Genomic DNA, 138332 nt, shown 5'->3' with positions numbered 1-138332 from the left:
CTAATGGACCAAATAAATGTGACTCCAGAGGGTGTTGACAAGCTCCTTCTTGGCCTATCCCCACATAAAGCGTCCGGGCCAGACGAAATATCCCCCCGTGTTCTCAAGGAACTTCATCAAGAAATCGCCCCCGTCCTTTGCCACATCTTCAATTTATTCCTAAATACAGGCATTGTCCCTCAAGACTGGAAAAAGGCAACAGTTGCACCAGTCTTTAAAAAAGGTCTCAAATCAAAACCCAGCAACTATCGACCAATCTCTCTGACCTGTATTGCGTCCAAACTCCTTGAGCACATCGTGGTTTCAAATCTTATGTCCTTCTTTGACAAACACAATATTATCAGCCAGTTCCAGCATGGTTTCAGGTCGGGTCATAGTTGCGAAACTCAGCTTATTAATTTTACCCAGGAACTTTATAGTAATTTAGAACAAGGCCAACAAACTGACGTCATCGTAATGGATTTTTCTAAGGCATTTGACAAAGTTGACCATTTGAGGCTAATTAACAAGTTACAATCCCTAGGTGTTAGTCCCCAAATAACTAATTGGGTCAAATCTTTCCTCTCTAATCGTACCCAGAAGGTCGCAGTTGAAGGTCACCTGTCCAGCGAACTTCCAGTCCTGTCTGGAGTTCCACAGGGGTCTGTCCTTGGGCCTTGCCTTTTCCTTGTATACATTAACGACCTGCCTGACTCAGTCAAATGTAAAACCCGTATGTTTGCAGATGACACCATCGTTTACCTCACTGTCAAATCAAATAATGATAGCATAGCCCTTCAAGAAGATCTCCATAAATTAGAAACATGGGAAAGAGTCTGGCAAATGGAATTTAACCCCGACAAATGTGAAGTCCTTAGAGTAAGTAGGAAGAGAAATCCCTTTATATATCCCTACAGGTTACATAATACAGAGTTAAAGTCCACCTCATCAGCTAAATACCTAGGAGTAACTATCTCCAATGACTTGAACTGGTCACTACACATAGAAAACATAACTTCTAAGGCAACCTCTTCCCTTCGATTTATTCAGAGAAATGTCAAGACAGATAACATAAAGGTCAAAGAAGCTGCATACACCACCTATGTCCGCCCACAGCTAGAATACTGTTCAACTGTGTGGCATCCCTGGCAGAAAACCCTCACCCATAAACTTGAACGAGTCCAAAGGTCAGCAGCTAGGTATGTTATGAATGATTACAACTATACAAGCAGTGTAACTGAAATGTTGAAATCCTTAGAATGGAAAACTCTGCAGTACCGTAGGTTAAACTGTTCATTACTTTTGTTTTACAAAGTAAGGACCCAGACCGTTGCTATTGACCAAGGTTACTTGTCCCCCATTAGAAACCTGAACTACTTGATCCCTTATTCCAGCACTCAATACTTTGCTAACTCTTATTTCCCTAGAACCATCCGTCTCTGGAACTCCCTCCCCACATCAGTCAAAGCTAGCCCCAGCCTCAGTATCTTTACAGAGAGGCTGGCGGCGGTCACTATGTAATTCTTCCATTCTGTCCTATTTTAACTGTAGCATACTGTCCTTTTATCTTTTACTTTTAATACTGTAATATACTAAATTTCTTTAAAAACTGTTTCTCTGACAGCGCCGACCAGTCATAATCGGAAATCGATTGTTGGTTGTAACGATGTAGATGTAGATGTAGAAGAAGCCTGAAGGTGGTTGTTTTGGCAGTAATTTCATTAAAGGGATATCGCTTTGTGTCAACCCTTTGGTCCGAATACCAAGTATCAGCCTTTCTGCACACTGTTAAACCTATGTTAAACCTAACCATAACCTTTAGTCATTTTTTTTGTATGTTTTATATCTGCTGAAGAGGTTAGACAAGTTCGACTACTGAAGAGGTTAGTACTATTTTGTCTGAGAAAGTTGACATAATCATGAAAATGATTCATCAATATCAGAGGGGTGTAGTGATAGTAGGTTTATAGGCCACTTCCAACAGACTTGCTGTTGGGTTAACCCTTTAGCGACATGGTTAGAGTGTCCGCCTACGGGACACGAGGTCCGGGGGTTCAAGCCCCAGTAGGGACCTTGCTATTTTCTCCACCAGGCTTTACTTTAATGGTGTCAGAAGTGTTTGATGGACACATGCAGTGGGCATGGAGTGTCATTCTAGAGAGCTGGTGAGCTCTGAAAAGTAAAGGGGGAGAAGTATAGTGATAGTAGGTTTATAGGCTACTTGCTGTTGGGTCAACCCTTTAGCGAAGTGGTTAGAGTGTCCGCCTACGAATCACGAGGTCCCTACTGGTGCTCATGGGGTTCGAGTAGGGACCTTGGTATTTTCTCCACCAGGCTTTACTTTAGGGGGAATCAATGGAGACAACACTTGAAAAAGACTTTGTTCAGTTTTGTGACAAAATGTAGAAGCTATAGGGCTTAAAATAAAATTAAGTTTGTTTGACCTTTACCTACCGACCCGATAAAATTGCCCCGACTCAAATAACTTTATTGCATTCCAGAGAAAACAATTATTTTTATTTTCTTATTAGAGGGAAAAAACTTATTTTGGTGCTTGAAACTGGCGATTATTTTACTCAACAAATGCATATAAATAATTATATGGCAAGTAAGAAAGTAACCCGCAGTCGGCTAGTAGAAAATCGATAAAGCGGACTGTTTATTATCTCGTGTATTCCGAACACGTGTCAACTATGCCGATAACGCTGCCTAAGGCCATAGGATGCAGACGACAGTCAAACCGCCTATAACCGGAAGGCAATCTGACAAAAGGACATAATTTTACAAATCTAGTATCTAACTTACCCGCGAATCGTAAAGATACCAAAATGCCATGCCGGTAATTTTCCATTCCACGAGCACTTGTGACCTATCGTAATATCTAATTTACATCGCTCGACGTTACTTTTGTTTACACATACACAAAAAACGTGCGTAGTGCATTCATTTTTTTATTATTATCGCTGCAATATTTTTTAGCACCGCTTAAGAAGTAATATAGTTTGAATTCTATAACGATTTTAATGAGATATCGACAAGAGTGTAGGCAAAATTCTATAAAAACGGTCAAATTTAAATTTAGTTCTTTGTAAAATTTCAAACAGTGTGATCTTAATTACTTTTCTTTCTAAGAGTAAATAAATGATACATTCTATGGGCATAAAGTTCATACTTTTGACCTGAAAGTACAAAAACAGAATAAAAAAATCTTAAATAATGAAAAAGTGTCAGCAATTTAAATACATGGCGATTTTTGGCAAACAGATTTATGTTAGTGCGGCAAAATAGGTTACCAGTTTTATGTGTGGTTTTAAAATAAAGTGATATGATGCCGTTACAGTTTTTGATAAGTTTTAAATGAATCTTTGTATATTTTGTGACAGGACACATTTCAAACAATGAGGACAAATAGCTCACAGAGGTAGGAATTCCGCAATTATCGATTGACACATTTACCTGTCAGTTAATACAGGATATTGAATTTGCTTTAACAGATTAAAGAAGAAACTTTTTTATTGATTAATTTAAAGAACCGAGGCGGTACGATCAAACAGTGATGTGTCACATGGCGCGAAAACATGACGTAATTCCATGACAATCTCAGGCAACTATACCGTTTTGATCTCCACCTCAGATGCCATGATACCGACACACTTCTTTTAGCTCTTTGAGGGGGGTGTTAATTGATGATGAAAACAAAGACAATGACTAAATAATTACCGATAATCATTTACGCTTTTTATTGCGCTTTCAACACTGGGTGGATTATGATTATTGTGTCCATATTTTTGGGACACTTTACAAAATAATTATTTTTCGGGAAATAAGTCTTGAGAAAGTGATAATAACTGGTCCTAACACTTTTGGAAAATACGGTTGGGGCTAGACTGTGATTATTAATACTATCGATGCAGTTATTATGGAGGGCAACTAGGTGGTGGAGATTACAAAAATACAGTGAAAGAAAATGTCTGCTGTGAAAAGGAAATTTAAGAAGAACAAATATGATTGATTACATTTAGGAAGCGTAGTGTACATGAGAATATTATTTGTCTACTATGTGTTATATTTGAAATTTGCTTGTACATAATACTGCTTTCATAACAGTGACAGTATTACAGCAATTGGCAGGCGAGTGGTATGAAATTGTTTTTTACACCCCTGATTTGTACGGCGGGCTTCCTGACAAAAACATAGATTGCAGTCTATAATTAACGCTAATTTAATTATCTGTGAAAATATATTATAAACTGACTTAATTGTTTTTCAAAATGTCTTAAATCAGAGATCGTTTTGTAATGCATTTGTTCGAAGTGAGAAAATCTCAGTTTTCGAATTTCAAGAACTTAACAAGAACGGAAATGTGTTGAAATATTACAGGCTAGATAGTTTTAATATTTTGATTTTGTAATGCCAGGACAAAAAGCTATAAAAATCTTGTACTTCTTTTGCCAGGACAATGGCATAATAAATGTCTGATGTCGGGAAACCCAATCTTGTTTTTGTTTTTAGTAACATAACCAATACGTGCAAGTAGCTTGAAGCTAAAAAATCATCACTTTTGCTTGCCATAACCATTGTAAAAACCTCCTAAAACTCAGGAGGTTTTTACAATGGTTATGGAAAGCAAAAGTGATGATTAAAGTATATTAGATAAAAAGTTATTATCTATTGAATTAAGCATCAAACACTTGTTGAAAATAAACTGTAATTCAATACAGTGCTTAAGGGTATAGCGAATTTTAGGGTATAGAGGATAGCTTGGTAAATTTTATATTTAAACTTGAATTATTATATAAATTTTCATATCATTCTTTTACTGGCATGCAAACAGTCTCTCTGACATACATTTTAAATGTTTGCTTTTTGTGTTATTTTTCATATGTCATCAAATGAAAATTGAAGCTATCCTCTACTGACTAAATCAGTGTGTATGTAAAAAACATTAGTGATTGAAAAGTATTTGAAAGAAATTTAAAAAGCTGAATGTTTTTGAAAAGGTAATACATTATTATTCTGATTTATAGTGAAAAAAATATTAGGAACTTTGTTTAGATGTGGATTTTAAAGTAATAATGGAAAAAATGACCAAAGCTATCCTGTACACCCTAAATCGGCGCATATGTAAACAATGGCATGGAGAGAAAAAACGCACAAATTTCTATTAAAAGCTGAATGTTTTGAAAAGTATAGCTGTTTTCTGTCCGATATACAGAAAAAAACCTACTAAATTTCATTTCTATGAATTGGAGAACTGGAAAAATTAGTTAGCTATCCGCTATACCCTAAAGCACTGTAGTGTGTTTAGATGCCAAATATCGCGTATTTTCGCGACTATATTGTTTTGTGCTTTTAAGAGCAGATGTAGAGAAAACAATCATGAAAACACTTTTGATATATATATATATATATATAAAGAAAAAGTATAGACATGAAAGATACTCAAAGACTTGGTGAACTTTGCCTCATGTGCAAATTAAGTCTGTGCCCATATTGTGTGTGCATGAATAGGGCTAGGGGTTTACATATTACAAGCATACATTTAACAGAGCATCTTCAGAGATTATCTACAAGCAATAGGCATTAACAAATAGACTTTATTACTGAGACAACAAACATTTAAAAAAACTAAAATATAATAAAATTATTTACCTACCTACCTACCCACTGTAAAAATACTGGGTCGGTAAAGGTCAAACAAACTTAATTTTAATTTAGGCCTAGATCTTTAAAAGTTGACTGTTATCCACTTTTGACATAGTAATTAAAGAGTTCAATTAAACTATTTTAGTATGGTGCAATGATGTGGTTGCAAATTATATATGTTTATGTAATTATGTATTTCTATTTATGTTATGTTGTGACATTGAACAACAGTGTCTGTGTCAACTTTATTGAATAAACTTCAGTTCTGTTCTGTTTTTAGTGACACACACACTAATAACTAATGGAGTTGTTTATTTATTGATAAAGTGAGTTAGTTTAGTCGTAGTATTATCGACATTAAATAAAAGGAAAATTACAGTAATTTATCCACTTCTAAAATTCTGGTTCATTTTTAGCTCCACTATTCGGAGAATAGGGGGGCAATACTACTCGCCCCGGTGTCAGCGTGACCCTTCTTGGTTAAAGTTTTTCGGCAACCTTTGTTTTTCTGTCATATCTTTGTTACTATTGCTTATATCTTACTGTAACTTCACATAAACATTGTCCAGTATACAAACAAAATATGTACAGGGACTGGGCCCATTTTATCCAAGGTCAAGGTCACCAAGGTCTTATACTTAGGTTGTTTTTAAGGTTAAAGTTTTTCGGCAACCTTTGTTTTTCTGTCATAACTTTGTTACTTTTGCTTATATCTTACTGTAAGTTCTCATAAACATTGTCCAGCATACAAACATAGTATATGCAGGGGCTGGGCCCATTATACCCAAGGTCAAGGTCACAAAGGAGTTATACTTGGAATTATTTTCATGTTAAATTTTTTCGAAAGCTTTATTTATCGACATATCTTTGGTACTTTAAAAGATAATGACTTGAACTTAAAAACATTTGTTTATAATCATCATCTGCATGTGTGGTTACATACCCCATAACTCTAATAATTGTAGTTAAGACAGAATTATGCCCCTTTTGTACTTAAACTTTTTTTGCAATCTTCGCTTTCTTGATATTACTTTAATGAAATAAAAGATAAAGACTTGAAACTTAAAATATATCTTTATCACTATCATCTGCATGTGTGGTAACAATCCCCATAACTCTGATTTGTATTTTTGACCAAATTATGCCCCTTTTATACTTAAATTTTTTTAACAAACTTCGTTTTCTGGACATAACTTTGGTACATGTACTATATAAGGTAATGACTTGAAAATCAAAATATATCTTTACCATCATCATCTGCATTTGTTGTAACAATCCTAATAACTCTAATTTGTGTATTTGATGGAATTATGCCCCTTGGTGTATCTTCCTTTTATAGCAGAGATCTCTTATTCAGACAAATATTCATTTTACTGTCAAATCCCGAATAGTGGAGTGCGCTGTCTTACGGACAGCTCTTGTTATGTATCAAATATCTTTTAAAATATACAAAAAATGTACATGTCACGAAAACTAAATTCATCAAAATCTTATTATCATTTACGTTAATCATGTCATAATTATAAATCTGATATTTTTGTCTCACAACTTGGCAAAATGGACACAAAATACTCCATTCTTTGCTGAAGTATATGCCCGCAATGCAAAGTATATGGGAACTGGTGCATTGACAGAAGTTGATATGCTATACTTGATAAAGGAAGCAAACAAAAGTTTTACCTTCATTACTTGTATTTTGAACTAGTATGCATTCCTTTAATCGGGAACCATAAACCCTTACTGTTCCATTATGTAAGATATGAAAAAATATGTAATATAGTCAAACTTTGTTCACGTAAACTTGAACAATTTGTACACCACCCTTTGGTCGAACTTGTTATCAGATCCCGGCATTATCCCTGTATAACTTGCATTTTGTTCAGTGGCACGCTCTACTGATAACTCAAACCAATTTTGCTGGTCCCGTTTAGTTTGAATGAACAAAGTTTCAACTGTAATATATAAACTGCTTTTATATCTATTACTTCTGTTATTAAACTTTTGTATTACTTTTCAGATGTAGAATAGTGTTCAGCACACACATGTAAAGAAGCAAGGACTGGTACAGCATTACTTAAGGCTAAAAAATAAAGTAAAAAGACAATGGCGAATTCTGTAGTCAATGCAAGAGAGGCAGCCAAACAATACCTGGCATTACATCATATACCACAGATGTTTGAAAGCCTGCTTAGTTGCCTCATGGTAGAGAGACCGGAAGATCCAGTGGAATATATAGAAAAGAAAATGACAGAAATACGTTCTGTAGGCGTAGAAAATGTAAACTGGGAAACATTTGTACTTTCACTTCACCCTTATCGCGACTCTGTGAGATTACAGAATATAAGAGATGGAAGTAAATTTGACAAAGAACGAGAGGTCGTGGAGGAAATGCAAAATGAAAAGACAGATGACGGAAAATCAGACTATCAGCCAGATGTGTTCAAACTAACAGAGGCTCAGTAGAATAATTTATATGATTGTTTTACCATAAATTGATTAAATTAGATTTATCATTTTTGTATAAAAATGCTACAAATTAAAAGAGTCAGATTTTATGATGCATTTTACTGGCATATTTTTATGAATGTTTAACAGTATAATACTTACTGGTATTTAGGATAAACCCATGACTTTTTTTTTGTAATCAGTATTTAATTTATAAATTTTATAATACAGAAATTATAACTTGTTATAGTCTATGACATCATGATTTGGTCATTATCGACCGTGTGTGTGTGTAACTAAGAAATTTTGCCGAAGCTCACCATCGAAAATATATCTGTGCAAACATCCCTTGGAAGCATCATTTAGAAAATAGTTATACCTAAACTGAAAGGGCTAAAAAATTAAAAATATAATTGTGAATGATCTTTTTCTAGAGGAGCTTAATTTAACAGTCTTTGCTTCTCCGTAGATATATCACTGTATCAAATATTTTAAAACATTGCAATGTCTATAAATTATTGTTAGTCAGTATTATAAAAGGGTGATATTTTATTAGTTATTTTACATCAAATGATTACTTTGTAGGTAATACTATAGACTGGTTTTCTACATATTTTACCATCAAAAAGTTGAAAGGTTTTATGAGTTAACTTTGTCTGGAGCTCAAGAAATCACTTTCTCTATAAATAATGTTACTAACCCACTGCATGAACCTCTTTCTAGATTTTGAAAACTTTGTCATGAATTTTTAGGTGAGTTTTTTTTTAACCATTAGTCTGCCTTTGCCACCAATGCAGACCAATATCAACCTGCATGTCTTTGCAGGCTGATCATGGTCTGCACTGTTTGCTATTCAGTCAATAAATTTTCAGTGAACACCCCTTTGAATAATAAATGGTACTGTCTGGATTGAATGATGGACCAGTCTATTATAGAAATTTAGCAGGCTAAAGGTTAAAGATATAAACCCTCATTCCTCATATCAGTGCTACATTACGAAGAACTTTGCAGAAAAATATGAAAGTTTTAGTGTACATGTTATAATAGTTTGAATTTAAAGTGTTTTACAGTATTTAATAGTGTGGTGCTTTTAGTCATGGCTTTTTTTTTTGCATTTGTAAATCTACCTGAAATTTTATTCAGTATTGTTTTTCTTGTAACAGAGTTAAGTGTCACTCAGTAGATGATTGACAAATTTGTTAACATTATAATTAAGTGATATAATACCTTAGTATGTTTCATGTATCGTGATTAGTTTAGAATAAACATCAGTTATCATGTATTGAATTGTTATTCAGTAAAAGAAATGCACTGTAAGGTACACATACATGTACATATAGTGCAAACAGCAAAAGATCAGATTTGAAAATCACTTTTATGAGCAAAGTGTTTTATTATTTTATGTATTAGAGAAAAAATTCAATGATGTGTTTTTACCTATAAAGTTGATCACCATTGTTTGAATATAGATTATATTTACATCATGTCACTATGGTTTATTTAAACACAGTATTAATCAAGAACAATAACTAGGAAAAATGTAATATATTTCAAATGCAATATAATTCACTTTGTGCCTATCTCTTGTCTGATTTGATTGCACAGTCATGTTTTTGTTTATTGTTTTTTCCACAATATATTTTTAAAATTGCATGCCGAGTGCTGTTATGTCTGCAAATGAACACTTTCATGTCTGGCCCTCATCTTCATGTTATATAATGAACCTCAGATAATGAGATGATCGTTTTTATCAATTCTGTCCAGTTTTCCATGAAAAGGTAATTTAAACGCAATTAAATGTCACTTAATCAAGTTAACAACAGCATTATAAATTCTTTGTTTTGTTGAAATAATGTCTCTTGTCCAAGTTGATAGAGGGTTAGGTTAAGGTGGTTCTGCATGTTATTGTTCATATCAAAAAAAAATTCTATCATGTAACAGTGTAAAAAATTGATATAACACTGCAGATTTTTCAAAATATAATGTTATGCTGGTTTTGCTAGACTGGTTTAAAAACAACTGTCCATTGTTCTCATAATGGGACTAATTTAGTCTATGGAAATAATCAGAATTTTTATGTTATTTTACCATAATGGAAAATGTCCTATTATGCAGATTTTATTGGAACTTATCAGTTGTAAATTTACCTATTTTCTATCATAATATGGTAAAATATGATGTTTATGTCCCTGTGTTAATGAGACATTTACCTTTGATTAAAAAATTTGAAGCTGATCATATTATTTGAAAAGTGCTGATACACATTACTACAGTTAATCTTTAGAAATGTAGTAAGTTGCTAGTTTTGTTAATTAAGTCAATAGTTGTCATTTATTTGTTCCATATGACATATATAATATTTATTAATCAAGTGTTATTATAAATAACTTTTGGGTGTAATAAATGTGCAGAATTACCTTAACCTTTCATGTTGGGTGTAACTTATGTGCAGAACTACCTTAATATGAGACTTTGGATATAGCATATGTGCAGAACTACATGAATCTTTGATTTTGGGAGTAAACATGTGCAGAACTACCTTAATCTGTGATTTTGGGAGTAAACATGTGCAGACCTACCTTAATCTTTGATTTTGGGTGTAACAAATGTGCAGAATTACCTTAAGGTGTGGATCACACAACCTTCTACAGACATGTTATCTAAGCTTCAGCCTTATAGTAGTAATACAGATCTGTGTATTCTGGCATGTCTGATTATTTACCATGTGCCTTCATATTTTTCAACAAGATTTCTAGTTATGTTTGGCATTGTTCATTTTATGTATTTATTGTTTGATTGGCCCATTGATTTATGTTCTGAACTTTTGATTGACCCATGTTTTCTCTTTCCACTCTTATAATTCTCAACTTTATGATTCTAGGACAACTTGTGAAAGGAACTGGAACCACTATCTAACCCTTGCACGACCATAAGAGGCCACTGTTAGGGTCTGAACATTGATTTTGCTATATTTCTTTCATTCCAGCAGGTATTATTTTTATTTTGATGTAAATGAGATGTAAAAGCAAAAAAAAAAATAGAAATTTTTTCATACTTTGGTCTAAGTAAGTAAATGGAGAACAACTGGACATAATATACAGTGTTTTTTAGTATGATGTATGTTAAACAAGTGAAAAACAAAACCACATGTGAACTAACAATGTACTTTTCTCAAACGTTGACTTTTATCACATGTTTGACATTGTGGTAGTGAAATAAAACCATTAAAATAAATTTGGTATTGGTGTAATAGCTTTGACATTGACGTCATTTTGAATATAGGAGACATTTGTTGAACTTACTTGGTCTATAATAGGTGAAGAAAAAAAGAAATTTTGATGTTTCACCAGGAAAAGCTACCATGTGATAAAAAGATATTACATTAATTTTTGTGTCTTTCCACATTGAATTTATTAAACTTGTTGAATAAAATTGATAAAATGCTCAGCAGAGCCTCACACTTCTATGATTTTATTCAACTTGTTTAATAAATTCAATATGAAAGGACAATTATGTTATATCCTCTATTTAATTTTTCACAGCTCTTGCCACTGCAGATTTGTCCGTTTTTTTGTTGTTTTGGTTTGTTTTGTTGATAATGGTATAAGTTTAATAAATTTTCTTTAAAAAACATTTTTGTGATTTAATGTAAGATATGATAGCTAATTGTGTGGACACATAAATGCTGTTTTGAAATGTCACAACCGTTAAACATAAAATAGGTATCAGTTATAGCGAGTATACATTGTTGTTATGTTTATGATAATTGATTATAAACAGTAAAGTTACGTTATTTAAAGGTTTTTTAACCTTCTTAATGCAAAGAGAGATTGGCACTGCTTCTGTGGTTGTAAAATAATAATCTGGAAAAAGAGTAAAGTCAAAACCTTATTCTCTTGTTTCTGTTATCCTTAGTTTGAAGTTTCTAACAATGTACACTAGGCTAGTTACTTACTTTATATAATGCAATATTTAGTTGTAGAATTCAGAATAAGAAAATCTTCGCAATACACGTGTTAGAAATCGTTAGACCTTTAATTGATGCATATTTTAAGAGGCATAATTGTTTTGCTGAATTTGGCAATGAAGTTTTTTCTCCTTTTTTCTTTGGTTATGCAATATATTTTTGTACTGTATCTTTAAAAATGTTTCAATTTTTGTTTTTGTTTTTTTTATCTCAGATGTTTTGCGCTTTGAAGCTTTTACACTTTTCATTTGTAATCACAGCCAAGGAAGGGATTGGGGGTTGCATTTTCCCCACCCCCAACACCGCCTTATCAAAACAGTAAGACATACTCTTAGAATCCTGAATAATTTTCAGGTTAAATGAGCCATGCCATGGGAAAACCAACATAGTGGCTTTGTGACCAGCATGGATCCAGACCAGCCTGCGCATCCGCGCAGTCTGGTCAGGGTCCATGCTGTTCGCTAACAGTTTCTCCAATCCCACTAGGCTTTAAAAGCGAACAGCATTGAGCCTGACCAGACTGCGCGGATGCGCAGGCTGGTCTGGATCCAGCTGGTCGCATACCCACTATGTTGGTTTTCTCATGGCACGGCTCAAATTGTAGCTGTTTCCCTGTAGTTACTTACCTTGTTCTGTGTTAGTGCATAATCATTAATGTGATACTTTGGTACTGCTGTTACAAATTGAATATCTTCCATGTATTTGTATACATTTGTGATACTGTTATTGTCCAGACAGTTGATTGGTCATTATTATAAACAGACACGCTTTTTTTAAGGGATGGTTTGTCTTCCTTTGCAATTTACCATTTGCGTAAATTTATTGGACTGAACCACCAGATACCCCTAAATTGTTGAGAGAAACCAGTTGTTTATTACAATGCCATCTTGAAACAATTTCTACCTGTCATTCTTGTCTACTGTACTTGTAATAACATTATGTTCATTGAAATGTAATACATTATATTCATTATGATGGTGTTTGTTATAATATTATAGCAAGGACAAGCCATTTTCTATTGATCATTGCAGAGCAGAAAACTGGCGCGAGACAGTCACACTAAATTTGATTTGAGTGGGTGACCTAGTTTTTTAGCCCCCATGACCCAGCGTCTAACTTGGCCTAGGGATCATCAAGATAAACATTCTGACCATGTTTCAAGAAGATAGGGTCATAAATGTGGCCCTAGAGTGTTAACTAGCATTTCCTCTGATTTGAGCAGGTGACCTAGTTTTTGACCCCACACGACTCAGATTCGAACTTGACATAGGGATCTTCAAGATAAACATTCTGACCAAGTTTCAAGAAGATAAGGTCATAAATGTGGCCTCTACAGTGTTATCAAGCTTTTCTTTGATTCGAGCGAGTGACCTACTTTTTGAACCCACATCAACCAGATTCAAACTTGGCCTTGGAATCATCAAGATAAACATTCTGACCAAGTTTTATGAAGATAGGGTCATAAATGTGGCCTCTACAGTGTTTTCCTTCAATTTGAGTGGTGACCTAGGTTTTGACCCCACATCATACAGTTTCGAACTTGGCCTAGGAATCATCAAGATAAACATTCTTCCTAAGTTTCATGAAAATAAGGTCATAAATATGGCTTCTAGTGTTACCAAGCTTTCACTTTGATTTGAGCGGGTGACCTAGTTTTAAAAACCCTGGCATAGGAATCATCAAGATGAACATTCTGACCAAGTTTCATGAAGATAGGATCATAAATTTGGCCTCTATGGTGTTAACAAGCTTTTCCTTTGATTTGACCTGGTGACCTAGTTTTTGACCACACATGACCCAGTTTCGAACTTGGCCTAGAGATCATCAAGATAAACATTCTGTGCAAGTTTATATCAAACAAAAGCATAAATGTAACCTCTCTATGGCTGAAAGGGCCAAAATAGAAAAAATTGCCCCTACTCTAGAACCCATGAAGGAAGTAGCTGGTTTTCGAAAGGAACAGAGATCTTATTGTGACATAAGTGTAAATGTGGTTAAAATTTAATGTAAAATATCACTTCTACCCTGTTCATAAGGTAAAATTAACACATTTTTGGCTCTTTCAGGGGTCAAATCAGGGCTGTAACTCTGGAACCTATGATTGGATCCGACAGATTCATCATGGAATCCAAGATCTATTGTTGTTAAAGATATTTTGCAAGTTTGTATCAAATCAAACCATAAATAAAGTATCTGTATGGCTGCAAAAGCCAAAATAGCAGATTTTGGCCCTTTAAGGGGCCATATCTCTCGAACCCATGATAGGATCTGGCCAGTTTTCGAAAGGAACTGAGATATTATGCCAATACAAGTTGTGTGCAAGTTTGATTAAAATTGATTGCAAAATGTGGTTTCTATAGTGTTCACAAGAAATTGTGGACAGATGACCGGCGATCACAAAAGTTCACCTTGTCACTATGTGACAGGTGAGCTAATAAAACATGATGGCATCTACATAGAGAATTGCTTGCAGCTCTCCTCTGTGGGTTCAAGACCTTGTTTTTTGATGTAAACACTTTAATGTGTTGAATCTATGTTACAATGTCCAGATTGCAAAAGGCAGACAGTTCTACCAAAGTAAATGTTACAATGTCCAGACTGCAGAAGGAAAGGTCAAGGACACACAATTTCATGAGAGTGGCTCAGAGTTTATGTGGCTCCTACAAACAAGAGGACCATGATGGTCCTGAATCGCTCACCTATCCCCACATGACCCAGTGTTCAACTGAGTATGACGTCGTTATTTCTATTATTTGACATAGTGACCTAGTTTTTGAGCACATGTGACCTAGATATCATCAAGATAAAAAATTCTGACCAATTTTCATAAAGATCCATTGAAAAATATGGCCTCTAGAGAGGTCACAAGGTTTTTCTATTATTTGACCTAATGACCTAGTTTTTGAAGGCACGTGACCCACTTTTAAACTTGACCTAGATATCATCAAGGTGATCATTCTCACCAATTTTCATGTAGATCTCGTGAAAAATATGGCCTCTAGAGAGGTCACAAGGTTTTTCTATTTTTCGACCTACTGACCTAGTTTTTGACCGCACATGACCCAGTTACGAACCTGACCTAGATATCATCAAGCTGAACATTCTCACCAATTTTCATGAAGATCCATTGAGAAATATGGCCTCTAGAGAGGTCACAAGGTTTTTCTTTTTTTAGACCTAATGACCTAGTTTTTGACCCCACGTGACCCAGTTTCGAATTTGACTTAGATATCATCAAGGTGAACATTCTGACCAATATTCATGAAGATCTCGTGAAAAATATGGCCTCTAGAGAGGTCACAAGGTTTTTCTAATTTTAGATCTACTGACCTAGTTTTTAACCCCACGTGACCCAGTTTCGAACTTGACCTAGATATCATCAAGGTAAACATTCTGACCAATTTTCATGAAGATCCATTGAAAAATATCGCCTCTAGACAGGTCACAAGGTTTTCCTATTTTTAGACCTACTGACCTAGTTTTTGACCGCATGTGACCCAGTTTCGAACTTGACCTAGATATCATCAAGGTGAACATTCTGACCAAATTTCATGAAGATCCATTGAGAAATATGGCCTCTAGAGAGGTCACAAGGTTTTTATATTTTTAGATCTAATGACCTAGATTTTGACCCCACATGACCCAGTTCCGAACTTGACCTAGATATCATCAAGGTGAACATTCTGACCAATATTCATGAAGATCTCATGAAAAATATGGCCTCTAGAGAGGTCACAAGGTTTTTCTATTTTTAGATCTACTGACCTAGTTTTTAACCCCACGTGATCCAGTTTCGAACCTGACCTAGATATCATCAAGATGAACATTCTGACCAATTTTCATGAAGATCCATTGAGAAATATGGCCTCTAGAGAGGTCACAAGGTTTTTCTATTTTTAGACCTAATGACCTAGTTTTTGACCCTAAGTGACCCAGTTTCGAACTTGACCTAGATATCAATAAGGTAAACATTCTGAACCAATTTTCATGAAGATCTTGTGAAATATATGGCCTCTAGAGAGGTCACAAGGTTTTTCTATTTTTAGACCTACTGACCTAGATTTTGAAGGCACGTGACCCAGTTTCTAACTTGACCTAGATATCATCAAGATGAACATTCTGACCAACTTTCATAAAGATCCCATGAAAAATGTGACCTCTAGAGTGGTCACAAGCAAAAGTTTACGGACGCACAGACGCACGACGGACACCGCACGATCACAAAAGCTCACCTTGTCACTTTGTGACAGGTGAGCTAAAAAGAAAAAAAATCTGTAATCAAATTTATTTCTCACTTGTACAAGAAATGCCTAAAAAAAGTATTGAGCCACTGTGACCTCTGCCTTTAACCTTCACAGCGCAATCCTGACACTTGAAATAACCAGTTTCATCATGCTCAACATTTTAATAAAGATTAACTGGAATCCCTCGATTTGTTAATAAGTTGTAGCAAAGCCACAAAACTATTTTGGACAGACTGACAAACCAACTGACAACTCCTTGGGCAGACAGACTATCAAACAGACAGTTTAATTACTTCATGCCATAAAACACAAGGAATATAATTCAGGTGTTTTAACTATTTAATTCAAACATATAAATATACTGTCTTATAATTTTCTTCCATAAATTCAAACCATACACAGTAAAAACATTTCAAGAACAAGCAACTTTCTGTTACCATCACTAAAAACAATCATGTGACAGCAAAACAAAAAGTTCTTTGTTTCCAATTCAGATAATAACTTCATTTAATGAAATCCATGTAAGTCTGCAATGCATGGAAAAACTCGGTACTTCTTTCATAACAATTAACATTTGACTTCCTTAATATGTGGCCACATGATTTCATGTTTATATTTTCAATGAATCATGTTAAAAAGGAAACTATTAAGAATTTTACAATAGACTTTGATTCAAACATATTAACGCAAAACATTAACGCAAACAAGAGGGCCAAGATGGCCCTAGGTCGCTCACCTGAGAAACACACTATAACAGTGTAAACATGTTTAACCTAGTGACTTCATGGAAACAAATATTTTGGCCATTTTCATTACCATTGGACTAAAAATGTGGTCTCTTGAGTATAAACAAGTATTTTCTTAGATATGACCTAGTGACCCAATTTTTGACCCCAGATGACCCATATTCGAACTTGACCTAGATTTTAGGCAATCATTGACAAAATTTCATGAAGATCGATTGAAAAATACTGCCTCTATCGCATACACAAGGTTTTTCTTTGATTTGACCTAGTGAACTACTTTTTGACCTCAGATGACCCATATTCAAACTCAACCTAGATTTCATCAAGGCAATCATTCTGACCAAATTTCATGAAGATCGATTGAAAAATACAGCCTCTATCGCATACAGAAGTTTTTTCTTTGATTTGACCTAGTGACCTAGTTTTTGATCTCAGATGACTCATTTTCAAACTTGACCTAGATTTAATCAAGGCAATCATTCCGACCAAATTTCATGAAGATCAATTAAAAAATACAGCCTTTATCGCATACACAATGTTTTTCTTTGATTTGACCTAGTGACCTAGTTTTTGACGCCAGATGACCCCTTTTTCGAACTTGGCCTAGATTTTATCAAGGTAATCATTCTGACCAAAATTCATGAAGATCGATTGAAAAATACAGCCTCTATCGCATACACAAGTTTTTTCTTTGATTTGACCTACTGACCCAGATGACCCATTTTCAAACTTTGCCTAGATTTTATCAAGGTAATCATTCTGACCAAAATTCATGAAGATCAATCAAAAAATACAGCCTCTATCGCATACACAAGGTTTTTCTTTGATTTGACCTAGTGACCTAGTTTTTGACCCCAGAAGACCAATTTTCGAACTCGGCCTAGATTTTATCAAGGTTATCATTCTGACCAAATTTCATGAAGATCAGTTGAAAAATACAGCCTCTATCGCATACACAAGCTAAATGTTGACAGACGCCAGACATCGAGCAATCACAAAAACACACCTGAGCATTGCTCAGGTGAGCTAAAAATAACAAAATTGCCGATATTGTGAAATTACCATTTTAAGCACATATATACATCTATAACCAAAGTATTAAGCATAACTGTGCTTTTTCTTCTCTTGACATTACAGAAATATTTTTAGAATAATTAAATAAATAATTACATCATTTCTGTATCACAGAAAATTCATAAAAACAGAATACATTATATAGTAGACACATTTCATACTTACTAAGTAAATCTCTAGATACATGGTTAAAACTGAAAAGAATATGTCCTCTTTATGATATACAAATCGTACCCATCTTCCAGGCATCTAAAATTATGCTTATATGTTTTTTGTTATGGTAAGAACATGTGGGAACTTATCTTGTGTGCAGAAATTAGGGGAAACAAACAATTAAAAACCAAGAGATTCTTGAAGCTTGAAAAATCACATAGACAAAACATGATAACCCAACAAATTCTTAAAATTACAATGTGAACTAGCACAAAGATGAATAAACAAAAGTTTGCCTTATTATTAACAATCACAATTTACATACTGAATCTGGCACAAAATGAAAATTAGTATACATCTCAGTAACCTCCCTTTGCATCCGTTCCTATCTCAGTATATTCCCTTTGCATCAGGTACCTCTAAGCCTGCAAGATGATCTTTATCATGAATTGTTACACAAGTCAATGATGGTTTGAAAGTATCTTCATCCAAAGTGATTGTAAACTTAGATATGCTACAATTTGGACAAACTTTAAGTGCATGTCCCTTCACGCCAGGTACACTGCAACCCAAAGTATCAACGAAATATTTCATCGTCTCTTTGATAAAACCACCATGACTAACTACTAGTATATCTGCTAATGTTGTTGGCAGTGCATCAATGTCGTCGAAACTGCTATTTCTTCCTGAGCTAATGCTAGATATACTTGAGAGACGGTGTGTAGAGGGCGACAGCGAAATGTTCGGACAGAGACAAGAGTCTGTACTACTTATCAAGTCCTTTGCAACACGTTTCTTTGGACTTGGTGATTGAAATGTACGCCGGTGATAAAGCGGTTCAGTCTGGATTTCACAATCGATACTTTGCACAGTATGTGTAATATTTTCAGGTAATGTACTGTCAGATTCTGTACCAGTTTGATTGAACGAAGATGACGATGATAATGACGAGTCATCTGTCTCTGAATTACTTAAACCATCTGATTTGGAACTGCCATTTGATTTGAGATCACTGCCACTTAAATTAGAGTCTTCCGAACTACTTGGGAAACATTCACGATATTGATAATCTTCAATAACTTTTGCTGTAAACTCTGAGCTTTCACTAGCTTGCATAGATGCGAAATCACTGTGTTTGCAAAAATTCTCGTTGAAATTATTCTCATTTTCATCATCATCATCAAAGTCAGATGTCCAATTTATCTCATTTATGAAATTTTGAACATTTCCAGAGCCACAAAATGACTGACTTCGGCCATTTATTTGTAGACGTTTGCTATGCCGACTGTTTCTCCCTAGACTGCCTCCATGACGACGCTTTATTTTTGCCGGTGTATACATCAAGTCATTGCATTCCGACAAACTCATGCAAATCTTACATAGATCTTTGAAAAACAACTGTGCTCTCTCTTGCACCTGTAGGTAAGTAAAATATATCATATCAAAAATTAAACCCTAGCAACATGGTCATGGCCCAATTTACTGGTACTTATTTCAACACGGTTACAATATTCAATACACTCCTACTTTACTGTCACTATCAAATAAAACAAGAGCTGTCTCCATAGGATGACATATGCCCCCGATGGCACTTTGAATGAGTAGTTATGGCCGATGTTAGAGTTTAGGACCTTTGACCTACGGAGCTGGGTCTTGCGCACGACACGTCGTCTTATTGTGCCACACATTCATGCGTAGTTATTTTAAAATCCATGCATGAATGACAAAGATATGGACCGGACACGCCCATCAATGCACTATCATGAAAAATGACCTTTAACGTCTAAGTGTGACCTTGACCTTTGAGCTACGGACCTGGGTCTTGCGCGCGACACGTCATCTTACTGTGGTACACATTCATGCCAAGTTATTTGAAAATCCATCCATGGTTGACAAAGATATGGACCGGACACGCCCATCAATGCACTATCCTTTAATGTCTAAGTGTGACCTTGACCTTTGAGCTACGGACCTGGGTCTTGCGCGCGACACGTTGTCTTACTGTGGTACACATTCATGCCAAGTTATTTGAAAATCCATCCATCCATGACAAAGATATGGACCGGACACGCCCATCAATGCACTATCCTTTAATGTCTAAGTGTGACCTTGACCTTTGAGCTACAGACCTGGGTCTTGCGTGCGACACGTCGTCTTACTGTGGTACACATTCATGCCAAGTTATTTGAAAATCCATCCATCGATGACAAAGATATGGACCGGACACGAAAATTGCGGACAGACTGACAGACTGACAGACGGTTCAAAAACTATAAGCCTCCCTTCAGGGGCATAAAAATGCCCAATCAAACCAAGTTATCAGAGAACACCTTAAATCATCTAACTTACTAATGTAAAAGTTCCAAAAAAAAATTAAAACATGTTGTCCTTCACAAATGTTAACACAGCATCCAAATTACTTTTCAAGCACTTTTAATACGAAAAAAGAAACAACAAAAGAGTTATATTTTATAGTCGCAAAACTGCCAGAAGTGAAAAAATCATCAATTCTAAATTAAGTAATTTTGGACGTTCCCATCATCATCTAGTAGCTCAATGAGTAAAGTAGTTTTTACTTCAGTGGCTTGCTTAGTTCTTGCAAAAGGTCTGCAAACACATTTTAGAGATCAACTTTAACTCTGTAGAGCACTTGCCGAAGGGCAACTTCAACTATATTTTTATCTGCCTGAACCCAATTTTTGTTTGCCCAAATGCAATGGTTATGTGATGAGATATTGCAATGCAGTATAGCAACAAAAACAGTAGTAAAGTGTTTCTTTCATATTATTATATACATATAGAACGGCAACTGAAGAATTTTTGCCTGCCTGCCACTCCACATTTACCTGCCCCGAACAACAGGACAGGCCTTGCTTTCATTGTAATTATGCTATGTCAGTCTCACTCCAACTGCCTTAGATTTTTTTTCTTCTCTTTTTCAGCTGTGAGTAATTTTGATATGGAGTAAGCAAAGGCAAGTGTGATTTTCTAAGGCACGCCAAGTGTGTTACAACAATTCAGCTGTAAATCTACATGTTCATAGCCATTTACATATATATGAAACTGCTGTGCAAATCAGTTAAGGATACTGACATAATATCCCAATTTTTAACCAAACAGAAGTTAACTGCAATCATTGATGTTCAACAGGCATATTGTTTGAAGACGTTTTGCAACTAATAATCCATAATTATGCTTCTTTTTAAAAAACTTAGTTACACTTACTGGACCTTACTGAATGTAAACTTTAAAATTCATGTTCTTACTTGTATGAATACATCAAACTGCACATTAAAACACTGCCTACCTGTGCAACAGATTCTGCTCCAGGAGGAGTGTAGTCAGTGTAACGTCTCTTTGCTTTCTTAGCAGACAAAAGTAACTCCTTAGAGGTCTTGCCCTCAGCTGATCCAAACCTCTGAAAAAAAAATTATATAATAAATGTTTCAGTTTTGAGAATGTTGATCTTTATCTTCTGGTTACACCTTGGTCAAAGCTTAATAAGTATAAATGCCTAGGAACCACTGGGCAATAAGCTAGCAATAAAAAGTATATATTAGAAAAACCCCTTTGTACGTAGTATATTAAAAGCTTTTGAATTATAAACATGAAACTAGATGGCTATGGGCAATATGTTGAGCCCGCCAGCTGTCAAAAGAACTAACATATATGATACTATTTGACCGTGACAGAATGCAAACATTTGTGCCAAAGTATTTAAGAATCTCTCAATCCATGGCTGAGTTACAGCCCGGACAAGCAAAACACCACCGAGTTTTGACCCTTGTCCTCAAAGTATGACCTTGACCTTTAAGCTACCAATCTGGTTCTTGCATGCAACACATTGTGTCATTGAGGCAAACATATGTGCCAAGTTATTTAAAAATCCCTTGATCTATGGATAAGTTACAGCCCAGACAAACTCGTATGCATGCACGCACGCACATACCGAACCGCCACTGTGACAACTATGTCAAGCTCACCACCAGCAGGCCCAACAAAAAAGTATCTCCATATGTAATTTTGTTTTTAAGTCCCACAGGCACATTTTAGATCATATGGCAACTAAACAATTTTTATGGTGAGCAAAGATACCCAAGTCACAAGTGCCCCAATTGGCATTAATTCTGGCACAGATGGACACCTGGGAAGAACCACAGACCTACCAAATGCCAACTGGATGTCTTACACATATTAAAGAATTCTACATAAAGCAAGTGGTGAGGGGTAAATGATTTAAAATCAGAAACCTTCACCACCCTGCCACAGAGACCCCATTTCAGGTACTTGGATATGAAAACATCATAAAGAGTTATACCCTTTCACGAAGCCTTCTATCTAGCGTTATGTCACATCTACAAACTCTGTTACAATCAGAGATTGCTTTGGCTGTCTCATGTGCTCTGGAGAGATCACTCGAGAATATGTGTGTAAATCTTTCATTCTGAAGCCGCTCTGCAACCAGCTGTGCCTGTTTCTCTCCCAGAGAAGACAATGGTATGTCACTTTGTCCTACAAAAAGACATCATGTTTGAAACGAAAACAGAACATTTTTCAATTTCAAATAAACTAAAATATGCAGACTTGCTCATATTGCTAGCACTTATATATGTTAAGGACCTATGAAATGTTAGGATGAGAAACAAGAAATTCAAGAAATAGCTAACTAAACAACCAATGGAACAACAGTGTTCTTTGAAACTAAGATTGTGTTTTGAGACACTGCAATACTTTTCTGTGCTGCAGTAAATTTATTGTTTATTAAAATGGAAACTATTACAAAATAATCATGTATATAATAACTGGTGCAGTCCATGGAGAAAAGATGGTAGTATTACTATCAGCTCTCTCTCTCTCTCTCTCTCTCTCTCTCTCTCTCTCTCTCTCTCTTAAAAGTGAATGACAGATCTGCACTTTATTTTCATTAAAACAGCTTATTTTTCATGTGTCCCTAGACTTTGTGAGATCACTGTATATAGAACCAATATATGTACTTTTATCATGAATTAAAATGATGGATACCTTGAATTATGTTCCTTCTGTTATATAATGTTTCTCCACTGCAAGACAAAAAAACACTTTTTAATAACAGAAAACATCCAATCATACATTCCTAGTTTGACAGGTTAAGTGCTTAATCTTGTGCTAGATAGTTGATGAGGTGATCATTTGACCCAAGTTTCATGATTATCCTTCAAGGGGTTTAGGAGATACAGAGCGGACACACAATGGAAGGCTAAAACTTTTGACCTTCAGTTGTGACCTTGACCTTGAACCGACATGGCTGACTCATGGGTTCTGCACATCATCTTGATGAGGTGATCATTTGACCCAAGTTTCATGAAAATCCTTCAAGGGGTTTAGGAGATATGTAGCGGACACGAAAGTGTTACGGACAGATGGAAGGATGGACGGAAAGATGGACAGAAGGATACCATTCCTATAAAAAAGTGAATTTCAACAGTTTTATGCATAGAAATAAAATTCCGGTTCCCTAGCCTATGCACGGTACTCTGACTAGAGAACCGGTTCCGGGTGAATAAGTTTGCTGTCTAGGGAATCGATTCTGGTTCTCTAGCCACTGCCATATAGTATAGTAACAAAAAACAAAGTCCCATAACTCTGCAAAAAAATTCTGAAAGAACCTAACATGCATCATGCACAATTACTGTTGTTACTGACCACTTTTGTGAAGTTTTATTAAATTGTGTCAAGGGGATGAGGAGAGTTGGTGCACACAAGATTGTGTCTACGGACAGACAGACAACCTAAAACCAGTATACCACACCCCCTCTTACAACTTTGTTGTCCAGGGGTACAATAAGACTCATACCCACGATAAAACAGTAATGGTTATAATTCAACTCACATGGGTCGCCCGTTGGCCTGACTGGCATTGTAAATTCATAAGACTCAAAAATTAATGTTAAAAAAAAAAAAATGTAAAAAAAAATGGAAGACAGAGACAACAAAAATAATTGTAAGTTGTCAGAAATGAACTGTTAGTTAACAGAGGATAGACAACAGAAAATTCTACATGATTTAAGAGGTGGAAAGTAAGAATACTAAGACACGAGATATATACTGCCAAAAGAAAATTGTATGCTTGGTCTCACGTCGGCCCAGGCAGCGTTTGTGTCGTCGAATGTACACATTACAAATTTGATTTAATGTTACTTACTGTCTAACAAACGTCAGCGAAAATAGCACCATTGTTTCTCGATTGCTCCTGCAACGAATCAGCAGAGTAAATGAATAGAAATAACATTCATTAGGGTTCCCCTGTTGTTTTCGCCCCCAGCCGCCGACATTTTGTTTGTAGACAGACTGTCCGTACCAGTAACGAATGATCTGATTGGATGACCGAATTCCCTTTAGCCAATCAAATTGTAAATATCTTTCTCAACACACCTCATTGACCCTAATAACCTCCAACAAAGGAGAGTGTCCAGACATCATTGTCGCGCGCAGACACCTATTACGTAATATGTCTGGCTCGCGCGTGTGACAGTCTAAACACTTTATCGATTTGAATCAAAAGCTAGAGGCAGGTCGATAATAATGTCTCCAAATTGGCAGACATTTTAATTAGCAAGTGAATGTATGACAACTTACTACGTGTTTAATTGAATTTTATCTACATAGGAGATGACACCTAGGCAAAGAGCTATAAAAATAAATATTTTATACTTCTTTGACCTAGGCTACAGTACACAAATAGCTCTGCTACACTTCTTTGACATCACACATTTTAGGTAATCAAGCAGCAGCATATCTCAGACCATAAGAAATATCATTTCAAAGTTTTTTTTTCTTTTTAAAGGTTAAATTATCTATATTTATCTTTAGATATATTTTTATATCTGCTTTTTAAACTTTATTTTGATAAGTCCGCATGCAGGCGTGTAAGAAAAATAAATCTTAATTCATGGAATCCAGGGTTGAAAAATCTCGCAGTTATTTATTTTAAGTCTGGTTCTTTAATTATACAAGAACTGTAAAGAGATAAGGTAGAGTACAGGCCCGTACCTTTAAAAATAGCTAGACACATCTAGGGTGTGCTGAACAATCATTTTTGTGAGGGTTCCATTCCATCTTACTTTCCTGCATTTTAGACATAAATATAGAAATTCAATGTTATAATTATAAGGTGAAAAGGTACAATATTAAACATGGTGTCAGTTCATCCTACTGTCTCTCTCCGACATCGTACTGTCGCGCTTCACCATGACAGTGTCACCATCGTATTTCATTTATCTTATAGCACTTTTAGGTAAGGTAGTACTGTAAAACTTTTGTCAAGTTTAATTGTTTTCGAAATAGTTATCTGGGCTCACGAAGGGATCTCGAAAATAATGATCAAATATACTTTCAAAATTCAAACCACTATTTTCTAGAGACCTTTAGAATAATAATTTATCTTTAATTCTTGCAAAATAAAAATTCAAAATACATCATATAGTAACTTTACACTGAGCATGGTAATTTAGTATAAAAAGACAAAAAAAAAAGAAGAGGGAATGATCGTAAATTTCAAAATCCAGTTGGTGAACAAGCTGACTTTAAGATACGGGATGGGCCGGGATTGAATTGTTGGCCGATATAATTGACAGCATCTACACATTTAACTTTCAACCTTTATTTCAATACTTAATAGGTTCATATATACATAATGAACAGCAAAGCGTCACAGTTAAAAACAAACATTTCAAGTCAAGGATATCAATAGCGGTTACATATTTGTATATTTAGTGCAGCAATATATCAGGTAGTCTGGCTGCTGACTAGATAATCTTTTTCTTTCTTTCTTTCTTTCTTTTTTTTTTTTTTTTTTTAAATAATTTCACTTTTGTATTATCAAAGAAAAGAGACATAATTATTCAAAATTTTAATAGCCTTAGTAGAGTTATCTCCTTTGAACTAAATATACGTGTCTGACCACAGACTATGTACATAACATAAGTTTATTAGTAAATCGTATGCGTCCATTGAGATATTTGCAATGTAATGTTAAAGTTTTACTCATAGCTTATATTATACTATTAAGCACTGAGAATAGTTGAGCGCGCTGTCAACTGACAGCTCTTGTTTCGTAATGAGCCTGCGAGCCCATGCTATTGCAAAATTAGTACAACATGTAGGATGCAATAACAAAATGATGTTTCCTCTGAAATTTCGGACGAAATCACCATTACTATAAGTTCCAGAATGCTTACACTACATTGTACAGAAGGTAAATTAATAATTATATACATGTATGCGTAACATAATTATACGTTTTACCTTGCAAATAATGCAATGTCACAAAGATACGAGGCTGAGACTATCTCACCGAATCTTGGAAAAATGATACTTAAGCCTGTTGAAATACTTGAAGCATGAAACTTTTATAGGTAACAAAAAGATTTAGAGCTTAAACATGTTCTAGACAAAAAGTCATGCATCTTTAAAGCAGGAGTTTCGTGATCTATGTTCTAAGTACGTTCTACCGTGTACCTTGAAAGTTGCAGGGGTTCCAAGTTGCAAAAGGATTCCTTTATGTATCCCCCTTCCATTAGGTCATCTGTTTCTATTGGCAAAGGTTTGATACGGCGAAACAATATCCCTTTGGTGAGACCTATCCGCTTTAATAAGCAAGCGCGCTACCATTGCGCCACCGAGGCTCACAAAAGTGGTAAGTATTTATCAACAAATATTTTAGCTGATATGCAATAATGTTTGTAACGACATAAAAAAATCAAATATACACAACTTGCTCGGGAGGAAAAACAATTAGAATGAGTGACCAGTAAAAATGTGATTAGCGTCAAATCGGTGATAGCACATGATGTGAATCCTCTTCGGGTAGTGTTTATCAAATGCCATATCTAGAGAGGCAAAGAAACAAATCTTCTCCGTAAAATAGGCTATATAAAGGCCCAAAATCGATGACGAACCAGCATATAAAATATATATCCAAATGTTTCTATTTTCGTTAATGTTTTATTTCTAAAGGATGATCTTAATTTCTATCAAGAAAACATGACCAGAATCATTTCAGATGACTAATTAATTATCCTCTAGCCTAGATATCGGTTCTCTCTATTTCTATAGTAACCTTAAAACGACTTAGGTATATCTTCTATTATTGCAATACTTCTCCTTAAGTACAATAATGATACTTCAAATGAAAACCCTTTTAAGGTAGTTCTGCACGTTTGATAAACCGGAAGTGATGGCGTAACGTCATTTATCCGGAAAACGTAGAATAAAGCCTGGATGCGGCTTACGGAAATGAAAATAATTTTATGATTTAATCAAAAACTGTGAGTAAATTTATTACAATGACACTGCTGCTGTATTTCTAAAGCCGAAATATGATATTAAAACATATGACACGCTAAAAAATAAAAAATAATTTCTTACAATTAGCATGAAATGTCCGGTTCACTTTAATCATGGTAAAATAGTTCATAAATAAGCACACGGACCTATATATTTCATTTCACCAAATTATAGGACATGTGTTTATTTACAACTGTGAGAAGTTTTATCAAAATCTACATTGTAGAAAAATTTCTATTCGCGGAAATGTTATGAAAGTTATGATTTTCCCATAGACTCCCATTATGAAATATTGCGTGAGGTCCAAAATTTTTGAATCAGTCCAGCAAAAAATCAAGCACACGATCCTATCTTTTTTATTTGCTGAATTTTCTAGGTGTATTCTGAAGTTTTGAAAAATCAGAGTTTAATCAAATTCTACATTGTAGAAAAATTTTTGATCCAAACGTGCAGAACTACCTTAAATTTCATTTTTCAATAGATGTACGTTTATTTCTTAGCGGGGCCTCCAAGTTATACTTCTGTTGTGTCAGCTGTAGATGGGGCAGCAGCAGCAGCAGAAACAACAACACCAACAACAAATATAAGTAATAGAAACACGACAGTGACTTGAATTGATATAGAGTGTATTAGTAATAGGTTAGGTGGGGGGGGGGGTCAATATTTTATAGATAAAATCAGGGGGTCATTATTTTATAAGGGAGGTCAGTATTTTATAGAAAAGGGGTCATTATTTTATATAAACTAATGACCGGGGGTCATTATTTTATGGGGGTCAGTTTACAACGTTACACCGGCATGGGTAAAACTAGCGGAAACACCAGTCTGATATTCAAGAAGACGAGTTCCACTTCATTCTAAAAAATATAATATTTTTGAATGTATTTTTATGAAAAACCAAGTGTTTTGTGTAATTATTTAATTCAGCAAATAAGAATACTTTAACGAAACTTGCATTACTTTAACTTTAGACAGTACTAACCAGATGTCTCTTAGATCTTAGTCTGTTACGTTATTATTTTACTGAGATGTAAGAGAAAGTTAAATGGATCAGATGATATAAGGTATTCGTTGTAGTAAGTGGTAATTTTCACCTCTTTTCATAGGGGTAGGCCATGCAATATATGTTCAGTAGCCGATATTTTATTAAACATAATTTTCTTGTGAGCAATGGTGAGTATGACTTCAAATGTATCATGATCAGTGAAGGAAGTTTCAAAAGGTTGAAAATATCTAAATTTAGTGCATCAGAACAGTTTATTGAAAACTCGTAAACAAACAGAACTGGGTTGCTGAGATTAGCAAACTCAATTCCTGGTCATTGGAAAGAAATTCTTACTTCTGAAAGTCAATAAAATCGAAAGTAAAAACATCTTTTAATATGTACATCAAACACAAATTCATCGAAAATACAGCAAATAAGGACATATACAATTCTTTTCTCGACGCCAAATCATACACACCGTATTTTCACAAATATTGGGAAGAGCTCTTTTTAAATAATATCAAACGGAAATGCTTTTACTATGTGTTAAATAAAGTTGTAATAGATAATCGAATGAAGCAATTTAAATATAAGACTATACATAGAATAATAGCAACAAATGCTGATCTGTTTGGAACATCGAAAAAGTATTATGTAAATATTGTAATGAATTTGAAGACTTCTTGGTTGTAAATATTTAGATACCTTCTGGTCAAAAGCAGAAGTAACATTTGATAGATGTGGTTATAATAAATCATTGTATGATTAATAGATACAAGATAGAACTCCGTGAATACAACTATATAAATTTATTACTAAATTGTATTTCATATTGCATATACAAAACTTATTTTATGAGCGAAAGACGAACAAAAGCTTTAAACACTGGGAACATTTTATATTACGATATTTTAGTTTTAATCAACTATTATGAAAACAGGAATATTCGTCTTTATACTTTGAAAGCTTTTTTAAAGAATATGTGATCGTGTATTCAAATTAACTATGTAATGGTATTGCTCACATGTATTCATATATTGTCTCATACTCAAATGGCAATGTATGTAATTGTTATTGTATATATGTTGAAATGAAAAAAATAAACGGGTTGTTCCATGCTTGTGAAACAATTCCAAAAAGAAAGAATAGAAAAAGTTTCAAAAGGTTGAAAATATCTAAATTTAGTGCATCAGAATAAGGAGTACAATCTCTAAATCAACCAAAGTTCTGTATCAGCAATATATCTTACAGTCACGTCCTACTTTTTCATGTTTTATATGGCTTTAGAACAGGAGAAAATTAGCGGAAAAAATTTGAAAAAAGAAGTTCAAATTCCTATCAAACTATATATTTATTCTTTATTATAGTCTCAATTACATACAATACAATAATACACAAAACAGAAATATGTACATGTCAAACATACGTATGTAACCATTCTGATTTAGAAATATTAGAGACTTTTATATTTCTCTCATTTCACATATCTCATAGGTAAAACCATCGTTCATAATAATGTTATATATTACAAATATATATTACGAGCAGTTGCTAATCTATCAGTAAAATAAAGTTAAAATAATTTGGATAAAACACTGAATTTCAAAATAAGCACTATTGCGCATTTAAGAAACTGTTTAGAAAATCAAATATCACCCCGATCAGATCGTGGATGAACTGATTAGCAACAACTTCTTAGAAGCATATAAAATGAATACATAGCTAAATGAGAGGAAAAGGCATTATTTACAAATATATATATAAAAGACGTCGTCTTAAAATACTGTAGCAGGTTTTGGCACAATTTCTAATCATCAATGGGGTTGTGAATAGAAATACTAATTGATCTATTTTAGTCATAGAAAGAAAGTCATAATTTACACTTACAGCTTTATCAAATAATGACTGTCTTAAATCATCATACAGATAACAATCAAGCATGGCATGACTCTCATCTTCAATATTGTCACTAAAGGGACATTTCCGGTCACGTACTTCCAGACCGTCATAACGTCCGGTTTCGATACGTAAAGGTGCGACACCACATCGAAATTTACTAAATGCAGCACGATGATACGGCGACATAATAAGTTGGCAATAAGATTCCGTACTAAAATCGTCTTTAACCCTTAGTCTGCTGCAGGCGAATTTAACAGCCTTTGAAAACAGCTTGGAACCAGATCAGACACCGATTAAATCGGCGTCTGATCAGGTTCCAAGCTGTTTGCTACTCTGACAATATTTCTTCCAATTTTGGAGCAAATTGAATGAACTTTACAATTTTAGCAGACAACATTTCCAGCAGACGACAATTTATCTAGCATGCTAAAGGTTAAAAAGGCGATAAGTACGCAACTTATTCTTGTCTCGACAAGAAGGACCCGTGACACTATTCAAAGACTGAAACCAATCTACTTTAAATTTGTCATATAATACATTGACAATTATATTTAACAAAGTTTGTTCCGGTATTGCAGACTTGATATCAATATATTGCTGTAAACCGTTTGTATTAAACATGTTTGTGACAATAAAATACCATTTTTTACACGATCTACATGCTAAAGACTTAGCCCATAGTGCAACACGTTTATTTATTCTATGATCATGCATGGTTGTTAGTCGTGCCCAATACAAAGAAATCGACTTCCATTGCCTAATTTCTGGAGGCACCCATCCCATTTCACCCGAGACTGCAACATTTGGAGTATATCTACCGACACCAAAAAAGAATCTCATCGCTCGATATTGAACCGCGTTAATGCACGTGTAGGAACGGTAACCCCATATGGCAGCTCCATAACTAATAGTAGGCCAGACAGAACTATCGTACATTCTTGTAAAAACATCAAACGGAAGCCCACCAATTGATTTTCATTTCGTAATCAGCAGACCAAGTGCACGGCTTGTACTCTGGGCTATAACCTTCACCGTAATATTATAATCTAGATGTTCATGAAGAACCAACCCAAGATAAAAATATCTATCAACAACCATTAATGTATCATTACCAAATGTAATTGCATCGATGTTTTACAAACAGATACAAGGCGAAAGTGCACAATCTTACTTCTGTTACAATTTATGCACATATCATTGATACTACACCAATCATTCAGTGCACTTAACAAAAGTTGTAGATCTTAATCATTTTGTGCTAACAATACGATATCATCAGCACACAATAAAACACAAACTTTTTCATTTCCAAATTCTACACCTATATCAAGTGATTTCAAATATAATGCCAGATCATTTATGAACATGTTAAGTAATAAAGGTGATAAGATACACCCCTGTCGTAAACCTGACTTAACAGGGAACCACTCTGTATGTAACATAAAACTCTAACTGATGATGAAACAGATGTATACAAAGATTGTACAGCCATTAATATTTTTCCCTTAACACCATTATTAAACATTTTCTTCCAAAGCATATCACGATTAATATAATCATAGGCTTTCTTAAAATCTATAAAACTACAAAATGTAGATTATTTTTTCTTCTTCCTGGTATCAATGATGCTTGTTAGTGTAGAAATATGATCGATGATACTTCTCTTTCTTCGAAACCCGTTTTGTTCATCAACAATTATATTATTATCTTTGGCCCATTTTCTTAATCTCTCGTTTAAAATGGAACAATACGATTTATAAGCAGAACAAGATATAGAGAATATTAGGTTACTGTCGGATAAATTTAAATTTATTAGGGGAGTTGAAGAAAATATATTAGGCGAGGCTGTTGCCGAGCCTATATACTTTCGTAGACGAGCCTAATAAATTTAAATTTTTCAGACAGTAATCTAATATTCTATTTATCCTACGTGCTCAGAATATTGGGGGAAAAGTCGTTGGAAAGAGCAACAGCGTGCAGACTTGACGTCATATATAACGTTTGCAAGTGCAATAAAATTTGCGGATAAAATTGAAAAATTGCAATAACTTTTTTGTTTCTGGATAAAAACGTTTGATATTACCACTTATTTTCTTAGTTAGAACATTTCCAATATAATGATAACGGTTTCAATGAAAAATTCGAAAAAAATATGTTTTCAAAATTTCCGGCTGAAGTGCCGTAAAAGTGAAAAATAGCAATAACTTCTTTGTTTCTGGATAAAAACCTTTAATTTGACCACTCATTTTCTAAATTCAAACATTTCCAATACAATGGTATCGGTTTCAATTTAACATTTTGATAAAATATGTGATTTCAAAATTTCCCGCAAAAGTGATATTTTGACACTGACTGAATAAAGCAAAGTTTATTAGGCAGGCTGATTTTGTGCTATATCTTGTATAAGGGTAGGATAAAAAGATATACCTCTATATGATAAATGGTTTCTAGGGTCTAAACTAGCTGATTTATGAATAGGGTTAATAATACATCTGCCCCATATAGATGGTACAGTGCCATTACTAAAACAAACATTAAATAAAGCATGTAAAAACATAACCGATGTTTCATTTTGCAATGACTCAGTAGGAATTTTATCTATTCCATTAGCCTTGCCACGTTTTGCACCTTCAATAGCATTCTTTACTTCAAAAACAGATATATCGTTATTATAACTAAGTTTAGGATCGTCTGTATTGGTAAAACTACAATCTCTATTACAATCTAAGTTGGGATTGTTAAACAGAGAACTAAACTCCGATTTCCATTTAAATAAAACATCATTAACATCCGAGGACAGAGAGCCGTCATCTAATATAACCTCGTTTGGAATATTCTTTTTATTAGTTTGACCAATACCAATTTTGCCAATCGACTTTACCTGGGTTTACCTGGTCTACGTTTTCTTGAACAAAACTCAGCTCCAATTAATATAGTCTTGTGTTTTATATTAGTATACATAGCTGATTTCAAAATATCACACCAACTATCATATGCCTGATCAATATCCTGTTGGGTTCTAAAACCTCGTTCTAAAGTATTTATTGTTCTATTAACATCAAATAAATTTTCATTGCTGTTCAAAAAAGAATTGATAAAACAATCTCTATCAAATTTGACATAAGAACCTGAATCAGTAGTTCTTTGGTTGGTAGATGTATGGTTTGAACTATAACATAACAAATTCCAAGACAATAGTGAATGATCAGGTGTAGATGTCGCAGCAAGTCCTGCAATAGTATCACATCTATTAATAACATCTGAGGTCAATGATACAGAAAAATCTACAAAATTATCAATGCTATCGTGTGGTACAATACAATAGTCCACAACTGATGTCCCTTTGTGGACACAGATGTAAAATCATTGTTGACCATATTTCGTCCATTTAGGACACACATATTAGCATTTATTAAAAAATCAATAAAAATATCACCATAAGCATTTATATTAAAATCTATGATATCCCTATCTGGAATAACATCAGTACCAGATATATGATCGTCTAAGTTGCATATTCGACTATTAAAGTCTCCGCATATAAAAATCTGACCAATAGATTGCAATCAGACAATAACGTGTCATAAAACGTACTAATATCAAAATATCTAGAAGAGTTTTGTGGTGGAAGATAACACACACAAGGAAATATAACAGATATGTCGAATTTGTGAGACATTCTCAACCATAAAATTCCTTCTACTGTATTATCTTCAATAGAAGAAATATCATACATATTACATAATGAGTTTTTAATGAAAAAGCCTACTCCACCAGAACCAGTTCGAGCTCTTACATGTATATTTTTACGGTTAAAACCAAACAATTTGTAACCGTCCAAATGTAAAATATCATTGTTTAAACGATGCGATTCAGCAATACCTAAAACGTCAAAATTATTGTCTAAAACACATGATGATCGTAAAGTATGATTATCAGAATTATTGTCAAAATTCCAACCCTTCACATTCCAAAACTCGATGTGAATCTAGCGACGGTAATCATGTTTGCCGTAGTTCCGTCCGCCGCCATTGTTACGTCTGTCGCGTCCCCTTCCTGCAGCTCCACGACCGGCTCCATTACCAAAGTTACGACCACGACGAACAGGTGTGAAACCATCGTCCCGGTCGCCGTGTCCGGTATCACGCCTGTCTGTGTGACGACCCTCATCCCGTCTCGGCGAACGATCCTTAGATCCAGAATGACGGTTGTCAGGAATCACGACGGTTGTCACCCCTGGAATCACGAACCCTCGATCCAGAACGACGGTTGTCATCCCGGGAATCATCTATGACTTGGATAGAAATCGGTGTTCCAGACAATATTGCAAGCACACCAACTATATTTTGACAGAATGTATTCTATTATGGACCACAAATTGCTCTGTTTTGTAGTAAATTCTTTAATTGTTGTTTTTAATGTAAATTTATTATTTTTTCTCTCTGCAGTCCAAATTTCAGGAAAACTTATCCGCTCGTTTTTGTTTCGGCGAATAATGCAAAACGTTAGATACTCTCCAGGTCTACTAAAAGGTTTTAAACAGAACACTTTACTAAAGCATGTTTTCGTTGGAACTATGTTTCACAAATAAAGGCGATGTTATTAAACGTAAGCACATTGTTTAAGCTGGAGGAATATGAGCCGTGTCTGAACACTTACGAGAATTTAACTCACGAGTCATTAAAATACATCTTCGATCATTTTTTTAATTCTTTGTAAACAGAGCAATATCTCGAAGAGCAAAATCATTCGCAGAAGTGTTGAAGTATCTGCAGATACATGATTGCCATCATAATCAATCGTAATATAATTCTTGTATTTTGGAGGTAGAAGCCAGTGCTAAATGAAGTTCAGGACAGTAATCTCGGTCTTGTGTTAAAACTTGCATTCCTCTGTCGTTTCTGTTTAATCTGTTTGTTCTTTGAGGTGTCTCTCGTAACGACGTCCATTCTAACTGGAATATCTACCATCTTTACCGGTTTGTTCATTATTTCTTGTTCATTTAGCAATGCCAGATAAACGGATATCCTCCCCTGAATGTTTGTCAAATTTTGACGTTCATATTCTGTAAGCGCCTTCCTCCTTTCGTCCTCTACAAGCTCTTCCTGCTTTCTTCGAAGTGACCATTTCGAGAATCTAACTTCTGCAGGTGGCCCGCCTCTCGGTTGTGAAAGTTCTTCAATGCGCTTTTTACTGTAACCTTTCCTCGGTTTTGCATTGTTTTGTTGCATGTTTTCTCCAGTTTTAAGAACAGATTTATCATTTTTCTCATCATTATATGCTTCTCCTTTCTCTCTTTCGGTTAGATCACCAGTCAGATCTTTGTTTTCAGTGTCATCTGCATTTGTATTGCGTAACTCCTCAGATGTTACGGTATTTTCTCTTGTAAATGGTTGGATGGTTTCTCCATTTCCGTCGGTATCTTCGAAACTACATGCTGTAAGCGTTTTTCGCTGGGAAGCCAAATAGACTGGAAAAACTGAAGCTCTGCGTTTGTCTTGTGGAATCTTTCTTTTGCGAACATTTTCTTCGGCAGGAATTAAAACGAAACATGGTCTTGAAAATGTTCTGTTCCGGCATGTTTTACAATGTGGATTACACCATGGCCGGGAACAGTCTTTTATTTTTGGTATTTCCATATTATCGTGCAGCTTACCATCGCCATAGTCAAGGTAAAAGTTCCCTACATCTTTCTTTTGCGATGGTTTCTTTTTGCTTTGTTTATTATTTCCTTTTGAGAGAGCTACGACGCCAAGGTTGTATTCAGAGAGCATGTGTGACCTTGAAGGTAACCTAGCTGAGCTTCGCCCCCTGAAAGTGGATCGGCTAGATCGCCTTTCGGTAAAATTATAATCTGTTTCTACCAACAGCATCCCTTCTTTTTCATTTAGGTCATTTGTTGATTCGCTTATGTCCTCTTCAGTGTTGCATACTTCTTCAAATTTGTGTTCAGCAAAGTCGGAAAGCTTGAATATTGTAGTTTCGTCCAATAGCTTCTCGTTTCTCTGAAGAAGAGGTATGTCAAGTGCACGATTTTCTGTCGTTGCGGGAAACGTTTCGAATGTTGTATGAATAACAGGTTGGTCAATTTCTACATTTAGCTCATCTAACACTGGAACGTTCTTCTGATTATCTTCAATTTCTACATCGAGTGCATCTGCAGAATCAACTAAGAACCCAACTTTCCTGGTTGTATTTGTACCATTTTTGGGTTCAGCCGTTTTACGTACATTTTCTGTCTTACTTAGCCCAATTGTTCGGTTTAATATGCTGTCTAAAGTGCGGTGTTGACCAACTGGTGAATCATCAGTAACCAGTGAATTGCGTTTAACATCGATACCGATGTACTTTTTTACAAGTCGGACGCCGATAGGTGGGAGGTAAATTGCCGGTATGTTGGGCTTTCTAAAAGGCCTCTCCTCTTTCTTATCTGACTGTGCCTGGAAACAATAAAAAGCACTAGATGTACCAGTCTTGCGGCATGTCATATGTTGTATGTTATATCTTTGAACGTCATTATATAAAGCGTAAATAGACGGTACTAAAGAGCACAAGCAGCAATTTCTTAACCTAGCAAACAGGAGTTTGTCCTGAAATTTTTGTTTAAGTTTGGAAAAATAATGTGAAAAAATCACGATATTTTACCTGGTTTAGCGAATGTCCAGTCGACGATTTGATCATCTTCAGCTCGTTATAAACAGCTCGAATCTCTTGCTTCAAATTTTCCTTCTTGTTGTATAAATCTCTGTTGATTCCAGAAAGCCGGTGTTCGAACTTCGTCTCGTACGCAAGATTTTTCTTCATGGCAAAGAGCTCGTTCAGAGAGCTCATCCCAGTGTTTTTGACATATGGTGGCATCTCGCTGATCAGAGGGAAATCAGTTTATGACACAGTAAGTAAGTAAGGCAACAGACTTGGAGAGTTATTCGTGCGAAAGTTAATAGAAATAATGCAGGTACAACGTTATATATACCGGCTGGTTATTTGTTTCTTGTCGAAGTTTTTGTTAAGGTATATGTTGAATTTCCTCTCTTTTATCGATGCAAACTCGTTCTCCCATTCCACATGTTTCGACAGGAAATTAATTTTTCGTGGTATAAATGGAGTTCGAAATAAAAGTAAATTGGAACATCCGTGTCTTTTTGTGTCCTGTTTAAATATACCGAGGGTGCACAATTTGACCCAGTGTGATCTGGTATTAAAATTCGGCTAAAATTTATTATTTGTTTGAAGTATTGCGATCTGTATTTAGTACTATTTACTTACCTGCACAGTCCAAAGGTATTTTTCTAATACGTAACTTTCTGTTTAGCATTTTTTTATATAATGTAAAAGCGGAACCACAACTATTTAGTATAAATTATGCATAAATCAATAAAGCTGTTAGGGAAAAAAAATCTATAAGATTTTACACATAGGAAATAAACATATTTTGGCTGTCTTTCCTGGGGGTTAGCGATTTTTGTTTCCTGCAAAAAAAGGAATACTACTTTTGACTTATCGTGATATGTTGGTGGGGAGTGGGAAATACTTCAGATGACTTGTCGACACGTCTGATGGATTCCCTCCGGGTTAATTTCAGCAGGAGTGGACGCAGTTGTCCATTAGTAACACTGTCTAACTATGAAACCAGGGGTCTTGAATTCCACTCCTCCCAACTAAAATTACTAACAGTCAGGATAAGAGGTCTCGTGTACGAGTGCTTTACACCTGGTACACGTAAGAACCTGGGAAGTTTCTGGAATTGGAGCGTCTTTTGTTTTTTACACTAACCTCCTACTAACATCACTAATAATTTTCTTGTGGAGTCGCTCATATGGGTTACCATTATAGCTGGTGACTGTAACAAGCTTACAAACCGCCAACAAACTAATCGCCCTGGTAGTCTAAGTTTGTCAAATATGATGTATTACTTGTGTATGGGCCGGTGGCCTTAATGTACAATAAACTTTTGAATTGAATTGAATTGAATTAAACTGGTATGTAGTTATACAGACTGACTGAAAAAAATTTGTCCTCCACCTGTGACAACTGAAATACTTTTAAACCCAACGTCCAATTTTCGTGTTGTTTAAAAACCAATATTTCAAATAAAGGGCTGGATCAATTTAGTTTAAATCAAAACTATTTTAGATTTAGCGGGTGTTATCGTAGCTTAATTGCTAGATAGTCTTTTTCAAAGTTGACTGAATGAGTAGCACCTGACAACAATAAAACAGACAGTAACTATCTGAAGTGAATTATCTAATAATGAAGGCCTTCACGTGGTTTGTCGTCGAATTTACCATGGTTGAACAGGGGCCTCCGTGCCCGAGTGGTTTAGGTCGCTGACGTTGAATAACTTACCGCTCACCGATGTTGGTTCGAGCCTCAATTGGGGCGTTCAATTCTTCATGTAAGGAAGCCATCCAGCTGGCTTATGGAAGGTCGGTGCCCGTCCGTGATGAAATAATGCGCAAAGGGGCACCTGCGGTCTTCCTCCACCAATAAAGCTGGAAAGTCGCCGTATGACCTATAATTGTGCCGCTGCGACGTTAAACCAAACAAGTAGAACCACGAGGGCGTTACCATCTGAACGGTTAATTAGACGACACCCCAAAGGAAGGCCTTGTGTATATTCATTCTGAAGTACATTTATTTGATAATATTTATTCCGAACTTCAGTTATGTGCCATTTTGGCGACAAGATTGCCCACAGGTCTGCGCGTCAATCGCTGCAGTTTACTAGTAATGCTACTGTGACTGAATTTGGATGTTTATAATAATCATTCTTTAAATAGTTCCTTCTGTCCATTGAAGTATGATTAGACTTGATAATGAAATTCACAACAATGAGTATTTTCATTACATAGATCATAAGATTTCCCCCTTTTAATAGCTTATTTATAAATAATCCGTTGAGCATTAGCAATACCAAACAATAAAACATTTAAACAAGAGCTGTCTGATGACAGCGCGCTCGACTATTCGAAGAATTGATTGAAGAATGGGGTCAAGATATTTCCACAGATATTCAGACAAAAGAAATAAATAGATTAGACAAACAATGTTCCTGTATTACTTTGATTTCGATAAGTCTTGCACTAAATGGCAATATATGAGCCAATTTCAAAGTCCAAAAAGGACCATAATTCAGCCAAAATAGTTATGTACTCTTGCCTACAGATGGAAATCATAATGATAAACAAGTGTTCAAAGTTTAAAAGCCATATGTCAAATAGTTTTGACAAAACATGGACTTGTATGAAAACAGAACCAATTTCAAAGTCCAAAAAGGGCCATAATTCAGCCAAAATAGATTACAGAGTTATGTTCTCTTTCCTACAGATAAAGACTGTTATACTAAACAAGTGATAAAAGTTTAAAAGCCATATGTCAAACACTTTACAAAAAATATGAACTGGTACGAAAAACTTAACCAAGATTTCTAAGTCAAAAGGGGCCATAATTCAGCCAAAATCTTTGATGGAGTTATGTACTCTTGCCTATAACTGAACATGGTGATGGTAAACAGGTGTTGAATGTTTCAAAGCTTTATCTCAAAAGACTTTGTCAAAATATGAACTGGTACGAAATATTAACCAAGATTTCTAAGTCGAAAGAGGCCATAATTCAGCCAAAATCCCTGATGGAGTTACGTACTCTTGCCTATAACTGGCCATTGTGATGGTAAACAAGTGTTGAAAGTTTCAAAGCTTTATCTCAAAAGACTTTGTCTATATATGAACTGGTACGAAAAACTTAACCAAGATTTCTAAGTTGAAAGGGGCCATAATTCAGCCAAAATTCCTTATGGAGTTATGTACTCTTGCCTATAACTGGCCATGGTGATGGTAAACAAGTATTGAAAGTTTCAAAGCTTTATCTTAAAAGACTTTGTCAAAATATGAACTGGTACGAAAAATTTAACCATGATTTTAAAGTCAAAAGGGGCCATAATTCAGCCAAAATCCTTGATGGAGTTATGTGCTCTTGCCTATAACTGGCCGTGGTGATGGTAAACAAGTGTTGAAAGTTTCAAAGCTTTATCTCAAAAGACTTTGTCAAAATGTGGACTGGTACGAAAAACTTAACCAAGGTGTGACGCCGACGCCGACACTGACGCCGACGCCGTGGTGAGTAGGATAGCTCTACTTATTCTTCGAATAGTCGAGCTAAAAATAAGTCCTATTCAAATGTGTGATAATTTGAACTTTTTTTTTCTATATTCATTAATAATTTGAATACTCGTGATATCCTTTTTATGACAATCACTTTTGGTATAAACGCAGCCGCTCGGCGCGCGAAGGTCATCGTCTACCAGAGAAGAAACCCCATGAACAGAGAGGGAAATTTTTGATACTTTAGCCTACCAGGTTTAGAGCACCGATACACGTCTTCCTGGCCCCAAGGGCTGTGTAAGTGGAAAATACTATAAACAACATTTTAGAATTTCCCGGACACGGGCCTTGACTCGCACCGGGCCCTCTGGATAGACAGTCCAAGCGTTTTTCTACCGGATCCATTAGTAACTCTGATTTTTTTTTTTAATCTGGAGTAAACAACGGAAGGGTAGTTGGTCATGTGAATTGTCAAATGCTAAATGCATTTGGCATTATTTAGCACTCAGCATATGGCCTTCAGTACGTATCACTTAGCATCAAGAATTTCACACCAGTAAATAAGAATTGTTTTAACCTGCAGGGAGAGGGGACGTTACACCAAGTGCATCATGATCCATACAATTTGTTCTACGATGTAAACTTTACAATATTTTAATTGAAACAGTATCAATATTTTCTATACACCATACCTTAGACCCACACAAAACAACAAGATCAGTCATGGTTTTCATTAGACTTAACTAAATACGAGTTCAAATAGAAATCATGGCCAATTTACTATTTTTATTATTTGAAAACAGAACACTTCAGTATGTAAATTGCATCAAGATATATGCCTGCATGGTCATCTTCAGTTGAAATGACAGTCATATATTATCAGGATATTTTCTACAAAATGTATGCCAGTAAGGCGATTTTTCTTCAACACCGTAATACGCTGACTACAAAACATTCACAAACTTATCTTGCTATTATCGGACGCTTTTCTTAAATTTGTAGAGATGATATCACAAATTAATTCATAATAATTTCTTGCACAAATATTCTCTCTTTTTGAAAACCATTAATCATTTGAAGTCCTGCGAGATGACAAGCAAGTTCTTTTTAAAGTCTTCACAAAACATTTTGGACAATAACGTTATTGAAGTAATTGTAAGTTTTATTATTGTCAAAGAACGATTCTTTAAGATCAATATTTGATCATAAAATAGGCTGAAATGCGTTTAGAATGAGTCTATTAACTATTTAATTATAGATTTCGGGGCGAAATATTTAATCAAATTTGGGTGGCTTTTTGACGCCTTTGATTTTTTTTTGCTGTTACATTTTAACAGTATTTTGGTCCAGGAAATATATTTGAAATTACTTTAGTTCTCTATTATTCTTTTCAATTTGTAACTATAATGAAAAAATTCGTAATACTTTATACCACAAATAATTGAAAGTTTGTAAAACCATTAAACCCTCACAAAATTGCTATTTTGCCTTTTATGAACTAACACGTACCAACATTATCAGTATCAAATGCAAAGTTTAAAGTTGATATAACCTCAACAATCACTTTAAAATTTATTATAAAATGTACGCAAAAAATTATGATAAAGTAAAGCCGAAAGAAGGATTTAGCTTACGATCTACTTGAGAAACACTCAGACTATCTTCAAACATAATAATTATTCAATAAAACATTCAAACGACAATGTTGCAGTGCTAATTATTTCAAATAGGATTATTTTTCATCATTATTAGTGAGATTTCTTTGTGTGGTGGATTGTCGGAAATATTAAATGAGTACAATTGACTCTAAGTTACAACGCCTTATTTACATTAATGAAATATTTACATGTGTAGTCATGCACATGTATATACAGTCAAAGTGATGTTTAATCAAAGTGTTAAATAAGTAAATAATGGAAACGATTTTACACAGGATTTGTTTTGAGTTCGCATTAACATTTCAAATCCTGAGTATACATAATTATTACAGAGGAATTTAACAACGATGAAAGTCAAAATTTTATTCGTAAAATAGATTTTTACCGTTTTTTTAACGATCTTTGACATTACTATCACTCTTTTTGTTGAAAATGACTGTTTATATGGCTAGAAGTACATCTAGTGTTTGGGGAAGCGCTACATCGCACGTGCACGACTTAAGCAGACGTTTTAAATTTGAAACACTTTCAGAACCAGGATCGCGCGTATCTTTGGAGATCACCTCGAAGTCCGGACAAGCTGCGCAAATAACCGGAAGTCGGGATGTCGTCTGCAAAACACCTGCTGAATATAAAGCAAATAAGCTGAACAGAAATGAGCAGACGAAACTGGAAAATGTAACGTTTCGTGTAGTGAAAGAAAAAGAAATAACTCGAAGGAAATTTACACAAAGTGAAAGGATGTTGAGGGCAAAAAGTGCAAAAATTGCTGAGCGGATTCAAAGCTTGGAGTCATCATCTTACATTGCTGATAGGCCAATGTCTTATGCCTATGAAAAACGCCCTCCTAGTGAACACTTTTCAAAACGGGCAAAATCGCCATCTGCAGCAAGGACGTCTGCTAAAACAAACATGAAAAGTAATGATGGTCAGTGTAAAGTGTGCGAGCTAATTCAACGTGTTATTCAGATGTATGAAAAGGAAGGCAAACGCACAGGTATTTTAGAGGAATATAGCGACCATTCAACGTGTTTATTTTCAGACGTTCAGATGAGAACTTTTGTGCACATGTTGGAAGCCAAGTACTTCAGTGAAATTCCGGACGTAAATAGTAAGTTACGAGAAAGCGGTATTTTGTCACGTTTTGATCGTCCTAGAAACGGACCAAAGTTATCAAGAGAAGAAATAAATAATAACATTGCTAAGAAAAATGTTGAAATGCGTATACAACAATTCTGTAAGGAAGTGGATCATTATAAGAAATCACATGCTGGTGTAAGAATACCGAAGGAAGTTCAGGACAACGCGGAGAAAATAAGACTCGAAAATGCTGTCTTGTTTTTGAGACAAACTCCAGCAAAACATGAACAGATAAGGAGAGAAGTTGAGGAAATACTAGGTCTCTGAATTCATTTTTGTAGAGAAAAGTTGAGAAAATGCTGGGGCTTTGAATTCGTTTTGTAACGAAGCTGAGGAAACGTTGGGCTTTCGAATACGTTTTAAGAGAAGCTGAGGAATTACTTGGTTTCTGAATTCATTTTTTAGAGTAAAGCTAAGGAAATACCGGGTATTTAAAGACAAGTTGAGAAAAAAACTGGGTCTATAAATTTGTTTTTGTAGAGATAAGTCGATGGAATACTGGGTCTTTAAACGCATCTCTAGCGAAAAATTAGAGAATTACATCGATTTTGAATTGAATCTGAGAAAATACTGGAGGCTGAGAAAGTACTGGATCTTAAAGAACAGCTGGGGAAACACCGTGTTTTTGAACTCTTTTCTTTAACACTGAAGAAATTTGATTCGAAAATTAATTATGACTAACAGAACAAGGTGCTGGCAGCATAAATTAATGTCTGATCTTTGACCATCCATTCTATTTTTGTCCCTCAATTTTTTTGTATGACAAATAGAATAAACATTTGGCTTGTAAATTATTATTTGTTCGTTTTATATTAGTTTACAAAAACTTATTTTATGTAAACACAGTATACAGGGGAATCTACACTACTCCTATCTCTTAAATGTCTGTTTTAAACATTTAGTTCCATTATCATTGTTATGATTATTGTTGATTTGCCTCTGTGATGACTTGATTTTTATGACTCGGGTATTGATAGCTTTTTTTCTGAAAGTCGTGTAATACATCGAAAAAAATGAATGCATATTTTCTCATGGTTTATATTATATATAAATTATTTTGTAAACTAAACACCTCTATAATCATGTACAACGTACTCTGTTGGTGTTGTACAGTTAATGGAGCAATTTTTCACTGAACACATATCTATTGTATGTTTAACAAATAATCAAGGCCTTCCAGTGGTTTATTGTCTAATTCACCACAGTTCAGAGTTCCGATGCGTAGGAAATGAACCACGAGGGCGTTAGCCCAAGTGGTTAAATACAGAAGCATCTGAACGATGAACCGTGGTAAATTAAACGATAAATCACAAGAAGGCCTTGATTGTTTTTATTCTGACATGCTCATAGACATATTTTAATAAATATTACGTTGGACTTCATTTACCCGAGGAGTAATTTATCGGATGTCATACGGCAATTTGATGTCAAAATTGACGTCATAATGCTCTCTTACCGGTTCGCGCGTCAACCATTGTTTATCACAGAATATACAGAGCTTGTTTTCCTTCTTTGTTTACCTGAAAATCAAATCGAGCCATGTTAGAATTAACAAATAATCAAGGCCTTCAAGTGGTTTATCGTCTGATTTACCACGGTTCAGAGTTCTGATGCGTAGGAATTGAACCTTGAGGGCATTAGCCCGAGTGGTACGCCCGAGTTGTTAAATACTGAAGCATCTGAACGATGAACCGTGGTAAATTAGAGGATAAATCACAAGAAGGCATTGCTTGTTTTCATTCTGACATGCTCATTGTCATATTTTAATAAATATTATACTGGACTTCATTTACCCGAGGAGTAATTATTGAACGTCATGTGGCAATTTGACGTCATAATTGACGTCACAATGCTGTCTTATCGTCAACCGCTGTTTATCGCAGAATATACAGAGCTTGATTTCCTTCTTTGTTTAACTGGAAACCAAACAGAGTCATGTTAGAAATTATAATAAATAACAAGAAATGAAAGGGAAACAATGTGTGATTGTTGTTTTTTTTTCAGGCTTAAATAAGCTAGAAAATAAACAGAGAATATCATTTGAGTGTCCTTTCATACTGAATTTATGAAAAAAGTTGAAGTAAATAATACAAGAACGCTATGAAGGCCACATACCACCTGACATAGGGGTTGGGAAGGTTAAAGTGGGTGGGAGTTTGAAAGAATTTGATAGGGATTCATAAATGGAACACTTTTGTGGAATTAATATGAATCTGAGGCAGCATTTCAGAGTAGAAGATTTTAAGTCTTTCATATAGCCATACAATGGAAACTAGCACTGCCCCACAGCAGCAAAGATTTTTAACAAAACAAATTTGGTAGGGATTAACTTATGGAACACTGCTGTGAAATTTTTACATATAGCCATAAAGAGAAAACTAGCCAGGCACTCACTGATGACCATGTTCTTTTAACATATTTATCTTGAAGATATTTGGTAGAGGGTCAACAAAGCAAAACTGTTGTCAAAAAACTTTGAAATGAAGAAAAGATTTTGTAACCTAACCCTGCCCCACTGGCAGTTTTTAACAAAACAGAATGACTTAAAGGATAATAGTAGAGGGTCATCATAGGAAAAGTGATGTCTGGGGAAAGTGAGCTAAACTTCAGGCTATGCTTTCAGTTGACATCACATTTTCAGTTGACATTCGCATTTTCGAGATTAATATAATTCCTCAAATTGATCATTCTAAAAAGTAAAAATTGTATATTGTGAAATATTGATGAAATATAATGCACCTTCATAGTATTATTGTCACTACAATGAAACATATTTTCTGTATTTTCACTACAGTGATACATATTTTCTATTTTCATTGCTTTTACAGACAAAATGCATATGGATAGTGAAGTAAACTATTTCAAGTGTAAATATAAAATTAAAATCACCACAAGCAACTTAATGGTACATTGTATCTAATATGTATAATTGGCATTTAAAGGCATTGGCCTCCAGATTTTGGCTAAAAATGGTCTTTCTTTGAAATTGAAGTTTGGTCATATTAGGAACATTAGAATATGAGTTTTTGTTTCTAAATTATCTTAAAAATGCTAAATCATGAAAAATAAAGGTGCCGGCATCGGGAATCGAAGCCAGGCCGCAGTGGTAATATAACTTTTCCACTGTCTTTACCAATACAGCCACGGAGGTGTATGTGTTTAGCGCGTTAAATAAAGATATTTATAATTACAGCAGATTACCTACAGTATTTAAAGCGTTACAAACGCTTTTCGATTTTTCAGTGTAAAAATTTGTACAGTGGAACCTGTCTAATCCGAACATGCTCGGACCAGAAAAATAGTTCGGATAAGAGGGGGTTTCGGATTAGAAAAGTTTCTATTTTAGAACGAAAAATTATGCTATTTGTTACACATGATGTGTAGATTCATCTTTTTGTGAACAGAATAATAAAAAATAATTAAATTATAAGCAACATGTACATTGCTTCAGTGTAATGTAAATTGCAACTTCTCAATATCTCTTGTAAACATTTTTTTCACCACTCCTACATTCCCAGAAGGTAGCTAAAAGGTGAATTATTGTAATGACCCGATTTAGTACCACTTTCAGAGAATCAATTTGCAAAATGAACAAATTGCACAAAAATATGTGAGGAAGGTATAGGAAAAACAAATTGATCAGGATCTATTACATTGGCAATACTTATTGCACGTATGTCTAATGTCTTACAAATTTCTGTTCAAACAAACTACTTGTACTTGCTTCATTCACACCTGTGCTTATTGCATGCACCTACAAAGCAAAAATCTGACATGACTTTAAAAGTTTTGATTACCAGTGTTGGGGCCTATTGTTGTTGACACCTTTATGAAGAGTAATAGTTAAAATTGTAAACACTTAAAAATCTCAAAAGTTAGCAAGATTCACATCAGAAACGTTGACTAAGGTTCAGATTAGAAGGGTAGATTTTAATGTAATTAGATATAAAAATCTCGAAAATTTGTTCTGTTTTCGGAGTAGAGAGGTTTAGGATTACAAGGGTACTTTTACAATGGAGAATGAATAAGAAACTAGATGCCCACGGGCAACATGTCGAGCCCGCCAGCTGTCAAAAGTACTGGGAGTTGCACATGACACACTTGTCTCACTGCGGAAAACATTTATGCCAAATAAAAAAGAGATTGCAAAAAGTTACAATATAAGTTATTTTAAGTAACAACAAAGGGACATAAATCTTAAAAATTTTTTTTAAAAATTTCTATGTCCACACAAAAATCAGCACCAGTAGAGATAGTCAAAATACACCTGAAAATTGGATGTAACATGCATGTTGTACTACAGAAAAGTGGTCTTGATTTTTCTCTACGACTAGTAATAAAAAAGTTACAAATATAAGCTATTTATAGTAACAACAAAGGGAAGTAATTCTAGGATCTTGCGCATGACACTCCATCTCATGATGATGAACAATTGTGCTAAGTTACATTAAAATCCCTCTATGCATAAAAAAGAAATGCTCCAGACAAAGTCATTCTTGTATCTGACTTTTGACCTCTAAGTGTGACCTTGACCGTAGACCTGGTTCTTGCGCATGACACTCCATCTCATGATGGTGAACATTTGTGCCAAGTTACATCAAAATCCCTCCATGCATGAAGAAGAAAAGCTCCGGACAAAGTTGTCATTCTTGTACCCTTTGACCTCTAAGTGTGACCTTGACCTTAGACCTAGGGACCTGGTTCTTGCACAAGACACTCCATCTCATGATGGTTAACAACTGTGCCAAGTTACATTAAAATCCCTCCATGCATGAAGAAGAAATGCTCCGGACAGTCATTTTTGAATTTGACCTTTGACCTGTAAGTGTGCCCTTGACCTTTGAGATAGGAACCTGGGGTTTACGCATGACACTCCGTCTCACTGAGGTTAACATTCATGTCAAATATAAACAAGACTGCTCCATGCATGTCAAAGTTATGGTCCTGACAAACAAACGCACGGACATACACCAAACAGCCATTTGGACAACTATGTCTTCACTTTCGCAAGCGGGCTCGACAAAAATGGGACCAAATGATTTGTTCAGTTTAGAGAGGTTTTCGGATTAGAGGTGTTCGGATTAGGGAGGTTCCGCTGTACAAACAACTAATTCACATGTGTTTCCATACATGTCAGATATTAAATTTCAAAGCTTTCATGTTGTTGTTTTTTTAAAGCTTTCTTAAGAAATATAGCATTAATTTCCTGACACCTAAATTTTTTTTTTGTTGTTGTTGTTGTTGTTGAACAATCTAGAGGCCAGTGCCTCTATCTTTCCACAAATGGGACATAACTCTTGAGAACATATCCCTTTTGATTTCAGAGATATTGTAAAATAATTATGGATATTCTATGGATACATGATTTTACCCCTAAAAAGAGGCGATAAAAATGTTTGTTTTCATAAGTGTACATGTAGTTAGTACAGTGGGTAAGAAAAAATATAACAAAGTAATTTGTATTTCAGATCTTGTCATAAATTTTTTCTTATGTTTAGGCATTATCACACTATAAAAATTAATACAAAAAAAAAATAAAATAAAATAGAGCAAGGACAGACTTTGTTTTTGCATATTGTGCTGTTGAACTGCTGGTATAACAAGGAAAACAGTACATAATAAAATCTGTCAACAACCTATCAGCCAGTCCTGTACACACAAACTGAATAAGGTACTTTTTTTTATTGTAAGAGCATTATAAGCAGCACATTAAAAAATGGTATCCATTTTCTTCTCAGTAAAAGTCTACAAAGAATCCTCCGACTGACAGTTTCTTTTGAAGTAATGCAAAATATATATTAGTAATTAGAACATGCATCTAGAATATAGTAACTGTTTTACAAGCTTTACCTCAGTGTCTTTACAAAATGTTCTTTCCCTTGATCTTTTCAGACATAAAGCAAAAACACAGTTACCCTATGTATCACCATATGAAAGCAGTGTTCTCATTATCTCCCTTCTATTATTGTTCCTAGAATTTAACTCTCCTCTGATCTTTAAATAATTAAATTTTTAAACATCCCTGAAACAGTTATTATTACACATCTTTTAGACTTAAATTTCACAATGACACAATGAAATAATTTACAATGAATATCACAATACTGATGGTTAATTGAACCGATGTTGGGCGTGTCACCGTGGCCCCCATTTAATGTCTTTAAGTCCATGGAAGTTTCTCTTCAATGCTTGGCTATCTGCCCAGTCTGAATCAAGGTAGGCATCTTCTGCTTCCTTCTCCAGTTTCTGAAATACAAAATTATAAATGATTTGATAAACTGGTTTGTGTTATGAAAAATATAGACAGAGAGGTCATGATGGTCCTAAGTCACTATTAAATCTGAACAATCAGAAAGTTTCCACAATGTCTTTCTAGAGTTTCTTAAACAAAGGTGTTGTTCCTTCTTCAATTATTAGCCCTTGTGGTACCACAGTCTGTCTGCAGACATCAAGGACCATTTCAACAACCCTGAGAAACGTTCATACTTTAATAATGCCTTAACCAAGTTTTGGTGAAAATCCACCAAGCTGTTCATTAAAAAAAATTCTTGGTTCCCCCCCCCCCCCCCCCCTCACACACCTGCAGGTGGGGCCATTCAGACAAATCTGAGAAAGGCCGCTTTTGGGAGTATTTGATACACATCCATAGACAGGCTCAAGATGCAGTAAAGTGGAACAATATTAAGAAAAAACTTTTGGATAGTAGTTCTGACCAAGTTTGATAAACAACATTCAAGCTATTCATGAGGAATGTGGGACAAAAGCCCCACTACTTAATTTGACCAAGGCAGATAAAATCCACCTTTTGTTAAAAAGAACAACACTTTATCCATTTATGAGTTATGAGTTGTGTGGAGGTTTTTTTTCTTTATATAAGCTGGTTTGACTTAGTGTTACTCATTTTTCTTGGTTTGTCTCTCAATGACTAATGCATAAAGGAAACAGAAGGTATACGATATGCTACAAATCAAGTCATACTGTTCTTATTAGAATGCAGTCTCACTCAGTGGCTCTACCAACTTTGGTGCGATTCAGTAAAGGTTCCTGCCAATTACAATCCAAGTGTAATAAAAGCTGTACAAATGGCCTGGTTGGATGAGTAAGAAAGTAGAGCAAAAATATGCGTCAGTTTTTCATCAAAACCAAAGTTACAATCAAGTTACATTTTGTCTGTAAGTTACCTTCATTTCCTCTTGTTTCTTGTAGTAGTATGCCATCATTTCCTTCTGTTGTTGCTCGTTCACCACTGGTTCTCGGGATGGACAACCTTGACCTTTCTGTATAATAAATAAAAAGCACAAGTTTTTGAAAAACAAGGGAAATATGGCATTATGTCTAAAAATAAGAGTATACTGTGCTGTTTTGTAGCAAAAATAAGAATAGCATGTTTTCAAATCTACAAGGAATAAATCAACTTATTTTTGTCTGAATTTATTTTAAATATTTTTTGTCAAGAATACACAGTATAAAATCATTTAATTTCGTGGGCATGAAATTTCGTGGTTTTGGTCAAAATAGCAATTTCGTGGGGGTATGAATTCGTTGATTTCAACTTTCGAACATAATATGAATGGGAATTTTATTTGTTCATGGGGATTAAATTTCGTGGATTGACTCAACCACGAAATCCATGAAAATTAGTCCCCCACAAAAATTAATGATTTCACAGTATTAAAAAGCCTTATACTTCTACACTAGATATACTCATTCCAAGGATGTTCACATGACCAGTGTTATGCTGTTTTCTTACAAAATATTCAATTCTGAGAAATCTTGTTCTCTTCAACAGGATCTTAATTCAAGCTACAATTGACACTGGTAGCAGACGTTGTAATAACAAGCCTCAGTTCGATGTACTTTATGTAGGACATGTAAGTATGATCTTAAAATGATGCAAATTTACAGAAATTGTATTTAGAAATATGAACCCTTTTCTTAAAACACTTATTAATATGAAACATATCACTAAATTCTACAGTAAAAAAGTTAAAATCTTCAGTATAAGCTGTATATAGAAGATGGAATTTCTTACCTTTTGAAGTTTGGCTATCACTTTTGTTTTTTCATTTTTGCCAACAAAATCTTTAAGCTGTTTACCCCTCAACATTTCTTTGCCTGAGAACCACAGAGCAGCGTTTTGTTCTTCAATAACATCTAGTGAAGCCTATGACATGAAATAATGAGACTGTCATCAAACAAACTAAAAACTGAAATGGCATAGAGATTTTAAATTCTGGTAAATCTGCATTTTAACATCTGCTGAAGAGAAATGTCTCGTTTTAAGACAAAGCCCAAAACTGGGTCCAACCATTTTATTGCCAAAAATAATATCAGTTGATTAATTTGTTTTAACTTGCTTTTTTATTTCTTCATTACCTTTCAGTTATATAGATGCAGAATCTGCTTAGCTGGACAAAAAAGCAAATACTCTCCAATATTCTACAAAAAGTGTCAAGCTGTGGTAACAGCAGAACGACAATGAACATAATGTCTTTTAGAAGAAACTGAACAAAACATGTGATAAACAGGCATAAATAGCTCATGTATTCTACAAAATTATCTGTGAAGTTATGTTCATTCTCATAAAACTTCTAAACAGCCAACAACCATATCAAGAACAACTATACAATGGTTGGAACTCTTTAGCACAACAACTTACTTGTGTTCCTGTCACGATAAAGAACAACTATTCATATAAAATTGCCTTTGCATTCTGTAACAATGATTGAAACTCTTTAGCACAACAACTTACTTGCTAGCACAACAACTTACTTGCGTTCCAGTCAGATCTTCATTGTTATCAAATTCCATTTTGATATTATCATGGGGAGGTAATCCCATTGGGTATACAATAGTTACAGCCCCTCTTAGGATATCCAGGGCTTCTGTAACAGTCTTTTGTGTCACCATTTCATTGGCCTGTACCTTTTTCTGATAAAAAGAAAAATAACAAGCATAAATATAAAGCGATCTTACTGCATACAGATCTAAAAGATCTGTACATATATCAGCCCGCTTGCTTTACTCAATAGGGAGGGCACATATCTACGGCTCAAGGGGTCGTGAGTTCAATCCGTGGGCCAGTAGTATGTCCTCCATGATGATTTGATAAAAAACATTGTGTCTAAAATCATTCGTACTCCACCTCTAATTCAGGTTGGGAAGTTGGCAGTTACTTGTACAGAACAGGTTTGTACTGGTACAGAATCAAGGAACACTTGTTAGGTTAACTTCCTGCCATTACATAACTAATATACTGTTGAAAAATGGCATTAAACCCAAAACAAAGAAACAACTGTACAAATATCATGTTTAATTGGCTTGTCAGTCTTAGTCTACTGTGTTCATCTAAAAATCTTCTTAAAGTTTTTTCCAGTATTTAATCTGATAATCAATTTAGAATGAAAATCCATGTTTATAACTTTCAAAAACATAAAAAAGTAATTATCATTTTTCATCTCTTTTAATACTTCTCAATAAACTACTTGTCACCTCAGCATAAAAATGAGATAACTTCATTGACATAAAAGAGCAGTTATTCATTATTTGTGCTCAGGTGGTGACATGATGCAATTATTTTACCTTTGAGATCATATCCTTTGCCTCTGCACATGTTTTCTTCAGGACTTCAGCCATCTTCTCAGCAGGAGCTGAAATAATAGCAAAAATAATAGGTCACTGAAGGTGTTTAATTTTACATTTAAATGTTACTTTTGTCCTTAAGCATATTGTCTAATGATGCCTTGGTTTATACTGACAAACAAAAGAAAATATTGATATGCAGATACAAATGTATACTAAAATACTGGCTGAATAACTAACTTCACAACCCCTACCACATACAGGGAAATGCTGTCGCTGGAGCATCGATGAGTCAAACATTTGGACTCACTTCACTAATTTATGTGATCCTTGTCCATATTTCTTCTGTCTGATCCATTTAAAACCCTGCAACCCCCATCAACCAGTATTTTTCTGTACACAATGTCTGGGTTTTAACTTTGTTTTCATTTTCAACTTGTAGATTCACTCCTCCTTGTGGAGTACACTTTCATGCCCACTTACCCTGTCCATTTCTTCTGCCAACTGTATCTTCATTCACTCTAACTCCTCCTTGTGGAGTACACTTTTATGCCCACTTACCCTGTCCATTTCTTCTGCCAACTTTATCTTCATTCACTCTGACTCCTCCTTGTGGAGTACACTTTTATGCCCACTTACCTTGTCCATTTCTTCTGCCAACTTTATCTTCATTCACTCTGACTCCTCCTTGTGGAGTACACTTCTCTGCCCATTCATCTTTCAGTTTGAGTTCAATCACCTGTTCATCTGTGAGGCCCTGCATGTTGGGTGGCAGAGTTATTCCATGTTCAGCCAAGTCCTCTATTTCTGTAAAGTTAAATATATTCACATACATATACTTACTCATGGCTGTGATATTAACACAAGAATAATTAGACTTGTGTCCATAGGATACGGATGTCCCCACATACTGTGCTATCCTCTATATAGCAAAACTAACAAAGGGCCATAACTGTGGTAAAAATAGTCACAGAAAAAATTCCTTCCTTTATGGTCATCTGCACATCAAGCTTGTTCATCTGTGAAAGTATGAAACAAATCAGGCTAATAGTGTGGGAGGAGTTGGACACACAGGACTTTTCTCTATGTTCCAAATAGCAAGAACTATCAAAGGGCCATAATTGCTGTAAAAATAGTCACAGAAAATATTCCTTCCTTTATGGTCATCTGCACATCTAGCTTGTTCACCTGTGAAAGTTTAAAGCAAATCAAGCTAATAGTGTGGGAGGAGTTTGACACACAAAATTTCGGGACATACAGACATAAATGTGTTGGGGCATAAAAAGCTACAACCACTAGCTTTGTGATGATTCAACACAATTGGAGAATGGCTGTTTTGCCATTTTGGGTTCCATACTTTACGAGACAAATATCAATGTCAGTGTTGGAGTAGAAGTTCAGCCTTGAAAGCAGCAGAAGAAATTTTGCCTCAACTGCTCAATGTTGGAGTGTCTGGTTCATTGCAGGAGGCTGCAGGTTCAATCCTGGCCATGTCATACCAAAGACTTGACAAATGGCTTGCTTGGCACTCAGTATTCAGGGTTGCACCAGGAGGTAAAATAACTCCAGGTAAGAATCTGTGACTAAATACATATTTGCTGTTCTCACAAGAGCCTAAAATTGGGGCTCACATTGTCTGTTGATCATATGCAATGTTAATAAAGATTACCTAAAATACCTTAAATAGGTATTATTTCTAATTATACAATGAAAACTTAATAACATGGTCTTACTGACATACAATAAATGCCATTATCATAATGATGAAGGTAATACAAGTGAAACTGATCTTTCCTTTTTTTACATTTGTATACAACACTTACAACAAGAGCTGTCCGTAAGACAGCCGAGCTCGACTATTCGAAATATTGTCCCAGAAGCAGGAAAATATTACCCAAAAAGGTTAAATATCAAAAGAGTTTTAAGTTTAAAAGGGGGCATAATTTGACCAAAATGCATATCAGTTATGGGACTTGCTGCTATCAACTAGTTTTATAACCCCGAAGGCACATGTGAAGCTTCAATTCAATATCTGCATTAGTTTTGGAGATAGAAACTCGTATGTAAAACTTTAACCAGAATTTTCAAAGTCCAAAAGGGGGCATAATTTGCCCAAAATACATGCCAGAGTTATGGGACTTGACCCAGTGAGGTTGGTAATTGATCTAGAAAAAGAAAAAATAAGTTTCAAATCTATATGCCTTTTAGTAATTGCTGTATGTACTTGCACGCAAAACTTTAACCAGGATTTTCTAAGTCCAAAAAGGGGAATAATTTGCTCAAAATACATGTAAGAGTTATGGGACTTGATCCAGTGAGGTTAGTAATTGATCTAGAAAAAGAAAAAATAAGTTTCAAATCTATATGCCTTTTAGTAATAGCTATATGTACTTGCACGCAAAACTTTAACCAGAATTTGCTAAGTCCAAAAGGGGGCATAATTTGGCAAAAATGAAAGTCAGAGTTATGGGACTTGATGCTATCAACTAGTTTTATAACCCCGAAGACACATGTGAAGTTACAAATCAATATCTGCATTAGTTTTGGAGATAGTAACTTGCATGTAACACTTTAACCAAAATTTTCTAAGTCTAAAAGGGGGCATAATTTGCTCAAAATACATGTCAGAGTTATGGGACTTGACCCAGTTTAACCAGAATTTGCTAAGTCCAAAAGGGGGCATAATTTGGCAAAAATGAAAGTCAGAGTTATGGGACTTGATGCTATCAACTAGTTTTATAACCCCGAAGGCACATGTGAAGTTTCAAATCAATATCTGCATTAGTTTTGGAGATAGTAACTTGCATGTAAAACTTTAAGTCCAAAAGGGGGCATAATTTGCTCAAAATACATGTCAGAGTTATGGGACTTGACCCAGAGAGGTTGGTAATTGACCTAGAAAAAGAAAAAATAAGTTTCAAAGCTATATGCCTTTAATTGATGGCTGTATGTACTTGCATGCAAAAACTTAACCAAGGTGTGACGCTGACCGATGCCGACGCCAGGGTGAGTAGAATAGCTAGACTATTCTTCGAATAGTCGAGCTAAAAAATGATAAATTTTATACTAAACATGAACAACTGTATTTGGAACATTAAATAATGTGGCAAGGTCAAACAACTGTGTTCTGTCTATATTTAAATCTTCCTGTTTCTTTCTGAAGGATTGCTATAGTTTACAAGAGGTCCTATATTACCTGCACACAATCTCTGAACTTTAAGCCTTCCATTATATATAGTAGCTACCTCTGCCAGAGTATCATCGACCGTAGCTTCTACTGTTGTTTCATATAGGAACTGTGGCTCATCTCCTTTCTTGATTGATAACTTAACCATGTTTATACCTCTGTAAAGTAAAAACACAACATATGAATCAATAATTGTGTCTGAAAATTCCTTTCAAGCAAGATTCAACTAGACTTGACCCTTTCCCAGCTAAATTTCTATAATGAACTTGTCCATCTTTCAATCTGGACAGTACCATTAACTGTTAAAAGGGGTGCTTACCAAAAAGATACTGACGAATGGCGAACAGTGCTGATCATGATCAGACTGCATGGATGTGCAGGCTGATCATGATCTACACTGGCCGCAAAGGCAGACTCAGTCATGCCCAGCATGATAAGGGCTAAGCTTGACCTTAGAGAAAGAGATCTTTTGTATATTCTGGAAGGATTCATAAAAAATTAAACCTATAATACATGAAAATCATGTATAAAGTCTTTAGACAATGTAAGAGAACTACCAGACATGAAACTGTCTTCTATTTAAATACTTATCCTTGTTATGCATATGCAAACAGAGCTGTCACAGCACATGTACATTTTTCACTGGTCTAATCAACTATAATTATTGTGCAGTTCTAAGTTAATTTCATTACTTGCAACATAGCAACATGCAAAACAAGTTATCAAGAAGGTCTGTAAATGAAATGTCCATTGAAATATATTACAATGTGCTTTAAAATACAAGTTCTGATTGCATATAATCACTGGTGTGCATGACAACAAAAGTTTATCACAGCTTAATGTATTATGACAACACTTCTTTAAAAAAGCTGTCTTTAGAATTGAAATCAAGATCAAATATGTATCATCGCTTTTAATCAGTATATGCACAACTACATAAACAACAATGCTAGGCAAGGTGGCCTAATATTTAATATTTTTATTGTTGTCATTTTGATCTTGCATCTGGCTAACCTACTCTTAATGCAAAAACCAAGCAGAGTAAATGCCCATTCAAGTGCCCAACTAGTGTATGTTTTCCTTACTAAAGAAAATAACTTATGTATGTCATTTTAAAAATACTAAATTCAACTTCATTTTTCTTAATAAAACTTTATTATACAAAACATTTTTTAGAAAGTGCTAAAGAAACGGTTTTGGGCTGATCACTCCTACAAGCATACATAATTTATACATGAAATTATTTTGATGTGAATGTCATTCAACAGTGCTGCCCTGCCATTCAAAAGAGCTATCCTGCAATACAAAATATAGAAACCGCGGGTATCCTTGCGGATGAATTCGTAAATTAATAACTTGCAGTAAACAGTATTAAGAACTTTTGACAAATGATCGAAAAGTAACACCTAAAACATTACAAAAACAAGAGCACCGCCTTGCGGGTGCTGACGCTCATCTGATTTTTTTTGTATAATAGAAATATTGTCCTACCCATGATTTTCTAAGTCTAAAAAGGGCCATCACTCTTGCAAAAAGCAGGATAGAGTTATGTTTCTTGATGTACAGTGTCCACTTATGATGGTGAAAAACTGTTGCAAGTTTTAAAGCAATAGCTTTGATAGTTTATGAGAAAAGTTGACTTAAACATAATATTCAACCAAGAAAATGATTTTTCTAAGTCCAAAAGGGGCAATAATTATTGCAAAAGCAGGATGGAGTTATGTTGCTTGCTGTACAGGGTCAGCTTATGATGGTGAACAAGAGTTGCAAGTTTTAAAGCAATAGCTTTGATAGTTTAGGAGAAAAGTTGACCTAAACATAAAACTTAACCAAGAAATCTGTTATTTTCTAAGTCCAAAAGGGGCCATAAATCTTGCAAAAAGCAGGATGGAGTTATGTTTCTTGCTGTACAGGGTCAGCTTATGATGGTGAACAAGTGTTGCAAGTTTTAAAGGAATAGCTTTGATAGTTTAGGATAAAAGCTGACCTAAACATAAAACTTAACCAAGAAAACTGATTTTCTAAGTCCAAAAGGGGCAATAATTCTTGCAAAAGCAAGATGGAGTTATGTTTCTTGATGTACAGGGTCTGCTTATGATGGTGAACAAGTACTCCAAGTTTCAAAGCAAAAGCTTTGATAGTTTAGGAGAAAAGTTGACCTAAACATAAAACTTAACCAAGAAATCTGATATTTTCTAAGTACAAAAGGGGCCATAAATCTTGCAAAAAGCAGGATGGAGTTATGTTTCTTGCTATACAGAGTCAGCTTATGATGGTGAACAAGTATTCCAAGTTTCAAAGCAATAGCTTTGATAGTTTAGGAGAAAAGCTGACCTAAACATAAAACTTAACCAGGCAACGCCGACGCAGACGCCGACGCCGACAACCGCTCAAGTGATGACAATAACTCATCATATTTTTTCAAAAAATCAGATGAGCTAATAAAACAATTATACCACCACCAATACCCAGGCATGTTCTAAAACTAACACCCGGGCTTTGAATTAAGGCCCCTTTTATCATACATAGTACACTAATTTCAACTGGAACACATCCAGTCTAGATCTAGGATAAAGATGTAAAAAAAAATGGCAAAATTATGTGGATTCACGGGCGTACTGGCGTATAGGTAGCTACGTGCCTGTCAATTAATAGATTTTGCAAAATATTACCGTTGCATCCTTAATTATCGCTTATTTACATGTAAAACATTATGGCTTATGCTTTTCATACAGAGCAAATTAAATTCACATTATATTTTAAAGGAAGTGCCTAGCCATCCGGTTACCGGATGCCTTCCTGACTTACACACACAACATCCGAGGGGACAACTTCCACTGCCATGGACTGTATACTCTACTTTTTATTACTAAAACAACATAATAAAATTAAGAACAAAGATTTATTTAAAACTTATTAAAATCCGTTATAAACTTTACACGCTTCGTTCGATAAATACAATGCAGATATATGTAATTTTATAACAGAAATTTGTTAGACAACACTGTTTACTCTTTGTTTTTAAAATGCTGCCGTTTTTTAGTTATTAAAGATTTTTCTAATCTGTTTTTGATATCTAATGACCAAAAGATTTAATTTTATGCCCCTAGTGTTTAACATTGATTTACGATAAACGAAATAGCTATTTATGATCGTGCTGTATGAAATTTTACAGGTTATTTTATAAAAAAAATCGGTTGTCTCCATATTTTTTGCTTTAATTTCTACTATTATCTTATCAAAATTGCCATAGAAGTCGAGTATTTTCTAATTGTGCTGAAAGTTTCATAACGCCTAAATTTCGCGTTCTGTACATCATCACTACTGGACTTTCCTATGGTGGCCTCTTTCATATACCTGCCGATGTCCCGGAATGTGCGCTGTATGCCACCATAGGTCACTAACACTTACATCAAAGAATGCTGGCCTAACTTTTAATGTTTCAGGGCTTTTTTACCCTATAAATCTACCTCCGGTAAAAGGAGGTAATCCCAATGCAAAAAAGTATGTTTTTTTCCCCAAAGTTGAATTTAAAATTCCCAAATGATTATACCTTTTAGGGTTTTTGCTGTTTTAAGATAGTTTTGCTAATTTGTATGTATATTTAGGTAAATTATAATACTGTTGAACAATTACTGAAATGCAATTCATTAATATTTCACACAAAAACACATTTATGTAGATTTTGGTAGTTTGCAAATTGTCCCAATTAAGACAATTTCTGAGAGCATTTTCCCAATTCCACCGGTGTCGGTGGCATTCCCAAATTGATGAAAAAAAGGCCTGTGTTTATTTTGTAATGTTCTTAAATCAATAACTGTGTCCTTTGTAAAGTTATTTTGAGGTAATTTCTATTAGTTTTATTGCAGTAGCTAGAGAACCGGAATCGGTTCCCTAGACTGCAAACTTATTCGTCCGGAACCGGTTCTCTAAGCAAAATACCGTGCATAGGCTAGGGAACCAGGATTTTATTTCTATGCATAATGCTGCCGAAATTCACTTTGTTTCTTGGTAAGTGTCATGCATATTATAATATTAATTAATTTTACCATGCCCTTGCATTTATCTGTGTTAACTGTCTCCAAAAGTGTACTCGCCGCATATATACCGTGTCTGTCGTATTGGAATGATATAAACTAGTACGAATGAATGCGTGAAAACTACTTTGCAGTTTTTAAATGTTATTAAATTTTGTTTTAAACTTGTACTATGTTTAAATTATTTAAATATAAAATAATATTGGTTTGTATTTACGTTATTTTAAAATGTTTAATGGTGAACAAATTAATTTAATTGCCCTTAAAACGTCATACAGATTCTTTGATCACTTTAAATACTGGTTTGTAACACCTCGGCATTTCACATTCAGAGATATGTAATCAGTACTAATTCATAGAAATTACTAAATTTGTTTTAATCGTTTCTTTTATTGTCTTATATCTTTTAAGTTTAAATTTCAAAATTATTGCAGCTCCAGTGCCGACAATTTCGCATTCATTCGTACTAGTTTATTTTATCATTCCAATATGGCGGACAGTATGCGGCGAGTACACTTCTGGAGACACAGAAAACACAAATAAATAAACGGGCATTGCTTGCTGAAATAGTAAAATTAATTAACTTATTAAGATAAGAATATGCACATGATACTTACCAAAAGAAACAAAGTGAATTTGACAGTTTTATGCATAGAAATAAAATTCCGGTTCCCTAGCCTATGCACGGTACTTTGGCTAGAGAACCGGTTCCGGACGAATAAGTTCGCTGTCTAGGGAACCGATTCAGGTTCTCTAGCCACTGCCCAGTTTTATTTAGATTAAACTTAAAAGTTTATACTCTTTCAAATTTGTTTGATTATGGTCCCCATACCCCTTGCCTTTTTGGTGAATCCACTTTCTATAGGCCTTCCTACGCGCCTGATTGAATAAAACATATAAGCTAAATAGGCTGTCCAGCACCTGGCAAAAATTTAAAGGCAATTTCTAAAAAAAAATTGAGCTATCAGCTTCACAAATTTTAAAGATTAAAGAATTTTCCTTTATTTATTATGGGAAAACCGATGGTTTTTCCGTCTATAGATAATGTGTACGTGTATATGTCAAAGTAAACCTATATACCGTTCAACTTGGGAATATGTTCTATACCTTCACCGTTTCGTTGTTGTTTTTACCCATAATTCCCAGAACTGCTGCCGTGCAGTTTGCGCAATAAATAATTTTCAGGACGACATTTGATAAAATAAAATTGCTTATGAACGATCCGGCGCCACATTATCAAAACAAATTAATCTATCGAGTTGAAAATTCGCGGTATTAATGGAAATCGGTGTTATTCGGGTTTCTTCATGTAGCGAGTTTATGGATGACTCAAGCGGCCCACTTTTTGTTTCCAATATTGAATAATAATGTAGGCTACATTACAGCAGTGTTTGAATAAAAAAATCATCGTTTATTTATATTTTTAATGTAGAAAAGCCAATAATTTCAAAAATGTCAAAGTAAAACGAATTTAGACCCGCTGCCCTAACAAAAGTCATTTATATACATAATTTTAACACCAAATGGCGTAACACTTCACCGTGGTCCAGTGGTTAACGTACATATTTTCCATGCGCGAGGTCCGAGTTTGAATCTCGTCAGCTGCTTGAAATAATTTTTTTCTGCTTAGGCCCACATTCTTTTTTATTATTGATGTTTATCACTATTTTTGCAATTATTGGAACAGAAATCAATAATGTGTATAGTTAACCAATGTTTTGCCTGTAAATTTTGGTTAACTTTTCATTATTTGATCCAGAATGACTGTTGCAGCATTTTTGGGAATGTTTTGATATAATGCTATGAGGAAAATTTTGTAAATGACAAAGTGGTCGAATTTATCAACGTTCGTACAGTCCCCATTTTACATGTGTACATACCCCTTTCAGGCCCTCACTTCGTGTGAGTTTGCTTACTAAATATAAATTTGAATTATGTAAAGTTTTCAGCAAATGTTAAGCATTATTTTGATACCAACCATTGATAACAATTTGCAGAAATAAAAAAGTTACAGGTACAGGTCATTTTCTGTCCGAGTTTATCATCAGTACCAGTATGGGTGCATTTTGGGACTAGATTCTGTGCACTCAAATATCACTAGAGTGGGTAGACCAATGCTCGGCGTAAAAACTACATATTTTAAATCTAAAAACTGATTTAACATTAATTTATCTTACTTCTTTATCACCAGTTTGTAGAACAATCTGCGAGTATTCAACTATATTGTTTACATATTTCTAGTCACATTGTGACGTAAAGGCGGGAGCTAAAAATAGTACCAGTAAAACTTGTGCGGTTCGTGCGGAAGTATACCAACACTCGGCGTACGGCATATTAAAGGCGTACGCTAGAATTCCCTGTATATGAGATGGGCGAAAATTTTCCCAATAACAGAATTTCTTTAAACTTTGGATATTGAAGGACAATCATCTAAGAAACAAAAAAATGCAATAAAAATCATAGGTCACCGGATTCGAAAAAGAGTTATCTGCCCTTGAAAACGTCATTTTTGGGGGAAATGCCGTTTTCAAGGGCAGATAACTCTTTTTCGATACCGGTGACCTATGATTTTTATTGCATTTTTTTGTTTCTTAGATGATTGTCATTCAATATCCAAAGTTTGAAGAAATTCTGTTATTGGGAACATTTTCGCACCAAATTCTAGCATACGTCCTTAATCTGCAGGTTGAAATTTTGAACTATTTATGCATTAAATTGATGTATAAGACATATGTAACACAAAACATTGGTTATAATGATTAACTAATTTTTTTTAAGTATATAAACATGTACGTAAATTACCCCTCTCTCTATTCTGTATCTATAAATCGAATAAACACATTTTATACAACAATTAGCTTAAGGAATTCATTTGAGGATAATTTGTCACAATCATGTGAGTCTAACTACATGAAATCAATAACTGATGATAGTTGATGAAATATTTCCATTATTTTTGGAAATCTTTTCAAAAATGCCATTAGTCCACATGGTATATCAATTACCTGAATAGCATAAACTACAGAAAAGTGAAGCACAATGAGTCCGTATAAAATGCCAAGATAAGGGTTTATAGTTTATTTAAATGTAAAGAAATAAAATAATTAAAAAGAAAATTTTTTTCCTCCAAATTTCCGCCCGCAAGCTACTTTTTTAGTACATGTTTTACCAGAAAATCGGTTTTAATGAGAGTAGAACACAAACTGGACGGCTTTTAGCATTGCATCGTCTGCTCTACTGTGACCACGTGACCATAGCGGAAGTAAACCGCACCTGGATAAAATCACGCGTGATGTAAACAAACAAAATGGAACTCGTAACAGCTGATATTTTAAATATATATTTAGAAATTCCAAGAGAAACGTGATATACGCCGAGCGTTGGTATGCGCCAAAGAGCTATAAAAAATAAATAGATTGGCAACTTGAAAGGCATATAGAGCAAATCTCGCCAACCTCCCGTGACAAAAAAACGAGATCTCGTTTACCGGAAGTGGCGCTTTCTCCACGCGCCATTTTGTATGCGAAAGCCATTATTCATCGGTAAAATAATTATCACCGTATGACCACGCTTCTTTCAATGGCAAAAAAAACGTGTACTTCGTGTCTTAAGACCATTTCACATTAAACTAATTTTGTTTTAGAAGCTAACTTGTATTTTAAATGTAGTTTTGAAGGTACAAATTGTAACTACATGCTCGCCAATGTTTGTTTTTAGTAAGATAACGCCGAATCACGCTCTGACACGAGCTCACGCGAGATTACAGCCAGTTGTCATTCTGTGTATTTTATACTTCTTTGTATGCGCCGAGCATTGGTCTGCCCACTCTATTATCTGTAACTCATGAACACTATTTTCCATTGTCTGTCTAGTCTTGACACATTTAAAGAAATGATTAGATCTACGTTCATTTAAACAAAACATTTTAAAACATTTTCCATTGTTAATTTTTATAACAAGAGCAAAACCATCAGGCTTACTGTCAAAACTGAAAATATCAGCAGGAAGGTCTAATACGGGGAGTAGAAACTCTGTATAAATCAATACATTTATCTGTACTATGCTGTCGTCCATACCTGTAAATATCGACCAGTCGTTAGCGATCGATATTTTGTTTTCGCCACTATCGATTAGCGCGTAATTAGCATATTACCTCATGTTAATCATGGAGCTATAACACTTATTGTTCAAAGGATTTACCAGTCACATGTTAAGTGGCAATAATTAGATGATCAGAGATTGATCTAAAGGGATTCTGAAGCAAAAACAGCATGCGACTGCATGTGGTGATATGCTTAATTATTATGAATTAACTCGAGCTCACTTCCCTGAAGAAATATTTTACCACGTAACTTCAAACCTTTATCAAAGGGCCGATTTTTGTTGGATTTGAATAAAAAAAAATGGAAAATAACAGAAAGCTGACACTTTGCTTAATCTTGTAGAGCCATAATTATAATTATTGTTTATAATGTCAGATTTCTACATACAGAAACAAACATTCTTCTTGAACGTAGGGAATGTTTCAAACGAAATTGTTGTTTAAACTCCAAAAATTAGTTTAATAAATTTAATCTTAAAACTGATGTGTGAAAAATACAATGTATTTAAATTAAAATAACAATATTTTTTTTTAAAAAAGGCCGACAACGAAGTTACATTTAGTATTCCGAACTTTTAGATAAAACTGCAGAAAATCATCTAGGTTTAACACGCATTTACAATGTAAATGGTGAAGAACAGAGCAATATCATAAACAAATATTTTCAGGCAACAGTTTACAGTTTTGACTTCCTATTTTCATTAAAATATGTCCTAACTTTTTTATTCTAAATACTCTGAATCAACAAGGCAAATATCATGTAAAAAACGACATCTTTCTCTCTGGGTAAGACAAGTCTAGATTTAGCCATTTTCACAGGGCGAAAAGTAACATTAATGTAGATATTTTCCATTTAAAAACAGATGCAGGCAATAATTTCATGGCAGAACTTTTGTTTTCAACAAAAAATTCAACAAATGCTTTCCCAGATTTTCACTGAAAGGACGAGTTAAACTGTACTGGTATCGGAACAGTACCCGAACAGTAACAGTATCCGAATTATCGTAATTTCTCCTTTCATGTAACCCTTCATAAAGGGAGTACTATATGTTTTGGAAGGCTGTTTCACAAGCAAACATCAAGTGAAATTTCATTCATCAATGACAAGTGTTTACAGAGAAATTCTACCTTCTTTATTAAGCAACCAACTTTCTGTTTTGTTTACATCTGAGGGATTCCACATGTCACGCATGCGCGGAAGACAAACCCATGTTTGTCCTATTCCAGGGAGGTAAATCCTGAGCTTATGATTTGCACTCCGTTGTAGAATTACTCTCCCTTTATAATTTAGATAAAATATTAAGGAAATTATACTGCTATTGCATCACATGGGTATTTAGTAACAAGGTAGAGCGCTCGCTTCAGGTGTAAGATGACGTGGGTTCGAATCCCAGCCTCGGCTGAAACTTTTATCTTTTTTTATTACTTTTTTAAAATCTATATAACACAGCTTAAGGACTTAAAATCAATATAAAACTCCCATATACCGGGGGTACAATGTATACAGTAATCAAATAAACTACTGTTTACAAAGCTAGACAAATACACGATGTGAAAGGTGCTTGTCTGAAGTGTTGCATAATATGATTGTACAGGTGCTGTACGGTACCGTACGTAACGGAACGGAAGGTAGCCACACCCTGTACGATTTATGGGAAAAAGTAGTTAAGGTTAATTACATAATTTAAAATCAAAATTATAAAAGATTTTCAGTCAAAACAATTCTAAAGCTGCTTAAAAAACCATTTATCGGAAACTGGTACTGTAGATAAACCAATTAACGTTAATTAGACTGCCCTTTCGGAGCCCCTGTTTTTGGACGCATGCGCAAATAAGGCCGGTATTGTTTACATCCTTGCAAAGAGTAAAGACTAGGGTTTAACGATTTGTAGATTACTTTTGTAAACAATTTGTATTTAAAAATAAATATAATGAAAACGCTCATTTTTTATCGGAAACTGGTCTGAAACCAGTAAGGCGTAAGTGTTTGAGTAATAGCAGAATAACCTACGGCATACGCTTCGATTGGACGACAGCATCAGATAAGATAAATGCCTGTTTCCAGTCCCCGTATCAGTTGTTCCAGATATCAGAAAGAACAATTTATGCAGAAAAAAAGAAAGAATCCGAACGATTACGTTTTCCCGTCAGATAGGCAGCGCCTAATTTCATATTAATAAAAATCAGTTTACCTAATTTACAGTGATGCCTGTGCACGAAAACTGTTCCAGATGTGCTTTATTTCCAGAAAATTCTTGGGCATGTATCAACAAATTCTATACCGGATGTTTACACCAGGCGACGGAAGTTTTCGGGAAAGGCTAAAACCCGGTACAGTAAACTTCGGAAATCTTCCGGTATCACTAAAAGCGTTAAGAAGTTTTACTTTTATTTTCTAATTATTTTATCATTTAAAATGAAAATATTACAATCTAAGACGGATTTTTATAAGCATGGTAATTAGATTTATGAGGATAAATAAATGTGATATATACTCTATTTTGCTTTTTTAACAATTTGCTGATGACCTAGCCAGGACCCTTGTTGCAGGCCAGCAGCCAGACCTTATTCTGTATCTGTATCTGTATCCGTTTCGGTGTAGGGCCTGTTATTCTCCTTGATTTTAGCAGGGCTTTTAAGACAAGTTTGATTTTAAGTCGCCAAGGCATGTAATAATACAGCATCAGCTCTGAATGAGCTTTTTAATCGACTACGGAAAACAAGTACAAACAAATACAACAAATGTATAAGAGATATAAGAGCTGTAAGCAAAATCATTTCATTAGTACATAGTTTAAATAATTAAAATATATGTTAACATTACATAATAACACCTACTGATCTACACCATGACAAATACAAACTACTAAAAGACAATATTGAGAGATGGTTATAAGGATGCAAATATCACATGGAAGCTTATTGAATATGAAATTATCATCAAATCAACTATGGTTAAAGGTACCACCAAAAGAACTTTTAGATTTTTAAAACAATGCACAATACATAACTTTTTAAATGGAAGAGGTTATATCAATTATCACATTTTAGAACATATCTCTTAATACACAGACAAATTGTTGTTCTCGAGCAACCATATCACTGACAAAGTAAGTCACACTAAACTGCTTTACAACGTGACTTCATGAGCATGGTATCAAAGGCTGCACTCTAGGCTGGATCCGCTCTTTCTTAATAGGCAGAACACGGGTGGTTGTTCTGGAGGGCGGGAAATCTGTTGAAAGTTCCTGTGACATCTGCTGTGCCCCAAGGATGTGTCCTCGGGCCTCTTCTCTTTCGTCTATATATTATTGACTTAGCGGATCATGTAAAATCACAGGACCGACTTTTGTTGATGACACAGCTTCTATCTTACTATCAATAACACGACAGACTGCAATATGTTATATGATGATCTTGACACCTTACCGAAATGGGAAAGTAAATGGGAAATGCACTTCAACCCAAAACATGCCAGGTTTTCAACATCTCATGAAACAAATATACAATACAACATGATTACATACTGCATGGCCAGATCCTTGAAACCATAACAAATGCAAAATACCTTGGTGTAGACCTAACAAACGACCTCTCCTTTAACACTCATATTAATAAAATCTGCACAACAGCAAACGTAACATCCATTCTAAAAACAAAAAATGTTAAAGAAACAACATATAAACTCCTATCAGGTAGAATACTCATCCTCATTCTGGTCACCCTAGACTAACTTAATATCAACAGAATAGAAATGGTACAAAGAAGAGCCCTCACATGGATATACAACAACTATTCCAAATATGACGGTGTCTCAGAAATGCAAATACTTTCGGTTTAACATCTTTGGATAACGGACGGACTGATGCAAAATTAGTTTAAACATAGTTTATTTCAAACAAAATTGCAATATTTACAATTCATGATACATGGTACATAAGATAATGCCTGAAAAAGGATCAGAGCCGAAAGCAACAGCTTATAAAGGTCTTCTCCTACAGAAACATATTGTTGTAGGTACAGTACGGCATAATGTTTTACGACATTGTCCATTTACTAGTAGCTATTCAGGTCCCAGCATATTTTGAGAGACCAAGGAGACTGAATCGTCACGACCCCACTCCACCCCACACCCCCACGACCTATAGACAAATCCAAACAGTTTCCAATCATTACCAAATTACCTTCTTTGTTTTCAAATAGTCTGGTCTTATGGAACAACCTCCCATCTGAAATTGTTCTCCTGCATACGCTTGAATCTTTCAAGCAGGCAGTATACCAATATACATGCAATAAGTTGTAGCAGAGTGTGTTTTAACCTGTTTTACTATTCTTGTCTGTATATCTAACACTTTTAACTGTTTTCAGTCTCACTTTCTAACTTCGACATTTCACTGTCAATACTTTTGTAAAAATCTTTCTCTTGCACTGACTGTGCATCTTCTAATAATACCCGAAAAGGAAGTTAAGCAGTAATCGAAGATAGAGGTAGCTAGGTAGGTAGGTAGGTAGTTTTGTGATAAAATAAAAAAAAGAAGATATGATTAATTACATGATTATTGATTATTTGATTACTTGCCACAGAACGCAGACCGGCCAAATTGTATGTCCACTGTGTATTTTTTATTGTAGGCGAAAAACAGGCGTTCAGGCAGTTTTTAAAAAGATCTTACTACTCGTGCACATACTGTCAGACATTGTTAGTAATTCTTACAATCTGTGGGTTTCCGGCAAACTGGAACGAAAATGAGTCTTAACCTTGTAAACTGGTTTAAGCCCCCCCCCCCGCCTCACCCGCCCCCCCCCCCAGTGGTGGATTTCCAACTGATCATTGCCCCACTGTTTTCCTGTATTTATTCGTTTTGTCCTTGTGTGTTTGTTTTGTCTGTGACTGCGTGTGTTTTTGTTCATGTACTTGTCCTGTGCACGTCCGTGTGCTCTGAGCTTCGTTTTGGGGAGACTGGGTTTTTGGAATGTGGATTTACCGGTTGGATATTCATCATTGTTTTTTTTTATAATGACATTAAATGTAAACAATCTTTTTACCGAATTATTCTAGAGCTCACTGGCTCTCCAGAATAACACCCCATGCCTACCACATGAGGCCGTCAAACACTTCTGACACCATTAAAGTAAGCCTGTGAGCAAAAATACCAAGGGACTATTGGGGCTTGAACACGGACCTCGTGATCCGTAGGCGTATACTCTAACTACGTCGCTCAAGGGTTAGCCCAGCAACAAGGCTGTTGGAAATGGCCTATAAACAGGTTATATTATTACTATAAAGTATATATATACCGACTGTGTTCGAATTAAATACGTATTAACTTTGATTACTTTGATTATTATAATGTGCTTAACTATACATGTGCTATGTGTGTACTATTTTTGACAAACAGTGTTGTTTAAAACTCAAATATGTTAGCTTTATATATATCTATCGTCAACGTACCTGTTTTCAAGCCACATCTGTTTTCAAACCCCAAACTTACACTCGGTTTATTTTACCTTATCATTGGCACTTGCAGGTACTTGGAATATAAGGTACCTGCTACAGCTGTCAAAATTAAAAATGCATTTAAAACAAATATTTTATTTAATTAAATTCAAGGGGATGTGCATATATGGTATTTTCACTATTACTTTCGGCATGCTTCACATATATCCGAAGCATATACTTTCTGTTTTATGTAAAAAAAAAAACAAAGACAAATATCAAACAGGGAATGCCACGTACCAAAAAGGCAGCCTCCCCAAAACGAAACCCACAGCACGCAGACGTGCACACCACAAAGACACACATACACATACACGCGTACACACACAAAGCCAACACACGAGGACAAAACGAACAAACAAAGGAACACAGTGGGGCACCGCCTTGGAACGGTCAGTGGCAAAAACACCACTGGGGAGCTTAAACCGGTTTATGGTGCGCACCCAACCATAACCCTAAACCCCGCCATGTTCCAAAGACATGGGACAGTGTAAATAAAAGTAATCCCCTCCAGGTGAATCTCTAACACACCTAATGGAAACAAAAAGGCATGACATGTAAAACACAAAAATGCTCGTGTATAAATATATAAAAAGCAAACCTTTAGAACCAAAAACGTATGTACTCGATGCCTTTTCAGAAGACAGACCAACAAGAGAAACACCCTTAAGGGCCCGACGAAACAGGCCAGAAGACAGATATCAAAACAGTTCAGTCCAAAGCAACATCTTTCTTGGAGGAAATTCCTTATTGTCTTGTTTTCAAAGTCATTTATAAGTTGTGTATCATTATTAAAAACATATTTGTACAATTTCGTTTAAATGTGTTATTTGGCTTATATGAATTCAGTAAAATTTGACCAAACAATGAAAACAATTTGACTGAAAAAAAAGCTTTACAACTCCAGTTTAGTGGACTCTTACCATTCTTAAACAATTTGAATAAAATCTTGTAAATAGTAATGTCATTTTGCTTTTGTTTTAATTGAAAAAAAATTGTTTCAAATGTGTTTGTATACTTGGTTTAATCAAGGAACCACTTAAAGATACTAATTTTTTTCAGACTTTATTTTTAATTTTCTTGCCATTCCATATTTAACTAGCTTTTAGAAAAAAGACAGATATTCTACATCTACATTTACGTCTACATCTGCATCTTTCACCCAACCGTCGTTTTCCGACTATCACTGGGCGGCGCTGTCACAGAAACAGTTGTTAAAGAAATTATGTTACAAATGTTAAGAGAATAAAAGCTTAAAAGACAGTATGCTAAAGTAAAATAGGACAGTAGCAATGCAATTACATATTGACCACCGCCAGCCTCTCTCTAAAGATACTGAGACTGGGGCTAGATTTGACATAGGTTGGTAGGGTGTTCCAGAGTCGGATGGTCCTTGGGAAGTAGGAGTTAGAAAAGTACTGAGTGTGAGACATGGGGATTAAGTAATTTAGGTTTCTAGTTGGGATAAGATGAGATTGGTCGACTGCAATTGTCTGGGCCCTTATTTTGTAAAACATTACTAATGAGTTGTAAGACCTTCTGTATTGGAGTGTATAAGGATTTCAACATTTGGGTAACGCTACTTGTGTAACTGTAGTTATACATGACGTACCTAGCAGCTGACCTTTCAACATTTTCGACTTTACTAGTGAGAGTTTTTTTTACCGTGGGCGAATATAGGTGTTGTAGGCAGCAATTTTGACCTTTTTATTGTCAGTTTTGACATTTCGTTGTATGAAGCGAAGAGTGGAAGTTGCTTTGGAAGTAATATTGTCAATGTGTTTAGACCAGTTTAAATCTTTGGAGATGGTTATGCCTAGGTATTTAGCTGCCTCACATGTTTTTAGCTCTATGTTATGAAGTTTGTAGGGGTAGACCACAGGATTTTTCTTTCTAAAGATTCTCAGGATTTCACATTTGTCAGGGTTGAACATTATGGACCATGTCTTCTCTCAGGTTTCTAAGCTAATGAGATCTTGTTGCTGAGATATACTATCTGAAATGAAGTTGATGGTAAGGTATATCATGGTATCATCTGCAAACATTCTTGCATTACATTTGACCGAGTCTGGTAAGTCATTGATATATACCAAAAAGAGACACGGTCCAATTTAACAAGTGATGAATATCAAAATCTGCATTAACTTAGTGAAGACACTTAAAATGCTCTTATATCATTGAAACAATTATAACATGCATTTTTGCAGGAGGTTTGGAAACAGGTTATTGAATCTGTCGCCATGTTAAAATACATGTCTAAAAGGGAAGGACAGTCTCTAATGTTGTCAGAACTTGTTGTCCGACCCTTTTGCCCTTTGATTATGTACAGTATGTTGGAATTGTTATTGTAATAACTTCATATCAAAGAGTAATAAAATAGGCAGAGGCTAGAGAACCGGAATCGGTTCCCTATACAGCGGACTTATTCGTCCGGAACCGGTTCTCTAGCCAAAGTACCATGCATAGGCTCGAGAACCGGAATTTCATTTTTATGCATAAAGCTGCCGAAATTCACTTTGTTTCTTTTGGTAAGTATCATGCATGTTATTATCTTAATTAGTTTTACCATTTCAGCAAGCCATGCCCTTGCATTTACCTGCGTTTACTGTGTCTATTCGCCGCATACTGTCGGCCATATTGGAATGATATAAAATGCGAAAATCTTTCGGCATGGAGCAAGCCAAACTAAACTTGAAATTTAAACTCAAAGGTACTATAGAGTAAAAGAAACAATCTAAACAAATGAAGTCATTATTGTTTATAAGTATTGATTACATGTTGTTTTTGTTTTTTCCAATTTGCTAATCACTTCAAACTTTAATCCAATAAAGACTGATGCACGTGAAATTCCGAGGTGTTATAAACCAGTATTTAAAGTGAGCAAAGAATCCGCTGGAAGCTATCATGGCAATTTAATTATTTTGTACATCCGTTAGTTTTACTTCTAATGACACATATACAAAACAATACAATTTTACATTTAAATAATTTAAATATAATACATGTTTAAAGCAAATAACATTTAAAAATGGCAAAGTAGTTTTCACGCATTCATTTGTTTTATCATTCCAATATGGTGGACACGGTATGCTGCGAGAAACTTCTGGACACAGTAACTGCAGATAAATACAAGGGTATGGTAAAATTAATTAAGATTATAATATGCATGATACTTACCAAAAGAAACAAAGTGAATTTCGGCAGGTTTATGCATAGAAATAAAATTCCGGTTCTCTAGCCTATGCACGGTACTTTGGCTAGAGAACCGGTTCCGGACGAATAAGTCCGCTGTCTAGGGAACCGATTAAGATAAGATAAGATAAATTTTATTTTAAGTCGGCAAGACAGAGAAACAATACAACATAAGCGACAGGCCCTTTTTAACCGACTATATATAACAAAGACAAACAGTTAAAACATATAGTAAGCAAGCTGTAAAATAAGAGATAGGATTATACAAAATTACATGTAGCAGTACAACATGAAGTTAAACCTGTGAAAGACCTGCTGCTCTTGACCAAAAGCCTAAGAACTGCTTAAGATAAACATGAAGTAAAAAACTGAGAGGCAAAACTGGCGCAAAAAGCTGAATAAAAAATATGCTAAACGAGAATATCACCTCAGATCAGATCTGAAATGAACTGAGCAGCAGCTCCTTCACAGCAGCACATAAAACATAGCATGAAAATAAGATGTTATAGTAACAATAGCACATAGAGAACATAAAAAGCATGCAAATTATTACATAAAAATAATATTCCGATTCCGGTTCTCTAGCCACTGCCAATAAAATATGATTAAATCAAATCAAATAAAAAGCATGTGTTTGAAATTTGATATTTATTTCTTAATATGTATTGCTTTATTAATTAATTCATAATTTTTAAAAGTCAAAGTCATCACTTGACTTGGTAAAGTTCTATTTAGACATGTCCTGAAAAATTCATTAATTTTAAGTAATTATCCCAAACTCCTTAGGGGTTTGAAAACTGGTAATTCAATGGTATATATATTATGAAGAAATTGATTATGCTAAGTAATTGCTCATATAATGGTTCTAAGACATCTAAAATGTATCTAAACCGTTAACCGTACATACAGTACGGGTTACGGTACGGGGATTAGGAAGATTTACAGTCAACTCGTCCCCTAGTCAACTCGTCCCCCAGTCAACTCGTTCCCAATTTGGTCATTTCGTCCCCCTAGGTGATTTCAAATTGGTCATTTCGTCCCCCCTTTTTCGGCCCCCTTTTTTAAAACGTATTTTTGAAAAAAAATCCATAGTATGATTAACTAGTTTGTTTTTTTTTCTTTGAAACATGCCAAATAAGTATATTTTATGCTAAAATATACACAAGTTTTCGTTCGTTTAAGAAATTTTTGCTTTAAAAATGATCGATTTAACAAGGAGGATTTTTTGGGGTTTTTTTGTGGTTTTTTTTTTCGTAAGTCTGCTATGTTGGACAACATGATTACTGTTTAAATGTCCGTATTTGATGCGGCTTATTTTCAAACTCTTGAATAAGATTGAACTTTCTATTAAACTTTTTTTATAAAAATAATTTCCTCACTTCAGTCAACTATTAACACATGTAATTCTACTAGGGGACAATTTTGACACATTTCATCCGGTCAATCAACACCTTCTCATGCAATTAAATACCATTAACACCTTCCAATCAGCCCAATCAACGCCTTTTAATGTGATTAATAATCTTTAACACCTTTCGTATGCAGGGATATGCTCATTCTACTTTATTTTAGAAACCACTGTCACCCTACTTTTGAAGTATTTTTTTGATATATTTTAATGACAAAAATAAATATAAAGCATGTTGGTTATTTTAAGTAAAACATAAGTGACAGATATTCGTTGTTTATTTATTCTTTATTGTATTTCTAATTAAAACTTTCTTCTATTATGATCAGGGGTAAGGATTTATTGATCTCTCTTTTCTTACTATGATTTTTAAACAGTTAGATTTTCTGTTATATCGTATTTTTCATATTAAGGGCATTTTAGTTATTTTTATTTTATATTATTTCAGTTAATTGTCTTATATTTTCAGTATATTTCTTTTATCATTGTATCAAACCTAATTATTTAAAGTGAACTATTTCCAATATAACTCCTTCAAAACTCAAGATAATTTTAAATACAAGTTTTCGAAGTAAAAAATGTCATAAATAAAACAAAAATGCCTAAAATATTATGGGGACAAAATTGCCAAAGGGGGGACGAATTGACCAAAAGGGGGACGAGTTGACCAAAATGGGAACGAGTTGACCAAATTTTATCATGAGGGGGACGAAATGACCAAATCGGGGACGAGTTGACTGGGGGACGAGTTGACTAGGGGACGAGTTGACTTGATACCATTAGGAACAATCAATTGTCAGTTATTCCCCTTACATGGAAAGTCGCCATTTGTTCTAAAAAAAAAACAAATGAGGAAATCATTGTCAGCGTTTGCTTGTATTTCACTGTATCAGTGAGCTGCATTAGCGTTGAGTGTTTCAAATTTTATTCACGCGTATTTTTATGAAATAAACGAGGTAAGCACGATAAACTGTCCTCGTACATGTCAATTTCCGTGGAGATTTCAGTTAAAAATCCAGATTTAATGAAAATCCATTCATAATTTTAACATGTCCAAAACATTGGGGAATGATACTTATTTCACTTGGGTATTGACAACATTTTACTCGGACTTTATCATAGGCTCCCTGTGTAAAATCTCAAACTTTTAACTAAAATGAAGGTATTAAATCGATATAATATTTCAATGAAACTTCAAAGTTTTGTTGTTTGTAGCATCATCCGCGGCATGTGCAGTGAAAAATTTTAATTTGATTTCTAAAATAGTGTGATATTTATTTCTAAAGTCACTATATGTTCATTGTAAATATACTTCGTTATACCCAAGTGGAAACTGGCAGGTACTCGAAAATGCAGCTCTCTGATTGGTCAGTTAGAACCCCTAATGTACTGTGATGTCATGATAAAATTATGAATTAGGCCTAAAAAAAAAATTCTTTGTTTCCGGTAACATGCTCAAAAAAATTAGGGTAGGTAGGTCGGAATTTTTTTTTTTTTTGGAATTTTTTTTATGCATCCGAAGGGAGGCATATAGTTTTTGAACCGTCTGTCGGTCTGTCCGCAATTTTTGTTTCCGGTCCATATCGTTGTCATCCATGGATGGATTTTCAAATAACTTAGCATGAATGTGTACCACAGTAAGACGACATGTCGCGCGCAAGACCCAGGTCCGTAGCTCAAAGGTCAAGGTCACACTTGGTCGTTAAAGGTCATTTTTCATGATAGCGCATTCGTGTCCGGTCCATATCTTTGTCATCCATGGATGGATTTTCAAATAACTTGGCATGAATGTGTACCACAGTAAGACGTGTCGCGGGCAAGACTCAGGTCCGCAGCTCAAAGGTCAAGGTCACACTTAGACCCTTAAAGGTCATATTTCGTGATAGTGCATTGATGGGCGTGTCCGGTCCATATCTTTGTCATTCATGCATGGATTTTAAAATTGTTGGGCATGAACGTGTACCACAGTAAGACGACGTGTCGCGCGCAAGTCCCAGGTCCGTAGGTCAAAGGTCCTAAACTCTAACATCGGCCATAACTATTCATTCAAAGTGCCATCGGGGGGGCATGTGTCATCCTATGGAGACAGCTCTTGTTTATTAAGGGAGACTTTTCGGAAATTATTTTTTTGTCAAAAAATGATTACAAATAAGGGGGTTATGCGCCTTTAAAGCATCAGTAAGTTGATTTCTAACATCACTAGCCATGTTTAAAGCATAAAAAGTGCAGTTTTGCATCTTTTTGTTAAAAAGTTGAAAAAAATATTCTCCAAGGCCATAAAAACATTTAGGGTCGGGCCAAAAATTTAGGGTAGGTCGGGATACCGGAAACAATTTTTTTTTTTTTACGCCTTATCGACTAGCATTTTTTAGGAAATTTTTGGTTGAATATAAACCTGTAAAACAGATTATATCTAAATTATTTTCCTTTCTGACTTGATTAGCTGATCTGGGCAATGTTTTCAGGGGCTGAAGTTGCATTTTAAAACATTTTAACCCTTATCATGCTGGACACGATTGATTCTGCTTTTGCGACCAGTGTACAGTACGTCCAAAATGAAAAGTTCCAATGGACACCCATCACCGTGACACCAGACTAGCGTGTTCAAAGAAATTTGACCACCCAGCTGGGTGATTTCACCGCAAATCGCGGTGAACAGCGTGTCCGGACACGATGCTCGCCGAACACGCTGTTTCACGGTGAAATCGCGGCGGATTGCGGTGTTCATGATATTGTTTTAAAATATGCTATTTTTCATTTTATTTTAACCAAAAATTAAAAGATATATTTATGTGTATGTTAACACAAAATAACATCGTAATTTTTCAGTTTCAATGTTCGTCTGCAAGGTAATTTTGGAAACTTTTCGTATTTTGCAGTTACATCACTTGACACGAAGCGTATACGACGAGACAGTGCTTAATAAACAATAAAACTTGTAAATTCAGTTGTTTTATTTAGAGTTCACTTTTGCAGTTTTGTATGTTTGTTGCAAACTTCTGTTGTTATACTAACAATTACTTTAATACGATTACATTATTTAAAACCCTAACGATTAATCTTCGTTCACAGTTTGGCATGGAGTTAGATAATTATTTAAGAGGTAAGTTACCAGTTAAAATTAATAGTTTTTGAATAACTTGTTAATTTGTAACGAATTTATTTGATTTTGTAGATATCAAAAAAGAATTTGAAATTTAATTTTAATGCAATATAGAATATTGGCATTAAAGTTTTCGCTCGGGAAAGAAAACAGTAGTATTCACTTAAAGTAAACAAAGTAATTATCCATTTAAACATTTAGATGCTTGTCTACATGTCTGAAACAACAAATTAATCGAATTATATCACATGACATTTCAAATTTCAGGAAACTATTAATGTGTAACATACAGCTGTTAAAAATTATGTTTTATCTGTTGTTTTTTTTTTTCAGGGCAAGATTACGAAAAATAGTGCTGAGTAAGAGCCTTGGAAGCAACAACTTACAATTTAATATTTTTTTTATTTTGTTTTTGTAAACATAATTTTATTAGCATTAAATGTCATATATGTTTATAGCCTCATATAAAACAAAAACCTGTGTATCGGTAATGCTTACAGAAATTATTAGCTCACCTGTCACAAAGTGACAAGGTGAGCTTTTGTGATCACGCAGCGTCCGTCGTCCGTGCGTGCGTGCGTGCGTCCGTGCGTAAACTTTTGCTTGTGACCACTCTAGAGGTCACATTTTTCATGGGATCTTTATGAAAATTGGTCAGAATGTTCCCCTTGATGATATCTAGGTCAAGTTCGAAACTGGGTCACGTGCGGTCAAAAACTAGGTCAGTAGGTCTAAAAATAGAAAAACCTTGTGACCTCTCTAGAGGCCATATATTTCACAAGATCTTCATGAAAATTGGTCAGAATGTTCACCTTGATGATATCTAGGTCAAGTTCGAAACTGGGTCACGTGGCCTCAAAAACTAGGTCAGTAGGTCAAATAATAGAAAAACCTTGTGACCTCTCTAAAGGCCATATTTTTCATGGGATCTGTATGAAAGTTGGTCTGAATGTTCATCTTGATGATATCTAGGTCAAGTTCGAAACTGGGTCACGTGCCTTCAAAAACTAGGTCAGTAGGTCTAAAAATAGAAATACCTTGTGACCTCTCTAGAAGCCATACTTTTGAATGGATCTTCATAAAAATTGGTCAGAATGTTCACCTTGATGATATCTAGGTCAAGTTCGAAACTGGGTCACGTGCGGTCAAAAACTAGGTCAGTAGGTCTAAAAATAGAAAAACCTTGTGACCTCTCTAGAGGCCATATATTTCATGAGATCTTCATGAAGATTGGTCAGAATGTTCACCTTGATGATATCTAGGTCAGGTTCGAAAGTGGGTCACGTGCCGTCAAAAACTAGGTCAGTAGGTCAAATAATAGAAAAACCTTGTGACCTCTCTAGAGGCCATATTTTTCATGGGACCTGTATGAAAGTTAGTCTGAATGTTCATCTTGATGATATCTAGGTCAAGTTCGAAACTGGATCACGTGCCATCAAAAACTAGGTCAGTAGGTCAAATAATAGAAAAACCTTGTGACCTCTCTAGAGGCCATATTTTTCATGGGATCTGTATGAAAGTTGGTCTGAATGTTCATCTTGATGATATATAGGTCAGGTTCGAAACAGGGTCATGTGCGGTCAAAATCTAGGTCAGTAGGTCTAAAAATAGAAAAACCTTGTGACCTCTCTAGAGGCCATACTTGTGGATGGATCTCCATAAAAATTGGTCAGAATGTTCACCTTGATGATATCTAGGTCAAGTTTGAAACTGGGTCACGTGCCCTCAAAAAGTAGGTCAGTAGGTCAAATAATGAAAAAACGTTGTGACCTCTCTAGAGGCCATATTTTTCATGGGATCTGTATGAAAGTTGGTCTGAATGTTTATCTTGATGATATATAGGTCAAGTTTGAAACTGGGTCAACAGAGATCAAAAACTAGGTCAGTAGGTCTTAAAATAGAAAAACCTTGTGACCTCTCTAGAGGCAATACTTTTCATGGGATCTGTATGAAAGTTGGTCTGAATGTTCATCTTGATGATATCTAGGTCAGGTTTGAAACTGGGTCAACTGCGGTCAAAAACTAGGTCAGTAGGTCTAAAATTAGAAAAATCTTTTGACCTCTCTAGAGGCCATATTTTTCAATGGATCTTCATGAAAATTGATCTGAATGTTCGCCTTGATGATATCTAGGTCAGTTTTGAAACTGGGTCACGTGTGGCCAGTAGGTATAAAAATAGAAAAACCTTGTGACCTCTTTAGAGGCCATATTTTTCATGAGATCACGTGTGGCCAGTAGGTATAAAAATAGAAAAACCTTGTGACCTCTTTAGAGGCCATATTTTTCATGAGATCTTCATGAAAATTAGTGAGAATGTTCACCTTGATGATATCTAGGTAAAATTCAAAACAGGGTCACGTACCTTCGAAAACTAGGTCAATAGGTCAAATAATAGAAAAACCTTGTGACCTCTCTAGAGACCATATTTTTCAATAGATCTTCACGAAAATTGGTCAGAATTTTTATCTTGATAATATCTAGGTCAAGTTCAAAACTGGGTCACATGAGCTCAAAAACTAGGTCACTATGTCAAATAATAGAAAAAACGACGTCATACTCAAAACTTGGTCATGTGGGAACTGGTGAGCGATTCAGGACCATCATGGTCCTCTTGTTTTGTGTTTATTATATAATTCATATTATGTATTCACTACTGACAAAAATAGTTTATTCTCCATTCTGTATTATTTTCGGCAAGATTAAGATACTTTCATATTCGTAATATTTGCATATTCGTAATAACGTATATGATCTTTTTCATAAAATTTTGTCTGTGTAATAGACTAAAGGGAACAGAAATAAAATATGAAATAGAATTATAGTGGTTAGTTTTAACAATTGCACGTGTATTTGTCACGTTATGTGTGTGATTATTACATGATGATTTATAGAATATGTCTGTCTGTATTTTGTGTAAATAATCTTTGTATCTATGTACATGTTATGAATAAGAAATAAAATCAAATGGAAGCATTATATGAGATTGCAACATAGCAAAATATTTTTTTCTTTCTAGTGTAAATCATTCTTGGCTTTATTTGTTTGAATTGTTTGTGCTTCCTAATAAATATTATATTCCGTTAAATTTCGTATAGAAAAAAAGTGAATTAATAAAAGATATAGAGGCCCGATTTTCGTTTTCTGCTTCTTCCCTCCTCTGGTGTTGTGCTATAATTTTCACTCTTGTTGAAAGTTTCTACCAGTACCTGTAAGTATAGATGACAACTACTTTACGATTCATTATTTATTATAAACGATATGGAAATGATACATATTTATTAGTGGCTTTAAAACATCCTGTAGTGAACAGACCCGCACGACGGCCAAAAATCTAGTCGTATGTGATTATCACTACTCTTTTTTTTTTTTTTTTTTTTTTTTTTTTTTTTTTTTATTTACTAGTAGTTGGTGTGTGCCTGAAATATAAAACAATTGCTTCATAACTTTTGATTTATCCCTTGTTTCATTGTAAATTTTACGATAGTAAATCATTGCACATTGAAAATAAACTAGACTACATGTACAAGTGAAAATGATATTGATTTAAACATCGAACAATTTTCATGACTTGAAGTTAAAATTAACTGTTTGAAACTGCATTTTATAGAAAGAAGTTTTACTTGAAAACTATAAAATTTAAATACTCTTTACTGATGTCGACAATTACCTAATTAGCACTTTTATACCAACATGAACTTATTAATCATAAGTAACTTACCAAATAATTTTGCAACATGTGAAAATTGGCAAACATGCTAAACGAAAGAAAGACTTAGGCAGTTTAATTGCAACAGAGGTAAGTAAAACATTTATTCCAACATGTAATGTTAGTAGTAATTGTTAGTGGACGTTTTAACATTTTTACATACAACTATGAACATAAACAAAGGAAACAAAACAGTTTATAATTACACATCTTATAAGCTTAGTGTTCACCTGAAAACAGAAAACAATATTGTTAAAACAAAATATAGGAGCAAAAATTATCTTTCTACAATCAAAAACGGGATTAATTGAGACGATCTGAACACAGAGAATCACCGCAATTGTACACCGCGACGCACTGTGTCCGCTGATCGCTAGGTAGCCGATAACGGACTCGGTGTCCGTTTCGATGTGCTAGCGTGTTCGGGACACCGCAAAAGGACACAGTCAATCACTTTTTGTCACTGAGGTCGCGCGAAAAATTGACTTTTCATCTTGGACGTACTCTAGATCATCTGTGCAGTCTGATCATGATCTGCACTGTTTGCCATTCAGTCAGTATCTTTGGTAAGCACCCCTTTTAACAGTTAATGGTACTGTCCAAATGAAAGATGGACAAGTTCATTATAGAAATTCAGCAGGGTAAAGGTTAAACAAAAAAGTATTGATTTAAATTTATTTAATTATTATCATTTGATTGTCATTTAATAAGCAGAGGAATTGGATGAACTTTACTGGCGGGTCTTTTATGTAAATAATCTGCAGGTCTTTTTTACATTCCTAGATTTTTGGAAGTGGCTATTCTTACGGTTCCATAGGAATAGCCTCGCAGGCTATTATTACGGCTCTCCCATACGAATTATTAAAAGCCCGCAGGTGGTTATTCCTACGGCACTTTTGTGTTACACATTGTACTGAATTCATTTGATGATTGATATAATTTCACCCAACTTCTTTACTTTTCCAGTAAGGAAATCCAGAGAAGACAAAAAAAAGGAAGTGATTTCCCCTAGTATAACACATTTTATTACTTCCATTTATTACATAAACAAACAATTTTAATACAACGAATTTATTGTAAGTGTACTTATTTAACTGAAATTTGTCTTCTAAATAAATCGGAAAACGATTGTTGGTTGTACAGATGTAGATGTATTTACATACGTTATTAATATTGATACACTAAAAAATATTGACCAAGTGTTCTCAACTAAACCAGTTAGAGAATTATTGATTTATGTTTTGTGTATATACATGCAAATTTTTCACAACAGTACAAATCTCTTACCACTCTAAACATGTTTATTGCCCTTTAATTTAGTTTTATACTTGACGTTTGTCACACATCAGCTCGACATGTTTGCATCAATTCAGACCTGACACTTTATTTGTAACACAATGACCAAATGTGATTAAATATCATTTCCGAAATCGGTTGAAAATATATCAGTTGAATGACTTCAGTACAATGTATTGTAATACAAAACTGCCGTAGGAATAACTACCTGTGGGCTTTTCACTATTCTTATGGGAGAGTCTGCGAGGGACAGTAAGAATAGCCACTTCCTAGATTTTTAGCACATGAGCAGTAGCTAACATAGATTGGAAATAAACCTATTTCACCATTTTAAATTTATATTGAAAAGTGCTTTTTACTCATAAAAATAAAATACAAAATCTTAGCTGTTAAAAAAATGTTTAAACCTATCTCAAGTAATTCTTCCATCAGTAGTAATGATTGCCATCACTCCAATAAAGGTCGGCTCTTTTATCTATTCAGATGTATCCCTAAATAATATATCTTCCATTTATATAAACAATGTAAAGATCACCACTCGCCAATTAATTAACACAATCTAAAAATAGCACAATTCACACACCTGTTTGCAGAATGTCATCAGTGAGTGACCTTTTTAAACTTGTATGTATGTGTCATTACAAAGCTAGTTACAAAATATCAAGTCTAGGATATCAGTGTTTTTACAGACATTATGTAAATATGTAGACAAGCCATAAATTTGAAGATTCTATTGTTTGTTCACAACAGCTGCATTATTAATTCACTGGTTGTCACTAGTCTTGAAGTTTTTCGACTGCAAGGCAGACTGCAGACTCTAAAAGGGGCATGGTGCTTCCCCAGAAAAATGGCACTTTTAGCGCCCGGTTTGACACAGAAAGGGCATTCATCCAAGGCTTAGTGCGCTTGCTGGCGTCATTTTTAGCTCGACTATTCGAAGAATAGGGGAGCTATCCTACTCGCCCCGGCGTCGGCGTGAGCGTCACACAAATGTTAAAGTTTGCATACCACCCCAAATATTTTCAAAGTCCATTGAGATATTGCTTTCATATTTTGCATACTTCTTAACCGTCATGGCCCCAGTCTGTAAAAAGGAGGAGGCAACTCTATCAAGCATTTTGACTGAATTAAGGCCCCTTTTTGACTTAGAATAAATGTTAAAGTTTGCGTATCACCCCAAATATTTTCAAAGTCCATTGAGATAATGCTTTCATATTTTGCATACTTGTTTACCATCATGACCCCAGTCTGTAAAAAAGCAGGAGGCAACTCTATCAAGCATTTTGACTGATTTATGGCCCCTTTTTGACTTAGAATAAATGTTAAAGTTTGCGTACCACCCCAAATATTTTCAAAGTCCATTGAGATATTGCTTTCATATTTTGCATACTTGTTTACCATCATGACCCCAGTCTGTAAAAAAGGAGGAGGCAACTCTTTCAAGCATTTTGACTGATTTATGGCTCCTTTTTGACTTAGAATAAATGTTAAAGTTTGCGTACCACCCCAAATATTTTAAAAGTCCATTGAGATATTGCTTTCATATTTTGCATACTTGTTAACCGTCATGGCCCCAGTCTGTAAAAAGGAGGAGGCAACTCTATCAAGCATTTTGACTGAGTTATGGCCCCTTTTCAACTTAGAATATGCTTATTGTAATGTTAAAGTTTTACTCATAGCTTATATTATACTATCAAGCACTGAGAATAGTCGAGCGCGCTGTCCACTGACAGCTCTTTTTCATACTATTTTCAAATTGCATCTGGGAACCTTTCATATCTCATGGTAGATATTTAATATTATTCTCTAGATAATTCTTACCATATTGTGAATGAACTTTCCTTTCTTTTGTTCAAAGAGGACTTTTTATCTCGACTATACAAAGAATAGTAGAGCTATTGGACTTGCCCGTGCGTCGGCGTCCCGATTTGGTTAAGTTTTTGTATGTAAGCTGGTATCTCAGTAACCACTTGTTGGAATAGATTGAAACTTCACACACTTATTCGCTGTGATAAACTGACTTACATTGCACAGGTTCCATAACTCTGTTTTGCTGTTTTACAAAATTATGCCCCTTTTTCGACTTAGAAATTTTTGTTTAAGGTTTTGTATGTAAGCTGGTATCTCAGTACCCACTTATGGGAATGGATTGAAACTTCACACACTTGTTCACTGTCATGATATGACATGCACTGTGCAGGTCCTATAACTCTACTTTGCATTTTTTTCAAAATTATGCCTCTTTTTAGACTAAGCAGTTTTTGGTTAAGTTTTTATATGTAAGCTGGTATCTCAGTATTCACTAATGGGAATGGATTGAAACTTCACACACTTGTTCACTGTCATGATATGACATGCAGTGCAAAGGTTCAATAACTCTACTTTGCATTTTTACAAAATTATGCCCCTTTTTTAACTTAGCAGTTTTTGCTTAAATTCTTATATGTAAGTTGGTATCCCAGCACCCACTAATGGGAATGGATTGAAACTTCACACACTTATATACTGTCATGAGCTGATTAGCACTGTGCAGGTTCTATAACCCAGTTTTGCATTTTTGCAAAATTATGCCTCTTTTTCGACTTTTGTATTCATTCAATTGACAAGGCTGTTGAATAGTCGAGCGTTGCTGTCCTACGACAGCTCTTGTTTAATGTGCAGTATGAGTGCTAGGTGTATGAAGTCTGTTGAAATTACAATTTAACCCTAAATGTCAAGTTAAAATGAAATGTTTTACACACTGCTTGCATCTATAAATAAAGCTGCTGGCAAAGTTTCAGGCAGTTTAGATCACTTTCATTTGTTTTTCTTTTTGTGTTTTCGTAAAGTTCAAAGTCATCCATATTGGCTGAAACCCACAAATCACATTTGTATTTGCATGCACGCATTGAATCATTTATTTTTATTACGGTATTTTGATGAACAGGGGCTTAGATGTATAAAACCAGAAACTACTGTAGGGCAATTTAGTCACAGCATGTAGTTCAACACAGTCAATTTCCCGAGTATATTATGAGACTCTTAAAGCTACAAACTTAATTTTCTTTCAGAACACATCAGCATGGAGCAGATCCTAAATATGGTCACTGGCTGCCTGGTCCTGAGAGATATTGAGGTAGTTTTGCTTTTTACTTCAGCAACTGTTGTTCCCATGCACTTACAGTTATTTTTGTATTGAAGTCAGAGTCAAAACTATCATAATGCTATTTTTTTAAAAATTGGACCAAAAATGGATAAGATAAGGCAGATTGAAATCTGAGACAGTGTCTGATGATGGAGCTGGCATGCTTGTGTATCTGTAGAGCTTGTCATTCCCAGATTGACTGAAAACTAACAATATCGAGTAATCACAGTTTGATGAAAACTGGTGAATGTTGGCAAATTCCCAATTTATTTATATATTTACATCAAATTGAGCTTTTCAAAGCATATTCTGTACTGTATTAAAATAATTCAGATACAGTTGAATAACACTAAATTTTTACTGGAGACCAAATCAAGATGTTTGTTATTAGCTCTGTAATATAAAGAAGATACTGTTTATTGCATTATCAGGTTGAAATATCTTTCATCAAGTTAGTGAGCACCAGATGCAATATTTTCACAAGTGCTTTAGCCAGGCATGGAAAATGTAAGATCTGATGTTCTACAGTGAAAGATATATATTTATTTATTTTATGCTAACTAGCATTTAACTATCAGTTAAATATTTTAATATTTCATCACTCACACTGTGAAAATATGAAATCTATATTTTCACACTGTGAGAGATATAGCTCCACCCCCTCATTACATTGTGTATGAATTTTAAATTATTTGCTTAAAACAGGATGAAAATTGTAGTCGCACTTTGTTCTTTATAGTTTATTTCTCGATTCAAATTATTTTACTTAACGAGAATTTCATAACGTTATGCAGCAAAAAATAAAATGGAACTTTACATGTATGTTGTATGCGTCTTTATAACGTCACAGCACATCTGACATCATGTCTGTTTATGTGCGTCTGTTTCCCGCGCTGAGATTAAAAATAGTTGCAAAATGCAAATTTCAACGTAATTGAGCATAAAATAAAAAGAAAATTTGTTTGTTTTCGTGAATATAGAATATATCTCACCTCAAAGTGAGAAAATGTTCACATTTTCACTCGCATTACGCGCTCGTGAAAATATTTGAAATTTTCTCACTTCTCAGTGAGATATATTCCATATTCACTCAAAACAAACAAATATCCTCTATAGTTTCTTTTACTGAACCTTTCTCAGTGGTTTTAACCAAATTTTATGAATTTGATACGTTTTACCCACTGCAGTTGGTAAATCTCATATTTGCTGTTTTTCACTGAAATATCTCAGATGTATTTCACTGTAAAATTGTCACATTTTTAACATTTAAATTTAACATTTTAATATTTTACTTTTAAAAGTACATGTATGTATTAAATTGTGGTATTATCTATGTAGGAAGGAGAAGACTCTGAAGACGAAGGAGGGGATGATTTACAGTGGGTGGGATACAAAGAAGTGGCTCAACTCGGCAGGGGAAAATCACTGGTACCATATGAAAAAACAAAGAGGACAATAGGTTTCATTCTTATTTAATTTTGTCCTCCTTCGAAGAAAAGTTAGTACATGTATATTGTTTTGCTCAGTGTCAGTGTGTTGGTGGGTTGATCCTTCGGGAGACTATTTTCTCAAGGTAACAGCAAACAACATTATATACCCACTTGCCTCCTAAGGCCATCATTAAGGGCATATATGTTTTATGAACAGTTCCTGTTTATGTGAGTTCACAGTTTTAGATATATTAAGGGTATGTCCTTTCGCCTTTGTAAGGTGGAAAATAGGCAGAGCAAGTCAATCTCCAAGGTAGATTTCCCTACTGGCAGCCCAAAATTTTAGGTGTTGCAGAAATTTTTCTTAGATTGTAAAATTATTTCATTCTTCTTATGAATTATTGTTATCCCCCGACAAAAGTCGGAGGGATATAGTTTTGGCGTTGTCCGTCCATCCTTCCGTCCGTCTTTCCATCCATCCGTCTTTCCGTCCGTCCGTCCGGAGCCATATCTAGGAAATGGTTCGGAATATTTATTTAAAACTTCATATACATGTTCACCACTATGAGTTCTTGCGGCCCGTCAAGTTTCAGTCAGATTGCCCAAGTAACACCAGAGTTATGGCCCTTAGAAGTTTCTAGTGTTAACTATATAGGGTACTATAAATATGGCAATTTCTGCATCATAACTTTTGATATATTTCACCTAGAACTATGAAACTTAAACAGAATTTAGATCACCATAATGTGGTTGTGTACACACAATTTCGTTTGGATTTATTTGTAAATTTAGAGTTATTGCCCTTTAATTGTATAAAAATCCACATATTTGTACATAACAAACTTACCAATTGGTAGAATTTCATTAAATTTCTTTCATTCTTTTCCATGAACATTTATTGTAAACATGTGAAGTTGTGTACCCACACCTGGTCACCCCCTTACCTTGATCACACCCCTCCCCCACCCCCCCCCCCCCCCCCCCCCCCCCCCCCCCCCCCAAAAAAAAAAAAAAAAAAAAAAAAATCATTATTTTACATTTTTTTCAGACAAACCTCATAAACATGTTCACCACTATGAGGTTATGGGGACCATCAAGTTTCAGACAGATTGTCCAAGTAACACCAGAGTTATAACCCTTAGAAGTTTCTAGTGTTAACTGTAATATAGGGTACTATAGATCTATAGATATGGCAATTTCTGCATCATAACTTTTGATATATTTGACCTTGAACTATGAAACTTTAACAGAATTTAGAGCACTATAATGTGGTTGTGCACACACAATTTTGTAGGGATTTCTTTTGTAACTTCAGAGTTATTGCCCTTTAATTGTCTAAAAATCCACATATTTGTACATAACAAACTTACCATTTGGCAGAATTTCATTAAATCTCTTTCATTCTTTTCTGTGAACATTTATTATAAACATGTGAAGTTACGCACCCACACCTTGTCACCTACTTGCCTTGGTCACACTCCCTCCCCATCCCAAGAAAAAATTATTTTTTTTTCATTTATTTTAGATTTTTTTCAAACCTTCCATGATTATTTATCAACATGCAAGTTGTACCATTTCCCAACCTCACTCCTCCATACAGTCATGCCCACCACTGATCATGCATCCTCTGCCCCCCCCCCCCCTGCAATTTCTTTCATTCTTTTTTGTGAACATCTATTAGAAACATGTGAAGTTGCGCACCTACACCTGGTCACCCACTTGCCTTGGTCACACCCCCTCCCCCTCCCAACCCCCTTCCCCCCAAAAAAAACAAATAATATTTTTTTTTTTTTCATTTCTTATTTTAGATTTTTTTTCAAACCTTCCATGATTATTTATCAACATGCAAGTTCCCCCACCTCACTCCTCCATACAGTCATGCCCACCACTAATCATGCATCCTCTGCCCCCCCCCCCCCCCAACTTCACCCTTTTACCTTTTTTTTTTTTTTTTTTTTTCATTTTTAATTTTCCATCAATATTTATAATCAACATGTGAAATTTTGTTTCCTCTCCCGTTCCCCCGCACCCCCACCCTGTAAAAAAATAAATATATACATATATAAATATATTTCCATTCCCATTTTTTTTTTTTTTAAATGTTCAAACCTTCAACATGTTAAGTTGTGACTGCACAAACCTTGCCCTCAGCCATGTTCAAGATATCTTACCTGTGTTCTCTTAAGGACATCTGTTCTTTTAAGTTCAAATGTACATGTTAATCAGCAACACCTGGTGCCAAACCACTCAAAGACAATATTTCATTCCAGTTAAACTTCAAGCTCACATTTCAATTAACTGCATTTAATTTTAAAGCTAAGCTTATTACAAAAAGCATATCCCATTCAAAAAAAATTCTTTAGTCAGGATCAAAGTATCATACATTTATTGTGTACTCTTTAATTAAACATTTGTAATTTACACCAAATATCAGAAACATTTATACAGCCAAACCCTGTTAACTCTAACTCGATGGGCCCAGCAAAATTTGTTCGAGTGATCGGTTGTTCGAGCCATCGAACAAAAATTCATTATACAGGGATTTTCCGGGACCTGACGACGAGTTTGAGGGTAGGGTGGTATATGACTTATCCGAGTTCGAGTTAACGAAGTTTGACTGTATTAACAAAAATGATGCTGGTACACGTAACTCATACTGTGAAATCATTAATATTTGTGGGGAACAAATTTTCGTTGATTTCGTGGTTGAGTCAATCCATGAAATTTAATCCCAACGAACATGTAAAATTCCAATTCATATTATGTTCAAAAGTTGAAATCCCCACGAAATTGTCGTTTTGACCAAACCCACGAAATTTCATGCCCACGAAATTAAATGATTTTACAGTACATGCTTTGCCTGCAAAAAAGATAATGTATGTTTATAAAAACTTTGGTTTTCGGTATTAGTAAGTGATAGAGATTACTTGAGCTTTAATAGCATAATTGCCTGTTTTCATCTATTAGTTTTGGGTTCAACAGTCAATATCACAATAACCTTTGAACTATAAACTATTTTTAGTCAATTATTGAAGAAAATGGTGGTCACAGTAATATCATCCCCATTGATTTTAGGGTCAGCAGGTCAAAGCTCACAGTTTTCATTTGTTTTCAGGAGATCTTATTGACCTGCAGACAGGGAGGCCACGAGCGGTTGCTGGGGGATTCCATTTAACAGACCCTTGGTGGCAGATGACAATTCTTAGAACAAAGAAGAGCAAGGGAAAGTTTCTCGAGCCAAAAGACTACTTTGCATTATGTTACAGGCTCAGAGATGATGCAAGCAGGTTCACTGACAGAGTTGTGCACCTGTTTTTGAGTAAATTACAGGATACTTTGTCGGAGGAAGATGATAATGGGACCAAGGTCAATATCTCTCCATGGTTTTCACCTGCAAGGATACAGTTTGAAACATTTTTAAAGTAAGTCAGATTAGTCGATGCAAAAGGGTTTCAAGCTGAACTGTTCAGATAGATAGCACTTGCTCTTTCTTCAGGGATGGTTTTATTTGTAAGCTAATATCTCAGTAACCACCTAAAGGAATGAGTAGAAACTTCCAAAACTTTTTCACTGTGATAATCAGACTTGCAGTGCCAGGTTTAATAACTCTAATTCGGATATTTAACAATTATGGTGCTTTTTTGACTTTTTCTATCTGTAGTACAGATTTTGTATGAAAGCTTGAATCTTGTTTAGCGTGATAAGAAGAGAAAGTCCCATGAACAGTAATTCTGTAACCCCATTTATGCTTGTTAATGTGATTGTATTTATTTATTTGTTTAATCTTTTTTTGGGACAGTATTTTTGAATTGTCAAACATTCCTGTCCTTCAACAGCTCTTTGTTTATTATAAAATCTGTAAAGTGGTATGTAGCAGACCTCAGTTTTTTAAAAGCTTGTTGAAGAAACCTTCATTGAAATATTTACTGTAGTATAAGAGCTGCAAAGTTTACATGATTGACAGAACTGGTGTGAACCCTTCCAGGCATGATTCCTCATTCTATCATGAAAATACACAAATGACTGGTAGAAGGTTCTAATATACACAATGAAACATTTGCCCGAGAGACATAATTATCTTGCTTTGCTAGCAAGTAAAGACTCCAGAGTGACCTTAGTTTTGGGTGCAGCTTTTCAGGCTCAGTGATTTATAGCTTGCAAATCTATCGTTTTACTGCTGTGTTTGATTCAGTTTAGACTGGTGTTGGGACAGACAGCCCTTATAATTAATGAGTTCAAAATATGTTTTCCTCAGATCTGTGTTAAAATGTCTTTCTTAAATATCTGCATGCCTGTTACTTTATTGTCGTGTGTAGATATATCTTGGACATGTTTTGCATATGTTGTAGACAAGACTGTGTACCTCTTCCTTCCCGCCAAACATTCTCTGTTTTGCAATCCAAATGTTTTCTGTTTTGCAATCCAAATATTCTCTATTTTGCAATCCAAATGTATTCTGTTTTGCAATCCAAATATTCTCTGTTTTGCAATCCAAATATTGAAGGAAGTGCATTAGATTAGATATTGTGTAGTGTTACTTAATTACATTACTTAGTTTATTACATAATTAATTGCATTACTTAATTAATTACAGAGAGAGGGGTCAATATGATGATTTGGAGTTACTGAACCTTGAGGAACGACTTGAAGCTTATGTGGGGAGTTTTCCTGAAGATGAACAAACAGCGAGTTCTACACAAACACGATTTAAAAATGCCATCATACAGTCAGGTTTGTTTGTTTCGGGATGTAATTTCTGAATTTCATTAAAGCTACGACGTAAAAACCCCTCGCCCGATCGGTCGAGTATACAGCGAGGTCCACTCGTCCTATCCAGACTTTAACTCGCCAATGCGAGCGGGTGAGGGGAGTTTTACACCCCTGTAAAGGTTAGGGTAAGTATCACCATGGTTGCAAAATATATACATTTAAAGTACTTTTAGTTCAAATTGCTTCAATCCGACATATACTGGAGTCTGTTATTTATACCAGCGCTCAAATTCTGCATTGAGTCACAGCTGTTTCTAATCCCATACTGTACCCATACCGTACATTCGTAAACTATAGGTTTTGTAAAAAAAAAGGGCAGAAACTTTCATCGTTCTATGCCATCAAAATGCTTCAGAAACACCTTAAAATCTGCTTATTAAGAAATCTGCCGTTTGATAATTTTATATATATATTTCTAAGTCATTTGCTCAAACACTGAAAGAGTATTTCGTACCAACCTGCGTTGTATAAATGCCCGCCACACCCCACCTCGTTGTAATTTGATTTAAGCGAAATCTAACATGGTGACCTATCAATTTTCTTTTCGTTTTAGATTAGGCAGACATAACCAAAGGTATGTGCAGAGTTTGATTAAATTCTGTTATGTGAAACTCGATAAAATAGCAGAAGTACCAACTTAAAACTGACAAAAATATGCAAAGATAGCCCTTGGGTCTGCTGAACAAGTATTCCTTTCTTTACAAAATCATGTTCTTTTGATTTCTCTGAGTATGTTTCAAATAGATATATTGTTTTCCATTATAAAAATGCTTAGATAATCAAATTTATGCTGATTATTGTACTGAAATATGTTTTAGGATTACAGAAATTTTGAAAAATGTTTAAAATAGCACCATATCTAGGAGCAAATTAAATTGAAACAAAGCTTGTAACCTAGTATTTTTATTTCATTCTTCAATACATCATAACATGATCTTTTAATACAAAACATTTCATCAAAATTTATTATTGAGAAAAAAATTATGAAACTAGCGAGCATCCTTAAGTGAACTTTGTCCTTTTGTGTGTGATATCAACAAAGAAATCAGTAAAGCGTTTGAAAAACACAAGTCCATTTTGTTTACAGTGTGTCACAGCTAACATACATGTATAATATTTTTATGTTTAAATTTGAATGACACCAAGAGGTTAATGTACATTGAATGTAAAACAAAATTTCTCTTGCTCAATTTGACCAAGATGGACAAAACCCCACCCCCTTGATTTTGTTGAATAAAAACTTTAAAATTAAAGAAAAACATAACGGGAATTAGAAACTACAATTTTTAAGTTGATAATTATGTCTCCCCCACTCTGGGGGAAGACATATTGTTTTTGCCCTGTCCGTCCGTCTGTATGTCACACTTCATTTCCGAGCAATAACTGGAGAACCATTTGACCTAGAACCTTCAAACTTCATAGGATTGTAGGGCTGCTAGAGTAGACAACCCCTATTGTTTTTGGGGTCACTCCGTCAAAGGTCAAGGTCACAGGGGCCTGAACATTGAAAACCATTTCCGATCAATAACTAGTGAACCACTTGACCCAGAATGTTGAAACTTCATAGGATGATTGATCATGAAGAGTAGATGACACCTATTGATTTTGGGGTTACTCTGTCAAAGGTCAAGGTCACAGGGGCCTGAACATTGAAAACCATTTCTGATCAATACCTAGTGAACCACTTGACCCAGAATGTTGAAACTTCATAGATGATTGGTCATGAAGAGTAGATGACCCCTATTGATCTTGGGGTCACTCCGTCAAAGGTCAAGGTCACAGGGGCCTGAACATTGAAAACCATTTCCGATCAATAACTAGAGAACCACTTGACACACAATGTTGAAACTTCATATGATGATTGTACATGCAAAGTAGATGACCCCTATTGATTTTGGGGTCATTCCGTTTAAGGTCAAGGTCACAGGGGCCTGAACATTGAAAACCATTTCTGATCAATAACTTGAGTACCACTTGACCCAGAATGTTGAAACTTCAGATGATGATTGTACATGCAAAGTAGATGACCTCTATCAATTTTGGGGTCACTCCGTTAAATGTCAAGGTCACAGGGGCCTGAACATTGAAAATCATTTCCGGTCAGTAACTTGAGAACCTCTTGACCCAGAATGTTGAAACTTAATAGGATGATTGGTCATGCAGAGTAGATGACCCCTAACGATTTTGGGGTCACTCTGTTAAAGGTCAAGGTCACAGGGGCCTGAACATGGAAAACTGTTTCCAATCAATAACTTGAGAACCTCTCGACCCAGAATGTTGAAACTTCATAGGATGATTGTTCATGCAGAGTAAATGACCCCATTGTTTTTGGGGTCACTCCGTTAAAGGTCAAGGTCACAGGGACCTGAACATTGATATCCATTTCCGATCAATAACTTGAGAACGTCTTGATCCAGAATGTTGAAACTTCATAGGATGATTGAACATGCAGAGTAGATGACCCCTATCGATTTTAGGGTCACTCTGTTAAAGGTCAAGGTCTCAGTAGCCTGAACATGGAAAACAATTTCCGATCAATAACTTAAGAACCACTTGACCCAGAATGTTGAAACTTCATAGGATGATTGAACATGCAGAGTAGATGACCCCTAATGATTTTGGGGTCAGTCTATTAAAGGTCAAGGTCACAGGGGCCTGGTCATGTAAAATCATATCTGGAAAATAACTTGAGAACCACTTGACCGAGAATGTTGAAACTTAATAGGATGATTAGACATGCAGAGTAGATGACCCCTATTTATTTCGAGGTCACTTGATCAAAGGTCAAGGTCACAGGAGCCTGAACAGTGACTTGAGAACCACTAGTAATTAACCAGTACTTATGCCTTGTTAAGGAGTTCAGAAGACTGCAATTGAATTCCGCAGTTGAATTCTGTTCATTACCAGACCTGAACCCACAACCATTATTTTTAGGAGTCTCATGCTTTGCTTTATCTTTAGATTGGTGTTGAATAGATATATAGAGGATATATTCAAGTTTTTTTTACATGAATATGTTTTTTATTTTCACCTCATGGTATGAAAATAAAATATTTCATGAGTAGCGTAGCCACGAGCGAAATGTTTTTTCATATTACGAGGTGAAAATAAAAACCATATTCATACCAAAAACTTGATTTTTCTGTTTATTATATACATAAATGATTGAAAACGTTTGTTTAGATTTAGAATGGGCTACAACAACAAAAATACATTTTCCTTACAGCTAAAATTTAATCTTATTTTGGAAATAAATCAAAAGCGTTACCTTTACAGCATCTGCAAAGGTATTTTATATGAAAATGTAGTTCCTGGTAATTTCGACATATTGATGCGGTTTTATTTTCTGGCATTTCAAACGGTCTCCCAAGTTATGTCCCTTTGCAGAAGATTAAATGCTGTGTACACATACATATACCGGTTAGAATGTGCCATAGGCGGGTTGTCATCATTGTAAATTTTATATTTTGACTTGAAATAGTTTGCTTCACTATCCATATACATTTTTTTCACACCAAATGATACCAAAGTCACTGCCCAAGAATACTAAATTAGTTCCAGAAAAGCAGCGGAAATATAGAAAATATGTCTCACTGCAGTGAAAATACAGAAAAATATGTTTCACCACAGTGAAAAATAAATTATATTTCATCAATATTTCTCAGTATTTCATTATTAAGTATATAACTTTGATATATTGTATTAGATACAGAATATTTGTTTTAATGTAAGATCGAAATATCTTTCACCGAGTGAAAACAAGATGAAAATGTAAGATAAGGTGTTTATAAGTGAAAAATATTTTGATCTTACATATAAAACAAAAACAGTTCTTCTTTGTGTTTCATTTTTCAATGAAAATTTACCCATTTTATGATTTTTATGCCCCCGAAGGGAGGCATATAGTTTTTGAACCGTCTGTCTGTCTGTCGGTCTGTTGGTCTGTCAGTCTGTCGGTCTGTCCGCAATTTTCGTGTCCGGTCCATATCTTTGTCATCGATGGATGGATTTTCAAATAACTTGGCATGAATGTGTACCACAGTAAGACGACGTGCAGTGCGCAAGACCCAGGTCTGTAGCTCAAAGGTCAAGGTCACACTTAGACGTTAAAGGATAGTGCATTGATGGGCGTGTCCGGTCCATATCTTTGTCATCGATGGATGGATTTTCAAATAACTTGGCATGAATGTGTACCACAGTAAGACGACGTGCAGTGCGCAAGACCCAGGTCCGTAGCTCAAAGGTCAAGGTCACACTTAGACGTTAAAGGATAGTGCATTGATGGGCGTGTCCGGTCCATATCTTTGTCATCGATGGATGGATTTTCAAATAACTTGGCATGAATGTGTACCACAGTAAGACGACGTGCAGTGCGCAAGACCCAGGTCCGTAGCTCAAAGGTCAAGGTCACACTTAGACGTTAAAGGATAGTGCATTGATGGGCATGTCCGGTCCATATCTTTGTCATCGATGGATGGATTTTCAAATAACTTGGCATGAATGTGTACCACAGTAAGACGACATGTCGCACGCAAGACCCAGGTCCGTAGCTCAAAGGTGAAGGTCACACTTAGACGTTAAAGATCATTTTTCATGATAGTGCATTGATGGGCATGTCCGGTCCATATCTTTGTCATTCATGCATGGATTTTAAAATAACTATGCATGAATGTGTGGCACAGTAAGACAATGTGTCGCGCGCAAGACCCAGCTCCGTAGGTCAAAGGTCCTAAACTCTAACATTGGCCATAACTATTCATTCAAAGTGCCATCGGGGGCATGTGTCATCCTACGGAGACAGCTCTTGTTTTACTTGGGATACTGCTGTCTGATATTTTCACTGTGAAATAACAGATATATTACACCCTAATTTTCTGATGATTCGATTTAATGAATTGCTTTTATACTATACTTCAGGTGAATTCAGGTTTATCAAGGTGGGTGAAACATTTCCAGAACTTCTGCATTATGTACCTCAACTGTTTCCAGGCAACTTTAAGAACATTATCTCCCTTGATGATGATAAGCTGAACAAACTCAAAACCTTGTTGACAGACAACCCTGGACTTCTAGCCTTCAAAGCGGTAAGATTTTTTTTAAAAGGAATTTCCCTTAGGGATCTGATTGTATCTCCTGTGTTCATTTTATTTAGTTCCTTAAGCATGCATGCCATGGCAGTTTGAATGTAATTTTTTTTCTGACCTGCATGTAGTTTTTTTGCAAACAATATGCCTTGCATTGAAATGAAATTTAGTTTAGAGCACTTAATGTTACTCATTACCTTAAAATTTAAGTTCCAGCTTAGGGAATGTACAGGAAATAAGTGTCGCATGTAAAGCTGTAGGGTATGTACAGGAAAATAGTGTGACACAAAAGGCTGTAGGGGATGTACAGGAAAATAGTGTGACACAAAAGCCTGTAGGGGATGTACAGGAAAAATAGTGTGACACTAAAGGCTGTAGGGGATGTACAGGAAAATAGTGTGACACAAAAGGCTGTAGGGGATGTACAGGAAAAATATTGTCACACTAAAGGCTGTAGGGGATGTACAGGAAAATAGTGTGACACAAAAGGCTGTAAGGGATGTACAGGAAAATAGTGTGACACAAAAGGCTGTAGGGGATGTACAGGAAAATAGTGTGGCACAAAAGGCTGTAGGGGATGTACAGGAAAATAGTTAGACGCAAAAGGCTGTAGGGGATGTACAGGAAAATAGTGTGACACAAAAGGCTGTAGGGGATGTACAGGAAAAATAGTGTTACACTAAAGGCTGTAGGGGATGCATAGGAAAAATAGTGTCACACTAAAGGCTGTAGGGGATGTACAGGAAAAATAGTGTTACACTAAAGGCTGTAGGGTATGTACAGGAAATTAGTGTCACACAAAAGGCTGTAGGGGATGCATAGGAAAAATAGTGTCACACTAAAGGCTGTAGGGGATGTACAGGAAAATAGTGTGACACAAAAGGCTGTAGGGGATGTACAGGAAAATAGTGTGACACAAAAGGCTGTAGGGGATGTACAGGAAAATAGTGTGACACAAAAGGCTGTAGGGGATGTACAGGAAAAATAGTGTCACACTAAAAGCTGTAGGGTATGTACAGGAAAATAGTGTGACACAAAAGGCTGTAAGGGATGTACAGAAAAATAGTGTGACACAAAAGGTTGGAGGGATGTACAGGAAAATAGTGTGATACAAAAGGCTGTAGGGGATGTACAGGAAAATAGTGTGACACAAAAGGCTGTAGGGGGTGTACAGGAAATTAGTGTTGCACATAAGGCTGCAGGGAATGTATTGGAAATAGGTGTCACACATAAGGCAGTAGGGAATTCACAGTTCATCAGTGTCACACATAAGTCTGTAGGGAATGTACAGAAAATGTCACACATAGGTATGCAGAAAATATATAGGAAATAAGAATTAGACATAAGTCTGTAGGGAATTACTGGAAATAGGTACCACACATAACTCTGTAGAGAATGTACAGGAAATTAGTATCACACATAAGTCTGTAGGGAATGTACTGGAAATAGGCATCACACATAAGACTGTAGGGAATGCACAGGAAATAAGTATCAAACAAAAGTCTGTAGGGAATGTCAGACATAGGTAGGCAGGGAATGTACAGGAAATAAGTGTCACTCATAAGTCTGTAGGGAATGTACTGGAAATAGGTACCACACGTAAGTCTGTAGGGAATGTACTGGAAATAGGTGTCACACATAAGTCTGTAGGGAATGTACAGAAAATAAATGTCACTGATAAGTCTGTAGGGAATGTGCAGAAAATAAATGTCACTGATAAGTCTGTAGGGAATGTGCAGAAAATAAATGTCACTGATAAGTCTGTAGGGAATGTGCAGAAAATTAGTGTCACACATAAGTCTGTAGGGAATGTGCAGAAAATAAATGTCACTGATAAGTCTGTAGGGAATGTGCAGAAAATAAATGTCACTGATAAGTCTGTAGGGAATGTGCAGAAAATTAGTGTCACACATAAGTCTGTAGGAAATGTACAGGAAATAAGTATCACACATAAGTATGTAGGGAATGTACTGGAAGTTGGAGTCGCACATAATGCTGTAGGGAATGTACAGTAGATAAGTGTCACACATAGGTCTGTAGGGAATGTGCAGGAGGTAAGTGTCACACATATTAAGTTTGTTAATAACTTTCATACTTTGATTGTTACAGATTTTATCAAAGAAATGTGGTATTTTGGGATGTGAAACATCGTATGATGCCCTGACAAAATCTGGCCTGTTGGCCAAAGTTCCACAGAATATACAGGATGCTATACTTATGTACGAGTTCATCAAGAAAGATACAAAGGAGAATGGTCACACATACATACACTTCAGCAGAATATTAGATGTACTAAGGTTAGTCACAGCATTATTTTTTATGTTAAATTAATCTTTTGGTATTTAAAAAGGTATTGCCTTAACAGGCTGTTTAACCTTACACCTACTTTTTTTCCACAAAGTGGAGCAGCATTTGATATCTGTGTGCCTTCTATCTGGCATGCAGGCCCTTGAAATTGTGGTAAAATTTGTTTATTTAGAGACAGAACCTAACATTTTCAAAGATAGAAAGACATTAAATAAAGTCTAGAAATTGATTTGTAACGCCTTCAGATAACTGAAATTGATTTATGAGTGTGAAATTTCTGAAAATTTTTCTATATTTATAACTGAGGTTTTGTTATTTATTTTATAGTTTTATTTGCAAAGAATGACAACTTTTGCTTTAGGCAAATATTTACAGGCAGGGTTTACATCCCTTGCAATTACATAATTGAGTAGAAAAATGAACAATTTTAGACATAATAGCATAATTTTTTACAACAGAGACAATTGGATTTTTCGTAATGTGTTTGATTTTCCTTGAAAAACTGCTTCAGAGTTTTTTGTCAGCTTCTTTATTGTAAAACATTATACTTTTATATAGCCCAGTTGTCCAGCTGTTTGAAGAAGGGCTAGAATTCTTGAACAAGAACAAAGTGACAAAAACTTCAGTGGAAAATGGTGAGAGGCATGTGTTCCTAGTTGTACTGTGGAAGGCAGAGAACAATATAGCGCGTGGAATAAATTCATTAATAAAACAAGATGAAAGACAGCCATGGAAACTAGAGGTGGACTGGGAGACGTATGTATAGTTCACTCATTTATGTGTGTGTCAGTGATGGGAAATCATATATGCTGATCCGTTAAAAATAAACAGTATTGCATAGCTAACTCTGCTAGTACAAATTTATGGTACACTTAGTGAATGGCTTGCCAGTCAATAGTCAAATCTATTTGCCGGAGGTCCAAACAACAGAGGACTAATAGTACATACTTAGTGAATGGCTTGCCAGTCAGTAGTTCAAACTATTTGCTGGAGGTCCAGACAGCAGAGGGCTAATAGTACACACTTAGTGAATGGCTTGCCAGTCAGTATTTCAAACTATTTGCTGGAGGTCCAGACACCAGAGGGCTAATAGTACACACTTAGTGAATGGCTTGCCAGTCAGTAGTTCAAACTATTTGCTGTAGGTCCAGACACCAGAGGGCTAATAGTACACACTTAGTGAATGGCTTGCCAGTCAGTAGTTCAAACTATTTGCTGGAGGTCCAAACAGCAGAGGGCTAATAGTACACACTTAGTGAATGGCTTGCCAGTCAGTAGTTCAAACTATTTGCTGGAGGTCCAAACAGCAGAGGGCTAATAGTACACACTTAGTGAATGGCTTGCCAGTCAGTAGTTCAAACTATTTGCTGGAGGTCCAAACAGCAGAGGGCTAATAGTACACACTTAGTGAATGGCTTGCCGGACAGTAGTTCAAACTATTTGCTAGAGGTCCAAACAGCAGAGGGCTAATAGTACACACTTAATGAATGGCTTGCCAGTCAGTAGTTCAAACTATTTGCTGGAGGTCCAAACAGCAGAGGGCTAATAGTACACACTTAGTGAATGGCTTGCCAGTCAGTAGTTCAAACTATTTGCTGGAGGTCCAAACAGCAGAGGGCTAATAGTACACACTTAGTGAATGGCTTGCCAGTCAGTAGTTCAAGCTATTTGCTGGAGGTCCAGACAACTTGCCAGTCAGTAGTCCAAACTATTTGTTGGAGGTCCGAACAACAGAGGGCTAATAGTACACACTTAGTGAATGGCTTGCCAGTCAGTAGTTCAAACTATTTGCATGAGGTCCAGACAACAGAGGGCTAATAGTACACACTTAGTGAATGGCTTGCCAGTCAATAGTTCAAACTATTTGCTGGAGGTCAAAACAACAGAGGGCTAGTAGGGCTAATAGTACACACTAAGTCTTTGTGAATGGCTTGGCAGTCAATAATTCAAACTATTAGCTGGAGGTCCAAACAACAGAAGGTTAATAGTACACGCTTAGTGAATGGCTTGCCAGTCAATAGTCCAAACTATTTGTCAGAGGTCCAAACAACAGAGGGCTAATAGTATACACTTAGTGAATGGCTTGCCAGCCAATAGTCCAAACTATTTGCAGGAGGTCCAAACAACAGAGGGCTAATAGTACATACTTAGTGAATGGCTTGCCAGTCAATAGTTCAAATTATATACCCGAGGTCCAGACAACAGAAGACACTCTTATTATCCAATCTTTATGAAATTTAGCAGAGTGACTGCCTTCATGAAAACTAGCTCAAGTTTGAAAAAGTAAGATATAGGCCTAGTGAGTGATGGAGCGCCTTCATTGTCTTGTTGGCGTAACACACAGTTTTGTTTATACATATAAACATGTTTATGCTGGTTTACATAAAAAGATGTGTAGTAATTGAAATATGAAACTTGGCTGACATTCCAGAACTGTTTCAAGTTAAAGGTGGTGAAAATTAATAAAAATCACTGCCTTGAAAATTACATACTTTTGTAAAAAGTACTCTGGATATGTGGTTTTCTTTAACTTCTTGGAAATGCTTTGAAAATCAAATGAGGTATATATTGACCGGTTATAATGATTCTGAAATCAACTTTCTCCAAAATGTTCTTGCAGGAATATTACTTCTTTGTACTGACAGTATTCTATATAGAATATGGTACCAGTATAATGTTACTATACTGGAGGTTGAATTGTTCAGTATCTTTGTAACTTACATTTCAGTGAAGATTTTGAGAGTATAAGACAAGACAATGACCAGCTGAGAGCCGCTAAATTGATTGCTAGCAAACCTGTTGTAGCCATATCGGGAAAAGGTGGCTGTGGCAAAACTTATGTGGTAACCAAGGTGATCACTGCTGCCAAGGCAACAAGGTATTTCTTTTTATTTTCTAGGAAAACATTGAGGGGCCTTCATGACCAAATGGTTAAGGTTGATGGCTTAAAAACACTTGTCCCTTACCGATTTGGTTTGAACCTCATTTGGGGTGAAGAACTCTTCATGTGAGGAAACCATCCAGCTTGTTTACAGAAGGTCGGTAGTTCTACTTCGGTGCCAGCCATGGTGAAATGATGCTCAAAGGGGCACCTTGGGTCTCACCACTAGAAAAGCTTGAAAGTCACGATATTACCTATACTTGCATTGGTGTGATGTTAACCCTTGCCATGTTGGACATGACTGATTCTGCCTTTGTGATAAATTTTACCCACCTAAATACAACCTGAATAATTTATTGTTTGATTATGGGTGTTACTGGAGCTGATGGAAATGTTTAAAATGCTTAATTCCAAATATGAAGAAATAACAATGGTTCAAAGTAAGTTAATAGAAATAAGTTCCAGTTTTGAGGTAGCATTTGGTTTTAAAGGCAGATTTCTTTTTTTTTTTTTTTCTCGAAATTTAAAATATGCAGTACCACACATTCAGTACTTGTATATTTTATGCTTAAGTTTCTTTGTTTTGGGTTTAGCACTGTTTTTCAACAGTATTTCAGTTATGTCACAGCAGGCAGTTAACATTACCAGTTACCCTTACCTATTATCTTTGGATCTGTATCAGAACTGACCTGTTTTGTGTAAGGGACTGCTAACTTCCCCACATGAATCAGAGGTGGACATGATTTCAGACACAATGTCTTTTATCAGTCATCACGTCATCACCAAAAATATATGCCTCACCTGGGACTAGAACTCAAAGCTCTGCACTCTCCCTATTGAGCTAAGTGTATAGCTATTGAAACAATGATATACATGATTCAGACAGAAACAGAAAGACACAGAAACAGGAACTGGTCTACATGATGATGCAGAAGCTGCTGATCTTGCTGACAGGGGAGATGACTCCTATGAATGGAAGGGAGATTATCCTGAAGAGAAAGAAGAATGTCCAGAGAAAATAGAGTTATTGCTTACAGCACCTACTGGAAAAGCTGCAAATTTGTTGGGAAAGAGAGCAAAATGTGCATCGTTTACACTACACCAGGTCATCTATAGTTACAGGAATCAAAAAAATGGTATTAACTTTACAAAGAAATATAGGTTTAAATTTGGCTTGGTGTGTTAAATTCATGTTTTTATGCCCCCGAAGGGAGGCATATAGTTTTTGAACCGTCTGTCCGTCTGTCGGTCTGTCGGTCTGTCAGTCTGGCCGCAATTTTCGTGTCCGGTCCATATCTTTGTCATCGATGGATGGATTTTCAAATAACTTGGCATGAATGTGTACCACAGTAAGACGATGTGTCGCGCGCAAGACCCAGGTCCGTAGCTCAAAGGTCAAGGTCACACTTAGACATTAAAGGATAGTGCATTGATGGGCGTGTCCGGTCCATATCTTTGTCATCGATGGATGGATTTTCAAATAACTTGGCATGAATGTGTACCACAGTAAGACGACGTGTCGCGCGCAAGACCCAGATCTGTAGCTCAAAGGTCAAGGTCACACTTAGACGTTAAAGGATAGTGCATTGATGGGCGTGTCCGGTCCATATCTTTGTCATCCATCAGGGGTTCCACTAGACCCGAAAACCCAAGAGTCCCAGGACCCTTGGGCCCAAATTTTGAAGGGTCCTTTCCCAAAATACAGGAGTCCTGTCCCAACACGTCAATATAATTTACTATATTTTTTTTATTCAGTAATACGTAGATCTTTACCTAAGAAAACAATAAACCCAAGATCATGTTACAGCATAATAAAAATGTCAGTCTCAGATCATATAGTCTCATATTGTAAACTAATATTTATCAAAATTCATGTTATTTTAATTAGGTTTTTCTTCAATATTTCATTTCATTTTTAATAACAGAACAGTGCTATAACACTCTAGAAAAATGTATCCAAAATGTACTATCCGAATACTGTTACACTTTCAGAATGTCATCGGAAAGTAGTTTTTGCTCAGTCTATTTTGCAAACTAAGCTAAATCAGCGATAGTTCCTCAAATAATGATGCTACTTATCATAAAAAACTGCATTGAAAGTCAGGTTTTTTTTTAGGAATTTTGGAAATATGCATATGACATCGGGTGTAATTAGACCCGTGAACGGACATTCTAAACTTATTTTTGCTTTCGAAATTCATCAAAATTTGTGAAGTTTCTTGTTGAAATTACGATATGATCACTAAACAATGGTCTAATTTAAAGTTGGCATGAAAAAATCTTGCAGGGCACTTTTCACATGCTCGGTAATCAGCTGCTTACGATAATTTAATAATTGGCGCCTTTTTTGACAGTACACAGGATTCGCTTTATCAATTAATTTCAACACTTCATTGATTTCTTGTTACCTATGTGCACTCACCGTGACGTAAATTGCTGATAAAAAATCAGCGAGGCATGTCTACAGGAGAAAGGGCGGGATTTAGCAGAGATCAAAGGCAGGAGAGCATGACCGCGAGTGTTTATTTTGAATACACGTGTCTATCGTGGAAATAGTTTTACTGAAGGAAATTAATGATAAGAGAAAGGATTATCAAAGGAAAATGCCCCCGGGTCCCGAAGGACGCACAGGCAAGTATTCTGCCGGGTCCTTTGAGCGTCTTTTGAAAATCTCCCGGGTCCGGACCCGGGGTCCCGGGTCAAATGGAACCCCTGATCCATGGACGGATTTTCAAATAACTTGGCATGAATGTGTACCACAGTAAGATGACGTGTCATGCGCAAGACCCAGGTCCGTAGCTCAAAGGTCAAGGTCACACTTAGACATTAAAGGTCATTTTTCATGATAGTGCATTGATGGGCGTGTCCGGTCCATATCTTTGTCATTCATGCATGGATTTTAAAATAACTACGCATGAATGTGTGACACAGTAAGACGACGTGTCACGCGCAAGACCCAGCTCCGTAGGTCAAAGGTCCTAAACTCTAACATCGGCCATAACTATTCATTCAAAGTGCCATCGGGGGGCATGTGTCATCCTATGGAGACAGCTCTTGTTTGTTGTTGTTTTTATGCCCCCGAAGGGAGGCATATAGTTTTTGAACTGTCTGTCCGTCTGTCAGTCTGTCGGTCTGTCAGTCTGTCCGCAATTTTCGTGTCCGGTCCATATCTTTGTCATCGATGGATGGATTTTCAAATAACTTGGCATGAATGTGTACCACAGTAAGATGACGTGTCGCGCGCAAGACCCAGGTCCGTAGCTCAAAGATCAAGGTCACACTTAGACATTAAAGGACAGTGCATTGATGGGCGTGTCCGGTCCATATCTTTGTCATCGATGGATGGATTTTCAAATAACTTGGCATGAATGTGTACCACAGTAAGACGACATGTCGCGCGCAAGACCCAGGTCCGTACCTCAAAGGTCAAGGTCACACTTAGACATTAAGGGACAGTGCATTGTTGGGCGTGTCCGGTCCATATCTTTGTCATCGATGGATGGATTTTCAAATAACTTGGCATGAATGTGTACCACAGTAAGACGACGTGTCGCACGCAAGACCCAGATCTGTAGCTCAAAGGTCAAGGTCACACTTAGACATTAAAGGATAGTGCATTGATGGGCGTGTCCGGTCCATATCTTTGTCAACCATGGATGGATTTTCAAATAACTTGGCATGAATGTGTACCACAGTAAGACGACATGTCGCGCGCAAGACCCAGGTCCGTAGCTCAAAGGTCAAGGTCACACTTAGACGTTAAAGGTCATTTTTCATGATAGTGCATTGATGGGCGTGTCCGGTCCATATCTTTGTCATGCATGCATGGATTTTAAAATAACTACGCATGAATGTGTGACACAGTAAGACGACGTGTCGCGCGCAAGACCCAGCTCCGTAGGTCAAAGGTCCTAAACTCTAACATCGGCCATAACTACTCATTCAAAGTGCCATCGGGGGCATATGTCATCCTATGGAGACAGCTCTTGTTTTAAGAACAAAAAACAGGCATGTCGTGGGAGCATAATTGGTTGATTTCAGGTTTTATTTGTTTATTAATATTTTATTTCTTAACAAGAAACCCATGAAACACATGACATTTTATCTGCTTCAGTATAAACATGGTGTGTTACCTTCTTCAGAATAAACAATTATTTGGTGAGTTATACTGTATTTCCAGACAATCCATGGAAACACAAGGATGTGAATACCCTGGTTGTAGATGAGTGTAGCCTGGTGTCTGTGTCCACATTTTCCTTCCTCATTGAGCTTCTGCAGGAACACGCACAGCTCAGGAAGATAGTTCTGCTCGGAGACGTTAGACAGCTGCCATCTATAGAACCAGGAAACTTCCTTAGTGATACATTTATATCATTAGCAAGGATAGGTAATTTGGTCTTTGTTATTCTTGAATGTATGAATTGTAATAATATTATATACATTTTAGGAAACCACCATTTGACGTGTTTCATTCAACCATTCATGTTGTTAAAGGATGGTTCATACATACACTGAAATAAAATGAAACTTTAGCCATTTCATTTTGATTTTGAATCACCTTATGGCAAAATTTTGTTTGAATTTTGGGGTGAAAGTGTTTTATCTAGGATCAAAAGCATAGCATATACATAGAAATACATGTAGAATGGCCTAAAATTGATAATAATGGTACATTAATGCTTGGGTATTTAATCAGGTAAAGGCATTTGTGTTGTTATTGCAGAATTAAATGAAGTGGGTATATGTAATTAATATACACATTGATGAATTGGGAGAATGCCACTAATTTAGCGTGGAGTTGAGCATCCAGAATTATTGTTTAGCTGTTTTCGAGCCTAGGGAAAGAGATCTTTTCAGACCAGATTGGCAGTTGTAAAAGTAATTTAATTGGTACATCTTTTCATTTTGGGTTCAATTCCATTTAAGTTTCAGTGTATACAACGTATGTTGGAACCCACATTATCTGTAAATATTACTTTTTTCGGGTGTGGTTTATGTGGTGGAAACTGGAAAGTATATGAAATGGCCTTAACTTTATATGTGTTATAAAGGGGTATTAGCTCATTTTGGTCTAGTTTTATGCGTATGATTATTATTTGATCAGTAACTGAATAGATTTAAAAGTTAAGATGTTCAAGGTTAGAATATGTATTTCTTGTAATGTCAACAATTTTGTGAAAGATTTACTTGTATGGAGTTTTTGTTTCATTGCATTTTATATTGCACAGACACAGCTTATTTCATAGTGTGACTGTTCAGGAAGACCCCAGGTGCCTGTTGGGACATTATATAAGGCAGGGGCAGAAACCTGAGCATAACCACAAACCTTCTGCAGGCTGGCTGAATAACTTCCTAACATGAAATACTCTATATTCCAAACGAATTTAGGTCTATAAGAAATAAAAAAATTGCCACTCACTTTGTGCTCTGTATTGCTCAGTATTTGGCTTTTAGTTTTAATGAGTACCTCATTACCTGACTTTAAAAATGAATTCTAATAAGACAAGTCCTTGCATATTCAGTGAAAAGACTGAAATTTGATGTCACATTAACATATTATTTGGCATCATACAGGCCTCAATAAAGTGTGCTACCACATTTGATCTATTATTTTAGATGAAAGATATTTTCAGAATCAAAATGATAAGTTATTCCGAAGGACATTTTACTTCCTATATTTAACACTTAAAACACTTGCACATTAAGGTCATGTCAGCTTGCTATGTTTGATGCCATACATGCGCCATGAAATAGTGCTTCTTTATTTCATCTACTTGATTACATGTAAGACACATTGAATATAAATAATATAAACCAGAACCTATTTTAACGTATCTGAACAATACGAATCGGTTATACACTGTGTGTATAATTCACACAGGCTAGCTCTTGTGAAATTATTCGTCATGTGTATAACCTCTTGATATTATTTCGAAATGTTAAGTATGGATGTGCTATATATTAATTCTTAAAAGAATATGGATTGGCATCATATCTCTTGTTAATGGCACATTGCTTTGTTTAATATTACCAAGTTATGATATTGTTTAAATAAGTTTTTAGCTTACCTGCTCAAGGTGAGCTATTGTGAACGGTCATTGTCCAGCATCATGCGTCGTCCGTGAACATTTGCCATGTAAACACTATAGAGGCCACAGTTGTGACCCAATCTTTATGAAATCAAGTCTGAAACTGGGTCATGTGGGGTTAAAAACTAGGTCAGTAGGCCAGATCAAGGGAAATTCATGTTAATACTTTAGAGTCCACAGTTTATGTTTGAAACTCATGAGAGTTAGTTAGAATGTTTGTCTTGATGACCTCTAGGTCAAGTTCGAATCTGGATTATTTGTGGTCAAAAACTAGGTCACCGCTCAAATCAAAGGAAAAGCTTGTTAACGCTATAGAGGCCACATTTATGACCCTGTCTTCATGAAACTTTGTCAGAATGTTTATCTTGATGATTCCTATGCCAAATTCAAAACTGAGTCATATAGGGTTAAAAACTAGGTCACCCACTCAAATCAAAGGAAAAGCTTGTTAACACTCTTGAGGCCACATTTATGACTCTATCTTCATGAAACTTGGTGAGAATGTATATCTTGATGATTCCTAGGCCGTGTTTAAAACTGGTTCATATGGGTCAAAAACTAGGTCACCACTCAAATCAAAGGAAAAGCTTGTTAACACTGTAGAGGCCACATTTATGACCCTGTCTTCATGAAGCTTGGTCAGAATGTTTATTTTGATGATTCCAAGTCCAAGTTTAACAGGTGAGTGATATAGTGTCAAAATTACCCTCTTGTTTATAATATAGATTAATAGTAAAGAATGTAATGTGTAGCTATTTTTATGCCCTCGGTACCCACAAGGCCCTTTTGTTGGTACATCATTCAATTATACTGATTTTTGTACTCAGCTTCTCCTAAGTCTTCATCCACTTAAAATCAAACTTGGTGTACATCATCACCAGGTGGAAAAGGGCATGTTCTGAACAGTTCAGTGTGCAATACTTCTGTTAGTTATGTCCCTTTTTGGACTTCAGAATAATCTATCAAGCATTTTCAGGAAACGGGTGTCTTACAACATTGACATTATTCAAAGGTTCACTCAAAGTGGTAGTTCTTTTGGATATGTTTGTCTCTTTTAGGTTGTGCTGTTGAACTGAGGAACAACCATCGTGCTGAGTCAGCAAGGATTATTGATAATGCTACAAGAATATCAAAGAAAATATACCCAGAATTCCACCCAGAACAGTTCAGTTTGAGAAAACTACCATATGCCAACCCTTCTTCAAGTGGAGATGATTATACTTCACAAGGTATTATCAGATTATTACTTCATAAGGAGTGTTCAGATTATTACTTTACAAGGAATGGTTAGATTATTCCTTTACAAGGAATGGTTAGATTATTCCTTTACAAGGAATGGTTAGATTATTACTTTATAAGGAATTGTCAGATTAGTAACAAGGAATGGTCAGATTATTACTTCACAAGAAATGGTCAAGTCATTACTTCACAAGGTATGGTCATATAATTACTTTTCACAGAATTGTTGGATTATTACTTTACAAGGAAAGGTCAGATAGTCAAATGGCATTGTTTTTGGGGTCACTCCGTCAGAGGTCAAGGTGACAGGGGCCTAAACAAGGAAAACAGAAAAACTTGAGAACCACTTGACCCAGAATATTGACACTTGAACGGGTGACTGGACATACAGAGTAGATAACCTATAATGACTTTTGGTACACTTGATCAAAGGTCAAAGTCACAGGAGCCAGAATCCGTCAAACTTCATTTCCGATCAATAACTAGAGAACCATTTGACCTAGAACCTTCAAACTTCATAGAATGATACAGCTACGAAGTATATAAACCCTATTTTTTGCCAGTCACTCATTCAAAAGTCAAGGTCACGGGGCCTGAACATGGAGAATCATTTCTGATCAATAACTTTAGATCCACTGGATCCAGAATGTTGATGTTTTTGGGGTTACTCGATCAAAGGTTAAGGTCACAGGGGCCAAAACATGGAAAACTGTTTCTGATCCATAACTTGAGAACCACAACCCAGAATGTTGAAACTTCTTAGGATGATTTGACATGCCTAGTAGATGACCCCTATTGATCTTAAGAGCTATTCTTTTAGAAGTCAAGGTCACGGTGTCCTGAACATGGAAAACCGTTTCCGATCAATAACTTGAGAACCACTTGACCCAGAATGTTGAAACTTTATAGGATAATTGGACATGCAGAGAAGATGACCCCTACTGATTTTGGGGTCACTTGATCAAAGGTCACAGGGGCCAGAACATGGATAACCTTTTCCAATCGATATCTTGAGAACCATTTGACCCAGAACCTTCAGACTTAATAGGTTGATAGGGCTTACAGAGTATATGACACTTTTTTGGGACTGATCAAAGGTCAAGGTCACAGGGGCCAGACATGGAAAACTATTTCCAATCCATTACTTGAAAACCAATTAACCCAGAGCGTTGAAACTTGATAGAATGATTGCACATGCCAAGTAGATGATCCCTTTTGCATTTTAGTTTCTAAGCCAACCATCAGTCTCTTTGACTTTCTCTCCTGTCCCCTATTGACTTCTTGCCTATTACTACGCTGCATTTGGAGAGAAATGTGCTTTTCTGCTAAAGAATATTCTAGTTACTTACAAGGTATGGTCATATTTATGAGAATGGTCATATTGTTGTTTGCAAGGTAAGATCATATTAATGCTTCACAAGGAAAGTTATTTCTTCAAAAGGAATGGTCAAACCATTGCTTCACAAGATACGGCCATATTACTACATCACAAAGAATGGTCAAATTTTTTTATCACAAGGTATAGTCTTATTATTACATCACAAGATATATTGAAATTATTACTTCATAAGATATGGTAATTTTATTACTTTGCAAGATATGGTCAGGTTATTATTTCATAGGCTTGGCCGGTAATACCCAGGGGATGGGAGTTTTCATCGATATTTACCAGGCATTCCTTTGCTAGGAAATACTCCTAAAATTGCAAAAAGTGGGAAATACGAGAAAACAGTTGCAGGATTTTTGTGGAAATAATAATATGAAGTAATCATTGTCTCATAAACTTGTTTAAATTCCCTGTAAATTAAGGACAGGAATAAACAATCCGAGAAAGAAAAAGTGATAATCTGGTGGTCAGACTTTCTTGAAAAAAGAACATTTTCTAAATTATTTTGAAAAAAAAATCTTGAAAAAAGTTTAATTGAGATTTGGTAATATATATAAATTTGTTAGTTAGATAATAAATTGTTCTGCGTGACACTCCATTGGTTGCTTTCAAAGAAGCAATAAGGTTTTTAATATCTGAGGTGTTTTTCTAGTTTAGAAATACACACTGAATTAAGGTAAACGTGTTTTGGATAACAATTACCATAATTGTGAGATCACATGCGAAAAAAACCTCATTTTGCACTCAGTAATTTTCCAGTACAATATGCATAAAATACTAAGCAGATTGTTGGTTGAGGTCACAGGTCATAAGCTTAGCTTTGTGCCTGCTCCATATCTTAACCACTGGAAGGATTTTCTAAAATTGGTATCAGTTGTTACCCTAATTAAGACAACATGCAGAATGGACAACCAATGTCTCTTGTTCCAAGATCAAGGTCACATTGAAGGTCAGAGATCATGATAATATTTTACTTTCCCTGTATCAGAGTAGCATTTGGGGGTATTACTTGCCTTTAGTGATAGCTCAAGTTAGTATTTATGAGGGATGTAATAAAATTATTCATGTTTTTTATTCATGAAAAATAGAATAATTGCTATACAACTTTTTACCAAATAATAATTGGTTGTTACTTTTGCTTGTGTAGTTATATTTAGTCTACTGTTACAGATATCAGTTACAGATATCAGTATTTAGTCTAATGTTACAGATATCAGTATTTAGTCCACTGTTACAGATATCAGTATGGAGGTGATGAAGTTGTTAAACCATGATTCATTAAAGGACCATGTCACTTCACAGTTCATCAGCTTTACAAGGTATGTTAAGAAAACAGGATAAATTAATCTTTTTAGCTCGACTTTTCGAAGAAAAAGTCAAAGCTTTTGACTTGAAACTTAAAATACTTACTTACCATCAAAGTCTACACCAGGAGAAACAATATCCATAACTCTGATTTGAATTTTGACAGAATTATGCCCCTTTTTAACTTAGAATTTTTTGTTAAAAGTCAAATATCTCTGTTACTGTTAAAGCTTTTGACTTGAAACTCAAAATAGTTATTTACTATCAAAGTCTACACCAGGAGACACAATTCCCATAACTCTGATTTGAATTTTGACTGAGTTATGTCCCTTTTTAACTTAGAATTTTTTTTACTGGCAAAGCTCTGATTCAGAGTCAAGCACTGAGAAAAGTCGAGCGCGCTGTCTTACGGACAACTCTTGTTTTAGTTGTCTTCATGAATGTTATGTCTTGAGTTTTATCAGTTAAAAATCTATAAGGAGATCCTTTTGGATTCTTGGAATACAACCAAGCAGAATAATAACAGACTTGGCTTGATTACATGTATATTAATAACAGGTTGCAGAATATGTACTACCACTATTGTTCTGTAGATTCAGCTTCAGAGATATTCTATCTACAGTAGTATTCAATGGACTCCTAGGTCCTAAAGGACCATAAATGCTAAAACAATATGTCCAAGTATGGTACAGGTTTTTAAGGCCACCATATATTACTGATAGACTGCTGTTTTATGCTGAGTCGGTCATATCTTTAGAATTTTTTTTGTTTGGTTAAAGTTTTATATGAAAGCAAGTTTCTCAAAAACTACTAAACCAGAATTTGACAAACTTCACTGTGACATTTATTCAACATCATGAGGTGACATCACAAAACAAGTTGCATAACACTATAGCTATTGCATTTATCAAAATAATGCCCTTTTTAGTCCCCGATTGGTTGAACACCGTAGGAGACCAGGAATGCCCTCCATCTGGCTGTAATGTATGTCAGTCGGTCTGTTCATCTGTCCATCTACAAATCTGAATCATGTAGTTATTCAAAAAGTATTCAAGCTAGGTTCATTGTACCCCCCGACAACAAAGTTATAAGTGGGGTATACTGGTTTCAGGTTGTCTGTCTGTCCGTCCGTCTGTCTGTCTGTCCGTAGACACAATCTTGTGTGCACCAACTCTCATCCGCTTGACACAATTTAATGAAACTTCACAAAAGTGATCAGTAACAAAAGTAGCTGTGCATGATGCATGTTAGGTTCTTTCAGAAATTTTTTTTGCAGAGTTATGGAACTTTGTTTTTTGTTACTATACTATATACATAGACACAATCTTGTGTGCACCAACTTTCCTCATCCCCTTGACACAATTTAATAAAACTGCACACAAGTGTTGAGTAACAACAGTAGTTGTGCATGGTGCATGTTAGGTTCTTTCAGAAAAAAAAAATTGCAGAGTTACAGGACTTTATACATACAGTCTGCATATGCAATCTTGTGTCCGCCTAATCTCCCGAACCCTTGCACACAATTTAATAAAACTTCACACAAGTGATCAGTACCAACCCTACTTGTGCATGGTGCATGTAACGTTCTTTTAGATAAATATTCTGCAGAGTTATGGGACTTTGTTTTTTGTTACTATGCTATATACATAGAGTCTTTATACTTACAGTCCACATAATTATGCAGTCTTGTGTGCATCAAATTGCAATGTACTGTGTCAGTGCATGCGGGGGTACATTCATCACCTTCAGTGATAGCTCTAGTTAAACTTGCTTTGTGAATAGAAGACAATATGTAGATTATGCACGTACATGACTTATGCTTGTAGGTCAAAGGTCAAAGTCTCTATTGAAGGTCAAGTAAAAATAGTTTCTGCTCTGTAAGTTTTATATGCACTGATTTTAGTGCTATACACAAATGTTTCCCATGATGAGACAATGTGTCAGCACATGATCTATGCTTGTCAGTTAAAGGTCAAGGCCACCAGTAGGGGACTTTTGTATTGCCACTGCAAAAGTAAAGTTTCTTGTTTAACGTGAGTAGTGGACGAAAGTCCCCACCTGGACTGGATGGAACAACTTATTTCCAGCCGAGCCCATGGCAGGTGTCATATTTACCTTCCCAGCATCCAGTCTAGGCTGATACTGCTGGAAAGAGTACCAATTTAAGCATATCACCCAGCACTGAACACTAGTTGGGATATCAGCCGCGACCGGGAATCGAACCCGGACCGCTGGCATTTTAGTCCAACCTGCCAGCCACTGCGCCACTGACTCCCTATTAATTGCAACACTCAGTCACTTGTTTAATTAAAAAAATTGAGGACATATTGCAGGTATACAAGTTTCTCAGAAACAACTAGAATGAATGCATTCAAACTCATTGCAAATGATCTTAAAGAATAGGTTTCACAAGTAAGGCTTACATTGTGTCAGGATTATTCCCTTTTTAACATAAAAAATAATGAAAGTGGATCATATACTCATTTATGAGAAACTACTGAATCAGTTTTTTTTAACTCTGCACACATGTTTGGATTCAAAGTGCATAAGGTGAGCTCTTGCAATACAGATGTGTCAGTAACCTGTTGACATCCCTCACCATCAGTTTTGCTCTAAAGGTCACAATTTTGGCCTTGAAGGTCTTAAAGAAACTTGATCATAATGCTTGCCCTAAATAAAATGTCAAATGTGGTCAATACTTGGACATCTTTGGTCAAAACCAGGTCACAAAGTCAAATATCAGACAAATGTAATGAACACTTCAGAGGTCATATTTTGTTCCTGATCTTCATGAAACATTTTAGAGTATTTTTCCTTGATAACTGCTTCAAAAAAAGAATAGGTAAGGGTAAATTTATTAAACTTGGTCATCTGCGTGAAAAATCTAGGTCAGATCATAGAAAAACCTTTTAAGCACTTGTTTGTCTTGATAAAATCAGGGTCAGATTTGTAACTGGATCATCATAGGTCTAAAGGTAGGCCAGTCTGTTAAGTATTGAGGAGATTTGTTAATGCACACAGTTTTATACTTGATACTGACGAAACTTCTTATTGTGGGTTTGAAACCTCTCTTGAGGTGCAAAATTCTTCATATAAAGAAGCTACCTGCCTGGTTTACTGAAGGTCTTGTGATTCTACCAAGGTGCCTGATCTTATGCCCAAAGAAGCATCTGCAGTCTTTCTCCATTTCTCCACCATCAAAGGCTGGAAATCTCACCATTGATCTGGGTTGTGTCGGCATGATTAAGCCCCCCCTTTTCCTACCCTACCAAAAAAAAAGAAACAAAAATAAGTTAATGAAACTTTGTCAAAAGATCTGCCTTTTCTACCTCTATTTCCATGTTAGAAACTGGGTTTCTTTAAAAAAAAACAACTTCTGAACACTCTAGATGCCAAATTTTTACACCATTTCAATGATGAAAGGCCAATATAATCTTGGTCAGCTTTTGTTTTTACTGTTAACACCTTTTTTTTGCCTAATCCTAACAAAACATGGTCATATTGTTTGCTTCAATAAAATCTCACTGGGATCATAAACCAGCTCATTAGGTCAAATATTAGGGAAACTTTGTAAGCTGTCCAAAAGCTGCACTTGTTTCCATAAAATATATTAGAAGATTCTTCTTTATGAATACAGGTGAAAGGTCAAGTCTTAAATGGTGTCATCTATGAAAAAAAGCATGTAAGGTCAGGTAATGTCATTGAAAAGGCATCTTTGTGCTTCATAGGTCATATTATTTACTGGATCTTCATTCTCTTAGTGACACTAGGTCAGGTTTGAAACTTGGTCATCTTAGGTGAAAATCTTGGTCCAGGGGTTTGGAATTCCCTTATATGTTTTACTTTGTCCATAGACGAGTGAGTCTTAAAAATCCACCTGCCCACAGACAAAATTCACTTTTACGGATTTTCAACATTAAAAGCTGCATGGAACTGCTACTTTGGACAACGATCTTCAGGCAGTAACTAAAGCAAACGTAAAACTGTTTATTACTGTAAGTGTGTCAAGCTATCAACACTTTTGCCAATATATAAGGTTGAAGTTGCACAGCTGAGGAACATTCAACAGATACAGCAGAACAAAATAGCAGAACAAAATGCCGAATTGTTGTTTATGCAAGCCAGCTGAATTCAGAAACGCTTGAAGAGTTCTGTCTTGTTTTATATCGTACTCATGATTTCATTTAAGAAATAATTTATTGCAAAAAAGTGCTTTAACACTATTTATCACGATGGGCAGTTTTACGACGGGCTGAATAATTTCAGAAATTATTTGTATGACGTGTTTCCGCCCGAGTGTGTAAAAAGTGTTTAAACATGGTTTTGCTATAAATTACTTCGAATTTAATATGCCCTTAATCTAAAACTGTAAATAAAATATAGTAGCGCTATTTCTTGGTTGCAACAAAAACATTGACATCACCGCACGTTAACGTGACCATTCTAAGGTTAGAATGTTTAAACAGAGAGAAGGCACCCACCTGCTCAGCTCAGTAGGGAGAGTGTTGGTCTATGGACCGCGGGGTCGTGAGTTCGATCCTCGGGCGAGGCGTATGTTCTTCGTGACAGTTTGATAAAAGACATTGTGTCCGACATCATTCGTCCTCCACCTCTGGTAATTCATGTGGGGAAGTTGACAGTTACTTGCAGAGAACAGGTTTGTACTGGTACAGAATCCAGGAACACTGGTTAGGTTAACTGCCCGTCATTACATGACTGAAATACTGTTGAAAAACTACGTTAAACCCCAAACAAAAAAATATAATAAAAAATAAACAGAAAGAAGCATATTAGAATGTGATTTTGACTTTTGCCGGGATTGGGGTGGGAGGGGGGCGAGTTAGTAGATGAAGGCCTAGCTCTCAGTGACATTGAGACTGGAAAGGGTTTTACTCAATGAGTGAAGAACATTTTGGCATATAGTCATCATACTTAAGTGGATATTTGCCTGAGGACAGCTGCCGATCCATAGTTCTTTGTAAGAGGTCAATTTTCCAATTTTCAAGGTTACAGTGATCTTAAAATTTAGATTGGTTTCCACTCAGTTCCTTGAGAATCCTTTAGCCTTCTGACTTTATACTTCATAGGATGGTTATCAATGCTCATAATAGATAAGCCCTAATGTTTTTTCAGTTTAGTAGGTCAAAAGTTAACGTCACACTGACCTTGAGATTAAAAAAGTTTCTGCTCAGTAACTAAAGAAAGCTTTGATCTACAGACTAGAAACTTAATAGGATGACTGCCTTTGGAAAAGTAGATTGTTCCTATTGTGCTGGTATTAGGCCAAAGTTCAATGTTTTTGTTATCTAAAGATAGAAAATGGGACAGGCCACCATTTGCATGTGGGTAACTGTTTTACAAATGGCAAAATTACAAAAATATTTATCGATGTGAAAATCTAATTAAATGTCAATGATCTATTTTACTGCACAATAGCTCATTTTTATGCCCCCACTTTGAGGGTGGGGTGTGGGGGGGCATATAGATTTGCCCTAGTCTGTCTGTCCGTCCTTCCGAGAATGTTGTGTCGCGTCTAGCTCCAAAAGTATTTGTCGTAGAGTCACAAAACTTTACAGGAATGTTGGTCAGCATGTGAGGTTGTGCACCTGTGGTTTTGTGTCAAGATTGATTCAGTTGTGTAGGAGTTATGGCCCCTGACTTTGTAAAAATTGGTAATTTTAGTGTTGTGTCGCACCTGGCTCCAAAAGTATTTGACGTAGAGTCACAAAACTTTACAGGAATGTTGGTCCGCATGTGTAGTTGTGCACCTGGGGTTTTGCGTCCGAATTCATTCAGTCGTGTAGGAGTTATGGCCCCTAACTTAGTAAAAAATTGGTCATTTTAATGTTGTGTTGCGCATAGCTCCAAAAGTATTTAAATTAGAGTCACCAAAGTTTACAGGAATGTTGGTCATCATGTGCAGTTGTGCACCTGGGGTTTTGCGTCCGAATTCATTCAGTCCTGTAAGAGTTATGGCCCCTGACTTAATTAAAAATTGGTCATTTTAATGTTGTGTCGCGCGAAGCTCCAAAAGTATTTGACCTAGAGTCACCAAAGTTTACAGGAATGTTGGTCAGCATGTGCAGTTGTGCACCTGGGGTTTTGCGTCCAGATTCATTCAGTATTGTAGGAGTTATGGCCCCTGACTTAGTTAAAAATTGGTCATTTTAATGTTGTGTCACGATTAGCTCCAAAGTATTTGACCTAGAGTCACCAAAGTTTACAGGAATGTTGGTCAGCATGTGCAGTTGTGCACCTGGGGATTCGTGTCCAGATTCATTCAGTATTGTGGGAGTAATGGCCCCAGACCTAGGAATTTTTTTTTTTAAATAGCAACATATTGTTTTCCCAAAGTTGATCTGTGTGACTGTCCTTTGTCATGTAGTGGGGGCATTTGTGTCCCATGGACACATTTCTAGTTTAGCTTACAATGGTAATGGGCAACTCCTGCGTAAATTTAGTTGGAGGATAGTACAAGATATGACATGTATGAGAGATGCTCAGACTCCAGGAGCTCTCTTTGTTCTGAAGTTTGCGAGGTGTAACGCACCCATACATGGTACTCTTATCAGAGTTAGGTATTCTACAAGATACAGAAGATGCGCAGAAGCTTTCTTGGTTCTGAAGTATGCTATATGTGTATAAAGCAGCCATACATGGTGCTCTTATCTGAGTTATGTATTCTAGTTGCAGGAGTTTGGAATTCCATGGACAGACAAACTACTGAATCACTGTAGCTGCTCTTCCTTATTATATGGAAGTGTTTGGTGTAAACTTACTCAGGTCTTTAATGTTTCTTTTAAAAATCTGTAAACATTTCCATGTTGAGAAATCAACCATATATAGTGTAAATGTTTTTTTATGCCCCCAAAGGGAGGCATATAGTTTTTGAACCTGTCTGTCTGTCGGTCTGTCAGTCTGTCGGTCTGTCAGTCTGTCCGCAATTTTCGTGTCCGGTCCATATCTTTGTCATCGATGGATGGATTTTCAAATAACTTGGCATGAATGTGTACCACAGTAAGACGACGTGTCGCGCGCAAAACCCAGGTCCGTAGCTCAAAGGTCAAGGTCACACTTAGACATTAAAGGATAGTGCATTGATGGGCGTGTCCGGTCCATATCTTTGTCATCGATGGAGGATTTTCAAATAACTTGGCATAAATGTGTACCACAGTAAGACGACATGTCGCGCGCAAGACCCAGGTCCGTAGCTCAAAGATCAAGGTCACACTTAGACGTTAAAGGATAGTGCATTGATGGGCGTGTCCGGCCCATATCTTTGTCATCGATGGATGGATTTTCAAATAACTTGGCATGAATGTGTACCACAGTAAGACGACGTGTGGTGCGCAAGATTTAGGTTCGTAGCTCAAAGGTCAAGGTCACACTTAGACGTTAAAGGATAGTTCATTGATGGGCGTGTCCGGTCCATATCTTTGTCATCGATGGATGGATTTTCAAATAACTTGGCATGAATGTGTACCACAGTAAGACGACGTGTCACACGCAAGACCCAGGTCCGTAGCTCAAAGGTCAAGGTCACACTTAGACGTTAAAGGTCATTTTGCATGATAGTGCATTGATGGGCATGTCCGATCCATATCTTTGTCATTCATGCATGGATTTTAAAATAACTATGCATGAATGTGTGACACAGTAAGACAACGTGTCGCGCGCAAGACCCAGCTCCGTAGGTCAAAGGTCCTAAACTCTAACATTGGCCATAACTATTCATTCAAAGTGCCATCGGGGGCGTGTGTCATCCTATGGAGACAGCTCTTGTTTTTTTATGAATTTTATTTCCACAGATATATACATATATACATACAATTACACATAAATGAACAAACTTCCAGTTCAATATGTCATTTCAGTAGTACAATATATCAATTAAGTAGTTTGTCAGCAATATAGATCTAAAATGTAAATCTATGTATACCTGTCTGCATAAGGGTTGTTTTGTTTTTTTAACTAAAGGGAGAGAATAGAGTAAGGAAGTTGAAAAGATAGGAAATGGAGGGTGATAAGAGTTATGTCCTATTGGAAAAAAGGTTAAGCTAATTTCTTCCTCATTTAATTCTGTAATGCTCCTTAGATTTAATGAAAGAAACAAAGAGAAGAAAACTAAATAGAAAAAAAATCAATAAGAATAAAGAAAATTTGTTGATCGTTTCCATACTGTGATAGGAGTATAAGGTTTCTTATTCAGTGTAAATGTTAAGATGAGATAAATAAAAAACTGGAGAAGCATGATTAAAGACAAAAAAGATTTGTGCTTCATTTATTGAACTAACTGTAATATAGCATACTGTTAGGCCTTCTCACAAGATACATTATGCATAGATGTTTTAAGATAGTTTGGTGTAAATTAGATATAAAATTGAAGAAATTTAACCTGCAGAACATTTCGTTGTTGTTTTTAAGAATAAGTTTGGAGGATATGATCTATTCTAGTTGAAAGATTTTTACAGTATTGTTGGACCCAGTTAGAGTAAGTTTGTTCTGCTGTGGGTCAAATGAAGCAGATAAAACTAGCATCATAACTGTGAGTACACCTAACTTCCTGTTAGATTCCTCACTTATCTGGACTATGTTTGAGGATCCAGTTGAACTGCAGACAATCATGTTTCCTCTTCCATCAGTGCATATTGCCCAAGGGTAAACTACATCAGGATCTGTAAATGTTGATACATAATTTCCCTGAGTGTCTAATGTGATCAGACCTTTGTTCCCTTCAGCTATATACACCCTGTCTCTGTTAGTGCTGAGAGTGATATTTCTGCTGACTCTAAAAATAGCATTGCCTGATCTGTCTGCTGTGATTTTGTGGAGCATGGTACCAGTCATATCATGGATATAAACTGTGGAATTGTCAGATATAAACAGTCTCCCATCCTTGTAGGCCAGACCAAAATAGCCATGTTGCAGTTTCAGTTGCCTTGTGGTTGCCATCTTAGCACCAAGAGATACAAACTGGATGGTTCTGTTATTAAGACTGACTGCAGCTTCATCATCACTGATCTGACAGACAGCATGTGGTTCAGCATCAAGATCTAGATGATCCTTAACTGTAGCTGTGAAAATATTTACAAGTTTCAGTCTATTGTTTTTGAAGTCTGTCAGTAGAAGGCTGCCATCTGAAGTGAAACATGAACCAAAATACTGCAGTCTCTTATGTCTGTTGTCAATTTTACATTTATTTCATTCTCTGCTCTCTTTGTGTACACTGTCGTTTTCAGTTTGAGTTTTGTACTTGTAACTGAGATCTTGCCCAGTGTCTTTAATGGTTTAAGAAAGTTTTTGATTGTGACATCGTGTTGAAATCCTATTTCCACATCTGGTTCTTTTCTCAGAATTTGTTCAGCATTTTCAGCTTTACTAATAGTTTTCTCAGTCTGTTTAACACAGACAAACTCCTGTGCTTTATTTCCAGCAGACCTCTCCAGTTTCTTGAAGTATTGTACAAGGTCAGCGTTGAATTTCTCTGCTTCCTTGGTTTGTTTGTGTAATATACTTTCAGTTTTTTCATACTCTGCTTCAACCTCCTTTATGGTATCCTGTTCGAGTTTCTCAAGCATTGCTTCCATTTCCTTTCTAAATTTCCTAATGGAATCAGTTGCCTTATTCTTGTGTTTCTTCAGCTCTCTTAATAGCTGCTCTTTTGACTTCTTTATATCCTCCATGGTTTTCTTCATGGCATTCACTAGTATTTTAGTTTCTCCTAAACTTGATTTTCTATACAAATTTTCAATGTCCTCTGGAATTGATCGTATCTCTTGGCATGCTCTGAAAAAGTAAAAAATGTATATTTTCCTTGAACATTTTAAATCAGTAGTTATTCTTGTGAGAATGACAACAAAAGAAAACAAAAACAAATGTGCAAAAACAAGATATCATTTTATGTCTTTTGGATGGTTCATTGAAAATTTACACATTTCACCAATGAAAGATGAATTACAGTGCCAGCAGTTTTTTGTTATAAAAAGAAAATAGTTCCGTACAATTTGTGCTTCGTGAAGAAAAGACATACATTTGTATTAAAAAATATTTATTTGCTCATATCAATAATTATAAACATCTGAATTTTTATTGAAGTTCACTTTTAGTCATTGCTAGAAAGTGAAAAAAAAAATTGTTTGTTTGTAATCAAGTGAACAGGATATAATAAATTGTTTTATTTTTATGCCCCCGAAGGGAGGCATATTAGTTTTCAACTGTCCGTCCATTCATTAGTTCGTTCGTCACAACATTAACTTTTTGCATGAAGGCACTTTACTCGCGAACCACTGCACCAGGTTCCTCTGATTTAGATTTAAGCCTTGAAAAGTTCAGCAAGTTGAATTCTAACCACCATATACTATCTTTACAACTACTTTTGACATAAAAAATTAAAATTTGAATATATTTTTCTTATGACTTAACCTTACATTTTGAGAAAAAAAATCAAACAAGGCCAAATTGTAGAAAACAAAGGTTATTTCATATCAAAATTGAATAGCATAATATAAAAGATGTATATTACTCTACACAACAACTGTCAGTTTACTGATATGTACATTGCATTCTAGAGAAGAGCTACATAAAGGGGCCACACTTTCGGACAGTTCTGCACCTTTAAAACCTGGCCATTTTCAAAGAACTGTTACATATCTTTATTTCAAAGCATTTGCAATTATGTCCCAGAGCTAGAATTTCATATAACTAGGTTGAACATAATTTTCAAAAATTATTTTTATGTCTTTACACTAGGACAAGGACGATTTTAAAATTTTGAAACTGGTTAATCATATGTATGAAATCAAATCGAATCGGTTAAACGGCCGCCATACTGAAAATGCTGTTTTCTTTCCTGATGACCGTATCAAGTTACTTCCAGCAGCTGACTTCATTAGGAACTTTTACGGACTTTATTGTTTGCAAACAGTGTGATAATTATTAAGTCGTATTTTTGTGTATTTTATTTGAAATATATCACAACAGGCAAACAGATACTAATGATTATGTTGATGTGTTTTAGTGGAAATAAACTGCAGGTCTATGTGCTGGTCAAAGAAATGTATAAAGATAAAGTATGATTCGTGATGTGTATTGTCTGAGATCTATTAGCGGTTTTGCAGAATTGAAACCGGTTTCACCTAGTAATCAAATCGAATCGGATTAACCGAGAAATCATCCAAGTGGTTTGAAAATATTGTAAGTATACATCATATGGGACAGTACAGCAAAACATGTAATTGTCAGGTAGATTGTTGGTAAAGATGTTGTTTGTTTATCAAATATTTCTGTATATTAAAGATATACTCCTAAACCTTAATTGTTTATGGAAGTTTTAAACTGGACTTCAATAGCCATCTGAAGGTGAAAAACGAAGCCATATTTTTGTTAAAATCTTTGAGAAGTATCTTTGTTAGCATAGAACGCAACCAAGCAAAGTAATAGCAGACTTGGTTTGATCCAGTCTGTTTGTGAGAGGTAATGAAATGAGCTTACACCTCACGCCCTCTATCACCAGCTAAGGCATAATTCTGAATGTTCTCCTTGACCCAAAGAGGTTGTTTCTCTGTTAAGGTCATGCTTGCACAATGGACTGGGTTATCCTGTGATTTTACCAATGCCCATAAACTTTATCTGGCATCCCCCTTTCCAGACGGCTCTGGTGGTGTTAATAACAGTCATGATAATATACTATTTAGTAAATACGTAAAATTTCATAAAAATCAAATACCTTCTCTGTGTTCCATATATTTCTTGATTAAAAGTAAGATATTTTCTGTTTATCATTTCTGTTTACGGATGCTAATTTGTTGCACTTTGTTTAAATACCCTTCTATAAGAAAGAGTGCTGCAAAGAAAGTATATCATTTTGCATTATTTACTCTATAATATGTAAAATTCACTATATAAGGGAAAAAAAACCCCATATGTTGTAGATGCAAGTGGGAATATCCAGCTCTTGGGTAACTGTTTTTGCAGTAACTCGGCTAAGCCTTGCTACTACCAAAAACGGTTACCCTTGAACCAGATATTCCCTTTTATAATAATATGTTACTGGTTGTAGATGCAGATAGGAATATCTGTTTTAAGGGTAATTGTTATGTAATAAAAGTGATGTCATGGTGTTTCAGTGATGCACAGCAACAAAGTTCCAGTTTAATTTTATCATTTGTAGCATTAACATTATGTTTTTTCTTTTAAATAACTTTTTTATATGGAGATCAATGACCAAGGTATTTGATTTTTATTGTATTTTACATAAACAATATATAATAAGTGCATGAATTATAAGTTGTCATTAACAGCACCAGAGTATTCTAGCTTGAGGGGTGCCAGATTGGTTTTACTGACATGGTTAAAATCTCCAGAAATGCCAGTTCATTATACAAGAATATTATAATCAGATAAGACTTGTATCAACTTTTAATGACAGATATTTAGGTGTCTTTTCTTTTATTTAACAGGAAGGTGTGTGACAGTATAAATGATCTATGTTGTAAGAGATACAGTGACCATCGTACAAAAGAGTTCGGGAAGGCTGTGTTCCGTACAGGTGACAAGATCTGCTGTACCAAGAATGGATATGTGAACCTGTATGAGAGAAGTCATGGTGTCATGTCCTGTAACAGTCAAGCAACTCAAAGGTAGATATAACATGCCAAGGAATCATGGATCGGTTCACTTTAGTTTTTTGGTTGTGCTTATAGTCTTTTTCAGAATTTGACATGAAGTGAATAGGATAAGAAAACAAAACACCAAGTATCATTGAGCTTGTAACTTGATTCTTGTGGACCCCCTCCCCCTTGGTTGGCGAGGACACTTAGATTTGCCATAGTCCATATGTCTGTCTGCCAGTCCGAATTTGTATTGTGCATATCTCAAGAAGTATTAGACCCAGAGTCATCAAACCTCCCAGGATTGTCATTCAGCTTGTGAAGTTGTGCACCAAATGTTTTAATTGGGAACAGAGTTATGTCCCAAGACTTAGTCAGAAATATGCCACCAAAGGGGCCTAAAAATTTGTGTCACATATATCTCAAAAAGTAATTGACCTAGGATTATGAAACATTTAAGGAATATTATTCAACATGTGAAGTTGTGTACCTGGTGTTTTGTTTAAATTTCACTCAGCCACTGGCCAGAGTTATGACCCTTGACTTAGTCAAAAATTTGCATTAAAGCGCATTAAAAATTGTGTCGCAACTATTTGACCGAGGTTCATGAAACATATTAGGATTATCATTCAGCATGTGAAGTTGTGCACTGGAGTTTTGTTTGGAATTTCTTTTGGTTAGACCAGGGTGATGGCCTTTGATTAGTCAAAGTATGTACAAAGGGCATACAAGTTAGTATTGCAAGTATCTGGTTACTTGCGGAGAACAGGTTTGTACTGGTACAGAATCCAGGAACACTGGTTAGGTTAACTGCCTGCAGTTACATGACTGAAATACTGTTGAAAAATGGCATTAAAACCCAAAACAAAACAAACAAAAAGTATTTGAAAAAGAGTCACTTTGAGGATTGTTATATCACATGTGAAGTTGTACACCTGGTGTTCTGTTTGGTATTTCACTCTGCCAGTCCAGAGTTATGGTCCTTGACTTAGAGAAAAATACACATGAAGTGCTTAAAAGTTTTTGTTGAAAATATCTTTTAAATATTTCACCGAAAGTTATGAAACCATGTACAGGACAGGAAGTATATTATGGACATGACACGCATCTAGTTACTTGATAATTTTTTATCTAGATTACACTTTTTGTCAGAGGTAAATTTATTGTCTGTACTACACGGTACCCTCCGTCTACATTCCATCTTCGTTTGGACTTGTGTCAGTTGATAAAACAAATGTAGCGATGAAAAAGCAATGGTTTATAGCTACGTTTTCCCGTAGTTCATGTGATTTTATGCACAAACCTGTGTTCAGGAGGAAAATTTTGATTTTTTTCCGAGCTCACTGATGTTGGAGTTCATTGTTTACCACATAGAAGGTCCGAACAGAGAGGGATCCGTTTTCTTATTTACTACAGAGAGGTATCCGATTTGCATACACACCGTGTACTGTTTAAAAGCTATATTTAGTATTATCTGATTGTTCATTTCTTTTCTTTTAATTTGTTTCATTTCTTGTTACATGTAATAACATAATAGGGGCCTCTGTTGCCAAGTGGTTAAGACCGCTGACTTCAAATCACTTGCCCCTCATCAATGTGGGATGGAGCCTCGCTCTTCATGTAAGGAAGCCATCCATCTGGCTAAGAAAGGTCAGTGGTTTTACCAAAGTGTCTGCATGTGATGAAATAATGCATGGAAGGTCACCTGGGGTCTTCCTCGACCATCAGAAGCTGGAAAGTGGCTATATGACTTATAATTGTGTCGGTGTGACCTTTAGGTAGTTCTGCATGTTAGTTAAACGGAAGTAATGGCATAACGTCATTTGTCTGGAAAACGTAAATTAAACCCTTGATTCAGCATATAGAAATGAAAATCATTTTATGAGCTAATGCTAACCAATGAGTTAATTTATTGCCAGGAGAAGTTACTATCTTTTGAAAGTAAAAATATGAAATGAAAACATCTGACACGTAAATTAATAATAATTCCAGAAAGGGGTGTTTTAAAATTATTTTGAAATGTGTGGATTTCTTTAATCATTGGCAAATATCTAAAAAAAAAAAAAAACCACACACACAGACCTATACATTTTATTTCACCATATTTTAGGACATATTTTTATACAACTGTTAGAAGTTTCATTAAAATCTACATTGTGGAAAATTCAATTTGCAAAAATGTTATCAAAATTGTGATTTTACCATAGACTCATATTATGAAAACTTGTGTGAGATAAAAAAAATTCAAGCAAAAAATCTAGCACATACTGTGAAATCATTAATATTCGTGGGGGACTAATTTTCGTGGATTTCGTAGTTGAGTCAATCCATGGAATTTAATCCCAACGAACAAGTAAAATTCCCATTCATTTTATATTCAAAAGTTTAAATCCACGAATTCATATCCCCAAGAAATTGCCGTTTTGACCAAAACCTTGAAATTTCATGCCCACGAAATTTAATGATTTCACAGTAATCCTATATTTTTTTTTTTGCCAGATTTTCTAAGTATATACTGAAGTTTTGAAAAATCAGGGTTTAATCAAATTCTACATTGTAGAAAAAAATTGATCCAAATGTGCAGAACTACCTTAAACCAAACAAAAAATTAATACAGTTACAGTGAAACACCATTTGTTTTAGCATTCAGGGCTGACTCAAACATTTCATTTTATCTGCAGTCGTTTTCCATACATTTTATATGTTTGGATTGCTCAGAAATCTGGGTAACTTTAGCATTTTGCTCATACTTTTACTACTTTGATCTATCAGTGATACAGAAAACTTTTCAAGGACACTTTGTAGTTTGGAAGTCATTTTGAAGTGATACGGAGCAAAATGTCACGGATGATAACTAGTAATCGTTCTAAACACAGGTCCAATCAAGTGTAAAATGATGACCTTGAGACTGTGTTCATGATGAGTTTTAGATTAGTTTTGTTCAGGATATGTTGTTCTGTTGAAGAGTAGGTCTAACATCTCAATCAGCTTGTTGAAATCACCAGACTTTCTTTCTTCTGAGTAAAAATTGTTTAGATAAAACATTATTTACATTTCTGTGCAGAATTTAACTTCTTCATATAAGCTTAGTACTTATGCTATAGAGTTAATAATTTCTGTCTTATATTCTTGAAAGCTTATTTCTTTTAACCTTTAGCCTGCTGGCGGCAGGTGATGGTCTGCACTGTTTGCTATTAAGTCAGTAAATTTTCAGTGATAACCCCTTTGAATAATAAGTGGTTAAACTGCCCAAAATTGAAGGATGGACCAATCCATTTTAGAAATTTAGCAGGGTAGAGGTTAAAGAGCTCTATATTTCTGTTAATTTTAGGAAAGTTAAGGAGGAGGAAAGTCAGGGTGGAGTAGAAAGGACTGTAAATGATGATGAAGACACCAGTCTGCTTGGTAATTCTGGAGACCAGTCTACTTTGAATGGATCCCTGGATACAACAGCAGCTGGTTCCTCTAAAAAGAAAGGTGAAGGGTCACATAAAACCAATCAGATCAGGCTGTGTAATGGAGAAATATTCTTCATTGTTGAGGTAAGTATTATTTTTAACAGTTGTTAAGGCAATTTATTTATTTTTATGCCCCCAAAGGTGGGCATATTAAAATGGCTCTGTCCGTCTGTGAGTCTGTGCGTGCGTGCAAATTCTTGTCTTGGCTGTAACTCAGCCATCCATAAAGGGATTTTGAAATAACTTGGCATAAATGTTCAGCATAATGAGACGACATGTCACGTGCAAGACCCAGACCCCTGGCTCCAAGGTCAAGGTCACACTTACAGATCAAAGGTTAACAGGATCTGTTTTGTGTCTGGTCCATAACTCTGCCATCCATGAAAGGATTTTGAAATAACTTGGCATAAATATTTACCATAATGAGACGATGTGTCATGCGCAAGACCCAGACCCCTAAAGACCAAGACCCCTACCCCAAGGTCAAGGTCATATTTAGAGTCAAAGGTTAACATGGTCTGTTTCGTGTCTGGTTCATAACTCTGCCATTCATCAAGGGATTTTGAAATTACCTGGCATAAATGTTCCCCATAATGAGACGACATGTCATGCACAAGATCCAGACCCCTAGCTCTAAGGTCAAGGTCACACTTAGAGGTTAAAGTTTTAACATGGTCTTTTTCTTGTCCGGTCCATAACTCTTCCATCGATGAAGGGAATTTAAAATTACTTGGCATAAATGTTCCCTATAATGAGATGACATGTCTTGCATAAGACCCGGACCCCTAGCTCCAAGGTCAAGGTCACACTTAGAAGCCAAAGATTAACATGGTCTGTTTCTTGTCTGGTCCATAACTCTGCCATTTATCAAGGGATTTGAAAATAATTTGACACAAATGTTAATCATATTGAGAAGCTGTGCCGTGCTTATGACCCATGTCTCTCAGGTCAAGGTCAAGGTCACAAATGATTTGTACCTAAACTATTCTGGCATATTTTGTGCAGACAACTGTAGCATTCTTGGGCACGCTTTGGGGGCATTTCTCACTAATAGTGACATCTCTTGTTTTTATATAAATCTTTTTTTATACCCTAAAAGTGACCCTTCCATATCTTAGTTTGTAAAAAATGAAATTATCTGTTAAAAAATATATTATGGAAAAGTGGCTTATAAAATGAGTTCCATTATGTGTTTTGCAAATTAATTAAGGAAAGTGCAAAAAATATTTCAAAGTCATCTAAGATGCTTATAGAAAGTACATGATGATCAACATTGTACATGGGTTGAAAGTATTAAAGCTGTTCTCACTAAAATATGAAGCCAGGAATCCTATATCACAACTGTGAGTAACTTTGATATCAAACTGTTTTACAAAACATGGACATTTCAGGATTACACATTATATGTATAATGTTTTTGGATAGAAGAGAACTCGAGTATATATTATCTTTCAGGAGCTAGAGACAAGAGATGATACTGGAAAAATGCGAACTTTTCTACAGTTGTCAGATAAGGACAAAGAGGAGGAGTTTCTGTTCTGGGTAGATAAAGGCCAGATCAAAAAGGCTTGTCAGATCAAACATGCCTGGGCTAGAACCATTCATACATTCCAGGTAAGTTAAGATATCTGACCAGGAAAGCTTGTACGGTCACGCACGCCTGGGCTAGAACCATTCATACATTCCAGGTAAGTTAAGATATCTGACCAAAAAAAACTGTAAGGTCATGCACGCCTGGACTAGAACCATTCATACATTTCAGGTAAGTTAAGATATCTGACCAGGAAGGCTTGTAAGGTCAGACATGCCTGGGCTAGAACCATCAATACATTGCAGGTAAGTTAAGATATCTGACCAGGAAAGCTTGTACGGTCACGCATGCCTGGGCTAGAACTATTCATACATTTCAGGTAAGTGTAGATGTCTGACCAGGAAGGCTTGTAAGATCAGACATGCATGGACTAGAATCATTGATACATTCCAGTTAAGTGTAGATATCTGAGCAGGAAGGCTTGTAAGATCAGACATGCCATACTAGAACCATTCATACATTCCAGTTAAGTGTAGATATCTGACCAGGAAGGCTTGTCAGATCAGACATGCCTGGACAGAACCATTCATACATTACAGTTAAAGTGTAGATATCTGAGCAGGAAGGCTTATAAGATCAGACATGCCTGGACTAGAACCATTCATACATTCCAGTTAAGTGTAGATATCTGAGCAGGAAGGCTTGTCAGATCAAACATGTCTGGACTAGAACCATTCTAACATTTCAGTTAAGTGTAGATATCTGACCAGGAAGGCTTGTATAAGTCAGGCAAGCCTGGGCTAGAACCATTCATACATTCCAGGTAAGTGTAGATATCTGAGCTTGTCTGATCAAACATGCCTGGACTAGAACTGGTATTAGTGTAGATATCTGACCAGGAAGGCTTGTATAGTCAGTAGCGACCGTGTTCGCTCATGCAAGAGCAGCAAAAAAGGGTAATTTAATCCTAAAGTATAATTATATAAGCGCCTCGTCTGAAAATTAATCGACTCACTCTTTTAATCAATGCAAAAGTATCAATCTCTCAACGGGTGATATGAAAAAATAATATCACATGCGCAGAAAAACAAAATAACGCTGTTGTGCATGTGATATGAAATTATGGATCATATCACCTGCGCAGAAATTGAAAATAACGATTCTGCGCATCTAGATATCTGACCAGGAAAGCTTGTACGGTCATGCACGCCTGGGCTAGAACCATTCGTACATTCCAGGTAAGTGTAGATATCTGACCAGGAAGGCTTGTCAGATCAAACATGTCTGGACTAGAACCATTCGTACATTTCAGTTAAGTGTAGATACCTGACCAGGAAGGCTTATATAGTCAGTTACGCCTGGGCTAGAACCATTCATACATTCCAGGTAAGTGTAGATATCTGACCTGGAAGGCTTGTCAGATCAAACATGTCTGGACTAGAACCGGTAAGTGTAGATATCTGACCAGTAGTGATGGGCAAATCAGTTAGATGTGCCAACCGATTAATCGGACAAGCCAACCGATTCGATTAATCGGATATAATCGGATAATTGGTTATTTTAGTTGCATATCTGTAAGTTCACTTCACAGTGTATGTTTTATATCATTACTTAACAAATGAACCACACAGAGATTAAATACCTTATTTCTTTTGAATCCCTTCATTAACACGAGTAAAAGTAAAACATTTGTGAAGATAGTAAACTTCAAATCAGGTACTCGTCTTAATTTCACCAGGGTGCAAAGAGACGGTATTAATCCAGTGATATTGTGTTATTAAATTAAAAATTAATTGTACCTAAAAAAGTACTAACGATTTATCAGTTCTTAGTTAATGACTGGAATATTTCAATCCCACAAAATTAAAAATTGAAAATACTTCTGCTTGCGTAAGTCTTACGGCATGCTATGCATACTGCCATACTAATGTCGAGTTTTGGATGATGGTTTTCCCGGCTTAATTTTGTAAAAGCCATATATCTTCCAAAATCTGGGTGATCATAGATGACCTCGAGTTCTTTCAAGACGTTGGAGGAAGTCATTTTATGCAGAAGAGTAGTGTTTCCCTTGGCATAATTGCCCCAAAGAACCATAAATACCAGAAAGAAAAAGGTCAGAAACAACAAAATTATCTATTTAGGGTGCCAAGTAATTAATCGGTCAGGAAAAAGTGGTCGGCGATCGTGATCATGAATGCCATGCCGATGATTGTCGCTGATTGTCAGCCAATCACTACTGTATAGTCAGGCACGCCTGGGCTAGAACCATTCATACATTCCAGGTAAGTGTAGATATCTGACCAGGAAGGCTTGTATAGTCAGGCACGCCCTGGGCTAGAACCATTCATACATTCCAGGTAAGTGTAGATATCTGACCAGGAAGGCTTGTATAATCAGGCACGCCCTGGGCTAGAACCATTCATACATTCCAGGTAAGTGTAGATATCTGACCAGGAAGGCTTGTATAGTCAGGCACGCCCTGGGCTAGAACCATTCATACATTCCAGGTAAGTGTAGATATCTGACCAGGAAGGCTTGTCAGATCAAACATGCCTGGACATGCAAGCATGCAGAACTACCTAAACAGTATAAGTCAGGTACATGTAATATAAGATCAGGAACACTTTAAAGATCAGGCATGTCTGGTCTGTTACCATACATACATTTGAAATAAGTGTAGATATCTGAGGGTTGTAAAATCAGACATGCCTGAGCTAGAGAACCATTCATGCATTCCAGATGTGTTCATATAAGATCTTGAAAGTTTATAAGATCAGGCATGCCTTGGATAGAACTATTCAATCATTCCAGGTAAGCATGGATATCAGCTCAGGGATGCTTGCCCCGGTCTAGAACCAATCAAACATTCAATGCATGTGTTTTTTTAAGTTTAAAAAGGCTTGTAAGATCAGACATATTGAGGCTAGAACCATTCATGCATTCCAGGTATGTGTAATATAAGATTAGGAATATTTGTAAGATCAGGTATACCTGGAATGGAACCAGTCACACATTCCATTTATTTGTACAGACCTAGCTCCCACAGAACAGTTATTTAGTAAAAAGATATGTTTATTGTGTGATTAGGGAGTTACAAGCAGTTCACTTTGTTAAATGGAACAGTTGAAATTTGTATATTGAATTACTATTATGAAATATTCTGAAAGAATAGGCAGCATGTGTACACAATATAACATGATAAGTGTGTTCTTTATCAGGTTCAAAGATATATAGTTGTTATTTAGCTGGACACAGATTTGGCAGCCTATGTATACAATATAACATGTAATTTGTTTATCAGGGTTCAGAGACAGATAATGTGGTGTATATAGTTGGTAACGGGACCTGGAGACAGAACTGGCAGCATGTGTATACAGCAGTTACAAGGGGCCGTAAATCTGTGTTCATTATTGGTAGAGAGGACATACTGCGGAATGCAGTTAAACGTTCAGAGATTAAACGGCAGACCAGTCTTAGAAAACAGCTCCTTGAATTGTTGCAGGTAATACATGTACACGGCAGTGATTGAATTTCATCACAATTCTAGCGCCCTAATCAAAGCCAGTACTGTAGATCTAGCTCTGAAATTATATATGTCTATTTAAAACAGACATAAAAAGAAAATAACAAAAACGGGAAAAAATATTTTATTTTGATTTCTTGCTGGAATAGTTGTCAAAAGCATATTATCAATGCCATATATTCTGCAGGAACTTTGTGACTAATTTACTTTTACACTATAAGAACAAAGTTTGATACAATGACTGGAAAACTTGCCGAAACAAGGAGTTTTCTGGGTTTTGCCAAGCACAAGCACCTCTTCGGATCCAAGACTAGCTAACCACTCTTAAGCCAAATACAACATTGCAGGTTACAGCTATAATAACCCTACTTTATTTAATGAGAAATAAGGAAAAAAACCTTTTACTGTAGGTTGATCAAATGACAAACACAATTTCTTTAGCAAATGGTCACAAAGTCGATAAGTCGGCCTTGAATTTGAACCTACAACTTCCATACTGTTGAGATAACTAGGTGGGCTTTTTGTGATATTGTTTTAAAGTCACTTTTGATATAAAATGAACTTATATTTCCTATAGAAAAACAAAGATTTCAACACCACAGAAGCAATGCAAATGTCGTCTATGAACATCACAGCATTTCATCCATTGTCACAAAGAGCCCCTGTGAAGGGAAATAACTCAGCAGTTAGTAAAACTGTGTCGGTATCACATGGCCAGCACAAACAGCCAATGAAAAATGAGTTACCAAGTGGATCTGGGGATGCTACCTTAAATAATACACAAATGGTCACAGGTATTTGATTGTACTTTTTGATTTATTTATGTAAATTGAATCAATCAGGAAACTGTAAAATTGATATCATCACATTGGTTAGTAAACAGTCATTGCAAAATTACTTAACAAATACAACAAAAAATGGACCCAGTGATAATTTAGCTAGTAAAAGTGTTTTTCATCAAACATGTCGTATAGATAGAAATGGAACCAGTATGGAGAATATAGAAGGCATTCTGGAGAATATACACTGTAACACATATTATTTTGTCTGTTCATCCAACTGTACATCCATCCATCTGTCTGTCTGGCTCTCAGTCACAAAAGGTAGATCCTGTCATAACTTTAAAAAGTAAAAAGAGATGATTTCATGAAATGTGTTACGAAGATTCAAGTTTTATTACAGTTATACAAAGTCCTTCTGGTAGAGGGATTTTATTGCTGGGCAATGGTCTTGTTTATCCTTCATCTTCTTTACATAATGAGAACTTGTCAGTTATGTGCTTAAACACTGGCACAATCAGTTTGAAGCAGAGGCCCATTAGTTAAACTAACTGGCTGATTTTGTCTGAGTTAAAGTTTTATGAAGATTTTCTGTCTTAGCATTAAGGAAAATTTATCTCTTGATAGAATTACCATTTGCACTGAGCTACATATTATAACAGCTATATTTCAAAACTGACACTTGTAACCTTATTATGGCGGCTGTATATGATCTAGTAAAAGTTGTAAGAGTAGAATACATTTCCCATAATGAAATGATGCAAACTTTCAGGAATATTTAACTTTAAATGAATTGAAAATGTAGAATCTGGTGATTACAAGTTGAAAGACATTTAGATCTCACATGTTTGTAAAACAGACAAAACTTGCATTTTATTTCATGATAAGTAAGCTGTATAGTTCTGTACCAGGTAAAAATATATTTCATTTTTTCATGCAAAAGTACAAGATTCCACAGCTATATTTCAGAAATTCACTAATTTAAAGAATATTTAAGAAAAAAGTTTCTATTTAAATGTTTATATTGTAGATATCCTTAGTTCTCTTGCATGTGAACATGACGGTCAAACAGAGAGCAGCGACATTGATGAATATGAATCGGACGACTTTCAGAGCTTATTTACAAAAATTAAACCTGCAAGAGGTAAAACCCAATCACATGCTGTAGACAGCAATAGCATTCCGCTAGAAACCAAACTAGCATTAGATGAAGCTGCTAGTGGGCAAGCATACAATCATGAACAAAATGGCTTCAAATTGTGCCATTTGAATAGAGGAAGTGGCAAACAAAATGTTAATCACTGTGATAAAAACCCTTCTATCTTCGATCATTCCAATACAAACAGAAGTGATAAGGCAGCTGCAACAAAAGACTGTATTAGGAACATGGAAACCGAAGAGTCGGGAGGTGAGGAGGAAATGGATAATGGATCTGATCCTGAATCAGATGATTCTCAAAGTTTGATATCACCTCTGACAACACGTGCACGATCTCGTGCTAAAGCTACTCTAGAGTTGCAGAAAGGCAATGATAAAAGTAAGGAGAGTGTACTTAATGAGACCAATGCTAATCAAAAACACATGAGTAATTCAGAAAGTGTTAACTTGAATGATAATAAAATTGCTCATTTAAAAGGCAGGAATAAGAACAAGTTGAGTTTAGCCAAAGGGAAAAAACCATTATCATTCATAGGCAGCCAGAGTGTTGAAACACCTTTGAACATTTCAAGGGGTAGAAAATACAGATACAGCATTCAAGGGGTATCGTCGCCTATAACACCATTAATGAACAGGACAAATTTCAGTCCAAACATAGCAGGTGCGCAGAATACAAGTTCACCAGTAACAGGCACTTCATCAGACTTCCAGTGTCATATCAGGTCTGGAATATCGCCTTTAACAACAGATTATGATGTATCATTTTCAGAAAGTAAACCAGTATCATTAGATTCTAGTGTATTCAGTTCTAGTAAGAGGATAACCATGTCGCCGTCAAACTTTAATTTTAGACAAGACAAGGCGAGGCGACTCAGTGAGCTGGATGATATCAAGGAACCTAAGAGTAACGAGTCTGTCCAGTCGCAGTGGTCGGAAATAGATGAGAGTGATTACTTGAAACTTGTTGACGAATCTAACTTGCAGCAACAAAACTCAGGAAATATGTCTGGTGTTATTGTCTCGCACAAGGATGGTATAGATACTAGTGTAACTGGAAATACAAGTGTCTATGCAAAGAAACAGATGCTTGGTATTCAGACTATACAGAAAAATCTGAACTCTACCAACATGTCTGTAAACAGTCAGTGGTCTGAGGTCGATGATGAGCAGTATATGACCCTTGACCTTGAAGACATTAATGGCATGACCTGTAGTAACCATGACGACAGTAACATGGATAACAGTGATACAAGGAAAGATAGGGAGGGTGAAACTTCACATTTTATTAAAAATATAACAGATAAAAGCCCTATAAATGAAAGGCAAATTTTAGAAGATAGTTTGTATCGAGAAAATACGCAAATAGAAGTTCCAGAAATAAGTGTTACACACTCCCCACCCAGTCCCTCTCTTTTCGAAACCCCACCAAGAAAGTTGAAATTATCTCCAAGTCGAAAACGAGGGCTTGATGTATGTGATAGTGATAACATAGAAGTTTCACCTGTAAAACGCTCATTATCAAAACTGAAATTTTAATGAACCAGAGGTTCGATAACATATTTAATATGTAAGTTCATACACCTCATGTTTTTATTTAATATGATGACCTCAGTAGAGTGGAAAATTTTACTGCAACAAGCTGTAAATGTAAATACTGTATAGTAAAACTGATACAGTTGTCAAAAATTATATATACATTTCCCATTGCTGGTTGAGGTAATGATTGTATGCTTAAGGCCAAAGGTTTTGTATGGTCCATTAAATCATGAATAGATTAAAACTACTAATCTGAGTAGCTTTTATTCTACTAAGATATAAAGACAATTTAGTAATTCCCATTTGTCCATAATTTCATAGAATTTCATTGATAAACAAAAATTTAATTCTCAATGTTTTCAAATGCCGCTGTCAAAATTAACTTCACAGTCTACTTAGATTCAGTTGTATAGAATCATTGTCACAGTCAGTAAGGCATGTGTGTTCTCGAATTATAATAACAACAAAGCATCTTGTTTTCATAGGCCTCACAAGCTTCTGCAGGTACTGTTGATCTAAAGAAGCATTTTCCAAGAAATGCCCGTTGATTCACATTAGAATTTTCACAGCCCATATGTGCAGAAGGGTTAAAGTCTGGGCTCATTCCTGGCCAGGGATCAATGAAGGCAACATTATTCTGGCTGAGGAAATCTCTTTGTAATGCTATTCTTGTATGGACATGCATTATCTTGTAATAATACAAGTCCTGGGTCTTCTACCGCCCTGAATAATGTCATCCATGAAGACAAAGTCTGTTTTCATATAGTACTTGAACCCTGTCCATACCGTTGCACTTGTTGGTAAAAAGAACATTTCATCAAGTTGTTCTGCCCATAGTTGGTGTTGTCGACCAATTGAGAGGGAATTAAAGGTGTTCTGGGCCACAGTATGGACGTTTTGCCCGAATTATTTTGCCAAATGGCAACTTCTTGTAAACGATGTTGAAGGTTCGCGCGGGTTCAGCAACCAAGATAAATTCAAGATTAAAAATACCTTAATTTTTTTATTGAAAACTTTCAAAATGTAGCAAACATTTTCATTCCTTTGTTAAAAAAATATTGTTGTTATAATTAAATGACTTTTTCTCATGAACCAAACTTGGTCTGTAGCATCACTGCAAGGTCTTCCTCCAAATGTCCTTTCTCAAATTTGTTAAAATGGCGGCAGTTGGCCCCTAAAGGGCCACTAGGGCTAAAAAAAATACCTTTTATTGACTTCTTCTCATGAACCCCTCAATGGATCTTCATCAAACTTGATCTGTAGCGTCACTATACAGTCTTCTCCCAAATTTATTCGAATTGCCCCTTTTAGTGCGTCGCTAGTACTAAAACTAGAAAAACCTTGTCACGAACCAGTGTCATTCTAGACTTTAAATCGCCTGTGCAGATGCATTAACGCAATGTGTCTGTCCTGCTGATGAGCTGTCTCATGTGGACCACTTGATCAAGGCAGGTCATGAATTGGCCCATTTGTGGCATAACTTTATCATAAGTGTCCAGTTGTTTGTTCGACATGCAGACCAAACTTCCATGTAACATGAGTAGCTGTTATTCCAAGCATATAAAAATCTGTCAATGATTGTAAAAAGTATCATTTTAAAAACCTGTGCAAGACTTCTGGCCTTAAGTATATAATCAGATTGATGTAAAATAT

General features: G+C 35.5%; 4 protein-coding genes across 4 annotated transcripts; 2 read left to right on the top strand and 2 right to left on the bottom strand.

Annotated features, from left to right (window-relative positions):
• Positions 1-16602: 16602 nt before the first annotated feature.
• On the bottom strand, positions 16603-24590 carry LOC123552906 (uncharacterized). Its single transcript, XM_053541405.1, has 5 exons — positions 24436-24590; positions 23277-23314; positions 22573-22766; positions 21562-21672; positions 16603-19670 (listed from the first exon to the last, which is right to left on the bottom strand). Exons 1-5 carry the CDS (start codon positions 24465-24467, stop codon positions 18645-18647), a joined length of 1401 nt encoding a protein of 466 aa, XP_053397380.1. The 5' UTR covers positions 24468-24590; the 3' UTR covers positions 16603-18644.
• Positions 24591-42652: 18062 nt separating this feature from the next.
• LOC123553416 (uncharacterized) lies at positions 42653-43943 on the top strand. Its single transcript, XM_045343133.2, has one exon. The coding sequence runs from the start codon at positions 42653-42655 to the stop codon at positions 43625-43627; it is 975 nt and encodes a 324-aa protein (XP_045199068.2). The 3' UTR covers positions 43628-43943.
• A 4873-nt stretch (positions 43944-48816) lies between these two features.
• On the bottom strand, positions 48817-66587 carry LOC123551871 (cilia- and flagella-associated protein 298-like). The gene is made up of 8 exons (XM_045341114.2): positions 66461-66587; positions 56139-56287; positions 53582-53749; positions 52943-53010; positions 52133-52291; positions 51393-51524; positions 50542-50637; positions 48817-49606 (listed from the first exon to the last, which is right to left on the bottom strand). Exons 2-8 carry the CDS (start codon positions 56275-56277, stop codon positions 49496-49498), a joined length of 873 nt encoding a protein of 290 aa, XP_045197049.2. The 5' UTR covers positions 56278-56287; positions 66461-66587; the 3' UTR covers positions 48817-49495.
• On the top strand, positions 65852-137216 carry LOC123551870 (DNA helicase B-like). The gene is made up of 20 exons (XM_053542225.1): positions 65852-65910; positions 66472-66599; positions 85521-85585; positions 86933-87053; positions 90140-90446; positions 91619-91755; positions 96712-96878; positions 98988-99175; positions 99744-99941; positions 101914-102063; positions 102949-103202; positions 106247-106453; positions 109214-109384; positions 112019-112100; positions 124545-124724; positions 128026-128236; positions 129608-129766; positions 132985-133185; positions 133784-134000; positions 135016-137216. Exons 1-20 carry the CDS (start codon positions 65852-65854, stop codon positions 136677-136679), a joined length of 4866 nt encoding a protein of 1621 aa, XP_053398200.1. The 3' UTR covers positions 136680-137216.
• Positions 137217-138332: the final 1116 nt, after the last annotated feature.

This window comes from Mercenaria mercenaria, chromosome 4, assembly GCF_021730395.1.
Source record: "Mercenaria mercenaria strain notata chromosome 4, MADL_Memer_1, whole genome shotgun sequence".
Lineage (NCBI taxonomy): Eukaryota > Metazoa > Mollusca > Bivalvia > Venerida > Veneridae > Mercenaria > Mercenaria mercenaria.
This window is presented reverse-complemented; position numbering and strand designations above follow the sequence as displayed.

Bases quoted from the DNA above. Each gene is read 5' to 3' on its own strand.
- LOC123552906 (XM_053541405.1), bottom strand. From the start codon at position 24,467: ATGGTGCTATTTTCGCTGACGTTTGTTAGACA. The intron at 21,673-22,572 runs GTATAACTCTTT...TTTTTTTTTCAG, and splicing joins ATAGAAGGCTTCGTGAAAGG to AGGTTTGGATCAGCTGAGGG. The intron at 19,671-21,561 runs GTAGGCAGTGTT...ACTTACCTACAG, and splicing joins GAGCAGAATCTGTTGCACAG to GTGCAAGAGAGAGCACAGTT.
- LOC123553416 (XM_045343133.2), top strand. From the start codon at position 42,653: ATGACTGTTTATATGGCTAGAAGTACATCTAGTGTTTGGGGAAGCGCT.
- LOC123551871 (XM_045341114.2), bottom strand. From the start codon at position 56,277: ATGGTTAAGTTATCAATCAAGAAAGGAGATGAGCCACAGTTCCTATAT. The intron at 52,292-52,942 runs GTAAAATAATTG...TCTTTTTATCAG, and splicing joins CAAAGGATATGATCTCAAAG to AAAAAGGTACAGGCCAATGA. The intron at 51,525-52,132 runs GTAAGTTGTTGT...TTCATGTCATAG, and splicing joins AAGATCTGACTGGAACGCAA to GCTTCACTAGATGTTATTGA.
- LOC123551870 (XM_053542225.1), top strand. From the start codon at position 65,852: ATGATTGTACAGGTGCTGTACGGTACCGTACGTAACGGAACGGAAGGT. The intron at 85,586-86,932 runs GTAGTTTTGCTT...TTATCTATGTAG, and splicing joins TGGTCCTGAGAGATATTGAG to GAAGGAGAAGACTCTGAAGA. The intron at 109,385-112,018 runs GTATTATCAGAT...CCACTGTTACAG, and splicing joins AGATGATTATACTTCACAAG to ATATCAGTATGGAGGTGATG.